Source organism: Anas acuta, chromosome 3 (assembly GCF_963932015.1).
Source record: "Anas acuta chromosome 3, bAnaAcu1.1, whole genome shotgun sequence".
Taxonomy (NCBI): Eukaryota; Metazoa; Chordata; class Aves; order Anseriformes; family Anatidae; genus Anas; species Anas acuta.
The window spans coordinates 5145207-5288940 of record NC_088981.1 but is presented as its reverse complement, the minus strand read 5'-3'; the positions used below and the strand labels follow the sequence as shown (position 1 = coordinate 5288940).

General features: G+C 46.4%; 2 long non-coding RNA genes across 2 annotated transcripts; one reads left to right on the top strand and one right to left on the bottom strand.

The window, feature by feature from the left end:
• Positions 1-41406: 41406 nt before the first annotated feature.
• On the bottom strand, positions 41407-47843 carry LOC137853241 (uncharacterized). The gene is made up of 2 exons (XR_011094346.1): positions 47681-47843; positions 41407-45664 (listed from the first exon to the last, which is right to left on the bottom strand). It is a non-coding gene; the product is annotated as an uncharacterized lncRNA (long non-coding RNA).
• Positions 47844-47944: 101 nt separating this feature from the next.
• Positions 47945-139279, top strand: LOC137853240 (uncharacterized). The gene is made up of 16 exons (XR_011094345.1): positions 47945-48283; positions 48848-48929; positions 82196-82578; positions 83032-83114; positions 90270-90347; positions 90606-90761; positions 98014-98111; positions 102665-102965; positions 103573-103783; positions 106861-106974; positions 108005-117570; positions 118389-119248; positions 125373-125596; positions 126623-126838; positions 127002-127039; positions 138009-139279. It is a non-coding gene; the product is annotated as an uncharacterized lncRNA (long non-coding RNA).
• The last annotated feature ends 4455 nt before the right edge of the window (positions 139280-143734 follow it).

Below are 143734 nucleotides of genomic sequence, written 5' to 3'. Positions count from 1 at the left end.
GATTTTTTTTTTTTTCTTTTAGGAGGAGGAACGGGTGACACAAGCCAGGTATGCGCATTGACACAACCTGTTGATTTGCAAAGAATGCTCGTGACTCGGTGAGCCCCGAACGCAACAGGAGCACCCAGTGGAAAGTCCTGTTGCTTGTAACATGCGAGTCTGTTCTGCCAATCATTTCTAAGCCGCAGGGAGCTCTGCTGCTTTTCAGCCTGTCATCCCTTGGGTTTGCTCCTTTCTCTGCCACACACACACACACAGCTCCTGCCAAGCAGCGATTGCACCCATTCAGTCACAGTCAGGGTAACCACCTCTGCCCAAACATTTGTCTCCAGATCAGGCCTTGGCATGGACAGTGGCTCCTATTGTTTCCAGCTACCTCGCTACATAAATGACTTTCTCCTTTCACACGCAAAAAGGAGACATCTGACACCCGCTGGCTTTGTGCAGAGCTTTTATTTGCTATAGGCCAGCGACCCAGCTGAAGGCAGCCATCAGCTCCTTTCGCATTAAAGAAACCCCATTACCTAGCAAATGTTCAGTCCGGCTTTCTGTCACATCCTTCATACTTGTTAATACTCTGTCTACTTACTAGGCTCACTGTACCAGGTATGGAGATTTTTCATTCAGTTGTTTAAGCTTAGTTCTCCCTGGCCACAGGCAATGACAGGTAATGTACACGCCAAATGCAAGTATGAGCAATTTTCCATTGTCCTTTGTAGGAGGCATTACCTACGCTTGTCAGCAGTGAACGTTGTCTTCCCATTCATCTGCTTGTCCCAGGTTGTTCTGAGTTTCCCTGGAGCCTTGACTAGCGTCAGTGATACCTTTTCATACAGACGTACCTTCTCCCATTTTCTGGAGAAGATATCTCTGTATGAAAAAAGTCTGTTTCTGGGCAAGAGTCACGCATAGCACTGTCCTCTCTAGGACTGCGGCTGAGCCCAGGGCCCTTCTGTGTAATGAGCTGCGTAAGGGGGCCTTTTTCTGTTCAGATGGCAGAGAGAAGCTCTTTCAGCGGGGTAGTCCAAGGGAGCAGAAGTGAAGCCCTGGGAGGTGTCCAGCCCAGCTCCAGCACACAGTCACACGGTGGATCTGTGCAAAGGCCAGCCCTTCCCACCTCGCCCCGTCTCATGGGGCTGCTGTCAGGGTTGGCCATCAGAGACGTCATCTTTCTTATCACTAAAAGATTCTTCATTATATCTGCGGGAAAGAGTCCTGAGTGGAACAAAGTGACCTATGTGGAGCTGCACTGAGGATAGTTACAGTGTCTGCTCAAGGCTTTCGGATGCTATAATGCTTGCTAGATGCAAGGCATTATTATAACTACCAGCAGAGGTGGCAACAAACCCTCTTGTGTCCTCAAAGTTACATTATTTCTGTGTTGTCTCATACCTGGCAAATCCAACTGTGGTACCTTATGTCGCTTTCTTTTTTTCCAAAAATATTGGTTGGATTATGAAAAATGTAGTGGTTTCGGCTGAAGGTCAGGCAGCCCACAAAGTACTGAGAGACTGCTTCTCAAATTCAGGTCTTCGCCACATTTATTGCTCTGAACTCACTTTCACTTCTGCATCGGCCATTCAGGAGAGGATGAATCTCTCTTTTCATAAAACAGCAATCCAGAGCACAATTTCCACCTCCCTCTTACAGTTACTCGATAGAGTAACATCTTTTCAGGGTATTTCAATGAAACAGTCAAGGCGTGATTTATTTTTTCATTGAGGGAGGGGAACTGAGTCCTGTCAAGACTCATGCTGAAGGTCATGTACCTTCTTGTCATGGCCTGAGACCAGATCTCCTAAGTGCTGACCTCTGCTCCCACCGTAGGAGTACTTACTCTGCCTTTTGAGGCAGGAGCTGCTGAAAGCTGATCTCGCATGGCCAGGTGCAGTTGTAACCTGGCAGCTCTTTGGAAATAAGAGTTACACTTGTCTTGCTGGGAACAGGTGAGGGTAAAAGCTGGATTTCATACCATTCTTTTGGTTTCAAGATAAAAAAATAAAAAATAAAAATGGGAAGCTGTTTAAGGTGCTAACTCATTACCGTACCCATTCCATGGCCAGTGGCTTCAATCTCAAATTGCTTTACAGAGTGGACCAGAGGCTGTCCTCAAACTGAGCTGTAAAGCAGGCACCACTTGCTAACAGATGGAGCAAACCCAGTAGCCCCAGTGCCCCCAATCCTTTCCGAGCGTGTTTCGGAGCTGCACATGTTGCCTGTGGCTGTAGGAGCAGCACCCAGGCGGCTGCCTTGCACAGCTGGGAGCTGAGAACTGCGGGGCTCGCCTCGGCGGCTCTGCGCTGGCACGTCATTTTGTGGTATGGCTTCATCTCAGGTTTTCCTCATTTGTGCAAAAAGTGACAGCCTCCTGAAGTATAATTTACTTTATAAAGGCTGAAAAGTGCTCCGCTGGTGTCAGCTCTGGGTCCTGGCCAAGAGGGAGTTCATGAACTGGTGAGCTCGTAACTGGCCCCAGAGCCTGTCAAAGTGTTGTGCAAAAAAGCAGTGCAACCACAATTCACAGTTAGACAGCTAGGACTTTTTCTTCTTCATTGCATCCCAGGACACTACTAGCCTTTTGACTGATTGCTTAAAAATCGTGGCAAGGTAAGTGCCCCAGGTGCCATTTCTGGCTCTGAGCTGAAAGCCGTCATCTGGGACATGTGGGTGGAATTTGAGGGACCTGCGTAGGTCTGTTCATATTTGGTGTCCATGTCTGGAGGAATGAACTGTCTTGTTGGGATTTCTCCAAAGGGATATGGGAGAAGAGATGCTCCTGAGAAGCTTTCAGTCCCTGCACAGTCCCATGTTGTGGGTGGAGCAGGCAACAGTGAAAGTCTGTGGCAGTGAGAACTTGGAGGAATATTTTCTGCGCTTGCACCTGATGATGTGACCACCAAGCCACATCTTTTCTTTGCAAACTCTCAATGCGTGCAATACATGCAAAGGATTAAAAGGGGTACGTGATTGCTCCTCAACCATAGGGGCAGCACTTCGAGCATCCAAATAAGTGAGTGCTCACTGCAGCTCCTGGGCTGCAGTGTGCTGAGCTGGAGCCTGCCAGCTGAGTGGTCACTGTGGCAAATCCCCTGGACAAAATCTCAAACAACTCATTTGTTTTTTCCAAGAGTTGCCAGGACACTCACGCTGCCTTTAAGTAATGACATAGATGCTGGGGACTTACAACTGCATGCGCTCATGTTAAGCACAATTATCTTCCTCTCATATTATCTTTTATTTTTCCATGAGAGCCTGCTTCACCGAGCCTCTCCACTGCCAAATCCGTAGCATCTGCTTTAGAGCACTTTACCAAGACAGCAGCATGTGTATTGCTGAGTATTTAGATGGGTGTTTAGACACCCATCTCGCCTTGATGGCAGGGAAGGAGGAGCCTGGATGCTTTGGGAGGACTTCCACTGTGTGTCTGCTGTGAGCAGGCTTCAGAAATGTTCTGCTCCGCGTGAGCATGTGGAGAAGCTGATATTGGTCACAGCCCAGAGATAAGTCAGCTTTATTGCTGATTATCTCAGATTCACCTTTTAGAGGATGGGCTGTTGCTGGAAGATAGGGCAGCATTGCTGCTGGTTGTCAGAATGAGAGGGGAGGGGACTGGTGTGCTTTTTGGGAACAAGACAGATTTCTTCTAGTGATGGCAGTAATTCAAGCAGGCTTTCCTATGTGCACTACTTACACACATTACGGTGACCTCAAAGCAAAAAACCTGCATTCAGATAGGCAAAGGGCAAGGTAGAAATTTTGCCAGCTGTCACTTTTCACTTGATTCCCCTATTTCCAACCTTGTTGTGTGAAGCCGGGTAGATAAGCCTATGGTAAGCATACATGTGTTTGCCTTTGTGGATGCATATATGCATAATTCATGCATATCATTCATGATCCCCAGAGGCTTCGCTAAATATTGTTGTTTTACCACCAGACTGATTGCTTTTGAAAGACTCAACTGGGCATGCAAACTGGAATCTGCTCTCCATCCAAAAGACATCACTCACTGTGTAAACAGTTAAGAGGATAAGAGGAGATGGTGCCTAGATCCCAGTGCTATATGGCCTCATAATTTGGGCATCAGGGAAGTCACCAAATATGCCTGTTCTCCCTCATCAGGGTAAAAATCAATACTGAGATAGCAGAAAAAAAAAAAAAAAAGGAAAACTCAAAGGTTTAATGCATACAAAAGCTTTTGTTTACTTCCTAAATACTTACCATTTGTAGCTATTATATTTCTATAATATTACCCTTTGCATCTGTGGTGTTTGTTATTTTTCTATAGACACCGTTTATTTTTATTTTATTTTTATTTTCTCTGCATTCATGATGGCAATGTAATCTTGTGGTGAAGAGTGGCACTGTCTACATTCGTGTTATGTCGAAAAGTATTCCTTTCACGTTGAAAGTTCATTGTTAACGCTGTACAAAAAAAGGATAAATAGGTGTTCCAGCCTACTTTCCCTGTACTACTCCTTATTTTATGAGCTTATATTATCTCCTGTTTTTCATCTTCTCTTTCATATTGGCCCTACCTAGGAAGGTTCAGGCATTTGACTGGGCTGGTATTTTAAAAGCTTCACAGCTATGGTAGGGTAGATGCAGGACATGTTCCAGGAGCCCCTTTTTCCTCCATATGGAATAACTTATGCCAGTATAAAGAAAACAAATATTTTAAGAGAAATTATACCAAATCCCTTTAGTGTTTGTTTGTTTGTGTGCTATCTTCATAAGCTATAGAAACGGGAGGCCCCCTTTTAACCTATCTGCTACCAGAACCGTGGGACAAGGCTATCTTTTAGGCTGCAAAAAAGAATGCCATGTGAATCCACAGCAGAGCTTGTGAAAATATAAACGGTTTAAATGAATTTGAGTTAAGTTTAGGTTTTAGAAATTCGTGGGCGAGTAAGCTTTTGTTTGCACTCGGACACACAGTGCTTCGTTAGTTTTAATTGCAATAATAAACTACATATGCATGCTTATGCATATGCATGTGTTGCACACACACATGTGCCTCAGAAGTGTGCCTATTTCTGAAAGCTTTTAAAAGACTTTCCGTACAGAGAAAGCAGCACAATAGCTCTAAAAGATCCACAAAGCAGCAATCATTAATAAGCACTATCGCCAATGAACATGCTTCTTCATGAGCTCGGCAGTGTCCACAGCTTAGAGGAGCGACTAATGAACCTTATCTTTGCATGAGATAATGGTTAGGACCAAACAGGGGAGGTGGAGGGGAATTTGACCACCCACAGAACAAATACCATTATCAAAGTGCAACTTATGCCCCAAAGCGAACTTGCTCGCCGGAGTGACATTTCTTCTTGGCATTTCATCTGCTCTGCTAGGTGAGGATCAGGGAGGAGGAGGGGAGGGAGGGAGAGAGGGAGAAAAGGAGAGCAAAATAGCCCGGCTGACATTTCAAGTGAGTAAATAACCTCTGCGGGAAGCCGGCCTGCGAGATGTTTCCACTCGCAACGTGTAATTGCTGAGTGCAGGTTGGGGAGGAAGGCGGGCAGGGCACCATCCCTGGCCCTGGCCCTGGCCCCGTGGTGGGCTGGGGAGGCTCCGGCAGGGCTGGAAATCGGGGATCAGCCTTGTCAGGTCCCATCGCATCAACGCGAGGAATGGCAAAAACGAGGATTTGTTCCCACTCAGGGTGCCACTGGTTCCTGCGGCCCTTGGGACGTGAAATCAGCTCAACTGAGTGAAAAAGGCAACGTGTTGTTCTGCTGCAAAAGGCTTGGGCTGAGTCCCCCATGAGTACTTCTTGCATAGCAAGAGAAGCCAGCACCGAGGAGCTGGCTGCTCTGGGGAGAGGGGGAAAAGAACACTCGAATCTCTCTTGGAGGTCCTGTAGGATTATGAGAGCTTTTGGTTTCCCTGTGCATGTTCAAAAGGAACGTCTGCTTGTTCGTACCAGCCTAGGAATCTGCCTCTATCTTACAGTATCTCTTGAGAGGATACGTGCTCTTAGAAAATGAACTACTTAAGGTTGTGAACACTTACCATAACAGCTCGAAAGATGGAGATAAAGGGAGTTCCTCAAGGCATTGAATAGTGCATCTTCTGTCTGAGAAGTGGGTATCTGGGCACAGCACCCCAGGCAGCTCCCCGTCTCGTGGGCCTTGGCTCTGTGAAACTGCAGGAGCCAACAATAACCAGCACATCCCGGTAGAAAGCTAACAGATAAGAAGGAAAATAAGGCTTAAGCTCTCAAACCAGAAAAACAAATGTGAAGGTGGGGTTATGCACAGAAATACTTAGAGGTGTGTTTGTCTTAATTGTACGAATATTAATTGCTGTCTGAGTAGCAGTTAGGATCAGCGGAGGTGAATCTGATCATATTCTGCAGGAGGGGTGCCCGGTGGCAGTACAGCACTCTTGCCCCCACATTTTTTCTGATAAAACAATGTCTGGTCAACTGCATCTTCATAGGAAGTGTAATAGCGATGCAGCACTGGAAAAGGGAAAAAATATCCTGGTCTGAAAGAGAACATGGACAGGGAACAGCCCTTTGGTGCCATGTGCTTGGTGCCGTGTCTGGCTCACTTCCATGCTTCTGCCTCTGGTTCCTGCTTGTGGACACACAGGCACTTGCCCACTCCCTTATTACAGATGTCAATAACAGTGTGAGTATTGGATCAAAACAAAACATTCAGTGCTTCTCAGTGACTTTGGGCTCCAAAGCTCTGCAGTCGTTGCTTACAACGTTAAGTGGTTGCATATAACGTTATGTGCATGTGGCATGAATGCTTTTGGGGACCACAGGAGTGTTCTTCCACGGCAGTCAGCTCACGGATTTGAACCTTGGTGATTAATGCTACTTCAAAACAGAACATAGTCCATCTCCCAGACACCTTTCCCTGGGCCCATGCTCTGTGAAATGTAGTGAAACACGGAACATTGTCATAGGAAGTGCACACCAGTGGGGTTTGCTGAAGTATTCGTTGTGAACGTTCCTGCAAATGGAGTCCCTTTTGTAGGTTCCTGCAGTTGTCGTGAATCATTCTCTACTCGAGTAAATGTACGTGATATTCAAAGGTCAGGAATAATCTTCTTAATCTTGTTTAAACTCCTGTTCTGTGACAGTCTTAGAGGTGCTCAAAATAACTTTTCTAGAGAATATCACAAAATAACTAGGAAATAGTTTTACAAACTGATAGTTTTCAACATTTGATTTGTCTTTCTACAAAGCAAAACCAGGCTTATGAAATACTTTGAGGCTTTGCTAAACATTCTCATATAATTCTAGTTGAAAATCTGGTTTTCATTCATTCTTTTACAAATTATGTTTGTCTTCTGTAGGAATGATCAGATTGCTTTCCACGTGGGATACATCGATCCATGTGGCTCTGAAAGAACTAAAAAATATTACTCTGCATTGCAGTGCAAAAATCTTACTTTTATCAAATAAAGCAATAAAATTAGTGCTTTGTCACAGCTATTACTCAGAAATCCCAGTAGATGAGCATGCTAATTAAGGTATAAAATGTTTTCGACCATGAATAATCATCAAGGAATCTACTGAAGTAGGTAGTACTGACAAAGACTGTATCCTGCTGCTAGCTTTTCTGAAAGCTTTCTTGAATGTGTTCTCACTTGGGAGAAGTAAACTTCATTTGTTATGTCTGTTAGATCTTTTACAGCCGCCACTATCCCAGTAGCTGCAAGTATGTTACAGTTTAAGAAGAAATCTACTTTCACTGGACAGCTTTCAAATTAATCTTGACTGCAAGGAAATTGGGCTTGTTGCATTTCTGCAATTCTTCACCCTTGAAAGGCAGCAATGAGGATATAATGAAACTCTCTTCATCTCTCTAATTAAACGTCTTGTGACCAAACAAGAGAGGGGTAGGAGTGGAAATACCCAACCCAGTTAGGTAATTGCTGATAATCACAAACCTGCTCTCGGTGCTTGAAAAACTGCAGGCTGAGGGCTTAATACCTGCGCGGCTGCCTGGGGCTGCCCGGGACCAGTTATCTCATCCGCATTCTGCAGCCCGGCACGAGGGTGAAGGGGAACCACCACCCTGCGTGCAGAAACATGGCCCTGCAGGGAGGTAACGAGGTATCCGCGAGACAAAGAAATGCCTTTGTGCAGGAGCTGCAGGAGCGTGCTCCTGTTGCCCACGCCGCTATTGACCCCATCTCACGAAAATTCACATGGCAACCCGAGGGGCTCCAAGGGCTGCTCTGCATCTTCGGGACAGGGGTCTAAGCTGTTACAGTCCCTGCTTGTTAGATCCAGGGGAGCTTTTTTCAGACAGACTGAAAAGCTATGGTTACAAATGATCACATCTACAGGAACTGGGCTACAGGATCTTTGACACATGGTAGTGGTTTCCCAAGAAGTGCGAACGTGCTCGGGTAGGTGCTCGTAGCCTGTGGTGGTGCAGTTGCCATTTGGGACTCCAAAATGGCTGGACGACGTCGAGGTTTATCCATCTGTAGCCGTCATGCAGCCAGCAGTGCTGCCGTACCAGGTACAGGGCTAAAAGTGACATTGCCGTCCAGTGTCCATGAAGCAAGTAAGTGGAGCATATCTTAAGGAATTCATTAGAAGAGTGCCTCACTGAGGAAACGAGGACATTTGACTGATAAAAATAATTCACAATGTTTTGCCCAAACAATTTAGATCTTTCAGCTGGGGACATCTAAGGTGGGAGTAACACAGTAGGTGTTATTTACAGAGATTTCCATAAATAAACACAGAAAATTGCTCTAGGCTTATATCTTCCTTTTCATAAGCATCTTCCCGTTTTCCATAACTCTTCAGCAGCTGCATTAGGAGGAAGCACCAAAGTCCTGCAGTTCCCTTAAATATCTTTGCAAATCCTGGAGCAGAGCTGCTGAACTACACAGAGCAGAGCACCACATTTTTTTCTGGTTTTGCACATTTATTAAGAAAACGGGAGAAGGTGCTGTCGGTGGGTCCTTCAGGCCCTGCACAGTGCCATTCCCTGCACGTGAGGGATGCAGAAGTCCGGGTGCTGCAGATCTCATTTACAGGCAGGTGATCCCAGCAGGACCAATGTGAACATTTTGGGGAGCAGCTTCCTACAGGGACTTTTTTCCAGCGGTTTTGCTCAGTCAGCAGAGGGCAGACACCTGTGCTTTCCCTTTATTCTTCTGTCCCTACAGTCTTCGCACGAACTGGAGGCTCACCGGGGCAGGTTGGTTTCTGACTTGTCAGCCAGGTTACTGGAAACAAGAAGGTGAATCTTGAGCAAGCCAGCAAAAATCTCCCCCCGTCGTTTCTGACCATTTCTGGCAAGCCTGTGGCGTTGAATGAGATACCACCGATCCTCGCGAGGGAAGGGAAAATGTCCTCACCCCAGTGTTGTTGTGGCTGCGACAGGGAGGCAGCTCTAATCTTTTCTCAGAATCTGTGCGGTTGTTAAGTAGATCCTTCTCATTAAGTTAGTCTGCTAAATATCCTTTACTTGAACATACAAACGGCAGCGTTTGATGTTAGGGAAGTCAAGGAAATACCAAAAGCAATACGTTTTTTTTTTTTGTTTTCCATCATAAATTGTTTTCATCGCACAATTGACAGTGAATATTCTGTACTTCTCCGAGTCACTTCGTTGACTCATTTATCTGCAGAATTCCTTTAAAGTTTAACAATGCAGAACTAATTTTGGTGACTCAGTAGCATGAAAATTGTTATTTTAAGTGCCGAAAAGGTATTTTCCCTGTGGATTTTCTAGCACTGAGGCAACGTTCTGAATGTTTTGACTGCTACTTTGTCTGACAATGTAAACAGACAGGAATAACTTAATGATTAACTCGTTATCCTTGATGCATGCCTTGATGTCTCATCTTGTTATTAACAGTTTGGCCGTGTTTTGAAATATATACAATATGAAGCAGAGCTAATTTTGCTCTGGCATGCTCTTTAAGACCATTCCACAAGGTTTTCCAGCCACTGGCTGAGTGTGGTCAGTGACGGTGCTCTCTATTAACACCCCAGCAACTTGCTCCGGCACTTTCAGCTCTGTGAGATTAAACCCACTAATAAGGAACTGTTCATCAAAGAGCTTGAATATGTGCATAAGTCCATCCTTATTCAGCCTACTATTCGGGCATATGCTTACCTGTAGTGCACACTTGCAAATTTGGCTTAAAGCTGCCAGACTCCTATTTTGCTGGTTGGGACTTTGAAATACTTCCTGGCACCATATCCTGTTTCTGTCATCTTTAATAGTTACCTGTCTATCACTGCCATTTCCACGCACATTCCTCCTCTGAAAAGCACTTTGTGGAAGACTGCAGCCTGATATAAGATCTTGGAAAAATCACATTTGTCTTTGAGCACGAGTGCTTTCTTGTTTTCCGTACAAACTGGAATGTGAAAAAATAACAGAGCGCTTTTTTCATCAGGGAGAGTTTTTAATGCCTTTTCCCCCAAACAATTCAGCGTGATGGTATCATTCTGTGCCATGCAGTATGATAATACCATTCTGTGCAGTGGTTTTCTTTTCACCTTTGTCACATTTATGAGATGATGTGGGCGCTGCCTGCGATGCACTGAGCACATTTTAAAAAACACCAGTTGATCCCATTAGCATCCAGACAGCTGAACGGATAGGCAGCATTAACAGAGCCTAGGCTGAGTGACCCCAGAGAATAAGAAGCTCCCCAAAACCCCTATTTCTGGTCCTTGGAAAACATGATAAAAAGTTCATTCTCTGCTAGTACTTTATGAATTGACGTACCTGAAAGCAATCAGTATGTGAAAAATGCAAACTCAGGCATTAAAATGAACAGTAAAACAATCATAAAAGCCGCGGTGGGCAAAGCCCTAGCGCACACTGCTATTTCCAGCAGATGGTGGCGTTAGCAATTCCTGTGTTCGCTGCCTTGTCCTCCAGCGTGGAGTTGCCCCGTTTCTGATGCCGGCTCTGTCTCTCTGTGTGAATTCAAACTCATGAAATAAATAATAGTAGCACGGTTATCAGGACATTTCCTCCAGAAGCCACTAATACAAAATCGCTTTGCCTGCCGTTCCCATTCTGCACAAACCCACTTCACAGCTGAAACAGTAAGAGTCAGGCTAGTAAAATGAAAAGAAATGACCTGGCTTTATTTAATTCCTGTCTGGCAAGTGCCAGGCAATGACCAAAAACCCCCAGATGGATAGACAAGCACCAGTGATAATGTTGAGAACTAGTTGAGAACGGGCAGCATCTCTGCAAACACACGCTAACAGCAGCAGCAGTTGTCAAAGCAGCACCTGCCTCTATTCTGTGGTGTTTCACCTAAGTCCTTCTCTTACACTGTTAGGATTTCCCCTTTACTTTGGACTCCAAATAACTCAGGTTGATAAAAATGTGTCTTTGTACATCTGATAAATACCTCAGCAGGGAAGACAAGGTGCTGTAGGTCCTCCCGAGTGCGGATGGTAGCACTGCAGCCTGGGGGTTGTGGGGCTGATGGGGAAAAGGAGCTGGCATGGGCAGTGAGCAGGATTTGGTATCTTTTACCTGGTATGGAATAAGAAAAACTCAAAGAAAAAGAGAAAAGTACGCAGGCAGTAAGTGCCAGCCCCTCCATCCGCAGGTATCATTATCTGTAATTGAAATAACTGCATGGATATGAATACACATGCATTCGTGTTCGCAAGGTTTACCCAAACAACTTTGATTGTAAACAGGGCTCTTGTGTTCCAGAAGCACATTTCCGTGGCAGATACCGACATCTGCTGCAGAAATGTGAAATCACTGAAGCTCTTTTGACTTAAGATGAAACGTGAAGTCTGGGCTACCTTTTGGCAGGAAGCTGTCGGAGACCCGATATCTTTTAAAGGACTTTAAAGGAACTTCAGCTTTGTGGGAACCCTAAAGGAATGTAAACTCTGCAGGAACTGTGGAAAACCACATTCAGCGCATCTTCTGCAGACGCACGCTGTCTTCTCCAGTGCTAGGCTTGCAGCCGTCGGTGTGCAGGGTGGCTCTGGTGGCTCCCAGCCCTCTTGCCTGGCTCAGCAAGGGCGAGGAAGCGGGGGCTCGCGGCACAGAGCCCCTCTCTCGGCCCAGAGGCTTGGCAGAGGAGCAGAGATGCTGAATGTGACCGGGTGCCAGATTAACTCCGCCTGAACTGCAGCTCTCTCCGCAGGTGGGAAGGCAGTCTGTCACAGACAAAGCCTGCCGAAAATGCATCTGGGGTAGCTGAGTGTTTGTGTTGCATTAGCTTCTGGCACGGCCTCTACTGTATTTATTCTTCCGCCCACCTACCTTCCACAGAATAGGGATGTATGCAGTCACCGATCTTATCACCGCCACGCTTTGATCCAGCTGGGATGTTAGGGCCTTTGGGAATTCCCCACGTTTGATAATTCCTGATAGTTACTTTTAAGAAAATACCAGCTGAAGGATGGGGAGGGATTCTTTAAATTCCAGCAACTGCCTGAATGGCAGAATTTATCAGGCAGCCAAGCCAGATTTCCTTGGAAAGAACACATTTATTTTGAAGTGTCACATTTTCATTGTGTTCAGCAAGCAATATCACTTAAGGCCAAAGAAACCCAGTCGAACAGGACATTACTAGCATTTTTAATAAGCACAGGAGCCAGCCTGATAAAAGCATTATGAGACATATCTAAGCTGTGAATAGGTAAAGGCTGGCTTTATCCCGAGAGGTAACTCATTACCCCTTTACGTTTGGCTTTCAAAACACCACCTCGAGAGAAATGTGACCCCAAGGAAATCTACTTCAGGAACGCGTGTGGCCCCCATGGCAGCACTCCGTGCCCTACACCCCGCTGCGAGGCAGCACCCGGCCATCACCCCGCTTCATGGAGCAGCCGGGAAGATGCTGGTGCTGCCATCAGTGCCTGCGTGGCGCTGAGCAGCGTTCCCAGGCTGGAGGAGGAAGTTCGTGGCAGAGCAGCGCATGGGAGCGGGTACCCGCTGCGCCCCGTGCCTGCCCTAACCCAGGGGTAATTTTGGGCAGGCAGGGTGCGGCTTCCCACCTCCCGGTAGCAGGCAGGTTACGGGGCTGTCAGAAGGTGTGTGTGTTTGTTTGTTTTTCCACGGGGTAGCATCAGGAGAAAATATCCATCATCTGCCGAGACCAGAGGCATTCCTGAGTGAAAGTGTGGGCGGCAGCAATGTCACGCCGCGGCTCTGGGGAGCTGTTTGCTGTGGGTTGCTCCCAGGCTGTGTCCAGCTGGGCCCACGGCAGGTTTGGGCTTGCAGATGCGGAGGATCTCGCTGTGGCTTTGTCTGGCTCTTTGGGGGAAAAAAACAAAAAAAAAGAAGAAGGAAAAACTACAAAACCGAGTGCTACGGCTGCTTGTAACCGGTCTGTTGATTTTGTTGGATAGCAGCTTAAGCCACAGATGAACTAATTCAAAAGATTTAAGATCTGAGAGGATCATTAGGAAATCTGTGCTGACCTCCCAAGAAACACAGGGCTCTCTCTCATCGATGCAGTTCCTGCACTAAGTGTCTGATGGCAGCGGTGGCTTTGGTTTCCCCCCCCCCCCACCGCCTGCCTCCATGTTCTTGGGTGCTTCCTGACCTTACCCCATGTCCTGTACTGGGGGAACTGGGCGTGCAGGCAGGAAAACTTGATTTCTTCTGATAAAGGCAACCTCTGCTACCTCTGGCCTTACTGAGAGTCAGTGCTTTTTCCGTGAGAGAACTAAATTCATGCTATTGGAAAAAAGATATATATATTTATTCCTTTGTGCACAGCAAGCAAAATAGGGGCTAGGGACCCCCCAGGTGGTGGTACAGCAGGATGGAGGGATGAGTGCACACACGTCGTTTGGTGGTTACAGCCATAGCAGGCAGCAGGGACTGGAATATTTGCCTTTTGTGCTTTGGTTATATTCAGCAACAGCTCCTGTCTCACCCAGGAAATATGCCTGAGAAACTCCTTCTTCCCACCACAAGCAAACACCCGTAGTCCTGTTCCTGAGTGAAAAGAAAATAGAACCGTTTCACTTTATGTACATATATTCCCACGCAATTTAAGCATTACCTGCTTGTAATTGCTTGAGAAACGTTTTACAAGCATCTGCATCAGGTGGAACATCTTTATTGTGGGAGACTTCTGTAGGGAGGCTCCATATGCTACTGATCACAGGCCCTGTTGTAAAGCCCACTGGAGTCCATGGGAGGGATGCGCCTTTCCCATGTCTCCTGCGGCCTTTGATCACGGGCACTATGTGAAAGTGTTGCAGGACACCCTGCAGCCTGCTCCTCCGCGGTGTGTTTTCTACCTGCTTTGGGCCAGGCGCTCCCAGCTCCCCCAGCACCTGTGCCACGAGACCCCCGTGTGCAACCTCGTCCAGCGGGGGCACGAGAGGTCGAACCCGCACAGCCTACAAATGGACAGCACGGCGTAGTCCCTTCCCAACGCGTGTGAGGCTTTTCGAAGTCCTGGAGCTCCTCGGCTTGTTGGGTTTGCACCTCTGCTCTTCTCGGTAGGGCCGCAGGGGTGGTGTGGGTGGGATCGCTCCTCTCCCTTGCTCTTCGGAGGCTCTATGGCCATGGCAGGGTCGCCCAGCAGCCTGCAGGTCTTTGCGCGTGTGTGCAAACCTCCCTGCCGTTTTCTGGCCTTCCTGACCTTTCCTCAAGCCTCTCTTCTGCCTGACCAGCCTCCGGGAGAGCAGGCAAGGGATGTTTTTGCTGGCGTATTTTGCTGCATCGTCTTGGTCCTGCTGCAGCTGAAGCAAAGGGGGCAGGGGAAGTATCTCATCTCCAGCACCAAGGCCTGGCTGCAGGAGAGTGCATGAACCAGCGCACGATTTTCCACTCCCTTGGAGATGAGCAAAGCTTGGAGGATATTCCATGAAGAGCTAAGGCACTGCCCAAAGCTGGCTCTGCTGTTCACCTGGTGTAAATCACCAAAGATGTGCTGGTAAGCAAGGCCTCCATATCAAACACACCAGCATTTTTTGCAAGTACTGCAAAACTCCTTTCCCCAGCTAGAATTACTCATGCTAAGAAAATGTGTGATGTCCCAAGGACTGACTAATTTGGCATCCCGAGCTCCTAGGCCAGTATCTCTGCTGCCAGGACTTTTATATTATCAGTTCCATTCATTCCTGGAGAGGGCTGATGGGGTGTGATAAAGCAGATGGCCGAAGTCCCAGACAAAGGCCAGGCAGAACAATTAATGACAGGCCGTCAGCCCCACAAAGGGCATGGGCCCTGGATAATGCTGGCTCTGGAGGGCTGCTGACAATAACATAAAACCTCTCCCTCACAATGGAGAGATAAGATACAGTACTGTAATAGGAAAGCAATCATCACAAAATGCCATCAATTATATAAAAGCTACAGCAGCGGGGGACTGATTAAGTATGGCCCTGTTGATGCCTTGACCTACCTTGGCTGAGCTTTTTGCCTGGCTTCTCATGACAAGTCAGGTTGGGCACTGGAGAGGCTGAGGCTCCCCTACCCCAGTTCTTTCATCAGTTTTTGGCTCATGAAATTACACCGAATAATATGCTTATTCAGGTTTTTATATCTGTGCGCCTATTTTATTACCTTTTATAATGCATACAGGGTCGGATCAGCTTGCAGCAGAACAAAGCTAATTACACCTTTCATTACCTAAATATAGCATAATGACAGAGTGTCATTCAAGTGTGGCATTGAGCTGAGAAACCTCATGGCAGGCTGGGACAATGGCAGAGGTTATTCAGCCCAACCTGAATGCCGCCGGTGCAGCGGGAGCGGGGCAGGGTTAGTAGACAGGTCACTACGTAAATTACAGTATCCCATTGAAACCATGAACTGCTCACACTGCTCTCATCAGCAACTGTATCTTCCCGAGGTAGGAACCTCCAGAGCCAGCGTTAACCTCTTCTGGCCCTCCTGCTCACACACACACAGACACACGGCGATAGTTACAAGACCTGAGAGCGGAACAAGCCCCTGATGCTCTGTGGTGCTGCCTTGCACCCCAAACCCAGCCCGCAGAAGCACAGCAGTCGATAGCCATTTCAGCTCCCACCCTATTACGGTGCTGGGTGCTTACACCCCAGCATTTGCCATTGCAGGCTGTTCTCCCCCTTGATCACAAGCTAGGCACAAGGCACGGGGGGTGAGTGGTGCGGTCCCTGTCCCACAGCCAGCAGGTGACCATTGCAGCTGCTGCTGAAATCTTCACTGCTGGCTGAATTTTGTCCCGGGTGACACGGAGGAGGGTTTTCCTCCAACATCGGTTGGAACCCACTGCCTTCACCTCTCCGTAAGGCATACAGGGGTGGTGGTTTGCTTTTCACTTATTTCTTTACACACCTGTTAATAAGAGGCTTCCCTCGTTTTTAATAAAGCGGTGGTGAGAGCAAAGGCCGGCAAAAGCAGTGTTCTTAAAAATGATTATCAGAAGCTATTTCATTTCTGCCAAAGCAAGCAAATCGCAGAAAGTTTCTACTTTCCTTGGAGTGCTTCTGTTTTTCATCAAAATGAGAAAATGAGACATTTTCATTTGTGAATTTGTTCAGGAGTCGAAGAACATTCATTTCAGTTTTCCAAGGTTCTTGCTGAGAATTTCTGCTGGGCTTAATGGTTTTCTTCCTTATCTTTTTGGCTGAAGAAAAAATATTTCCATAGCAAGTCACCCTTTCCCTCCCTAGTTTTTCCCCGAAAGGTGGAAGGCATTGCCAGGCTGTAATTCCACCGCAGCACTGCTGCCTACATGAAAAATCAGTAGGGCCACGAACCTACGATGGGAGACAAATGAGGCTGCTTTACACCTTGGATGAATTTCCAGCTACCATGAAGAGGGACGTATTCTCCAGTACTTCAAGAGCTCACGCTGGTGCTGGTTTCGTTTCTGGGAGAGAAGTAAGATTGAAGTGTATTCTCCTTTGATGGGCTGGTATTTTTTGACAGATTGAGTTAGTTTGTGGGTTTCTTTACATAGGTTGCATCATTGGTGTTGAAGCAAGGTGTTGTCTTGTTTCTCTGTTTCTAGAGTAGTAATACTTTACTAGGAATTGCTTTTTTTGTGGGGAGGGTGTGGGGAGGGCGTTCTTGGGTCAAAGGAGAGTTCGAAGTGATCACCTGGATGTTTTGCTTCTGCCTCCTCTCTTTGCAAATGTGCTGGCAAGGTGCTTTAGAGTCCCAGAGAGTCCCAAAGGAGTCCAAAGATTGAACTCTGGAAGTGTCACCAGTTCTTTGCTGCCCGAGGGTCCAGAATGTTCTTGAAAAGCTGGCAGATAATGTTTTCAGTGGCCACAGGACCAGCAGTATGTGGCAGTGATTAATGTAATAATGTGGTCCACTGCTGGTGTTCATCAGAACAGTCTCATGACCACTTTCATGGAGTTCTTGCTTCTTGTGGATGCTGCATCTTGTTAGTTCTCCTCATCGGTTCTGCCTCCTGTCTGGATTCCTTCCTTCCTATTTACTAGAAGTGAATCAAATTAATACAGTTTCCCTTTTTTACAAACAAACAAACAAACAAACTCTTCCCCCAGATACCAGCTGTTCCTCTTGCCAACTCCTTTGCTTAGGGCTGGACACAAAGCAGCACTGAGGTCAGTGCAAAGATCCTGGACTCTGTGGTTGTAGCACCGGGATCGTAGCAGGAAGTAAGTGAAGTGTCTCTTGCAGAAAACCCAAATCCAAGGCGTGGAGGAGCTGAGTGCTTTGAGCAAGGTGGCAGGGAAAGCCTCTGACGGGACAAAAACTGAACCCAGTTTTCTGAAACTGCAGATGAGCACCCCAGCAGCTGCTCACATCTGCACAAATCAGTCTGCTGCCGGCTGAGTCCACATCTCCATACGGCTTCTCTCTGCCCATAGCCCTGAAGCCTACACCCTCCCGGAGCTTCTGTGTTTGTTAGGTCCTGGGCAGGATCCTGCTTTAGAAAGTAGGGTTTTATCTCCTTCGTTGGCTGCTCTGTAAAAACAGTGCTCTTTTGCTTCATTCATCTTGGAGCTTCTTGAGTCCGGCAAAGAAAAGCCTCATACACGTATTTATCATGTGAACCTTGAAGAGCTTCAAGGACCTCCTTGATTTATTAATTTTCAGGCCAGACACTCGGGCATTTTCTTACTGATACAGCAAACTCTACCAAGAAAGCAGGGGGATTGGACGTAGATGGTCTTTAAGGTCCCTTCCAACCCAACCCGTTCTGTGATTCTGTGAAACTAAGAGGGCGAGCAGGGTCCTCTGGTGCTTATCTGCTCGAGGGACGCTTACTCCCTCATCTCTGTTTCAAGCCTTGACCAACTTTGTAGTCACTCTTGTGAAAGCCTGGCTGGATCAGGGGATGCTGGTGGGTTTGGCAGGTTTTCAAACTCACTTTCTGAGCTTTAAGTCAGCATGGGAAATCCCAGTGGTTCTGAAAACACACATACACTCTTTTTTCCCTTCTCTCTTCTTTCTTTCTTCTTTCCTTCTTTCTTTCTTTCTTTCTTTCTCTCTTTCTTTCTTTCTTTCTTTCTTTCTTTCTTTCTTTCTTTCTTTCTTTCTTTCTTTCTTTCTTTCTTTCTTTCTTTCTTTCTTTCTTTCTTTCTTTCTTATTTTTTTTTCCCCTCTTGGTCTGCAAAAGCCTTCCAGCCTCCTTTTTTTTTTTTTTTTTTTCATTTCCCTTTCTGCTTTCGCCTTTATCTCTCTCAACTGTTGTAGTTACATCCTCTGATGATAGCAGGAGTGACCCCCTGGAGTGACCTTGGAAGATTATTACATTAGCTGCAAATTTTGAACCTGGGCCAGCCAATGCAGTAGGGATTGCAACTCCCATCCTTTAAGTGCAGGAGGATTAGCGCTCGGGAACATAAGTACGTTAACCCACTCTGCAGACACAAGTGACCATTCCTTTCTCTGCGTATCTCTGCATTTCCCCCTTTAAGACCAGTTGGGGAATAGAGCTTTGCTATTTCTGTTGAGGTGGTGAAGGGGAAGAAAAAGACAGCATTCATGACAGTCGGGGCAGAGCTGCATTAAATAAAGCCTCCATCTTTCATTCTTAAGCTCAGCTCCAGGTCCTTGATGAAGACAGATTTTTCAATTAGACAGGCAATGTTTGTTCTAATATTTTATATATGAACCGCTCAGCTGACATCTTACCCAGATTTATGAAGGAAATCGAATACAAATGGGAGTTTTAATATAAATTTATTATTCAAATTTATCACATATTTCCGCAAATAAAAATTATGGTTGCCTCAAAGAACACATTTTATAAAAAAAAAAAAAAAAGAAAGAAAGGAGTTGATAAAGTTTCTTTCCAGCCGGTGAATAACAATATTGTAAGCTAAGAAAGATCTGTCATAATATAAATTATAACACACATGGAATACATTTCCCATTGAAGACAATATTTCTTTCTTATACAAATGTTGCACTCCTTCATTGAACTGAAAGGAAGTTCAGGAAGGTTGGCAAAACAAAGTAGCCCATTTTTAACACTATACAGAACAAAGTGTATTCTGCTGCCAATTACCCTTAACTGAAAATGACTGCAGCTTCTGGGAGACGCAGCCAAGGGTCACGGGTGGTAGAAATGCTCCCCAAAGAAAAAGAAATGTCAGGCGACATTCACACTTTAGCTATTTAAAGAAAAGGATGAAGAGAATTTAGGGGAATAAAAGGCCCTGCAACACCCGTTTTTAGCTGTGGGGAAATTGCTCCAATTAATGCCAGGCCATTGATAGCACGCGTTGCCATACGGCTTTCCCTCGCAGATGGCGTACCTAAGCTAGGAAGAGATTAATACAGCGGGGGCTTTTCATCTCCACTCAGACTGAGAAGGAAACAGAGGGAAACTTCTTTATTTTATAAAATGAAACGTTAAAATGAAAGATTTATATATTTGGGTTTGCACAGACCAAAGCATTTAGCTTCCTTACTCAGATGCAGTGGCATGGTTTAGCTGCATTTCCAGGTTCCTGCATTTCAGTTAAAATTTCCCTGTTTTCCACCTTTCTTTTTGACTGGAAAGCAGCACGAGATGTGGAAGGTGATCAAAACCCGTGAGAATACTTTCAACTTTCCTGCACTTCACGCTGGTAAAAAAAAGAGGGGGGAGAACATGAAAGATCCGAGCAATAATGTCAAAACCATTTGTGCTAAGTGCTTCAAAAACTGAAACTAAGTGCAAAATATCCAAAAAAAAAAAAAAAAAAAAAACGTTTTGGACAGTCTTCACTTCTTTTTCATTGACTTCAGTTCTAATACTACATATATGGGTGCATTTACAAGTTGTTGTGCCTGCTGTACTGGTGCTTTCATGAGAAATTTCAGCCAGCTCTGCTCGCACCGTGATGTTACTCAGTGCCTCGGTAAACCAGACACCAAGCAGACACATACAAAGACAAAAGGTCATATACCAATGGCATTTACTAGTGTGCAAATCAATGGTAGAGACTGGTGGGACATTGGGAGCGTTGGGGTGTCTCACCCTGCTTGATATCAGTAGGATCTGGCATCCCTGCAGGAGAGAGAGCTTATCTCACCGAATGGAGCCACCTACAGAGGCTGACGCTGCGAACCACGCGTGAACTACTCACCCTGGTGCAGGGAAATGGGATCAGTAAAGAAGCCTTGTCTTCTTGGCCATGAAGGCACTTTGGAAGGTGAGCCTGGACGCAGAGGCGTGCATTTGGTGAGGTGGTTCCCACCTGATTTTCCTATCTGCAATTAGTTGGAACTCAAATGAATTAACAGGCCCAAAGTGTCTGTCCTAGTGAGTACCGATGTTAGGTTGAGGTGAATGTTTTCTCATTGCTGTTTTAGATCCACGCCCTCTTGTAGCACTACAGGGGAAAAATTTGTGCTAAGACCCTGGGCTGCGTATTTGAGTGTTCTTGCCCTGAAGGTGCTTTCTTGGCTGGCTCAGAGTGGGATTTTCAGAAGGCACAAGACTCCAGATCCCTCAGGGACTGAGTCTCTGAGCTCCTTGTGCCCAGGCCAGCTCACTTCAGGGTTTAAATCTGATTCAGTCAGATTTACCCAAAGCTCTTGACCGGGATGGGTACTAACTCCCACTGACAGCAACAAAAGCATTGTTTTAGAAGCCTTTGAAAGTCACATTTACCTTCTGTTTAGAATTGTAGTTGGTCAAACACCTTTAAAAACACCACTTGAAAATCTGAGCAGCACAGAGCAGAGCTGGGCACAAATACCTGTAACTCCTGGAGCACGTGCTTGACTGAGAAGCACAAGAATAGTTCTGGTGCTGTTTGAGGCTTAACATTAAATTCTAATGACTGTGCTACATTTCGTCATGTAGTTTTCGAACAGGAACCACTTCTACTGTCAGTTGCACCCATAAATCAGAGGAGGCTGCTGCTGGGTCAGTGTGCTGAGGTGTGACGTGGGATGTGTGGCTGCAGAGCCAAACCCAAATAGCAGCTTAGGAACAGCAGCAAGAGGATGGGGGATCTCCCCACTGTTTGCATTTCACTCTGAAATGGGCTGTATGGCACAGATGGGAAATAGAAAAACAAAAAAAAAGGAGATTTGATGTATATATTGCAGAGTCCCTTAGCAGTCCAGTTGCTTCTGCTTCTCCCCCAAACGCGTAGACCCTCTTCTCCTCCCAGGGTCACAGTGGCTGCTTCCAGGTGCCCACACACCCTTCCCGATGGCCCCGCTGTCCTCACCAGCCCCGAGGCAGCCCACCAGGCAGGGGCTGGTCTGCGGGACAGAAGCACAGTTCAGAAGAGAGCCCTTGCTTTTTTTCCCTGTCACCTCTGCTGTCCTCAGCAGACGTAAGGTGTGACCTGGCACGTGTTTATCTACCCTGAGACATCCTGAGTGAAGTCTCCACAGGATCAGGCACTCAGGTCAACTGGGGCTGGGGCATTTTGCACTGTGTGCTTCTTATATCCAATTTACAGGCAGGAAAACAGAGCGTAGACCAGATTAGGAGGAGGTTGAGAGTGTTTCTTCATGCACATAACTGACACAAAGGACAGCTATGCACACCCCAAGTTATCTGTGAGGGCCAAACACAGCAAAAGGATGAAGGTTTCAGCTAAGGTTGCAATCCAGGAAACTACTGCTGCTCAGGCCCTGGACCTGACTGTCCTTGACCGCAACATCCAGGGAGCAGCTCTGCCTTCTGTGTGCGCTTCAGCCTACCCTGTGTCTCAGCTTTTGGCCAATATCTAGGAATAACGCATTGCAACATCTCTCTTGAAAGACCTGGCACCACCGAGGCATTCAAAGCACGGTCCTGCTACTGGGTTCAGCATAGGTCGTGGCCTTCTTGGCTGTTTTCTTTCAAAAGTAGCTAATTGTGCCAGCTGCCTCCCGTCTCATGGCCTCGAGGTCAAAGGCTTGGCCAAGGAAGTGAAGGGTCTCCATTCGGCCCAGGAGGAGAGGACCCTGAGGAGGAGGGGAAGGAAGGCGAGCCCTTCTCTGTTCTTGCACCCTCTGCCCGTGTGATGGAGACGGAGCAGCAGCGTGGTGCTGAATGCAGCCTCAAGGTGCCAGGGGACGAAGGGAAAGGGCACACAGCCGGTAGGTAGGCTTCCTGGCTTCTGATCCCAGCTCCTGAGATTTTTTTCCCTGGTTTTTCTTTTTGTTTTGGTTTATTCCAAGATTGTTTATCATCAAATACGTAAACAGTCCTGGGAGAGCTCCCCACACGCAGCTGAGAGCTCTGACCACGGGGCGCTTGTGCAAAAGGCAGGGCATTCCCACCCGTGTCTGCCTGCTCCTGGGAAAAAACCAGCTGCAAACACTGACCCTCCTGAGAGGGGCCCGAGTGGACGGAGGCACCTCCCCAGCTGCTCTGACTCAGGCGCCTGTGGCACGCCAACAGGGTGGCAGGTCACACACATGGCTGCGCTCAGCGTTTTCTGCTGGCTAACACCACAGGCTCGCCGGGGCTGGCAGGACCCCTGGAGATCATTGTGTCCGCCCACGCTGCTCGGAGCAGGGACAACCAGAGCAGGTTGCTCAGGGCCGTGTCCAGTCTGGGTTTGAATTCCTGTGTGGCCGGGGACTCCACAGCCCCTCTGAGCAACCTCTTCCAGGGTCCAGCTGCCCTCTGTGTTCCTCCCAGGTTCTTTGTCCATCCTTGCACCTCTTACAAGCTTCCTCTTCATGCCTCGGTTTTGTTAGGAGCTCGGTGTTTATGCCTGCAGGTTTCCTGCTACCTTTGCTTGCTTTCCTGCTTCTGGGGATGGGCCGTTCTTGAGTTTGGAGAAGGTGATCCCTTAAAATCATCCCGTTCTCCTGAACCCCTCTTCTCGCCAGGGCCAGACCTGCTGTCCTCCTCCCACAGCCGACGGCAGCCTCTTGGGTGCCCTCCAGCAGCAGATGTTGCCTCACCCTCAGGGGTTACCACGAAACCATCGCTGCTGAGAGAACAAGGCAGTCACCCCTTTTGACTGGCTTCAGACTCAAAAAAAAAAACAACAGGGCTGACTTAATGCTTTTTAATCTCAGGAAGGATCTAGTTTACTCCTAAAACGTGATAATTAGGAACCCGTCCGTCCTTGGGCCCAGCAGCCTTGAGCTCGCTTTCTTGGGCTGGTGCCTTTGTGCTTCGGTGGCAGCCATTTGTCATCCAAGCAAACTTAACCTTTTCATGCCTTAATTTTGCCAGGGAAGACGAGAGGCTGAGGCCGGCCACAGGAGCTCCCTGCACCCATGTCCGTGCAGGACCAGGCGTGGTTCATCGTGCTCCCCGGGCTGCTTTGCCTGCCTGCAGTGCCCCTGCTCTGCAGCTGTGCTGTACTCGTGCTGGATGAACGCTCCTCGGAGCTGTGTGACACTGCACGAGTTGCCAGGCAGCTCATCTGCATGCTTTCCTCACCGTCCGTAAAATCCATTATCATCGTAGCTCTGGCTAATTACCCCATAAATGTTCCGGCTAGGTCAATAAATTACCCTGCCCTTAAAGAGCTTATCATGCTTGGTGTAACATGTAGGTCTATGCACTTCTTTTTTTTCTTTTAAAATAGTCAGAGTATTATTTATATGGCTGGGGCTGAACTATGCCTGAACTGTGAAAGAAGCACTGCACTATAAATAAAGCACGTTTTACTGTCCAAAGACTTCAAACCGGGCTCAGAGCACGTCAGTGTCTGTCTAAGCCATCTAACTTTGCTTACTCTCTACTCCAAACAAGCAGAGGGTGGACGGACACGGTGTGTTTGGGAACACTAATACGCGGTGATCTGCTGTGCAGAGAGGCAGTGGTAGGGCTTCGGAGGGTGCTTTGGTTTTGAGAGGTTGGTGGGTGGACCATAGCACCCCACGAGATTTCTGGAGATAAGAAGGAACTGCTGAATTTCTTTGTGGAGCTCCATCGGGTATGCTGGAATATGTATGTATTTTGCTATGTCACCCAGGTTGATCTGTAACTAATTTGGCAGGGAAAAGTGTTTTGTTTCTACCAGCATTAAGGAAAATTCATCAGCATTTTTAAAGCAGATGGTTCTAAAGCTGACACTTACTTTAAGTGGTTAAAAATATCAGCTTGGTTCAAATACGGAACACAATGGCATTTTTTTCTTCCAAAGCGAGCACTTCCAGCCAATTCTTTTCTTTAATGTTTTGTAGTATTTTAATGGGAGGTCATTTTAAAAGGTTTTCATTTTTTCATTCATGTGAAAACAGCATTTCAAAGGGAGTTTCTCAGAGACATCCAAGGCGTGATCCAAAGCCCAGCTCCAGATGCGTGCCTAGGGAAGCGCGCCGGGCGGGCGGGAGGTCTCCTGCGGTGCCCTGGCTCCGGCCCTGCTCTCATTAGAAACATCTGCACTCGCTCTGCACAGAGCCACCCAGGCACCCACCCACGCACCGCAGGTGCAGGGCACTCACCTCCGCGCTCAACGGGGCTTAAGCAAAAGCCATAGCAACCAGCTATACTGCTGTGCCTGGAGGACAAATGTCTGGGGTTTATCCCAGCAGAACAAATGCAGCTCACTCGATTTGCCCTTCGTTCAGCAGCTGATCTCAGAGCAGCTGAGAGAGGCAGCGAAGGCGTGCGCACGGTTAATTCCTTCTACAGGTGGCGCAGCTCGAGGCAGGTGGCCAGTGAGGACTCCGGGGGTGTGTGCCACTGCTAAGGCCATCTGTGGCAGCAGCCAGCTCTCTGCTTTGTTTCTGGAGGGGGCTGAAGACCCATCTTGCCACCGCAAGCGTGGCGTGGGGCTGGCAGCAGCACTCGAGGTGTGGCGCCGTCTGGGGATAGCGGGAGCCCTCGTGCAAGGTGCAGCAGGGGGTAGATGCAGCCTTGGTGTGCAGGGTCCCGTTAACGTCTCTGTCTTTAAGTAGACAGTAATTCTGTGACAAATTAACAGCATAAAGACACTTCTGCCTGGGTGCGTTGGTGTGTCCACTGAGAGCTTTATCTCAGCTTCTGCAAGGAGCTTGGGGAGGTCTGGTGCATGTGGCACCACCTCCAAAGCCTGGCCTGTCTGAGGAATACACCCTGCTGCCTGTTTGCAGATAAGGGGGGATGCGGAGGGATGGATTTTGTAGGGACACAGCTCTGAGCTATTTCCCTGCCCTTCTGCAACACAACGGCACTTGGGAGGGCTGAGGCTTGGTCTGGGCTCCGCCTGCAGTTCCTTCTTCGACCTCAAACAAGTTGATCTCTTTGGTTTAGTTCTCCATTGCTAAGGTGACCACGACGCATTTCTTAATATCTTTTTTTTTCCTCATCTGCTTAGGTGGTAAGGTCTTAAGGTTACTTGTTAGCTAGTGTTTGCTCTGTGGCACCATGCTGAGCACTCAGACAAGGGGGGATTTAGGTGACTGTACCAGGCACAAACAACAGCAAGTCTTCCCACCACCTGCTGGGAATTGCCACTGTCCTTTCAATTTTGTTTTAGAGGACAGCAACATTCGTAATCTGTAGGAATATTTATGTGTATGTTTTTTTTTTTTTTCATTAAATATATATATATATGTATATACCTATTTATGAAAACAGCTCAGCCATTACTTTCTCAAGCCCTTCCTGTCTTCTCCTCCTCCTGATAAATTCATCCCAGGCTCCCTCGGAGTGGAAAACTCAAGACTGAAGGGGAATATGTTACCTGAATGAAAAGCTGAAATATTATGGAAAGTTTTGTAGTTGTCACTCCAAAGCATGCACATTTTGTTGCAGGTATTGTTATTGGGGTTTTTTGGTTTTGATTTTTTTTTTCCAGCTCTGAGCAGCACCTCTGTGCCCAGCATGACTTGCAGTTGCACAAACCTTGCAGTGGGATCTGTTTAGGCCACAAGCTACGGGTGAAGCCATGCACTCTGTCTTGCCACTTGTGTTGTTAATGTTTATTCGGATGGGACTGATGCGTGTCATTTGGCGAGACTTCTTTTTGTTGTTGTTGTTTTGACACAAGAAGCTAAGGAAAAAGATTGACATGCAGCTCCAGTAGCATGCAACACCTAAAAGCATTGCCTCTGTTTTGCTCAGTTTGGTGTAAAAGGAGCTGTGGTGTACTTCTTGCCATCGCTTTTGCTAGGTCAAAGAACGATAAACTGTTAGCAGTGTAATTCAACAGCCTTCGTTTTCTCAAACATCAATTAACTGCAGTTCTGAAGAGCAGAGCTTGTCCCTGAAGAGAGAAATGTATCTCAGCGCACTGGAACGTGCTCCCTGGTCATGTATATTAGCATTCCAGCATCTCCTGCCTTGCAAGATGAACTCTGATTCTGCATGTTCTTACCTGTGTGTGTTGGGCTAAGGTGATTATATATTAAGCTGGTCTTAGGAGTTGTTGATTATAAACACACAGAAGTTTTTTGACTTCAGGCCTCAACACTACAAAAGAAGTCAGGTTTGGAGAAAATCATTTGAGCAATGTAAACTCACCGAGGCAGATCTTACAGGTGGGGCTTTTAATTATTTGTAAACAAAACCAGGCAGTGTATCTCTGTTCAAGTATGCATCAAATAGAAAAGATACGTCTGTGGTTGCGCAGTTGGTGATATTTAAATAGCTGTGATTTTGGTAACTAGAAGGAATGTTTTCTTGAACCAAACAACGTCCAGACTCTTCGGTGAGCCCACCTCATTGCTCATGCAAGGTTTGCTGTTATTTAAGAAGTTGGTAGGTGTGAATTTTTTATATTGAGGAAAGAAGACGACTTATCTGTGGTGTGTTTACTGTTCTCTATTCCTGTGATGGAAACATTGAGACTTAGAGCTGGCGATTTAGGTGCGGGATTGTGTCTGTTCTCTGTCAGTACCATTCCCATTAAGGTGGGGCTGTTTGTTAGCCTTTGCACTTCCAACACTTGGACATGATTGCAATGACCTAGGTGGTTTCCCTGTGTGATGCTGTCATCTTCAGAACTGTCTTGGCCCAGCAAACCCTGAAGAAACTACACTCTCGGTCTACTTTTTTCCTGTCTCTGAACAAAGCTGAACTCTGTATTTACCTAAGGCTGGTCCTGAGTAGATGCTTCCCAATCTATCCTCAGCAGTGGATATGGGTATGACTTAAATGCTTTTTTTAAAGCAAGATGTTTCATTTTAAATGAACAGCAGAACAATGTTAAAACTGTATGCTCTGACTGCCTCACTGAAATGGTTCTTGTTTACTTCAGCAGGAGATGGGTAGAGCCCATGTCTTGAGTTTGTTAGGTTCTTTTTTTTTAAAAAAAAAAAAAAAGGTTTATGGACTCACTTCAGCACTTCCCCAGTCTTTGGACTCATACAAAGACCGTGTCTTGGGATTGTTCTGTAACAGAGTGGATAGATTAATTGCCTTGGTTTCACTTCCTCTTGCTATTCTCTTCAATATCTCTTCGTTCTGAGCATCCCTTCTGTCTATTCTTTTCAGATACCATTGTGTTGTCAAAAGAGACTTTTCACAGGACAATGAGTCACCAAGCCCTTGCAGTGATTAACTATATTTATTTTCAAAAGCCTTCAGAAGGGCCCCCCTACCAAGCAGAGTAATCCAGTCCCTCATAACACAGGAGTTGTTCTAAATTATCAAATTTCTTTCTTCTGCTCAGTTTTGGGTGACACGTTTACAGAGAATCCATCAAGCTGCTTGCCTCCCCTGGGCCACCAGCTTGTTGTGAGCCTGCTGGGGAACGCATCACGGCTCCGGAGGGCTCACCCATCCCTGACAGTGGCTCCAAGCACACCTGGGGGGGATCAGGATCTGGTACCGGGTTGCTGCCCTGACATCCAGAAATGTAATGGGTGAAATCCCGGGCCTGCCTGAAGTCAATGGGAATCTTGTGATGGGCTCGAGTAGAGCCAGGACGTCACCCAGTATATTTCCCAGCCTCCTGCCAGGTGAGTGTGCGAGGTCAGGCTCTTTAGGGCCACGCCACGCTGCAGTCTGGAAGCCCTTTACTGAGCCTGGTGGAATCGCTGCTCTGCTCGGTAAGGAGCTTCAGTGGGAAGCCCTGCCTGTGTTCTCACGGGTAGGAACCGCCAGAGGGTGGACGTGGAGGCCACGGAGGCCTTTGCTTCTTGCAGGGTGCTCTCTCCAGTGGGGTTGATGGTGGCGGCTGTTGTGTTTTTTTGATGCTTTTTAGTTTTGTTTAGTTTTCTGGTCTTATTTATAACAACCTACTCTCTGCGTGTTGCATGTTCTAAAATAATTTCGCCTTAACTCCTGCAGGATATGTGCACATGTTGCTGCCTTTTTTATTTTTTTCTGTGGATAGACTTGATCCAAAAAACTCGGATCCTGGAATTTGGATGCAGCCGTAAGCGAAGGGTCTGGCATGGGAGGGGGTGTTGGTCCTGCCTGCCCCGGGAACAGCAATGAGCTGACTCCTTCTTTGCCTCTCTCAGATGTTCACTGATGGCCCGCATGGAGGGTTATCATCCAGGTCTACCTGTTGATTTCTTTCCCTACCATAGTATTGGAAATTGAGTTGAAAAAATTGTTACTTTGACCAAGAAACTAGAGTCAAACTAAACCAACAAAAACAGGAAAGTTCACTCTGAATTTCTGGGATGAGAGCCAGTTCTCAGCCACATGTTGTAACTGCATTATTTATGTCCTTATTTATTGACTACATTGGCACCTAGAGTTCCCCATCGCTGCCTGAGGCCCTGTTGCAGCGCATGTAAGAAGCATAACAAGAGCGAGTCCTTTGCCCTGAAGACCATACAAGGCAAAACAACCGCGCGTACGTACGCACACAAAATCCCACTATAAATCCCATTTTGTGGAGCCTGAACGGAGGCTCGCTCGCAAGGTTGAGGTGAGAGGAAAGCCAGGGTGCCCTGCTGTATCCCAGGTAGGGGCTTTAGAGGCGGTTACAGCTGCAATAATACTCGCTCTCCCTCCTCTCCTCTCTTTTCATGAATAAATCTCTTCTCAGCATTTCCCCTGTATCTTACTCTCCGTTGCCAGAAGCAGTGCCACCTCTGGCTCTGCGGCCAAGAGGATTAAGGGAAGGGCAACTTCCCTTCCTATGTTTCCCTTGCTTCAGTGGTTGAGGGAAAATATTACTATTGTATATATATATATAAAAGTTTCTGGAGTTGAAGCTAATTTATTTCAGTTGCACTTAAAGTATATTGGGGGGAGGGGGAGAAAGGACACCAACTATTGTGGATTGCAGTTTAGAGTCATTTTTCCTATTGCTCACGTACCTGTGATTTCTTTTCCTCGCTGAGGTTTCTGTCTCTTTCAGCCCAAACTAGTAAGGTACAAACGTGGGTTTCCCCTAATAGCGAAACACAATACCAAATCGGGAAGCTTCTTGAAAGGCTCGTAAGGGAAGTGCACAAACATCTGGTTGACATTTAATCTAGAAATGTCAGGCCTCAGCATTTCCAACCCAGACTGACAGTTCCTTGGGTTGGACACCAAAACATACTTATTGAAAAAATATAGGGAAGAGGTAGATCAGAGACCAAATATTAAATTGGAAAAAGTTGTTGTGTTTTTTTTTTTAAGTGAGTACAAGCTCTGTCTGTAGAAACCCTTGTGAGTTCTTGATTGTAATCAGCAAACCTTTAAAGGAAGGTGGTTTGCTGTGAAGAAGTCTAGGCTTAGGCTTCTTGCTAAGCTGGGGGTGACCTCTGCTAAGCCTTCTGTTGCTTGAGTAAGTCAAACCTTACAGCAGCTGGCCAGATCAGACCATGGGGCTGAACAGACAGCAGAAGGTCCCCAAATCCTCTCTGCTACACTCTTGTGCTGGGTATCATGGCATGCTCCTGTCCCATGAGGGGGACCTTAAGATTTACCTTAGTGCACGCTGGAGTTTTCAGTTTAGCAAAGGATTTATTAAGAGGTGGTACCTGTGTTCCTCGCTCTCAGGGCTGTCCAAACCCAGCCTGCCAATATTTTACGCCTCCCTAAATTCCAGCTCTTGGTGCTTCTTGTCAACTGGCTGCGCGCTTCTCGAGGCACGTGGCTGGTACACAACTCTTTGCTCAGCTCTTTTGTGGGGCTGAAGAGCTTTAGTTGCCCAAATCCTGGAAAACCTCAGTCTTAAATGTATGTTTAAATCCCAGTTGAATCAATGGAAACTAAGTATATGCCTAGAAAATGCCCTGCTCCCTTGCTTTTGAGAGCTGGCACAGATTGAAAATGTCAGGGTTAAGGTCTGATTGCAGAGCTCGGTAAGATTTTCCCCATTTTAGAAAGAAACAGTAATTTTCTTTTTTCCAACAAGTGAAAAAATAAGGAGAAACCATCTCCTAAAAATATACTGGTTTTGTTTTGATTTTTGGAAGGGGTGACTTTGTTTTTTAAACGACAGTTTTTTATCTACTCTCGTGAATACATTCTTCTAGTTTTCACTTTTCTTGCTTCGTGCCCCTCAGCATCCGTAATTCTTGCCCATCTACTTCATCTTTGGGGGAAAAAATGAGCAGATGCTGACATGTTATTCCAGATGAGGTTCCACCATCTGCCTGTGAAATAATAAGGTTTGTATTACTTTACTGTCCTGACCTCACGTTCTCTTGGCTCTGCCAGCGAGCCGGAATGCTGCTTGTGCAGAAGGCAGGGATGCCCTCAGCTGATTTTTGACTCTTCCACCACACTGAAGTCACTTCAGTCCACCCAGTGTCCTGTATCCGGCAGTAACCAGCAGCAGATCTCCTTTCCCACTGCCCTTTCACCTTCCTTTCTTTTTGCTTAACGGTGAGTCCTGGTCCTGAGTAAGCTAAATAATTGTGTTGTAGTTTTCTTCTGCCCACGTCGATGGTGCATGCTGCAAACAATGTCCCCGGGCATGATGTTGGTGTTCCTTGCATTCAGCCATGGCACAAACAGGCTGACTTTTAGAAGATGCGAGATGTGATCTGGTTTTTATTGGAATTGGTGCTCAAGTTCCCATTCCAGCAAAGCTCCTGGCTCACAGCGTTTCATTTGCGCTGGGTTAAAACAAAGGTCATTAGAAAATGTACCCAAGAGGCCAAGACCTGTTTAAATACACATTAAGGGATGTAATGTTTGAGGGAAGTGTAGTTAAACTGAGTAAATCTGATAGGAGACCATGTCACCGTAGCTTTTAAGGGATGCCTCAGACTTCCAGAGCCTTTGTTTATTGTTGGCTGATCAATAAACGGGCTCGGTTTTGCTCTAGCAGAAGTGGTGGGGCGGGGAGAGGACGGAGGGGGCATGAAAACAGTTCGTTTCAGGAAACAGTTTCATGTAAGCTCAGCTTGTAAGAATCACAAATTGAAAAGTTCACATGACTGGAAGGCAAACTCCTCTGGCTGCATGCCAAGTAGGGAAATGAACAGCGTTTGCTGGAGGAGCTTAACCCCGGCTGGGGACGGGAGGAGCGGCTGCCGGGGAGATAAGCAGGCACGCTGCGCCCCTTGGAGCCGGCTTCTCCCTCTCTGAGCCCACGTTGCCACCTCCACTCCCCAAGGGGGCTGGAGCTGAGCAGGATGATCCCAAAGGGCATGGTTTTGCACTGCTGCCCGGGGCCACATGCTTATGGAGAGGCACCTTGAGAAGGGGTTGCTCAGGCACGGGCCATCCAACCGCCCATTTGGCCCCTTGTTTCGGCCCCTTTCCAGGCGGTGTGGAAAATAGCAGTCCCTGCTATGCCTGGTCGGCTGGTGCCATCCTGGCCCCACAGCACTCCTGTACTGCCAAGCCAGGTGCTGGGATGACGTTTTGAGGTCTGCATGAAGTCAGACCTTCCCCTGGTCGCTGCCATCACCCGGTGTCTGCAGCATCCCATTCTGATGGGGTGACGAAGGAAAAGCTGGAAGGGCTGGGGAACAGAGGGGCCATTCCCTCTCCTCCTCCCCTGGAGGATGCAGCAGTTAAGGAGATACAAAGGCTGTTAAAAGATTAAATTGGAAAGCTGCTTGATGTGTAATGGCCTGCAGTAAATGGGGGACAAATCTGTGAAATTCCCAGTTTTAGTTAATATCTTTCAGTCTTGGGTTGGACGGGAATGAAAGAAAAACTGGAACTAAAGTTATGCGTGAAATTCAGTTTGTGTGTAAATTCTTCACTTCAGGGGGTTTGTTTTTGTTAACCTCCCAAAGTATTGCTTTAAGTCCATGCTCTAGCCCTGAGCGGGATTGGAAGCTGGTTACAGAACATGGAAGAAAATGTTTTGATTTCTTTTATCATCAATAACTCACTGGAAAAGAATTCCCAAAGGAGGGTAGGTGGGTGTGTATTTACACACACACTTCTTAACTTCCACACAAAACAGTTGTGGTTTTCAGCCAGCGATACTCTAGCTATTGAACTGGAAGCTTTTTTGCCCTGAATACTGTTAATGCAGGACCTGGTGTGACAGGTCCCGGCTGTGCAAGTCGCACAGACCCAGGCTTCAGCTTCTTGCAGAGTTGGGATGCGTTTAGATGGGGCCATGGGTTATGCCCCAGCTCCAGGCAGTACCTGCTGTTCGGATATGTGCAGATGTGTCTGGGAGCGGAGAGCTGAACCGTGGCTCCAGACCAAGGAATACTGCTCTGTGCTGAGCATCTCTGGAAATCCAGGGCTTTCCTGGAGTAAGGTACCCATTCCTTAGACCAAAAGGCACCCAGCTCTGGTAGAAAGCCATGGAGAGCTGGTTACCCACCTGCCCTTTGTGACACTGAAAATACCATTCCTAACTCAAAATATCATTCCTAACTAATTCAGGAGCTTGTAACTTTGGACATACTCTTCTTGTTCTCTTGGCCAAGATCACTTGCAGTAAATTAAACCAAAGGCTGTCCTTGCTTGATGCCAAAACGTAGAACTAGAAAAAACGTTCTCAGGATGCTGCAAGAAGCCAGCGTGTCAGCCCGGTCCCCAGTGAGGCTCGTGACATCCATCTGTCCTGCACAAAGCCACCGTTCCCCCCTGCGTGACTCCAGGAGCCATCAGTTATTGCTGAGCATGGCAAATGCAGCTTCTTTCCCACCAGGAAACCTGTCCCTGTGCTCCTGCATATGTCCAGCTTGGCCATACACTAACTGCTATGTATCACCAGGTGCTTTCTTTCTCTTTTTAGCTATCTGTGCTGGTGATGTGCAGATGCTTCCAGAGAACATGCTTTGGGGTGAGACTTTTGGTGATTTTTTTTTGGTTTGTGACTCCTGTAGCCTGCACACTTCAAAGACAGAAAATTCTTCTAAAAATACCGACTATTCCTGGAAAGCCTAGAGAGACTTGCTTCCCTGGTCTCTTTTGTGGACCCTGTAGCTGAAATCTGTGGCTGGGGACATTGGCTCGCCCGCCGCTGCTGCAGAGCCGCGATACGAGAGGCTAACCTGGGGGCACGAGGTGTCCTCCAGGAGTCTGCCTGCTCGAGCAGTCAGCGCTTCACAGAACTGCAGAAGTGTGAACGGAACATCACCAGTGCTGCTGCAAGGATGTGCCCAAACCTTCTTGGATGTTGAAACCGCTGCAGAGCTGCTGGAGCACCACCTGCACCACGCTTGCATTAAATAGGTTAGAGCTGGGTTGCAGCAGCTGACAAAGTGAGTTGGCAGAGATGGAAAAGGATGAAGGATTAGACCTTAATGGCTAAGCTGGCTGTAGGAAATTCCTGGCTAAAAGGCTGGGACTGGCTAGGGCACTTGGACGTGCTCCCTGAAGCGCAGGGGTAGCCGTGTGTCACGGCTGAGCCCCCGCACGTTGTCGCCCTGGCGTGTAAAACCCCCGGCCCCTCTGCAGCACTTGGGCTCCTGCTGCTTGCCGCCAGGCCTGAAGTCACCACGGACCATGCAAAACGGATCGGGGGACGCCGTTTGTGCCTGGTGGAACGTATTTAATCATTTTCCCAAAGATAGCCCTGCGATATGAATGGTAACAGGATGTTTATACCAGAGATAAGGCTGGGATGAAATCCTACCCCTCTCTGGGAGCTAATAAAAGCAGAGATTTGGAATTAAGTATCACTTTCTCCGAGCTGCACACGAACGAGGAAATGGGGTCAGAAGGGCAAGCTGCAACGTTGTAGGCACTTTATCTAAAACATAAACATTACTAGAGTGCATTCTGACCAAATTAACTCTCTCAGATCTGCGATGTTAGCATTCCTGTAGTACTTAAGCCTGCCAGCTTTACTGCTCCTCTGACTGAGGGCTGAACTCCAAGTTGGAGTTGACACTTGCGAACAGGGCTCTTGGTGGGGAGGGTCTGCCGAACCCCTCCGCAGTTAAATGTCCTCCAAAGGAATGCCAGTGGCATTGCAAAGGGGGGCAAAAAAGGGGGGATGCTGCTGGTGGCATGGAAAAAATCATCACAGAGCCAGAAAGAAATGTGATTTGCTCGGACACGCACGAAATCCTGAAACGTAGAGCTTTGGTGCTTGTGCAAAGAAAACCGGGAGTGTTTGCTCTGCTACTGTTCGCAGCACAGCGCTGGGAGGAAAGAGGCTGGGCTTGAAATCCCAGCCCTCCTTCAAGCCCAAAGAGAGCCCTTTGATTTCAGGCTGGGTGATTTATTTCTGCGCGATGCCAAAAGCTTCCTAAAACGAGGACACAACTTTATGGGGAGGGAACAGTTTGTCAAGGCTACTGGGCTGCTTGGCTAAGCCAATATCTTCTGCACTTCTTGAGAGGCTTTGTGCAATTCCTGTAAGAGCGGGACATGGATGCTCCAACCAAAAGCAAGGTCCCCTTGTTCCAGGCAGCCTCCAAAAATCCCTCTGTGAAGGGCAGAGAGGACAGGGAGCACATGCTGCCTCTGTACGTGCCACAAGGGACTGGTGGAGCTGCTGCCATCTCCATTGCAAAAAGAGCAGAGAGCCTGGAAAAACGGGGAGGAATACAGCATTAAAATTAGCACCTCCCAACGATCAGACAAGCACCGAGGAACTGAATTGCTTCCTTGCTCTGGGGAGGGTGCAGAGGAGAACAGTGCGTGCTCCACGCCTCTCCGCGGAGCAGATGGCTCCCCAAAACAGCCACGGACCTCAGGAGGTACGGGAAGGGTCAGCGCTGGGGCTCCTCACAGGCCTGCCTGCAGCTGACCGTGGTTGGCATCGCTGTCCTACTTGAAGTGCTGCCCTGTCTTCAGTTAGTTAGTTAGGGAGGGTTGCACCCCGATTCAAGGTAAAAAGAGGAGGATGCTCGAAATGCACTTGGGCAGGAGAACCATCCCTTTGGGTTGTCTAAAGTAGATTTTCCCAGCACCTGCCTGGAATTCCTTCCCTAAAACATTCTTGTTTCAATTGTTTGAGACTTCAGTGATGCCAGAAGTATTTCTTACATTGCTAGTCTTTACTTTCCGATCACCTCACTCCTTTCTCACAGCGCTGAGAGCTGCAGCAGTCCCGAGTGAAGCGAGTTGCCCAGACTCCCACCAGCAGCCAGAGGAGAGACAGCCCAGATCCAAAGTCCCAGTCCCTTCTTCTAAAACCCCAAAGCTACCTTTTCAAACTCCTTCCCGAGGAACCTCTCGAGTTTGTAAACCTCCTGGTTGTTTTTCCTAACACAGTCGCTCGAATTCTTATCATAATTCCTTATCTATGGCAAAGAACAGTGTAAATGCCTAGAGCAAAATCTCAGCTCTTCCGGGAACAGCTAGTCCTCAGTTCGCGGTGGTTTGTGTTGTAGATACGAAGCTACCAGAGCAGGCTTCACATGGCAATGGGTAAGAAAAAGCCATCCTTTTGCCAACTGATGTCCAACAGAGTCCTCTGGAGGACTGTGCTGCCACAGCATCCCCTGGCTGGGCATCGACGTGTCGCTGCAAGGTGCACTGGCAGATGCCAGGGCAACGATCGATCACCTTGAGAGCTGAGCTGAGCAGCGCCGTAGGAAGCACGGGCTGCCAAGGGATCGTGCTGCCAGCTCGCTCCTTTCCTCGCTTTGTTCCCAGCGGCCCAGCCTGGACCAGCTTCCAGCTGGATCCTGGCCCTTTGGAAAGGGAAGGAGACCGACTGAAGCTGTGCTTTGCTCCAAATGATAAGTATGGGGGAGAAAAATGGGAAAGAGTTTAATAAAAAAAAAAAAAAAGAGCTGGGAGAAGTTCTTCAGATGGTGCAAAGCCATGTTGCTGTCTGGAGAGGGTGCGGAGCACTGCAGGTAGGACCAACAGAAAATCACCATTTTCTCATGCTCTTCGCCTTGGTATGGTGTCAGATGCTTCTGGGAGCCGAGTCAGATGGGTCAATTCATGCTGGCCTTTTTATCATATAGAGGACATGACATTCCTGAAGTTTAAAACCACGCAGTGAAAGTCCAGAGCTTCTTGAGCTAGTCCCAGGCTGGTCGTGTTCGGGAGGAGCAGCGAGCAGCGTGCTGAGCCCTGGCTAGCAGGGGTCTCGCCAGGTGAGGCCTGCTCTCCTCCCGAAGGCCGCCTGTCAGTTTTCTTCTCAAACCACAATCAAAACACCCCTGTGTTCTGTTTGAGACCTAAAACAGCCAGTGGTTTGCTGCTTTCACATAAAGGGCTTCTGTGCAGGGGGTTGTATGTCTGTTAAGACACTGGGGCTGGTCGCCCCTTCCTGAGCTGGAGCTTACAGGGGACCGGGGGGCTTCCACACTGGCCTCCCCACCTGGGAAATGAAGTGGTGCTGGGGCTCCCGACTGTGTGGGGGCTTGCTGGGGGGCTGCTCAAAGGGATGTGCTTGTAGCCCTCTGGCCCCATGGCTGGGGCAGGGAGCTGGGCTCCCAGCCTTGTGCCCATGGACGTGGCCACCTCTGCCAGTGGCTCCTCAGCTCTTTCTCCCTTCCCACCCGTGTGGGTTCGGGGCCATGCTGGGCTGGGGCCAGAAGCACCCTCCCCTCTCCACCACCTCGGAGCAGCTGTCAGAAAGTTGTTTTGGAGCTTGGCAGTGCTTTGGGGAGGAAGCCAAGCTCTGCATCTGAAATAATCAGAGTATCCTGATAAATAGGTCTGTCTGACGGGGCTTCTATATTTGGGTTTCTGTTCCTAGTGGTTGCACAGAAAGACTTGAAAACATGCACTGTACAGACCAACAAAACATAAATCTGTCTTCTTTAAAAAATTGCAGTCGCTAAGCCAATCTCATCCTTCAGTACCTAGCAAATGATTTTTGAATGCATCCTTCTGGCAAAACTGAATACCTCCTTATAGCTGCAGTAGATAAGTTTACATCAGCTTATCCCCAAATGACTGAGTTCCCACATCGGCCTGTGCAAACTGCCTTGATTTCTCTCAAACAAAATAATATTGTGCAAACAACATAGCTTTATCTAACTGGGCTGTGACAGGTTTCAGGTTTCCCACCCCAGCCACCTTTTCGCAAGCACAGTGGGATGTTTCAGATTGAATACGGCTTGCAGATCTTTTTCTCTCTTCTTGAATTGCACTCATGTGCAAGTTCGTTTACGTGGGTGGAAATTGTGCGTGTAACCCCCTCGTTCTAAACTGTTGGAGATGACCGTGTATTTATTAATTTAAAACCAGGTCGGTGCTGTGGTTTGTGTGGAAATTGCTGAGCCTTGGTCCATTTCTCAGTGTGAAATCCTCCGGGAGATCAGGCCCTGAGGTCAGCTCCTGCAGCAGCTGCAGGCTCGGCTGCAAGGGGCATGGAGCAAAGGCCACCAGCTCTGGTGGCAGCTGGGACCTGCGCTGTCACCTCTGCAAGAGCTAAGGGGTAGCTTGTGCTGAGTGTAGCTATATCTGGCCTGGAGTCTGCTTTATCATGACCCCTTCTGCACGCTTCCTCGGCAATAATCAGCTTCTTCCTCGTTAGGCAGAGAACCAGGCCTGGCTGTGCGCTGATTGCTGCACACAAGCTGCTTGGCCTGGCTCGTGGACACCCCTGGCTGGCGGTACCAGGCCCGTCTGCCCAGCATCCAGGTGACTCTCCCTGGAGTTATTCAGCTTGTGAAGAGCCTGACAGCGCCCCGGTGCTGTGGAGGCCCCTCGGGTGGCTACTTGGGCTGAAGGCACCCGGCTTTCCCACCTGCAGTGGGGCTGCATTGAGGCAGCCCGAAGGAGCTTGGGACGCGTGCTCCACGTGCGGACAGCTCTTGTGTTCGGCATCACGTGTACCCCCAGCTGTGGAGGTGTTTGCTGGAGAGTGGCGAGGGTAAGGAGATCTGGCCTCCATTTCTGCTTCTGCCGTTGGCTTCCTGTGCAGTTTTCCCACAGGTACGGGGGGCTGTGTCCCCAGAAGGCAGCGAGGACAGGCCAGCCACTCAGCCCTGGGCTGCTGGCCTCCCTGGCCTTTGGTTATCGCAGTGCAGGAAGGTGCCTCCTGCCCCCAGCTGCCTTTCATTGCACCTACAGCATGAGAGCACCGAGTGCATGAGCCGAGGGCTCTGGTCTTCTGCAGCACAGGAGGGCTCCAGCAGGAGCAGAGGAAAGCAGCCCCCGCTCTTACTGGTTAGTGGCAGCAGTACGGGTGGCACGAGAGCTGAGAGCCACCTCCTCAGAGGCAGGTTACCACTCCCTGTAGCTCTCTTCCTAAACTGTTTCCGATTTATTCTGACTAGTAAGAAGTGAACATATATGTGGAGATACGCCGTACGGTTCTGGACCCGCCACTTCTCTTCTCTTTGCCGAAACGCACGTTTATTTAAAAGTTCAGTGCGGGTAAGCTGAGCCAAAACCCTGACGTGTGCTCCTGGTGAATGTGCTATAAACATTTCCCTAATACTCTCAAAGGTACCCTTTCTGTCTGAACTTCAGAGCAGGTAAACTTCCCAGAAAATATTGTAGTCAATGAATTTTTACATCACAGGGTCCCTCTCACGCTCCTTTCCTGTGTTCTTTTTTCTTCTTTCCTTTTGAAGTGGAAACCGTATTCATTTTCAAAGTAGATATGTGCAGTCAGCAATGATGAAAACGAAGGTAACTGTCAAAAACACTGCCAGAAGGGATTTCTCCACTTTAATTTCTGCTTACATTATTAAGACAAGTAAATTATCTTTTCATGGAATGTTTCCTTTTTTTCTGGAAGCACTACTGATAAATGATGTAATATTCAAGGCCCTTCTCCACAGCTGTTGGAGGCCCAAAATTTTGATTCCCGACACCACAATAGACACGGATGCCAAGTAAAACCTTAACCTGACTTTCATGATTAAATGTGATGGTACTGCAGGAGGAAATAAGGAGTCTACAAATATTATTCTGAAAGGAGTTGATTCAGCTTCTCCCCACCCCAGTATTTTGGGAGCCTGCTGCTGCTGTTCCAGGGATTAGGAAGAAGCCAGGCACGGTTCTGGACGGGTGGCTGAGAGGGGCTTTCTGTAGCTGCATGCCAAAACACTATTTAAAAACCACCGTGACAGGAGCAAGCTAGCTGCTGTGTCAAAGCCGACTCCTGCTATTTTTATCACTGAAATCGTAACCTGTTCTCAGGAAGGGATTTCTTTCCATGCTACTTTCAAATTCATCTTCAAAACTCAGGGGATTTCTTTTGGGCTCGTTCAGGAGGATGAGTAGCCTGGGGAGAAACTCCTGTAGGCTGACAGGATAATACAGTGCCTTTTTATGGCAAGGGGTCCCTTTTCTTTTTTTTTTTTTCTTTTTTTTTCTCTTATTATTTTTTTTCCTTGTTTTCTTTTTTTTTTTCTTTTTTTTTCTTTTTTTTTTCTTTTCCCTAAATTCTCTGCTGAAGTTTGCATAGCAGAGGCCAACTTTGCTCTGCATCTTAGATAATTCAGGTCGGTTGTTGACATCGTAGCGCAAGTAGCTTATCGTGTAGGTAAGAGCTGCTTAACTCATTGCAAGAAGGGATGGATACGTTTCCCCCTGCCCCAACATAAACAGTCCCCAGGCTTTCCAAGCAGTATTTGGGAGGTTCTCTTCACATCTGACACTGTGCGATTCACTTCCCTTGTCAGGTGAATGGGTTTGTCCCTGGTGACCAACACCGGTGCCACCCTTGTGTCCCAGGGCTGTGTTGCCCTGCTGCTTCTTGCAAGAAGTCTCGAGCACCCAGAGCGCCAGCTTCTGCTGCTGTCTGCCCTCCGTAGGCAGAAACGCAGAGTGCCTGGGCTGCGTGGGAGTCAGCTCTGTCCTGCTCGAGGGCCTTGCCCTTTTGCTTCAAAGATCGGGAGAAAAATGATGCCGTTTCATCGCTGTAATTGGCTGGAGCCTCCTTGTTTGTCTCTTTTCTATCTAGATAAGCAATCTTTAAGGGGAAAGCTGATTCATAAACTCATGGCATTTTAGGCCTAGGAGGCTGTTATGGCCACAGAGCAATTAACAGGTTGTGGGATCACCTAATAACTCTCGTCTTGACGGGAGGAGAGAGTCAGTCCAGCTCTGGCTACCTTGTTGTCTCGCACCTAGCCTGAACGCAGGCTGCTGGGCTGGCTCCATGGCAGCTCTGCCAGCTGAGCAGAGCTCAGCCCTGCCTCTGTCTGGTGGGGTAGGGAACAGTGGGCTGGGATCCAAGGGCCCAAAGAGTGAATTTCAGGGGAGGATCCACATGAAACATCTACCTGGCTCTGGGTTAATCTTTACTGCTGCTCTTCCTTGAATCCATTCCTCCGAGCAATGCTGATTTTAAATGTGAACATCACCCAGAGGGGTGGGGGAGGGATATACAGAAAGAACCACTGAATTTCAGGGGTTCAGACCTAGGTAAGGTTTCTCAGGTTAACTATCAAATAAGTTCAACTAGAGAGCTGATTATTTTTTTCCTGATACTGTACACCAAAGACATTTTGGATCCAAGCCACATTCACTGGAGGACAACTGCGTGAGAAATTTTAACCAGACAAAATACTTTTTTGGAGTTCCAACACGTCTTGTTAATATTCACAATCTTCATCTGACTTCTGAGGGTGGTCTGCCTGCTGACCATGACCTCGCTCAGTGCACATGGAAGCACGAGAGCTTTCAAAAACTGTTGCAAGGTTTTGCAAGGGGTCGTCTTGGGCACGTGTCAGATATGAGCAGCTGCTCCATGCAACTTGATTTTATTAATTCTGCCGAGGATGTGAAGCCCCCAAGGAGAACCCAGGAGCTGGTCTGTGTGCATTGCTGTGCATGGCAAAGAGGGAGGAACAGGGAGGTGAGTGGCTTGTAGGGGGAGCTGCAGAAGGCTCGCAGTGGGCAGAAGTGCCAGGTTAAAGCATTGAAGACATTGCATCGACACAGTGCAGTGAGCACGGGTTTCTCTCAGAAGATCTGTAAAAATGGGAGAGGAACTGCTCAGTTACTCAGAGCTTACCTAAGGCATTTCCCAAGTGCTTGTTTATCCAAACGCTAGCTCTCAATAAGAAAATACCACTTATGTAAGTGCGAGGAGGAGGAGGGGAAAGGAGTTGTCGTTATGAACAGCCTCTGAAAACACCCAAACCTTTCCCCTGGTGTTCAAGATCCCACTCAAAAAACCTCTCAAGTAACAGCAAACGCCGGGCTTCCCAAGGCACCAAAGACCCGACCTGTGGCAATTCACACCCTTTAGTTACTGTGTCCTGGGATGTGATAGGCTCCAAAATATCTGGTCTCTTGTGAACTATGCTCAAGATGCATTAAACAGCAGCTTCTCTGGTAGCAGCAGCTCCAGAGGCAAAACAAGCGAGGCTAAACACGCGTGTGATTCATTGCACTGACTTCAAGTTGGGTTTGGATGCAGCCGGCACAGCTTCCTGGTGTGGCAGTGCTCCCCAAGAAAACCTTACGCATTCTAGGTGGAGGTGTTGACTTCAGCGCATGAAGTCAAGCGATGTTTAGCAACAGGCTTTGATGAGAGCAGGACCGCTTCTGTCACATCCCAAAGACATTACCTAACCATCTGCTTTCTAAATTCCTGGGAACTGCCCAGCGAGAGACTAATGGAGCCAGCCAGACACATGCACACACCAAAATGAGTTCTGCCGAACACCTGGGGCCAACACCTCAGCTGCTGTAGAAGGGCAGCAATGACACTAAGCTAATTTATAGCAGCTGAAGATTTGGCCCAGGAATGCTATTATTTTTCTATTTAAAGCGGTGCTAGCAATTTGCAGGAGTTTGTTATTAGGAACGGGCCAAATATTTCGGAGGAAATTATGGAGTAATAACAACCACAGAACCTAAATTAGTTGTTTTTAAGTTATAAGAGCATAAAATAATAGCATCTGACACCACTAACCACTATTCTTTTTTGCACTCCTTAAAACTTCAGATGCGCTTTGCCAAACCAATTGTTTCCAAATTCTGTCAAAAATATTGTCCTTGGGCAGAAAGCTTGGATGCTAAATTTCAACCCAGTATGATTTTTATGGCTGAGTGACAGAAACCTTGAAAAGGGGATTTATAATGAATACAACCTTAACTACTGTGGCGTGAACAGTGCTGCAATTCTCATTAGCTGAGCTTTTTTTTCCCTTTTTTCTCAGAATTTCAGAGGGTGGGGCTGGCTGTAGGAAGTAGTTGACTGGTGTGTACGCTTCTGTCATGGCAGGAAAGGAACTCAGCAGCTTCATTTCCCCCTTTCATCTCTGGACATCTGTCTGGGTTCAAAGATTGTTGTGGGTCTGAAGCAAGAGGATTTCAGTAGGGTTTTTCAGGCCGTGGCCACGAGCGTGGGCAGGCTGCGCGTACGAGCCGAGAGGTTTCGGCACCAGGAGCTGCCTCTGTCCTCCTGTTTAATGAGGTTTATTCACCGGAGGATGGCGGAAGGCTGTGGATTTGAAAACAAGCCTTAGCAAAGGAGGAGGCAGAAAGACCAGAAAGCGGAGCATCTGCCAGGTTCCCATTCCGCTCAGCTTTGCTGCTAAACTCCAGTTTTCAGGCTGTGGGCAAAGGAAAGTCTCTGCCTTTGTGTATGTTAAACACCAGGTGTGCAGGGTTGGGAAGTGGGAGTGGAGAGCTGGCTGGAGGATTTTTTTTGCTGTGCATTTGGACTTTGGTTTCCCAGGAGCAGCGAGTGCAGTCACGGAGCTCTCGCAAGAGGTGGTACGAGTGCATCCTCCATTTGAAGGCATCTGTTCAGCACGGCACAAGGTTCAGTGCAAAAAATAAAGCCTTGAGAAACAGTTTGTTAAAGAAACACGAGGCTTTATAGCTCCGCGTAGCTCTGAAGCAGGATTGTGGCCTTTCTTTGAGAAGTTCCCAGTGTAAATATCGCCTTAGGTATCCAACTTAGCAGCTCTCCAGTTGGGACCTCAGCCTTGGTGGCAAAAACTAGATGGAATCTGAAAGCCCTGGAGTACAAAATGAGTTCTATAGTGCACCGGGTCTCCCCAGCACGGTCTGCGGGGATGGGAAGATGGCACACGTGGTGAGTAATGTCATAATCATCACACAGTAGAAAACAAATCCAAGCAAAAGGTCTTAGAAGTCTTTCATCTCTACTTTCCCAAGCCACAAATGGCGAAATCCTCACATGTCTTGCTCAGATTGCTTTTGAAAGTTGAGAACTTCCGTCCTCAATGGGAGAGGCAGAATGGGACTGAAATTGCCCTGTTAATGAAGAAACCATTAATAATAACTGCCTCTGCTGAAAGCTGTTCTCATGGTGCCTTCTCTTGGTGCCTCTGGTAGGAAGGGAGAAGGCTTTAGCGATCCCAGAAGGATCTGTCCTGTCTGACTATAAAACTCATCCAAATTCTTTCAAGATGAGAGAGGCTTCCCCCAAAATGAGCGGCCCAGTTCACAGCTTCCTAACACGTGTACTTTGCAGCTGATGGTTTGAAATGCTTTATCTTGCTCTTGGCATCTTTTTTTTATGAATTGCTTTTTTTTTTTTTTATCTTGTAAAAAGAAAACTTTCTGGTGATTAACTCAGGAAAAAGCAAATGAAATCTGAGGAACTTGACTGTCACCTGGATGGGGAGGAGGTGAATCCAGTTCAAGGTGAAGACTGCGAGCTGAGTGCAGCGAGGTGCCATCCCCCAGCCCTTGATACCTAAATACACCCAAAATATTGAAGTAGCAGGAGACTGGGATGTATTTCAGCAGCTCGCTGTAGGTTGTGCATACTCTGCTGCCATCTGGCTAGCGTCGAGCCCTTCGATCCTACCTTGGCAGTACAACGAGGAAGCTTTCCTTGCCTCTGTTTTGCGGGTGGCTGGGAGATCGCTTCACACGCTCACACACAAACACTTGCAAATATTGCTTCTCTGCCACAGTGCGGTGGCTCACGTACCCCAGTACACCACTGATGTACTTGGTTCAAGAACTCTCTTTTATTTGTATTTTTTCACCAAGGAATGGCCATTTAACGCATTGATGCAGCCCTTGGTCTTCAGCAATTTTCTGTCTTCAGAGCTTTGGGGGTCTGTGTGCGTGATCTCCATTTGACTGCTAATAGGGGCAGCCTAAGAGAAAGCACCTGCCCGCGTAAAGGCGTCAGTGCATGTGCTTTGCCTGGCCTCTTCTTTGGGACCTCCTCTTCCACCCGCCCTGTGCTTGAGTAATCCAGAGAGGGCCGCACCAAACCAATGCAGGGCAAGGGGAAGCGAATAAACACCGTCGTGTTTATTTCTATCCTCTTACTATCAGATGCAAAGAACAACTTCAAAGCAACACATAACTGAGTTAGGTGATGCACCAACAATAATTAAAACGCCCCTGCAGGAAGTCATGTCATTGAAAAAACAACTGCTTCAGAAAGCAATAACAGTTTTCTGCCAAAGGCGTGTGAAGCTGCTGTATCTGGGCCTTGACGCAAAGAAATAAAACTAAAAAAAAATGGCACTTGCTTCAATCCGTCCCTGCTCAGGACAACTGAATAATTCTGAGACTCTGCTGGTTACAGAGGTGCAAAATTGAGGCCCCAGCAGGCTGTGACAGAGACATCTCTGAGCAGAGCAGGCTTATGCAAGAGAGGAGAGGCTGTTGGAGGCGTCTCCTGGGGCAAATCGAAATGTGAGGGCAGTGAAGGGGCTGTGTGATGCCTGTCTTGGCTCTTGGAGCATGAAGCAGAGTAACAGTGATGTGCTGTTACAACATTGCTGAGCGTCTGCAGCATGAAGCAATATTCAGGTGGGAAACATAGATGGCTGCCCATCGTGAAGCACTGTACCGGTGATGGGTTGCACAGAGGCTAAGTAGGTTGCCAGCTCCACGGCCCTGCCTGGACAATCACTGCGGCCATTTCAGTGTGACACCAGCTTGTTCTTGTCTTCAGCAAGCAACATCCAAGCCTAACAAGCCAAGCAAAAAGCCCCACCAGGCTCTGGATCATGCTGTTGGGCCTTTGTCACAGCCAGACAACATGGTCCTCTACTATTAAAATCATCTGCACGGCTTGCTTTACAGCCCGCATAGCTCTAGCTTTCTGTAGATGCCATAAATCTCAGTGCTCTCTTCTCCCATTTTTCTTTTTATAGTCAGGATTGGAAAGGATAGATGCTGCTGAATGATTATTGTGCTGACTTCGGGAGCCTTTACTTTAAAGTCAAGTTGCACTGCTTATTTAAAGAGTAGCAATTATAAAGGGAAGGAAATTGTTGAGGAGATCTACCTGTAGGAAAAAAAGAAAAAGCAGTTGCTGCTGTTTTCTAGTTTATAAATCTAGTTTAAAGCACAGATGCTTAGGAAAAAAAAAAAATGAATGCATGTCACTTCGAAGAGAGGAGTTATTCAGAGCTTGAGCAATAGGCCCCAACAATGAAGTTAAGTTGCAGACAAAAACCATGTTTTATCAATCAACTGCTACTTTTAAGTTTGACAGCTTTTGTAAGCAGGAAAATGTCAATTACATAAGATATTTGAACCTGTGGAAATAACCCATGGAAACACAAAATGTCTGTTCACACATCAAAATGATCCAGACTTGAAGGAAGTTAAAAACCAGAATGCACTAAGGAATTATCTGACGGAAAAATGGAAACTTTGTTATGAATTTTCAAGAAATATTGGCTAATTAATTTCTTTGGTGAGTTTATAAGGTTATTTAGGATTGGAGAAAATGAGGTAACTTCCCTATTTTTCCTGATGTGTAACAGCTATGGAAACACTTTGAAATGAGTGTCCCATCATTATGAATTCATTTGGTTATCCTTTTAATAACAATGATTGTACTCAGGCACTTTATATGAATGTTACATCCCATCTCTTTCAGGTGCTGCTTGGTCACTCCATTGAGCATTTGTCAGCTGGGTCTTATTAAATTGCCATTAAGGAAGAAAGAGCTAAATACCTAGTAACAACATTGAAAGGGGAAAAAAAAAACTAAAAAACACGTAGGCTTGGACCTGGAAAATTAGTTCTTATGGAGCAGAAAATGCTCTATTGAAGTTAACAAAAGCACTGAAACGTACTGCTACCACGCATTGCCGCGTGCAAAAAACCTGCCCGGAGCCTGATTTGACAGAGCCCGGTCACATGGATTGACTCAATGTTTGTTTTTTGCCCTCAGTCTGCCTTTGTGGGATGTAAACAAGACGAGATCTTTGGTAATGGGTTTTATTAGATGCGACTGATGTAGCTGGAAAAAGCAGATGCAAACTTACAGGCTTACGGGCTCTTCTTCAGGTCTTCTTCAGAAGCATGTGATTTAACACAGCGTGTTTTGGGGAGTGTTAGACCAAGCTACCACCATCTAGCAGTGCCAAGCAGGGCTGTCCGCATGGAGACCTAATAACTAGTAGCAAGTTTACTGTGAATTCAGCTGCCAGCGCACGTTGTCTTTGCTTTACGAGTTAAGCTGAACATATTAGGATGGCTTTATATCTGCAGAAATGCCCATGCAGAGTTGTGATGCTGTTTGACGGCTCTGATGAAAATAAGCAATCTCCTGTTTAAAACTCTAGGCGCAGGAATGCAAAATTAGTGCCTGAAATTATACAGTCAAACAAATACATTTCCAGCAGCGAGGAATATAGCTTGTAGCTTATTAACATATCTGGGAAACATTTCCCTTTTTCCATGGAAAATTTAACATTGTCATTAAAGACTAAACATTTTTAGTCTAACCTGGAAAGTTTTCAGCACAAGGCTGCAATGGGAAAGTTTTCAGCCAAATATCTTCTTTCTCTTGTAGATTTTAATTTTTATTTTATTTTATTTTTTTTTACATTTTCTATGAAATGTTTTTCCATTAGCTAAAACAGATGTATTTTGTCTTAAAAACAAATCTGATAGAAATACTTAATAGCACAGTTAAGGTTATTTAGTTTAGGAGGATAAAAAGCTCTACAAGTGGAGGACCCTCATCTTGCACATGGCCTTAGCGTCAGGCACCCAGAGTCCAGCGTTTTTGCCTTTTTGCCTCAAACTTCTCTCCTGCCAAGGGAATGGTGCTGCATAGCCAAAATCTTCTGCAACCCCCCAGCACGCTGATGCTCTGTGAGGGACTGAGCATACGGCAAGTCAAGTCCCAGCCCCGCACACTCAGTGGCTTGCCCGGAGGGGGTGGCCACAGGGCCACGCTCAGCAGCCTTTGGGTTACTTCAGAATTGGCTCGGAGGTGATCCAGGGAGCCTACAGCCAACTTTATGCCAGCAAAGCATCACAACACTGGGAGCTCTTTCCTTACCTCCCAACGTAAAAGATGACTCTGGCTTCTCACCCTTGCTAACCAGGCCGAAGGAGACTCTGTGCCCATCTGCTGCCCTGATATGGTGCAGCCCTGCTGAGCACCACCTCCCTTGGAGTAGCCCTGGGTGCACCCAGGTTGTGCCCTTGCAAAGGGCCCTCCCGTGGAGCCACCCCAGGAGCTCAGCAGGTGAGCTGTGCTAACGGGATTAGTGCAATTAACCCACCTGGTTAGTGTGTTTGCTCATGGCAGTGCTAACTAGCCCTCACTCAATCATCAAGCACCATGAACGTGCTCTTGCTACCTAGGGGAGAACCTTTTTAGGATTGTGGAGCACTGGCTCTGATACTCATCTTAGAGCAAGTTCCCATCAAGCCTCCTGACATCATTGGATATGATTGCTGACACCTGTTTGGTAAATAAAATTACATCAGATCTTTTCAGCACCAGGCTGTTAAAAGAGAGCTCTAGCGCAGATGTAACCTCCAGTATGAATAGGAGAATTCATTAGGCATCAAGGCCTTTAAACTCATCAGGGTTAAACAGCAATTTACCTCACACCATAACTGTTAGCAAGTGATTTAGTGACAAGGAATTGACGAGGTACATTTCCCTGGAGGGCACAATAAATAATTTTTTTTCATCCCAAAGCGTTTTTGCAGAAATGTTTATGTAGTCAAGTATTCAAAGTTAATTCATTTCCAGTAGTTTGACAGAGGGCTTTTTTTTTTTCAGTGACCGATGAAAATCTTGTGTGAGTTCATCTCTTTTTACAGTATTATTTGGTGAACTTTTCCTGCATGATCTAATCTCACAGTGGAAAACTAAATAAAAGTTTATTGGTAAGCAGGAATGAGTTCACTGGCCTGCTCAGCTGGCATTATAGATGAAAACAATGCTTTGACGTTTTGGAAGTAGTACTTTGCCTTGGTTTTGGAAGCTGTGTTGGTGATACTAAGCAAATTGGATGCAGCATTTCTAATTGTGCCATAGATGTCCTTGGGAAGCCCATCAGGGTGATCTTAGCTGACTTTCAGACTCTCCATTTCTATTGCAGATGGAAAGAAGAAGCCTGCAGCTATTCCAGTTGTCACACAAAATCTTTCCATTACTGTTTAAAGGGTTTCTTTACAGTCTTTTGAGTTTTGTTTCTGCTTCTTTCTGCAGAGGCTCGTTGAATTGAGTAATAGTGGGAGGCCATCCTGGGGCAAGAGCCATGTTCCTGCAGACACCTTCCAAAGGGACCAAGGTAGGAGGATTTCTGTGCTTCCTTTTGGATAGTCCAAGCAAAGAGCCTAACACAATTAAAAATAATAATAAAAAAAAGTCAAGGTTTTAGTAACTGGAACTCAGATTTACATCAGGTCATGTGTCATCATGGATAAACTTACCTGTGGGGGGGACTTTCCATTAATACTGAACTGATTCAAAATGAAAATACTTATTTTAAGGTGTTTTTGTGAATTTTGTTGTAGTTCTGTAGTTTTTGTAATTTTGTTGTGATTTTTTTTAGTAATTAGTAAAATGGAAAGTTTCATGGAGAAAATTTTTGAGCTTTCATCACTCCAAACAGAGCATTTCCAGCAAGCTCTAGCTATAAATATATGTTAAAGTGAATGGCAAATGGAGGGGAGTTTGAAACGTCAGGCTGGCAATGGTTAATTAAACAGCACTTTGCTGTGTGCCCATTAAATTCAAGTAATGCCACTCCAGTTGCTGATTTAAGGCTTTTGAATGACAAACTACTTAGCATGAAGCTTGATTTGTGATCATTATTGACTTAATTCACAGCTTTCACTTTCAGAGCGGTTTTGAACTTCAGAATCCTTGGGTTAAACTTTTCAGTTCATTACTTTTTACTTTTTTTTTTTTTTTTTTTTTTTTTTTTTTGCGCCTAACTAATAATCTGCCGGGTCCTGTACGGAAAAGGGCATGAATTTATGTTGAGTGTCTGTTACTTTTTGCTGTGATTGATGTGTATTGTGATCTCTGCCAGAGTGCAAGTCCTGTTGCATCTTTGATAAAATGTTGGCATAGCAGCTTTTGACGTTCACAGCAGATGGTTTTGGTGGTTAGTTTCTCGCAGTTGTGATGGCAAAAAGCAGAACGATGCCTTCAAACAGAGTGTGGATTCCCTGCAAGAGAAAGCCTCCTAGGCTAGGGCTAACGTGGTACATCGCCGTGGTGTGGCTCTAACAAAATGCAAAGAACCTGAAATCCTATCTGAGCAGCGTGGACTGAAACTTCTCATTTTCTCTTCTGTGCTGAGTTAATGCTGTTCGCGTATTATGTAAGTGTCCTATTTTTTTGAGAGTTTTGCATGCAAGCCCAGTCTTAGAAGATCTTTTGTGTTTTTATGGGCAAGAAGTTTATGTTTTAACTGCTTCACATGCAAGTAGGAAGCTACCTACTTCCTAAAAGGATAGCTCTGTCCCATCAGCAGGGTCCCAGGTGCTGCTGCCAGCTGGGGATGTCCGCGTGTCCCCCCTCAGCTGTTGTTACCAGATGTAGGATGCTCTCTTCTAGCTCTTTGCCCAGGGGGCCTGCATGGAGGCGTAGAGGTTGTGCTGGAGGGAGGGAAGGTATTTCGCAGCAGTTTTGGGTGTCCCCAGCAGCCTCTTTAGTAGCAATCTCCTGCTGCAAAATTTCTAGTCAACTGCTCGTTTCCACTGAAAGCTGCGCTTGCAGTGACCAGACCCTCCAACGTACTGAGATGCCTGAATCACTGGTGAGTAAGCCCCTCTGGAAGCAGGATTTAGCCTTTTTAAGCCATGTAAATGTTTCTGCAAATCGCATGTTGGTTCGTGCAGTAACGGGTGCTGATGCTTTCTTTGGCAGTCACGCTGACGGTCCTATTCAGAAAGCTTCAACCGGTTGTTTTCCGGTCCTTGCTAATATTTTGGGTCAAGAGTCATGTCTGTCAAACCCTTCCTATAGCACTTGCAAGCCTGAAATACTTTTTACAATGTTAATGAGGATGGGAGAGGACTTTTCCTGTCCTGGGAACAGGCTTGGCATAATAGTTTTCTTGTGTCCATGTAAGATCTGTTCTGCTGATGGGGTGGAAAGAAAAAGCCCCTACAAAAGCAGTACTTGGAGTTTGCTGCTTTCTGTACACACATCCCAGTGGCAAATGACTTCCCTCCAAATGCAAGCTCACGGTGAAAGAAGGCAGCAACAAAAGCACCAAAGTAATCTGGAGGCCGTGAGGGAAACATTCCTTCTTCTGGCTGCCCTATCTAAATCCCCACGGAAACACAGCGTATCGTGTTTTAATCCCCAGAGGTTTCCTGCACCATGTTACTGGCTTGGGCTGCTCGTTTCCCACCCTCAAGCAGGCAGAATGACAACACGGGCTGCTGCTCTTGTGTAGCTGTGTGGCTTTTCCCAAGAGTTAGGAGATTTTGCCTGCGACCAGCTTCCCACTCGGTTGACACCTCCTTATCTGAAGGCCAGGCGCTTGCAGAGGCGGGCAGCGAGGCTGCGAAGCTCAGCGCTGCCCCGAGTGCTGCTCCTGCGCTCCGCTGCCTCCGAGGGATTATTTAATGGCTTGTTTCCCAAGGGGATTAAGCTGAACCTGATAAAGGCGCTATCAGCATCCACCCATGCAGACATTGATAAGTATATATTCCATCCGAGCTGCCCTCCGTTTCTTTTCCAAGCTAGACGAGCTCCAGAGCAGGGATTTCTGAAAGCATCCAAGAGGCTCAGCGACACATAAGCTGTCTGATTTTTCAGCAGGATTCGTGGTCCTCGAAAGACCATCTCTAAAGATAGCCAAAGATGACAGAGTGTTTGCAAACACTCATTCCTGTTCCGGACAGCCATTCGAGCCGGCCACATTCGTTCCCCATTTCTTGACCATGTCTCTGGTTTATGATGTCTGGGAATTCACGCCAAAACCCGTGCCTTCGCACCAGCACCGATGCTCTCGTGGGACATGTTCCTGGTTCTCTGGTGGCTGGCCAAGAATCAGCACCTAGTAATGAGCAGGCAAAGCGAGCAGCACGTTAACATCCCACAAGCTATAACAGATGAAATATCTGACAAGCATTTGTGATTAAAATAGGATTTATTTTCTTTTTCTATGGTTAACAAAAGAAAAAACAAAGGAACAGAAATGAAATGCTCTGAATGCTGGTGTTTATCCCACTTGCATTTTTTCATCTAATAACTGAACTGTATAGATTTAGTTGATACTTTGAAAATTTGTTTTCATAATTGAGATGGGGAAAATTATGTATTTTTAAAGCAATTGTTTTCTTTTTCTATAATAGCTTGTCCTCTCTAAGTACAGTTACATCAAATTGTATTCTGAGAAATAATTGATAAAAAGGGCAGAATTCACCTATTTTTCTTTTTAAAAAACCAACCAGCTCTGTTCTGCTAAGTAGAATTCCCTATAATATGAACTATATGCATTTAGTTTTACTTTCCCTCTAAAGGAAAGAAGAAACTTGATTTCCTATTACAGGTCCATCCTAATAATGCAGTTACAATATATTTCCAGTTGCATAGAATTTCAACCAATCCATATAAATGGAAATTTAGTTGCTTAGATTTGCTCTTCATAGGCATCGTTTTGGAAAACTGGATGCCAACTGCAGTGCATTTTGCTGTGCTTGGTCCTGCAGGAGTAAGTGGCCCTGACTTAGGACATATCCACAATTTTTCTGTGTAGCACCTGATGTAGTATGGCTACCATCTCTGGGATATTTGTCTGTCTTTGGGGTATCTAACGGTAATTTTCACCTTGCTCACACTTTCCATCCTGGTTGCAGATGAGCGTTAACAAGCAGGACTGGATATAGGCCAGATGAGGTTGCAGATCACGCAAAGGCAGCAGGTTTTGAGATGTTTGTGTGCCCATAAATAAGAAGGAAAAATGTCTAGCGTAGATTGTTTGACAGCTGTGGAGCAGTATGGCAGTGGAGCATCCCGAATACCTGCAGCCAGCTGTGCTGGCTGTGTATGGCAGGATTGGCACCATGGAAAAGCAGAGAGAGCTTTGTGCTTTCCTCCCGGGGCTCTACATCAGCCATGCTTCTCCTTCAGTGTTTGGTCTCCAACAAAACCTGGTTTAATATAGCAGAGCTTGATTGTGCTTATTTTTATGAAACAAAAATGCTGTCATAAACGGGTTTTGATCGTTGCTGGTTGTAGCCGCAGTCGAGCAGTTGCTCAGCAATTGGATTTGCTGCCTCTTGGCGCTTTTTATATAACACCGCTGAGGCTCAGCGCTCGCATGGGTTACGCCAGGTCAGCTTTTCATTCCTTTCTTTTTTCTTTCTTTCTCTCTCCCTCTCTCAATTTTTTTAATCAAAAAGATTTTTTATTGGTGCTCTGGAAAAACAAACACAACACACCGCTGCGAGTTTTGTAACTGAACCAATAAAAAATGAAATTCACTGATGGATTCTTTAATAGCAGCGAGCGAGCCCAGTTTCTAAATGGATTTTATATTGTGCCGCTGTGCATAAAAACCACGCAGCGATAGCCCTGTGCTGGGGGGGCTGCGCGCAGGGGAGCACCCCCAGACCTCTTGTTCCTCATCCGAAGGGCCTCAGGTGGGGGTCTGGGCTAAATGCGCTCAGGAATGGAAGTTGCCGAGCCCCGGTGCCCTCAGCCTGCTCTGAAGCCCACGAGCTGTTCCACTCGGTGTTGCCTTTAGCGGTTGCTTTTTGTACACCCCACTTGCATCTGCCCGAGGTATTGCTTTCAGAGCCTCAGCAATTTTTATAAAAGCTGTTTTAAACACTTCCCTTTTAATGAAACAGTCCCAGAGAAAACATTTAGAGCAAGCTTTTCAAAGCCATTTAGGAACCTCTAGGCAGGAGGAGGTGCCAGCTTGGACTCCTGAAAGCATCCCAGCATTTCATATTCCCCACCAGGCCTTTCGGAGGCTGTCCCAGAGCCTGGTGAGGACGAGGGTCGGGCTCAGGCTGACTTCAGGAGGAAAATCGCTCAGGACTGACACAAAACGACCCCGTCGCTTCGCAGCAGGCTCCGTCCCCATCCAGGGGATGCCCGTGGGGCGCCGGGGCCCTCCTGCAGAAAAGGCAGCTCTGCCTCCTACCAGGCGCTGGGACATGGAGCACGACAGTGAGTTCCTGGACATGTGTTGCCTGGCTCCCAAACAGAGAGATTTTTGTAGCTTTTGAAAGCCAGTCTAAGATCTTGCTCCACAAAGCACCGCAAGAGCTGCAGAAAGCACTGGCCGGCTGCTGGCAGGATTGGTTTATAGGAAAATAACTGAGGATAAACGCGACTGTAAGTCCGTCTGTCATTGCTGTGGTCCGAGGCTTGGCAGCGTCTCCTCAGGGAACACGGCTTCAGGACTTCTGTCCTGCTCCCTCTCTCATTTTTTTGGCTGCTCTGTTTCATGCCCAAAGGTGTGGGCAGGGAGCAGGGGAAGCCCGGGGCAGCACTGGGCTCACGTGGGGCTCCGCAGCGCACCAGAGACTGCACCTCACCCAGACAGACCTTGTTGGAGGGGGGACAAGGACCCCAAAAGGGGGGAGAGAAGATGCTCGTCTGTCACGGAGCTCACCGGCTGCCGGGACGGGGAGACACTGGGGCTGTGCTGCTGGTTTGATTACGCGGGGCTTATCTACCCCGAGTTAGGGCTATTATCTGCACCGCATTGTGCTCGGGCCCGGTCCAAAAAAAATACGTAGAACAGCTGTGGGGCTGTGAAAATTATTTTCATCTGTTTGGCTTTAAAAAATGAATTTACATCAATCTTTCCATGGTTCCCTCCCACCCACACCCTCCCCTCTCGTTTTAGCTATTCTTTCGGAGAGGCGAAGGAGAGCTGGTCCAGGGGAACATCCCCATCCTGCTCTGTTGCTGTGTCCTGTGGCAGACATAAGAAATGCGAAGTAGGCTCAAGCAGGGAGGTAACTCTCCTCTCTGGGGACATGTTGTGGGTTTTCATCCCTTTCCGTTTCCCCTGTGCCGAGAGGAAAGCCATGAATGCACTGATGACCTCTTGCTGATGCTGTAGGCAAGAAGGGACCAGGGCAGGCGGTGCTGAGGCTTCCCCTTCTGTGTCCCTCACCAGCAGGAGGATCCCAAGCAGGGCATGCGATGCCCGGAGGAGCAGCTGCAGCTTCGCCAACTCCTTTAACTCTGCTGTTCGTTGCCTGCTCCTTGGGGGGTAATTTTTGAGGGGGGAAACCCCATTCTGCCCCGATCAGAGGATGTGCAAGCTCTGCTGAGTATTTCTGTCTTTCCTTTGAGTCACTGTTCAGCAGCCACTGCTAACCCAGGTTAGAGTATCCTTAAAAAGTACGGATCCTGTAACTTTGGATTGTTTCACAACATTTGTTTGTCTTTTTTTTTTTTTTTTTAAACAGCTTTTTTTTTTTTTTTAATTTGTGCCCTTAAGAAACTGGTGAGAGGAGAGCTCTCCTACCAGGCTCCTGTAAAGACACCCGTGTGTGCGTGTGCATTTCTGTGTGTGTTGTACATAAATAATCACAGCCCGGGGAAGTACTGCTGGCTTCAGGCGAAGCCATGTTTTTGCTCATGGCATTATCAGAGTTCATCTCCTGTGTACTCTTAATTCCTAGAATCCAAAGGAGGGAAGAGAAAAAAATAGCATCAGGTGTTTTCTGTTTTTTCCTTACTAGAACACCATTTAATCTTTGTTGTAGGGTGAGAAGGTGAAGCACCAGACCTCAAAGTAGGCTGCAATAGGATTCTGGCAAGCTTCCCACACTGTAAACTCCATCCATAGGCAACACTTGGTTCGTGCCAAGTTTGCGTAGCTAAAAATGACTGGGCCCAAGTTTCAAAAGTGGCTATTTGGCAACAGCTAGCACTACATTATTTTCGTCTTAGCAAGGAAAAAAAGTCACATTGTGAATGACAAGGAAAAGGAGGTTGGCTTAGCTCCTTCTGGGTAAATCGAAGCGACTTCATTGCTGTGACGCTGCCCTCCTTGTAAAGTGTTTTTGTACCCGAGGACGGGGTGCAGCGGGCAGCAGCCGGCACTGCTGTCACCATGCAGCAGGAGCAGCGTGCTCCTGTCCTTTCTGCCGCGCTCATCGCCCTGCTCTCTAGCATCGGCTGAAGTCCGTGGAGTCGTGCCAATTTTCCTTGGCTTATCTGCCTTCCTATCTTGTTTCTCAATTAGAGGAAGTAAATGATCCTTTTGTTTTCGTCTCCCCTTTCTTTGGGAAACGTTAAAGATGGGCTCAAATTGCACTGGGGCTGCACCGCTGGGGAGCCAGATGGCCGGTGGGGGACCTGGAGGTGATTCGGGGGCTGAGGTCTGTCCTCCCCGAGGTCTGTCCTCGTGGCCTGCCTGCTTTACCACCAGCTCGCAGCGAGCCCGAGTGCTGGAATTGCAGGAATCACGTTCAGCTTCCGTGCCCTCGCTGCAGTAGCACCTGTTTATGCTATTTGGCAAGCTCGAGGAATTATGCTCTAATATTAATTACATTATCTCTAGTCTGCCTTCACAAGTATCTTTAATTATTTATTAAAGTCATAAATGAATAAGAGGAATAAAAGAGGAGGTGCTGGCCCTTACCGCACACCCCCCTCGGGTTATGCCATCTTCTAAAGCATCCGCCACAAGCTGTTGTCGGAGAACCTCTCGGCAGGCTTCCCCTCGGTGATAGCCGACTTGGCTGAGGTAACTGAGAGGCAGAATAAAAGAGCTCCCAGTGGCCGTGGCCAGCTCGCCCCCAGCAGCTGAAGCAGGCTGTGTGCAGGGCAGCGGTGTGCCCCATCCCTGCACGCACTCAGGTTGCCAAACGAGGCGCTGGCAGTTGTGGTTTTTCCCTCTTGTTAATAATGAATGATGTTCCCGGCATGCCAGCATCGGTTGGCGAGTGCCAGCAGCTCTCCCACTGCCTTTGGTGGGAGCTCACTCTCGATGCACTGGAAAGGATGCGAAGGCCAAGGATTTCCATGAGTGCAGATGCGAAGTGCTGTAATTCCCAGGCACCAGATACCCAGATCTCTGAAGGAGGCATAACCCGGGGGGAGGGAGGGCAGTTGTTCAAATCTTGTTAAAACCTCATCCCGCTGTAGGGTCTCAAGTTTGGCATTCAAAATCATTAGCACTCTTTAAATTTGGCCTAAAAATCCCTATGAAAAGTTACAGCACGTGCTGAGTAACTACTTTTCACAATGTAATAACTTGGCCCTTTCAAAGGGTAGGTTTTAGAAGCACATATTACCGACTATAGGCCTGCCAAATTTCTTTTTTCCTTTCCAAACTCCAAGCAATGATTCATAGAGACTCATCAATTTTGTCTCTAATAAGGTGCTGTTCTCCCGTTCACAGAGGTAAAGGAAAACAGAGCAAAATTTCGAAGAAAGATGTTTTGTCTGGGAGTCGGGTCATCCCGAGCAGTACATGAGAAGCGTTCTGAGGCAGAAATAAACCCCACCACATGGTGCAGCATTAAAAGTCGTATTTTCATGTGAATTTAGCATCTGCACAAGCATCGGGTTGATTGTACTGAGGTCTAACGTGCTGTTTGCAAGTCAGTAAATCGACCATTTGTTTGCTAACGTACCTTTACCTGTACCTTGTGTCTGTGTGCACACCGCAGTCACCTGAGTGACACCAGTGGTGGGCTGGGCCCACCGATGTGAATCACCAAGTTCTCCAGTGGTAAGTTCATTCATGCTTTACTCATTAGTAAAGAGTTGCTCATTAATAAAATCAGTGTGGCTTCTGACAGAGCAAGGACATGCCCACCCAGGGTGAGGCTGACGGCATCGAGCCCCTGGTGCCAGCTCCTGGCAGCGCCCACCTTAGGGGATGTTTCCAGGGGCTGGGAAGTGCTGGAGTGTTGCATCTGCACGGGTCACATCTGTCTGTTCACCCTGCCTGGGCTTTGGGCTCAGAAGAAGACTCTGGAAACTTAGCACAAAACCCAGGGAGATTAAATATGAATGAGATTCAAAAATCTCTTCAGTTTCTACATCCATCAGCCATGGCTGCTGTAAAAAAAAAAAAAAAAAAATTCTTTTCTTTCTTCCAGTGCCTTTTCTGATTGCTGTAAGGGCAGTTAGTTGAGAGTTCATCTCCTTGTCTCTTTCTGGTTCCTCTCAAGGCTCTGCTAACAAAAGCTGACCCAGACCCGTGCAGCTCCCTCCTCTTTCTCCAGAGTCTGAGAAAGGCCAAGTCTACCTCACTAGCCATCTTTTTTCCTAAGTTTCTGACCAGCTGGGCAGTTTATTTCAGGGTATGATCAAATTCCAAGCCACAGTGTGAAAATGTCAAAGGTCCCTGGAAAATATGTAATTACATTTGAGATTTGGAGGAAACAATTAATGAAATGGAATTTCTTGGCCCTTCTTTCCGTCGGATGATATGTAGTAGCTTGTCTGTGAGCCGAAGCCTGACTACACTTATGGCACAAAAGAGTTTTTATCATTTTAAAACTTAATTATATAGGCTGTAATTAAGCTATATACAAAATGTCTGGTTCTTTGAAGTATATTAATTTTGGGGAAGTTCTCAAGCACCCAGTAGCTGCAGAACAATCATGAAAGAAGACAAGGCTTGAATAATGATGACAGTTGCAAGCCACAAATAATAGGAACAACCTTTCCAAAACAAAGGGTTTCACATTTTCCAAAAGTACGAGCATTATTATTTGTGTGTATTTGCAATTTGTACATGCCTTGGAGGGACTAACCTCAACTATAGTGCTTGAAATAATTGTGGGATGACATAAATGGGCACTTTTCTATTGAGGCAATCGTTTTTCTCGCAGCATGCCAGTTTTTGTTTACTATTCAGCAACTGGAAACGAAAAAAAGTCTTAAGTCTACAATAACCAGGACAGGGTACTTGCATAAGCTAATATAAGCTAATATTTTTGGTTTTAAAAAAAGTGGGGGGGCTGCTAAGTGGGCATTTAGTGCATGTATTTCTGTATTCCTTGCGGGGATTGAGCAGTCCAGAGGGGGCTACTTATGCTGCTCATCTGTACAGCACCTAGCCAGGGCCATGTCCTACAAGTGACAGAAATACAGGTAATGAATTCAGCACAGGCAGCAAAAACATCTTTGTTTTAGCCTTTACTATGTGGTCTCTATTTTAATAATAGGTCCCCAAAACCATTTTCTTTCAGGCTAAGGTCTGTACGCATTTGGAGATGAAGGACTTTATTTCTTCATTTAAGGGGCTGCTGTGAGCTTTAAAATAAACACAGTTCTCCCTGGAAATCTGAACTGTTTCGCGTTGCCTCGGCTTCTTGGCGTGCTGCATCTGGCAGGCCACCGTGCACGGTCCAGACTCAGGGCTTCAGCATCTTCTCTGGCTTCTCTGCGCCCATCCGAGCACTTCTTCCTTCTCTGTGGCTGGTCGACAGCGGTGAAATTTAAGCCGCTATCAGCAAGTTTTGGCGTGCCAGCCCCTCTGGGGAACAGGGCAGAGAGCCGTGCCTCTGTGAAGGAGGGAGCTGCACTGCAGGCAGACGGTCATTGTGCACATAGCCATGCTGCTTGGGACAAGGCTTCCCACTCCAGCTGCCAGAGGTTTGCAATCCCATGGATCTGGGCTTTTCCTGGGCTGCTTCAGGCAAAATCCCCTGCTTAACTTGTGTGGCAAACAAAGGGAATTGCGGGCCCTCAGATGTCTCTCCTGGCATGAAGAGGCTTCCCAAACATGTCCATAGTCCTTCCAGGGATTTGGTTTCTGCTCCCTAATATTCTTTCTGAAGAATTCTCTTTACTTACTTCTCTCCAGAAAAGGTTGACTCAAAATAACTTGTTTTCATTTGACTTTCTCTGAAACTACTGGAAAAGTTTCGTTTAGCTGTGGTCTTTATAAGTAGTTCCCACTGTAAAACCAAAAGCAAGATTCTTAGTCAAATGCGAGGCTCTTTAAAACTGAACCCGGGTACGGAGCAGGGAATCGTTCCTGTTCCCTCTGTCTGTGGGAACCATCCTTTCTCTGCTTGCTCACAGCAATGGGGAAGTTAATGGCCTATTCCTGGCTTTCTTAGCCACATTTCCTAAAGGCAAGTTATAGCCTGGGAAATTGGCTGTCAAGCCAATAAAATCATGTGGTTGCATTAGGCCTCTTTGCACTTAAACGGGCTTAGAAATAAAGATAAGCCTGGTTAAATGGAAAACTCTTGGTATTTAAGCAACAGCCATTTACGTTTCTTTATTTTTCTTTCATTCTTTCCTTTCTAAGGGAGTTCTGGGGCCTGCCTTGATGCAGAAATGCCAAAAACTACCCCAAATTTCGACTTTAAACTGGAAGAGTGAGATCTTGGGGATACTTACATGAATTCAAGTAATTTCCTTAAAACGCTCACCTCCAGAGAGGAAGGATGTTCTCAAAGTGGAAGCTTAAATGGTCTTTCTTCATCAAAAAGTGCATATTGGACGTACCCATGTGTATTTCAAAGTCCCCGTACGTGAGCTTTATTAAAACAAGCAAGTCCGTGGTACCACACTGGAAGTTTATTGTACATTAAGAGTCACATCAGGGCAGCTGTCTGCATGCGATCTGAGTAGGAATGCACTTTATGTTTCCAATTACAGACAATGAGCAATTAATGCGCTGAAATTGAATGAAAGGGAGGGACTATTTACAAAACCCCTGCTTCTTTCTCTTGCTCTAACCCGTAAATCACTTTGAAAAAATTGACGAACAATTCAAAAATTGCTCAGAAGCTGGAGGAAATTAGTAGTAATGGGTCTGCGTGCATTGCAACAAACCTCTCGTTTTCATAGCAGCAAGCAGGAATTCTCCGTCCCGGGTCCGTGTCCACCAGCGGCGTCCCGCTGTGTGTCTCTTGGGCTGCAGCGAGTAATCCAGCCTTTTAGAGGAGTGTATAAAAATCCAAACCTTTCGAGCTCCCCTCCTAATTGGATTTATGTAATTTTAGTTGCAGTGGGGGAGGTTCTGAAAGGGACAAATAGGACGAAAGTGCCCTTTTCCGTGTGTTTTTAATTGCCTCCAGTATGCTGTTACTTCCACAGGTAAAAACTGAGCTTAAAGTCTCGCTGTGCCAGGAATGTCTAAGCACACAGTTAAAGCAGTGCTGCTCTGGTAGCCCGGGCTGTCTACGGACATAAGGCAGACAAGGCTCACAGGTAAAGGTAATCTTGTTTGCTAGGGCAGCTCGGGCAGCTGGAACAGCTTTTGGGCACGCAGAACTACACAGAAAAGGCTTGTGTGCCTGAAAATGTGATTATTTTTTCCAGCCGTTCTAACGAGTCCAATTAGGGTTTGTGGGGAGAGTTAGCTTCATTCTCTGGCAAACAGAAAGCAGAAGTAAATAACACATTTGAAGATGTTAGGAAACATCCAGTTGGACAACCTGTTAATTCTGGCCTATGGAATTGCATTAGGAGTTGTAATTGTCAGAAGGCTGTGTTTGGCTGTGGCGTGTCAGCCTCCTCGGCCTTGCTTCAGGAGACGTGGATCCAGCAGCCCGAGGCAGTGAACCCGGGGCCGCTGGCCCTTTGCTCCCACTGCCCTCACCTGGACGGGGCTGCTCTCGCTCCTACCCACCACTTCCCACCCAGCTGCCAGCATTAGCATGTGGCACTCACGAAAGGAGGAGCTGAGCCTGCCAAAACTTACATGAAAAGTGCCGTGATTTTTCTTGAAAGGAATTAGATGGCGGCTTTTAATCTGCTTTCTTAATTGCCCATTGTGTTTATTGTCCTGTTTATCAAATGGTACGGCTGGACTTGCGGCTTTGCAAGTACCTGGGCTGAGCTGAGAGCTGACTTCAATCAAAAATGTTAGCAGTGGCTAGGCAGAAGACACTATTTCTAATGGCTTCACAGCAGATTAATTGAGGGATTTTTGTTAAGGCTTCTGAAGGACAGGGCTAGGTTGCTAATTCCACCAAGCTGAAGGCTGGAATTGGGTTCCCTCCAAGACGGCAGCTTGTGTGCAGGACAAAGCGATTCTTGGCGTATGGAAACCTAATATTGGATCTGTCCCTGGTGATCTCAGAGCTGGAAGTGAACAGGCAAAGAGCACAAGTTCATTGCGACTGTCCAAGTTGGTTGAGTTTTTTTCAAAGTAAATGTGTTGTGGTTGGAAAATGCTGATGTGTCAAATCTGAAATGCCTTACAAGAAAGGGTCAGTTTCAGACAATTTTTCATTTGAAGAAAAAGTAAGGTAGAATGTCTCAAAATTGTTAAAACAAAAATTTTTGGCATTTTTCAGGTAAAAGTTATGACTTTACCATCTAAAACAGCATGCTGTATAGAAACATACTCTCATTGTAGTAAAAATATTGGAAAATGGTTGTGTGTCGAAATCCTAATGACACATCATAGAAATGAAATCTTTCAGTTATTCTAAATTATTCTTTTAAACTTTCACAGCACACAAAATTGCCAAGGTTTTCATCAGAACGCACAATAGGAATTATTTTCAATGCATTAAACATGATACAATCAGCAAGAACTGATTCTCGGCATGTTTAAAGTCTGCTTGCAACATCATTTGTTTCGGTCCAGAAGAGCAGCGTTACCTCAAGGCTGGCAATTTCAGAAGCTTCTGACTTCTGGACTTTGTTTGTTTTTATTTATTCACTTTGGTTTGTCTTGAGTGTGGTCTGGCAGCAGGGCCAAACTTTGTCCCCACCTACAGGGGGTAGGTCTTCTCCATTAGAAGCCTGCAGTCCTTGCAGGAACAGTGCTTCAGGATCCGTTCCTGATGCCAGGTAGGACGAGGTGTAGGTCCTTTCTCCCAAGGCCAAGGAGCTGCAGTTGCAAGAGGTTGAACCATCATGGCTCAACCTCAGTTCCTTCCCTGCTGTGCACTCGCTGAAGCTGTTGACTCGCAACACATGGTTGTCATCCGAGCTGCCAGTGAGCATCCCCAGTGTCCTAACCAAGAAGCAGATATTTTCCCAGTGGCTAATGTCATTCATGCAAGGAAGAAACATTAGAGAAGCACACAGGCTTGAAGCACTCCACTTGGCTGACAGCTGAGAGCTGAAGTCAGCCAGAGAGAGGAAGAGGCACCAGATGGTCTCGGGGACTGCATCCCACTGCGGCGTGGAGCTGGGAGGAGAAGGGGAGAGCCACCCTGTCGGCTCACCAGGATGGAGGGGACTGTCGCTCAGGGCAGCGGTTTGCCCCCTGGCAGACGCTGTGCCAAGCAGAAGGGAAGTGGGCTATAAGCACAGCAGCAGGCTCCTCTCTGCTGTGTGGTGGTGCCTGGCCGGGTGGCAGGGCTGAGCCTGGGCCCTGGCAGGAGCTGTCTGGGCTGGCCCTGCAGAGCCAAGCTCTGACCAAGGCAACGCACACCAAACTCAGGCTGGGGGGTTCCTCTTCGCAGGGTCATCTTCCCAAATCTAGGTCACCAGAAAAGGGCTGGTTTTGTTCCTCTGATAAGCCAGTGAAACAACAGCTCTTCGTTCTGAAGCAGAAAGTAAAGGTTCAGGAAAGGGTTTGGGGTGATTGCTTGGTTCTTGTTTCTTTGCCTGCTTTTACAATTCCAAATTTAGCTAGGACAGGCATTTAGCGGTCTTCTTAAGGGAAAATGGTCTGTTAAAGTATCTCAGGAACATTGTTTCACTGTAATCAGTTACACAAGTTTAATAGCTAGAAATGGTTTCAATATTACATTTTTTATTTAAATAATAAAACCATATGTTAGTGGGATAGCATCATAAGGAGATAATTCGGTGCAGGGAACTGTTACTTTGTTTTGGAATTAGATTAAGTCATAAATAAATACTACTTTGTCCTTAAGTTAGAAAATCGTTCCCATCCAAACAGCCTCTTAAGACATTTTCCACCTGTTAAAGGACGTGTAGTATTGGGAGTCTTTCATAACAGTGGAAACTGGCTCAAACTTTCAACGGGTTTGTAGAAAATAAACCAGCGTTGATTTATGAGTTGAACTACGACAGGGAACATGTAAGCAAATAAAAACAATGAACTGAGAAAAAAGCAAATATACTGTTGATTTGGCACCGCATGAATCATTCGGGCAAATCTGAGAGGAACAGGAGGAACGAGCTTCAGAGTGATGGATTGGGAAAGGGGATCTGATCCCTGGGTAATGAAATGTGAGGGGGTCTTGCCTTATGCTATTGACCTAGAGGTAGCCTGGAGGAAAGTGATTCCTTCTGACTATACAGTGTTAGTTAAAACAATCCCCTGGGCTCAAATATCAGCTATTAAAATAAATTCAGGAGACAGAGGAAGCGATGTTTATAAGTTGGAAGTTTGAGCTGCTTTTTAAACAATTGTGGATCTACAGATTCTGAACTGGAAACGTGATACGGCGGGAAGAGGGCAAGAGGAAATGACAAGAGGGTAAACTGGGGGTGAGGTGGTAGAGCAGGGAACTGGGAGGCAACGTGGTCTTTTTGGGGGCGGAGGGAGGAGGCATTCTTGCAGGGCCGAGCAGAGAAACTCCCTACACATGCTCTCACCTCACCTTTCTCCATTCAAAGTGCTGTCACATGGGGACACCACAGAAACTCGGGCTGCCCCAAAGATAACAAGGGCTTACAGCACGTCTGGGTGTGTTTGGATTTTCAGCCATGATTGTGAGAGTTGGTCACTATTTTCCAACAGGAGATTTTTCCTCCAGAAATGATTTTTCATTGAAGCTGAGATCTCTTATGGAAAAGTGAATGTGGCTTGGTTCTGGAAAGAAAATAATAATAATAATAATCAGTAATAAAAACAAGGATGTCAACATCATAGCAGAAACCTTTCAATTTAATTGCAGCAGCACCAACAAAAGACATCTTTAACAACAAAAGAAATCTTTTAGTTGACCACCAAGCAATTTTGGTTTTGGAACAAGCGTGTTTTTTATAATTGTGGCATTTCCCTTAAGTGATCACTTGAGTCTCAGCACTACTCCAAAGCATTTTGGAAAACTGAAACTCTAATTTGGGTAACAGCATGACCCAAGCATTACAGGGATGCACTTGAAATGGCTTCTCCTCTCCTCTCTGGCATTACCCTGTGATGTGATATCCAAGCAAGTCGCTTTTCCTGCCTTGCCTATTTCTTCTAGCCTGGAAGCTGATTAAAGCAGGGGAGCTCTCTTTTGCTGAGCAAATACTCTTACACGGTGCTGTTCCCGTTTTGGTCTCGTACTACTCTGTGTGTATTTATGTATATATCTGAAAGTGTGTATTGCATATAAATACAGAAATGCAGGCAGGAATAGTTATTAGTGGGTTTTCTCTGCTTACAGTTATTCTGTTGCTTCCCTAACAGGTGGATTTGTTTGTTACTCTAAATAATACAGTGAGTCTCAGGGTGTCAGAGCTTCCTCTTTCTTTCTTGATGCTAGAGGTATCCCGTGGCTTTTCCAAATGACCTTTCACCATATAAGATCTCGTCCATGTCTGATAATGACACGCAAGCAAATCCCCCTCTGCACTCACATCCCTATCGTATCTTTTCTTGTACTTAATAGTTCCACGTGGTTGCTTCAGTGGGAGTCTCATCATCTATTCCTCTGCGATTTATGAGCAGGATCGGTGCCTGGAATTTCCCAAAGCGCCAGGTGAAAGACAGGCTCAGAGACCCATGTATACAATTCTGAAAAAAATGTGAAAGGCAATGAAATCTGAGCTTGGGCTTTCAGAGACAACTTGACAAGTCAATTGCCCTGTTAGGAGTTGACAACAGTGACCCTGATAGTAGAAATGATCCGTTTCCTCTGTTTTAATTTATCACCCCAGGATTCTGAGTAGCTGCTCAGTAGCACAATCTTCAGATACTGATATAGCATCAGTCCCAAGTGGGACGTTTTGTCAAGGGAAAGTTTACAGTCCTAAAAAAAAATAAATAAAAAAAGCCCCAGGAATGCACAACATGTTTATTGTTCAGAGCCAAATCTGATATATGTGAAGCCTCCTGTTTTAAAATTCCTTGCAAAATATAGGATGTCTGTGCACATTGTTCCTCTCTCTTTTTAGGCGTTTCAAACAATGTTCTCAAATACTGTCATTCTGTAACGTAGAGAACAACATCCTCAGTCATTCAGAATTAAATGTGGACAGAAAAGCCTGTACAGAGTATGTCTGGGGACGAACAAACAAATGAAAGAGTTTGTTTCAGTAGCATGCACAAGCTTCTTTTTCCATTTCATAGGGCACTGATGGAAGGATGCTTAGTTTTGTAGGCCTGTTCTTGAAGCTCAGAAATTGTGAAAGCACTTCCACAAATGTTACCAGGACTTTTACAGTCACACTCAGAGAGAGAACAATCAGGAGAGACAAAAAAGGGAGAAAAATCAGGTTCATAAAAATGTACTTAAAACAAGTACTTTATGTACTTAAAACAACCTTTTTATACATATATATTAAACAGAAAAAAAAATCAGCAAGTAGATAAATCACAGATGCCAAAGAAAATTTTTGAATTAGAAATTCACTCTTGCCTGGTGCTTCTGCTGCCTCCCTCCTGAGCTGCTACGCCAGGGGACCAGTGCTCAGGCTCAGTTTGGGTACCACTTCCTTCATGTCACTAATCCAAAACACATTTCACAGGTGAGAAACTGAGCCCCGGGGATGTCGGAAGGGCAGAGGGGATTTAGGAGTCTGCTCTTAAATTAGGAGCCTACTTTCCCTATACAGCCAGTAAGTGCCCTGCTCCTGAGAGTGCTCTGAATCACCCAGCCCAGCTCACTCAACTGGCTATAATGGAAGCCTGAGCTCTTAATATAGGCATTGAAATTAGATGTTTGAGTTAGATGGGTGAATACCCCCCCGGTGCAATGCATCCAGATTTATACAGGAAGTCTGTGGCAGAGGCAAGAATTGAACCCAGCTTTCCTGTGACCATCTTTTTATTCCCAAGCTTCCAGTTAAACTATAATCCATCTTGAACCACTTACTGGAAATAGTTCCCTAAAAATAAATTGAAAGTCTAAGTGATCAGGAAGTTTACCTAAACTTCAGAGGCAGGTTAATATGAGGGTGCTTTGGACTGACTCATTGGACCGGCTCTTCTCGCAGAGCTCACTTACTCTTCTCTGCGGGCTTTCTTCAGTCCTCTGCTCCTGGAGATGGGTTGTTCCTGCGAGGTGCATCCTTCCAAACCTCACCTGGTTTGCCTCATGAAAAACACACACCAGTGAGGCTTGGACAAATGATTAAAGAACAAGATTAGGGGATCTCAAATGAGGGAGGTCCACTTTCTTTCTTACCTGAAAGGCATTGCCAACACAGATTGAGTTCTTCAGCAGCTGAAGGAGAGGATGTCACAGCCCTCGCGTGGCAGCTGATGGGAGGTTTGCAGCCTCTTGGTACTCCTCTGACAGTGCCATGGGAGGGCTGGTTTCCAAACCATCTTCCTATGCTAGTGGTGTTATCCGTAAGTGGCTCTGGAGTGGGTTTGCTGGGAGAAATCAACCTGTAATAAATTTGAGAGGTAATTTGGCCGGTTACACTTGTTGCTTCACTTCTGAGCACGATGTGTGTGCTGCTAACAGAGACACGACTGTTAAATATGGTCACAGGACAAAAGTTAGCTGACATCATTAAATTGCTATAATTATTATTTTTTTTTAACTTAACTTAGCATAGACTCAGAGCAAATGCAGGGAGGCGCACATTAGCTGCAGAACAACCTGGTCTGTTTCAGAAGGTGCTGGTGTCCCAAATGTGCTGCTGCTGGTCCCAAGCTCTGCTTGAGGGTCCTCTGTGAAGCCATGGCATGAGCCTGCAGTGGCCCCAGGCACTGGTGCTTAATGAGTAAGGATGTTTAGTTTGAGGGCAGAGATGCCCAGGGGTCTGGGAGAAACCCTGATGACTGTCAGTGGACTGTTGGCTGTGAAATACCACCAGAAATCAGGGATGTGCGCCGTGCCGCTTGCAGGGCGGCATCAGCACCCGGCCAATGGGAGTGTGGAGAGCGAGAGCTGCAGAACTGGCTTCAGGCAGAGAGCTGCAATGCCTGAGTGTGGCTGATTTTCGGCGTTTGCCCCCATACAGCAGACAATACCATGAAATATATTTTAAGTGTTATACATGTATATAGATATATGCATGCACGTGGGTGCAATATACAAGTGTTAAGAATATTGAATGAAAAATACATGAAAGAGTTTAAATTCTAGTGACGGTACTGATTTCATTGTGTTTTAGGGTTTCTGTCTGGAAGGGAATTGCAGATTTCATGGGGGAAGTGGTCATTTGTGCACCATCCAGAAGCAGAGCTGCCTTTTTTAAAAGGAAGATTCATAAACCAATTCCATCCAGTCCGAGTATATAAAGCCAGGCATTGCCTAAAAGCGGTTGGAAAGCAGCAAAAGGTTTTTTTTTTCACCCTAATGTATGTGAAATCTCCATGGGAATGTTTACATTAGACAAGTGCCTGCCAGCTTTACGAGGACAGCTAAATCCCTGCTGGGGACCTCGTATACCACTGAGCCTGTAGACAGAGATAAGGGCTCACCAAAGCATGACGCAGAGCCTCTCTCTTTTGTACAGAAAGCAAAGTGGCCTGGTTTTCGGGGATGCTCTGTGTTGCTTTCCAGGGGAGATCTAGACCTTGGGGCGGGGTTTTTGCAGTTAGTTCCAAAACGCATGGTGAACCCAGCGCTGATGAAATGAAAGCCCAGCTCAGGGTAGTGTGGGACACCGGCTGACCAGGAAACCTCTGAAGTTAGGTCCAAAAAATGCCATTCAGCAGCGTGTGGCTGTGGTCCCCTGTAGAGCAAGTCTGTAAGTACCATCTCTAGAAAGTGGATGGATGTGTTAACGTTGCCTGGTGTTTCCCTACTGCTCTGTTTTTCTATTTCGGCCCCAGCTTCAGGGCAGGATTGCAATCCGTAGATGTCCAAACGGCAATAAAGGTGCTGTCGCCGGGGTGTGGGGGTATGTGCGTAAAGGAGGAGGCAGCTCGCAGCACGGCTCTGTTTCTAATCGAAGGCCTCTTGGAGAATCCCCCCTGGTACCCAGCGAACAACTGCACGGATCGGCTGTGGAGAGGCTGCAGAAAGTCTGTGCGAGAGGGAGAGACAGAGATGTGGGGCCAGCGGAAGACCAAAACGGATAAAAAAGGCAGGAGGGCAGTGGTGTTAACTCAGGCCATGGGAGTAGCGCTCCGGAGACAACATCCTCTTTCTAATCTTAGACTTCCTCGGGAGATCCGTGTGTCTGGCTGTGCATGGATAGGTACCTGCACTAAAACGCGCTCACATAAGGTGAAGAAAAGGCACCCACAGTGCTTAGAGCCCCGAGGCTAAGGGCTGCACACAGCTCTGCTCTGAGGTTTAGGCTTGCTGATGATAAATGTGCTGTTATTCTGGCTGCAGATTTTTATTTCTGGGGATATCAATTGAATTCTTATTATGAAAGCAGAAAATTGGAGTTACATCTGGTGACTGACGCATGTGACAGTATCACTGCAAGGAATTCCAGTTTCCTGAAGCTTTTCAATTAACTCGGTGCACTTTTCCTCAGGTGCTACGTGCTGGGTTTTTCAGCATGTGCCTGCTTCCAAGTTGTAAATCAACGAGGAGGTTATTGTACTTTCGTAGGAGCACTTGTGCCAGTAAAATGAAACAGCAAATAATAAACCCCAAGGAGATTTATATAGCCTGAGTTGATGAAACGATTACTTTCTCATTCCTAGGCTCTCTCAGAGAGGTGGGTTAAAAATAACTGAAAATTTACAAGAGCCTAAAACCGAATCTGAAAAGTACAACCTCAGCAACTTATTGGGCTCAGCCTAGCGAGCGCCAGATTTACTGTTTGCAATTTCTTCAACTTGTTCGGTCATTTTTATTATTTTTTTTATTTTTTTGTTCAACTGCCCCCTCCCCAAGTTGATGACAAGCCCTGGCAAAAACATCTGTGCAAATAAAGCAGGGGAAAGAATGAAGGAACTTGGCAAAGAGCCCCACGTGTCTGCTATGGCAAAAATGTATGATAAAAGCATCCCTTCCCTCAATAGCCCGGAGTCTCCGGGGGTCACTTCTCACGTGGCGGATGAGGAGCCTGCTTGGGTTACGGCTGCCGGGGGCCTCTGCCGGGCACCTCGCTCTCCTCGCCATGGGTGAAGTTTCAGGAAGAGGCTGAGAAACCTCCACAGCGCTTTCAGGGATGAACTGGGAGCCCGAACCCAGACCAGGAGGTGACCTCTCCCCCAGGTCTCCTGTCCGTGCTCCCAGCACTGCTCATGGCTCGCGGGCGGTGACTTCTTTCAGGCCAAATGCCTCGGCAGTGACAGGAGCAGAGACTAGAGCTGTGCTTGCCATCGGCATGCCCAGGAGCAGGGCAGGGCAGAGAGGGATGAGTGGTGCTTTGGGAGCGATGGGAGGACTAACCACGTTGCTCCGAAGAACGCGTGTTGGTTTTATCCCTGCCTGATACATCGGCTTGATAAATGCTCTGCTGACAGCATCGGGATTAAGCTGACAGCACTTCCCATTCAAACCAAGCCCGGAGGTCCCACGGTCAGCTGCAGCTGGGGCTCCTTTGGTCAGAAAGCAGCAGGACGGTGGCCGTATCCTCCTGTCACCGTTGGTGCTGGCAAGGCCCTGATGAAAAAGTGCATTCCCCTGGTTTTCGCTCGGCTCGTGCTAGCAAATAAACCCAGCAGCCCCTCCTCTTGCACAACTAAGATGCCTCCATGTCCTGCTCGCTGTCTTCCTCCATTCGAGCTTCCTGGGTGCCTGGGAACGAGTCTGTCCTCCCGGTGAGTCACTCCTGACTCAGAGCCGCGCCGAGGGCATGCCGGGGCCCCACGCGCCCGGGGACAGGCAACGGCGGCCGTCTCTGCGCGACCCCTGCAGCACCACCTCGCTGCCGAGACCTCCTGCAGAAAGCAGGGACGTGCTCCAAAGCTGCGCTGCGGGGAGCAGCTTGGGGTTTTACAGCCCTTAAAACAGTGGGGTTCATCCCTCCTCTGGGTCACGGGCAGCCCGTGAATACCGCGTCCCAGGTTGATGCAGCATATCCAGCCCCTCACGCTCTGATCCTGGTGGGACCACCACAGCCAGCCTGGACATCTGCACCTCCCCGGCCACAGCCGCTGCTGCAAAAAGCTTTCTTCTGCGTTTTCCTGTACGACTGTTGTGGAGTTCGCTGAAAAGATGGGGGAAAACGAAGAGGTTGGTTTGTTCTCTACCAGCAGAGGTATTTTCGTTGTAAATGAAGAGCGTACAGGTGGGCTGTTTGTTGGCAGGATTGATTCCTCCGATGGAAAGTTCTTCTTTCACCTCAAAACAGACAACTCTACGAGCATGTTTTTTTTCTGAAAATCTTTTTTTTCTTTATTTTTTTTTTCTTTTTTACCTAGAGCAGTGTCAGGGCATTGCTTTCAGCTGGCCCCGTTCCCCCGGGTGTCGCACTCCTCGCCCTGAGGGCGCACCCCGGGGACCCTCAGGCCCTGCCTATCAGTGCCACAGATCTTCACATTGAACGTGGTGGCTAAAAGGAATAGCGATATGCGTTTTAATGGGCCAATTACCCTCTGAAGGTTTGCATGTGATTCTTATTTTCGATGTTATATAAAAGCTAAGGGTGGGATTTTCAAAACCACTCAGTGCTGGCTTAATTCCGCTCCCATTGAAGTCAGTGGGGCTTTCTTACCCTTGACTGTAATAGGAGCAGAGTTAAGCCAGCGCTGAGTGCTTATGAAAACCACATCCTAAATATGCTCCCAGACCTCACCCATATTTCTGCTTTCATAGCATGAAATTTGTTTTCATCATATTACATGTGCTGGAATGCTGATGTCTAAGGGAAGCTACTAGGGATTGAGTTCGATATTAAATCTGACCGGGCTTGGCTTTGTGGGTCACAGCTAAAGCGTTCCTGTAAGTACAGCGTAGAGGGCTCATCACACAAATAACGCCAGCGGTGTCAGGACAAGTCAGAGCTGGTCACGCCCCGACTTGTCCCAGGTGCTCAGGGCTTAGGGAAGGCTCGGGAAGCACCTTGTTCTCCAGGCAGACACCTCCTGCAAGGACCAGACTCTGCCATGGGCCATCCCGGTACCCATGTCCTTGCTCCCGGAGGTGGCAGGGAAAAGGAGTCTGCTGGGAGCATTTTTGGGTGGGCTGCACCCAGAGTGGTGCTTCTCATGGAAATCAGTGTCCCAGAGTGGCTTGCTTCAGTGAAAGTGGAGGGGAGCCTTGGGCCATGGGTCCCTGGAGCTCTGTTGGCTTGGAGAAGGACCAGCCTTCTGCGTACAATGCTGGGAAGCAATGGCTGCGGGGATTTTTAGGGAATCGGACTTTGTGCAGAATGGAGTTTGGGCAGAAAGTGTCTGTTTAACTCAGAAATGTCAGCTCCTCACAGAGAATTGCCAGATTGCTGATTTGGAGAACCTGGTCTTTTTTTTTTTTTTTTTCTTTTTGGTGTTTTTTTGTTTTGTTTTGTTTTGTTTTGTTTTGTTGTTCTTTTTTGCATGTGTATTTGATCTGTGAGAGGAGGCAGTTGCTATAAAAATGTTATTTGGATTCTCAGATTCTTGATAAAAAGTTGACATTTTCTGAAGGAAGAAAACTGGTTCCCCAGCCATACCCCTTACAGTCACTGTAGCACGTCGCCTGTCAAGCAGGCTGGCAAAATCCTGTGTTTTGTGCTCAAGTTAATTTGGAAGTGACCTTTTTTGCGGGGAAAGGTGGCTGTGCCAGGGGACTGTCTGTGCTCAGCAGCACTATGGGATGTGACGGATCCCATCCCGGTGACCTCCATCGTTTCAGGATTTTGTCAGGATCCTGGTGGAGACTGAAATGACACCACCAGTGAAAATCCAGCTTAGGGAAGAGCTCCCACCCCAGCCTCCATAACCCAGGGATGAAACCAGCTGGGAAGAGCTGCGATCTCTTTCACTGTGGCCAGGAAAGTCATTTTGTGTTCCCTGCGCAAGCTGGACTGAACTTGGCCCATGGATGATTGTTGCTGTCGATCCAAATCTCCCAAAAGGCTGGTGTATTTTCTTGCTAATAAATGTCCCACAAATGTTTTGAATTTCTGCACTCATTAGGGCTTAGGGAGGCGATTTGTCAGGACCAAAGACGTCTTCTACAATAAACCAGCAGCTGTCTGCAAAGGGTGAGGAGACATTTGTTGCCGTGAGCTGAGTCTGCTGTCAGCAACCAGGCCCCTGACCAGCCCTAGTAAATGTTTTATTGATTTAATATTAAATTAACTGCCCGGGCATAAGGAGTGCATTATTTTTAATGGCATTCTGATATTAGGGACTGCAGTTTGCTAGAATGCACCTGTAAAATTAGTATCCCCTAGTATTCTGCTGGAGCCATAAAACGAGGTGCTCTTTGTGCACGGCGCTCTGAAGCTCGCCGTGGGTAACGTGACACGGCGCTCACTTGCAGCCCCTCCGGTGGCTGCACTGATCTCTGCCAGGAAGGGAAGAGGATTTGGGTCACCTTGGAAGGCTTATTCCAAGTTCATCTCTGCTGTGCTCCGAAAGGGGTAAATGGAGCCTCTGAAGCCTGGGACCTAATCCCAGAGCATCTTGTCTGGCCAGGCATGGTGCCACACGGCGGTTTCTGTACAGGGCGCTCAAAACGCCAAGGCACCTTCTGGAGGTCAGTGTTGGCACCAGCGACCTTCCCCTGTTTTTTTTAGTTAATGCAAGAAAGGGAAAAATTCCAATAAAAACTTATCACTTCTTCAGCCCCAAATGAACCACTCTGTAATGTGGCTGTCTTTTAGGGAAAGAGAAGGAAGCGTAAGAATGAAAATGTTTCCTGATTTCAGAATTCATGCTGTTTTGGTTTCTTGTTTTTGTTGTGTTTGTTTGTTTTTACTGGGTTATGAATTTAGCAGAAGAAAAAATTGACTCATCGCAAATTGTGTTTTGTTTAACAACAACAACAAGTTCAAATAGCATCACCCAGCTGTAGTTCTTATCGCTCTTTACTTCTGGAAATTAGGGCATAAAGAAAGAAAATCTATCACTGGGAGCAGAGGGGATAGTTTTTGCCTAAGTTCTGCTCTCTAGTGCAACAGTTGCTTGGGTTTTCTGCTGAGTACTGCAGCCTGTTTCCATGTGGTGATCTCTTGTTTTTATCAAGCTCTGCTATTCAAGTACAAAGCGAGAATTTTTCTTATGTCAATAACATGCACCTTGCTGCTCCACAATTAGTGTTGGTTTTGCTTAAAATTACTATGATTGCTCTTTTGCTATGGCAACCTTTCTCTTTTTGCTAAAATGCGTACCTAGTAAATGTTGCATTTGGTTTTATGAAGGCTGTAAAAATGTCACATTTGAGCTGTTTATATTTTTTAACTCCCTCAGAAATGGTTAATTACAAAGTCAAATCTTCTTCAATGGCATTCAGATGGGGATTCCAGGGAATCCCAAGATTTCTGAGGGGTTGCTTTGCATTGATTTCACAGCAATGAATCGCAAAGCTGAAACAATAATGGATACAAGACAAACCAGCAAGCACAAAGCCATCGTCTTAGTACTTGTAAGTACTCGGTTATAAAAATGAAAACACTAAATTAAAAGTGTGTAATCTTAGGGAACAAGGAAGGGTACCAAACTGCGCATGTTTTGTCAGTAAATTAAAGACTGAATAGCTAAGGGGCTTTTCCTATGACTGAGCGGTTGAAATAATTTCAAGCAGCAAATCCAAGTAGCACAGCAATCTCAGGGGGTGGGTCATGATTAAAATGGACACAATGGCAAAATCTGATGCAAGGCCTTTTTCAACCACTTCCTTACAAGATAGCTCTTTGTAAATCTTGTTTGCAAAGGCACAAATGATCTCTTTTCTGCTTGCTTTCTTGGGCATACCAGTGAATGAAAATCACGTGTTAATATTCCTCGGGGAAATGTTGACAAGAAGTGTTTATTTTTGTTGTGGTTTTCCACAGAAAATACAGGTGTGCTTTGCAAAAAATAAATAAATAAAGATTAAACAAAAAAAAAAAAAAAAGAAAATTTCACTGAACTTTTTCCTCAGAGTTTTGGGGACCAAAATTCAAATAGATCTTCTTTTCTAGAGAAAAATATGGAAGATGAGACAGAAAACTGAATCATATCTTAAAAGGTGTCAATTGTTGTCTGTAGAGATTGTTATTTCAACAGACGTAGTTTCTGTAGGAAGTCTCTAGAAAAAAGTTCACAAGCTCTCTCTATGAGAGATCCTTTTCGTTGTCATAGTTGTTATCAAATTATAATGAATTTATCAGAAGACAAAATCTACCCAGCATCTCTCCATGGCTCTGACCCGTGTGGATGCACCAAGAGCACAGGGAAAACCATGTAAAGTGGCTGTGTGTTAAGGCTCCTGTTGAATTCAGCGCTAGATTGAATCATAGAACCATTTAGTTTGGAAAAGACCCTTCAGATCACCAAGTCCAACCATCAGCCTAACACCGCCAAATCCACCAGCGTCTTAATTTTTTCTATTATGATACCAACATTGCTCTTCCCACTCTTCTGCCACTTTCCCTCATGATGTATATGACACTAATTTACCACCTTTCATTTAAAATTCAGAATTGAACACTTTGCAAGAGGGCCCACATTTTGGGCCATTTCCGCGGACTTAGCAAAGATGGGGCAGCTTAGCACTCGTTTCGGGAGCTAGTCGTGTGAGTATCCTGCCCATTTTGTGCTGGCTCTCAGCTCAGCTTTGAGATGAGGATTAGAAAATTGTAGCAAAAGGTGGGTGACTGCTGGATGATTGCTTTTGAGTTGACAAATGCAGATAATTCATTGCCCGGGCAACTTGAGTTGACAGAGTCAAACCATACTTTTTTCGAAGGATGTGGTGGATTTACTTATTCCTGTTTCTGTATTTGATTTACTACCACATGATTTCATTAAATAAGAACTTAACATGGGGATTTCTGCCAAGCAACTTTAGGCAAGGCCCATATTCCACAAATCCCTAAATTTGAGGGTGGTGGGTGGGGGAATCATCATATTTTTCTAGCAGATGTCTGTGCTGCCTGTGGACTAGAGTTCGGGGTGGTTTGTTATTACTGTTGTTGCTTTAAAACCCTTGTAAAATGATGTTTATTTTCCTCCCATTAGATAATGAACTTGATTTTTTCCATCCAGTAAAAATGATGATAACTTTAATAACTATTAATTCTCTTAATTAATTGCGACATTGCAGTGAATAAATAAGAAACCTTCAAACAGGCTTGAGCTGGTTTCAAATTCAAACAGAGCTCTCTCTTGCCCTCATCAAGTATAAGGCCACACATCTCATGTTTGCTGGCATTTTGAGGTAGATAGAAGTGTGAAGAAAGTTCCTACCTCCATGGCTGGATAGAAAATCCATACCGTGGTAGCTCAACTGTCCAGGTCATGTTAAATTGTTGTGGAAAATGAGAGAACGCAAAGAAGAAAATGCCAAAGAAAATGCAGTGAGAGAAGAAAAAATCATGCAAGTTGGCCAAGAAGTCAGTTACACTTTTTGGCCCAGGTTCTGGAGTGGTATAAATCCTTACTGTTCAGCTTCGGGGCAGCCGTTCTACTTTGCAGTTTTCAGTTTGACCTGAGCAAAGGTGGTCACAGTCAAAATTACACGCAGCCACAAAGCAGTTTAGCTCACTTTTGCATGCTGATCTTTACCCTCAATGTTGTTTGGAGGACTTTGGAGGACCAGTTAGGGTGAATATAATTAGGGTGCATTAGGGTGAATATAATGCAAACTGAGATCTTAGGAGCAACATGCCTCCACTGAAGGTCTGGTGTGTGAGACAGACCGGAGATGATCCATTGGTCTCAATTTCTGAGCTAGGTACCCACTTCTCTGTTTGAGAAGGATTTCTAAATGTCACCTAACAAGGAGAAGTTAGAGGCATTTATGTGATCTCTGCCCACTGCCACCATCTTCAGTAGACTCTGGTTGTTGCTCTGAAATGCTCCAGAGACGTTTCTGGGAGCTGTTCTCTGGAGCCCATGCCAAGTGCAGCTCATCTGAACCCAGGGCTCCAAGTCGACGTGCGCAGCCCTCGGGCAGAGCGGGCTGGGAAGGCCACCTGCTAACTGTTAGCTTCAGTGCTTCTTTTTTGTGCTTTATTCCTCTGTCCTTGGTCATTTCAGGTCTTGGCTTCGGGTGACAAATGGCACCATCGACCGGCTGCCATCCAGCAGCAGACGCTGCTGCTCGCCTTCGAAACCCCTGAAGTGTTCTGGTCATTGCCCCAAGAAATTGTGTTTACATCATCTCCAGGAGACATCCGGAGTTAAAAAATGGCCAGAACAGCTTAGTGCTTTTGGCTTATTGTTTGAATATTTAAAGACATTGCATCTGGAAAGTATTCCATTAATTTGTGGCTAGCACCCATATATCAAATCCATGAGCTTCCAAGTAAACAGCTGTCACTGGAGCTGCCATGGAGGGAAATTGGCACCGCTAGCTTGTGGTGAGCAGAGAGGGAACATGCTGGTACAGACTAATCCAAGGAGGAAACATTAACCCAGATGTGTAGAGGACAATGAATGAATTGTTCCGTAGAGCTCCTCAACTTTTCAGCTGCATTAATATGAGACACAATTAAGGCCTCAGACTGTTCTGTTCGCTCACACACATACACAGAAGCATGCATATCATCATAGCCAGAAAGATGGGGTTGCATACTGCAACTATATGCCATAAAACAGCCTTCAGGTCATGCCTAGCTCTGGATTTCCTAGTGCATCAAGGATTGCCTTGTCTAGCTTCCCTCCAGCCATAGGAAAGGGCCATTCCAATGCTGCCACCAGTAGCAGTTGTGACCTTGCTGTAAGTTGCCCATACCAAGCCTTGGGAAGTGATTCAGCCTAAAATTAACTCCACAAATACAATGCAAGGTTCATCTTCAGCTAGTGCCACTTCCTGAAGCAGGTTCCTCTGTGCCCATGCACACAAGAAGTGGATCGTGTGTGCAAGGAAGAGAGGAGACTGTCCGTGGTGGTGGCAGCCTGTCTTTAGGCTGGTTCAGCCACGTAGGCATCTTGTGGTGGGTACTCAGCCTGAAAAACTGAGGAACCCAAACCATCCATGCCCTCCCCACAAAAGACACAGTAGGCTCAGCACCCGTCCAGACCCTGGTGTCGTGGGGAGACCTGCAGGGTGTTTGCCACAAAATCTGAGCTGCTTTGGGGCTCTTGGCAGTCCTGTGTCCTGAGTGCCTCAGCTGGAGCTGTGCTCAGCTCAGAGCAGCGCAAGAATTGCTACCTGAAGCCAGGTGAAATGCCGAGCCAAGGACCCGGCTTCAGTTTTCAAACGCCGCCGTTTCTGGCAGAGCTGTTGTTGTGCAGCCTAAGGCAGGGGGGTGAGGGCTGGGTATTTTAGGTTGTGTGTTTGATCAGTGTGCTTTCCACGCGGTGCTCAAGTAAATGAACTAATTAATTAAGAGGAATTGTACATGTGGAAGAGGGGCAGAGGTGATACTGCTGCTTACATTTTCGAAGGAATGTTCATCATAAGGGATGTTTGAGGAGTATTGAGAAACACCACACCAAGATCGGCCTCTCTGGTGGTAGGTGCTGGGGGGCAGCCGGGGAGCAGCGGAGGAAGGGCAGCAAGGAGGAGGGCTTCCCTTCTGCGCTCCAGAAGGGAGGATCTGGGGCCAAGGGACACGAGGTGGGGCCCCAGAGGAGGTGGCCACATCAGTCCCAGGGGAAGCGTGGATGACCTGGGATGCAGGGAAGAAAAGGAAGGGAAAACCTTTCCAACTTCTGCCCAACAGATGCTCTGGCATCTACTCTGGATGCTCTGGCTCTCCACCGGACTTGGGGTCTACCTTGTGTTTACTAACCAGCCCAAAGTGGATTTGAACTGGTGACCCGAAGGTGAAGGGCTCTGCATCTTATTAGAATTACTGTGAGCTGCTGAATGAGTCCCCCATGGCAGTTAATATTTGATTATGGTTCTAGAAAATGTTCAGCTTTTACAATTAGTGTCAAAGCAGTGGTAAGCCCCTCTTTGATTCCTGGGTGTAGGCTCGTGCTTTTCTTAACCTCACACGTATGCTGGCATATTTACAGTAAGTGCTCAGGGGGTTGGGTTTTTTTATTATTATTTTTTTTTTATTTTTGAATTAAAAATGAAAGTTCCCCAGGGAAATTATGCAATGGGAAATAGCCACTTCAATAAACTTGACTCACACATTTTATTGATTATGGTAAATTTAATTATTCCATTTAAACCTTGCTTACGCATAAAAAAAAAAAATGTATCCTTCCTACATGTTTTTTCCTGATTTTGTATCCTTCTCTACAAACCAAACATGTACTATATATTATTCTATGTTTTTAGAAGAGAAGCACTCAAAGCTAAGCTTCTCCCCAATAATTATAAATTAAAATGAGAAAACATACCATAGATGGTATTCAAAACATCCTCAGATAGAACTTTGAATTGTTAAACAGCAGTAATTATAGCTTTTAAATATTCTTTTGCCTCTGCCTTATATTCAGTGCACCGTTTTTGCTAAGGGAGACAATTATTCAAGTGCAAAGGATGTTAAAAAAAAACAACAAAACACAAAACAGGTATTTCTCCATCTCAGTACTTCATTAGGTGATACCTTTCTTTTTCTTTATGCTCAGATAATACCTAGCGGCTTTGATCTTTTGGGGAAGCCACTGCACTAGGGTCTTTAGAGGCAACAGTCAAAAGTGCAGCAAAAGAGCTGGTCCCTGGGTCATTCCTGGGTTTTAACGTTTTTGCTCGAAAACAAAATTTGAAAAATTGCTACTGGGTATCTTTCTTTCCCTTTCCCTTTCCCTGAATTCTTGCCACTCTTCCTGAACCACTTCCAATGCAGGCAACCATTTTTCTTATATATATATTTTTTTCTCCTTTTTAAGCTTAAGAATGGTCTCTCCTTCCTGAGGGAATTCAGTCATTCATTACCTTCTGTCTTCCCATGAAGAGGAATCTGTGGGACTGAGGGCAAATCAGTTCACCATGGCCAGGAATTAGGCCACAGAAAGAAGAATTAGTTAGAGATGAAAAATCAAATGTAATTCACAGTTTTTGTACTGCCTCTCGCGTGAGGGGACCATTCTGAGCCAGCCCATCCCAGCAGTGAGGCAAATCATGGTTTGTCTTCCTCCTCGAAGCTGCACAATTCAATGTGGAGTGCGATTTTTGGGGTTCTGACCAGTTTTGAAAGCTGAATGGGGCCAGGATTTGCTCAAGTCATTGTTGTTTCTAAACACATCTTCCATCCAAGTGCTTTCTCAGGGCTGTCAGACGTGGGATTGTTGGAATCCCATGGCCAAACTCTCATCTGGTGAAATCTGAAAGGGAGCGACTTACTTCAAGGGAGCTGCACCTCTTTGGTCACTGCGGTGAGCATGGGAGAAACCGGTGAGTTGCTCCAGTTTCTCTCTTGGCAGCACCTTCGGCTCAAGCACAGTGACCAGACCAGCACCCTTCTGGAAGTCTCTTCTTGGCAAAAGATGGACTGGGGAATACTCCACAAAGACCTCAATGCCATTTCTGTCCCTGGGTTTTCCACATTACAGCATCAGTGACTCAACATAGGAGATGCTTCTCCCGTGGCTTGAAACAAAAATTTGGATGCTCTGTATCCTGGTGGGTTACAGATTTATTTGCTTTATTCAAAAAGTATAGCTGGAATTAAGTACTTACATATTTCTACATGACCTACCCTTAAAAATAACTACTATTTGATGTAAACTGGCGAGGTTCCCTTGAGTTAAATGGATTCACTCCAGCTTGCACCAGATGAGGATTAGGCCCCAAGATTCATGCAAGCCTGGTTGTGATGACCTTGAAAAGAACTTAGATTAAAGATGAGTTTGGAAGCAAACCGATTCGTAAGCCTGGCTGATTTAGTTTGTTTTTCTGGCAAGTCCTAGTTTTCTGAAAATATGACCTTGTTACAATATGTATTACACCAAATCCTTCACTTAATGAGCCCATTGCCACAGATGTCACTCTCCATGCCATAACTCCCCAAAACATTTCAATTTCCTTCCCCATAACTGTCACCACGCTTGCTCTGGCCGCCGCAGGGAGGAAACTTAGCCATGTAGCAGATCCCAGACTCGGCTCTTGGCCTAGATGACATGCAGAAGAGTTATTTTGCAGACGGACCAACCTAGGACACGTGTTCCCGCTGGGATCGGCGCTCTGCTCTCCCCTCGTGGCCTCCTTAACGAGAACGCGAGAGCTCAGACCAACAGCCAGCTCCTCAAATGGCAACAACAAAAGCCTCCTTGTCGTTACCCAGGCTGACTCAGAAAACAGTAGAAAAGGGGATTTTTTGACAGAAGTGCGGATCACAGACTCGCGAGATGCAGCTTGTCACCTAGCGCTGTCAGCGATGCTCCGTGTGAAGTTGTAAGGTCACCTACTTGCTTCCTGCCTCAGTTTCCAGAGCTGTGGGGATAGTAGCATCTCCCTGTGGGCCGTGGGCTCTGTGAGGATTAATAAAACAGGAGATACGGTGTGTAGCTCCTATGGTGTTGGTGGTGATAGATAGAGGCATATAAGCAACACTTCAAATGACGTACGAGCTGGAATCCCATGGTGAGAAGGAATTCTGACATCTGACTTGAGAGTTTAGGAATCACTCCAGAAAGAAAAACAAAAACAAAAACAAAACAAACAAACAAAAAAACTTCCTTCTTTCCTCCTAAAAAGCTGTTGTCTTTCTTCCTGCTTTTCACAGTCTTGCATAGTGATCTACATGAGAACCTCAAAGTACTAAGTTTTGAAATGGAACAATTGCAGAGCTCTTGATGTTTCTCTTTTTCCTTTGGATGTTTTTCTTTCAAAGCAAAGTGTAGTCTAAAAGGAATCTACTGGTGGGACTGCATATTTCAAAGAAATAAATGTGTATTCCTTATACAAACCCTATATAACCATGTAGGTATATGGTTCTTTTATATGGCTCTTTTGAAGCTTTGCCAGCCATTTCTATTTACCACTGCTTCAAAGAAAGCGGAGCAGAGTGCCTGTGGAATCCCAACACACAGAGACCTCGAGGTTGGAAGGAAGTTGCAATATTATTTCTTCCCCTGCCTTTTATTGTTATTATTACAGTTATTACTCTTACTAGTGGCAATAGCAAGTGCTGCTCCAGTGAGGTGCCGCATACCTTCAGCTCCCATGGGAGTCGCTGACAAGAACAAACACTCCCATACGGGTTACCTGCCCGTGATGTACTAGCAGTATGGCCATGGCCAATTCTGCCCACCTTCCAGCTCTCCTCTGAGTGCAGGAGGAAGGTCAGAACTGCCAGGGAAGGAGACGTCTGGGAGGGAAAATGCTTCTCATGGGTAGAGGACTCCAGGACACTTTGGGAGCAGGCTGAGGTAGAACACCTTCTACAGTGCCTTGCTCCTGGTTAGTGCTGCAGACACCAGTGTGCCAGCCACCTGTCTCATTGCACAGTGGCACTTTCTCACATTCCTGCGAGAATAAAGAGCTCCTCTCCCCTTCTCTGTTTACAAGAATACCATGGTTTCACAGGGAAAAAAGACTTGATTTTTCCACATCCCTTCCTCATCCTTTAGCCTGTTTGATTCAATGATTAATTTTATACCCTGTGAGATGGACTCACTTTTTAAGCTTTATTTGTTTCTCTTTTTTATTTTTGTTGTTATAGGTTAGTTCAAGAAGAAAGTTTGAAGGCCTCGTCTACTAGATGGCACACGTGCATAGCTTTCTTCACTTTGCCGTCCCTCTACGAGATTTCATCACGCTTGCCTAGAACGTAATCTGCAACACCCACCACGGAGCTGGTCCCAAGGCAAAGAGGCAGTGGCTCACCACGTGCCATCCTTTCTCTTAAGATCCCATCTCCTTCTGCGTGGCCCCAGTTGCGGGGCCAGCAGGATGGGTTCCCCACTGCGCCGTGTTGGTTGGACGTAATCGCTGTAACGCCACTGAGCAACACGTGGCGAACAGCTTTATCACCAAGGGCAGCCAGCAAGCCGGGATGGATGAATGGGAAGCAGCTTCCAGCAGGAATGCTCCTCCGTATTTTAAGTTAGTCTTTATTGGAGAGTTGGGAAAGAAGAGATTGTTTTTTTTTCTCCTCTGTGTGATTCATTGTAGCTGGCACTATCTCTCACGGCACAGAGTGGCACCAGATAGCTGGTGTAAAAGGTTGTCCTCAGGGATATCCTATTAATTTCTTAATCATTGAAAAGGCCAAAGATAGCTTGAGAGTCCAGCATCTCTAGGCAGCTGATCTGAAGCAAAACTGGAGAGGACAACCCCATATCCTGAGAGCCCTCACCCAGCCCCATTTGACCACATCACAGCGGAGTTTGTGGTCGGCCAGAAACCCCATCTTGTGTCCCTGCAGAGCTCAGGCATGCCTTCAGACAAGTGCTCTACTCGTGCTCTATCTATCCTACATGCTCTTTTTCTGAGCACCTCCCGGACTTTGCTACGTTTATCCTCTTAGCACCTCTGTAATTATCTCTCTTGTAACAGATGAGAAACAGAAGAACATGGAGATTTTGCAATTTGAGCTGAGGCAGGCAGGAGCTCTGGCAGAAGAAGAGGCCTCCCGAGGGGTGAGTAATGTCCTTTTGACAATCCCATTAGACTTCTGTTTATTCTAATGTACCTAGATACAAACCCTCCAAATTAAGCCCAAAGCATCTTGTAGACAGCAAAGTCACTCTTTGAACCTGGTCTGGGAGCAATGGCAGGGCTCTCCCCACTGTCCTTCCCAGTCCTGCCATAATTCCCAGAGACCAGATCTGCGAAACAGTTGCATTCTGTTCCACTTTGAAGGATCAAGCCTTATTTATACAAGCAACATAAACATCTCTTTCGCTTGACAAATACACAGAAAATTCAGAACAGCTGCAGTCATTGTGTGCAGTATTTTTCAGAATAATGCTGTGCACTCACAACTTTATTTTAACCAGTGTAACTGGCATAGTGGATCAGATGGCACTTGGCTTTAAATATAGGCTTACGGTCAGCCCTAGTACCAATTATATCAACGGGAACTTAACCAGGTATCTGAATATAGCATTAAACCCTAATCAGCAGCAGGAGTTGAGTACAAGAAGTGCTGAGTGGAGAAGGAAACCCACTGGATAATGTCCTTCAGGTGAGGCACACGCTTAGCCAAACGGAGGGCTCTGTATAAAATCAAGTGGAGCAATGGAAATCAGATCAGCAAGGCCAGGTCTGCCTAGCGAACATCCTTTCCTGCGTGTGAGTCAGCGGCAGGTTAATTAGGCATAGCTAGGCAGGGAGCAGCGGTTATGACAGGAGAGGCTTTAATTGATAGGATCATTTTCAGCACAATAATATTAATCAGCAATTGCGATAGGGAACATGAGGGCAGGCGGAGCACTTTCTGTCAAGGTATTTTTGTAAAGAATTAGCGTGTATAAACACCCATTGTAAATACATAGCCCTTGTCAGGTGTAATAAATGCCTTGGCACATACCATCCCTTCTCACAATGGAAAGATAATTAAAGACAATTGCACACTACGGTGTTTCTCCCAGATGCTAACTGTGTCACTGGAGAGATCTAAACAATTATGGTAGGAAAATATTGGGTGACTGTTAATAGCCATTTCCAAAATGCAGGCAACAGATAGATTGTGAAAAATGCTGTGAGCATTGAGCCAGCCATGGAAAAAGCTAAAGGAAAAATACATTTCTGAAGAGAACATGGAAATTTGAAGTGGGAGTTAGGTGCCTAAACATCTTGGAAGAACTTAGACCCCAAGCTTACTGAAGCCAAATCCCACCCTAGCCTGCAAATGCTTTCACAACCTTCACATTTCCTCCTATGTAAGTTGTTCTTAGAAGCTTATACAAGAAGGGCCGAATCCTGAGGACATTACTTACCGGAAATTTCTAGTCATGTCACTGAATATTTACTACTGATAATCCTAGTAATAATTACCATGAAAAACTGTGTTATATTACCTGTTACATTTTATTATATATTGCACTTATATTATATTATATTGTATAACTCTATATTACAGGTCTACATTACATACCTGTAATATTATGTCCTGGTAATTAAACCAATTAAAGTGCAGTTATGATCTCACTAAAGCCCAGAAATATGAGATGTCAATCAATTCGTTTTTTATCTAGACAAAATCTTATCAAAGCCAAGTGATTCAGTTCTTAAAACCAAGTGTTCTTATGTCTGTGTCTCCATTCATGACGCATAGAAAAACACAGTCCAGAAAATGCCTGTATAGGCATATGTGACCTGCACGCACAGTCCCCGTTGTGAAGCAAACTGCTACCGGATAATATTTTTAGTTCCTTAGTGCCTGTGATACATCTGGGAAGGCTCTTCTGTTAGTATCATAAAAATTAAAATATATAGGAGTATTTCATAGTTCTTTACAGATCTGATATAAGCAATACACAGCCCTCTGTTGAGCGTGTAGGTTCTGCTCATCTTCCCCCAGAGGACACCAGGACAACCTAGATGAGCTGAGCTCCCTAGCTGTGGTCAGAGGCCTTTTTCCTGGGTGCTGCAGTACCTGGGTGCAGAGTCGGCAGGTCCAGCTCTCCCTCCAGGCTCTTACAGGGCTGAGAGGTGATCCTGAATTAATTCCTTTGAAGTTGCCCAGGACTAGTGCGTGCCTGCCTGGAGCATGACATTATACTCTGGGATAAACATACTCAGGGCAGAAATCTTCATCCCACTCAAGTTCTCCCATGGCTCTTACAGTGCGGGTAAGAGTTTGGGCAAAGCCTCACTGCCGTCCCAGTCAGCTGCTGGAAGCTTGTTTCCTGGGGCTGGGTAATGGCACTTCTGGGGTTTGTGCTTTGCATTAAAAAGTCATTTGGTACAGCCACGTTCATGATCACCAAAGACAGCACCACGAAAAATTCCGGTTATGCAAAGAGGCATCAGAGGAGTGGCGGTGACAGAGGATTAATTGAGCTGGGCTGTTTCTCACACTGGCCAAGTGTTTCCCCTAATGTCTTGCACTCTGTTTCACGGCTGCATTGCTCTAGATCTGTTCCAGGCGGAGGGCAAGGACCGCGTTCACACGTTGTCTGCACAGCATCTGCACCATCATCAGGCCTTGATCCCAGCTATCATCTCTAAGGGGGGCACAAACATAAGCAATAGCAGTAATAATAATAAGGATAATGCCAATGAATGACTGGTGATAGTTACCTTGTAATATGCTCCAGAAGAGCTCCACACATCAGTTTCAGCTCATCCACGCAGGGAGGCTGTTTATATTCATATTGTCGTTCTGACGGGAGGAGTTGGAGAGCATGGGGAGAAAAGAGAATGTGGAGTGATTTTTCTATTGTGCCCAACGAGATTATGATCAGAAGAGGAGGAAGAGAGGAAAATGTGGATAATATTTTTATTACTAAAATAAAAGAATTTGAATGTAATCATAGCAGTTAGGGAAATGTGTTTTTAAAGACCTTGAGAGAAGTCATAATGAGAGTTTACTTTGTAGATCTAATCACGGTTTACAAGACCATATGCCAGTTCCCAGTGGTGTCCATAGTGAACAGCAGGACACCAGTAATTTTCCAGATGTGGCTTCACCCCCCAGGAGGAGAACAAAACCAGTGAGAAGAACTGGAGTGACCCAGCACTGGGGGAGCCTCTGAACTGCTCTCCATCCTTTGTCTGGATGCCCTCACGAATAGTTTGGCTGTTGCCTGGTAACATTGGCATAAATTCTTCTGCAGTGTGACTGGGAGAAGCGCAGAGACGGGTCATAGGACCGATTTTATGGAAGAGTCTTTATGAAACAGGGCTGAAGTGCACATGCCATGACATCTGCCCGAGATACCTGATGCGTATTCAGGGCCTCATCAGGATGGTGGGTGAGGGTGAGGATGCTGGGTGCCAGCAAGGCACTACTGCCTCATGAAACGTCCCGTCATACAGAAGGTCACAGCCTCAACTTCTGCACTAAATTTCCTGCAACTTGAATGCTTGCATACTTGCCCCCCCCTTGGTCAGATCCATCCATCATCCACCTTGTGTGCCCTATTGCACTGCAGTGGGAGCACTCTGCTGGTTAGAGCACACCAGCAATGAGGACTTTGCAGGGGACTACATGGAGTCACCAGGTCTTTTCCCATTTTTGTTTGGCCTTTGTTTTGGAGGAGTGGATATAAGAGGAAAAGACATCTTGAAGAAGGTGAAGAAACGATGTTAAGCAGGAAAGGAATCTCTGGAGTCACTCGATCTCCTCCGGGGGTTGTTCTTGCAGCCTAACGCCCTTGCTCCAGGTTGCTCTTTCCCTCTGTCTCATGTGCTCTGCCCTCTGGTTTGTGATTGACATCAGCCTGGGGAAGGGAATTGTCACAGATGACACAGAGGTTTGTGATTTCACCAGTAACTGATTCATAACTTAACTTCGGGAGATCAGGGAACACACTAAGACCCATGCGAAGAATAACTTACACTGTGTGGATGGTAGCTGATGTCTAGGCATTGCTTGTGCTGCGGCTGCAGGGAACATACTGCCACTTCCTTTAAAAACGCACAGGTCATGATAGCCAAATCTTTACACAGGAGGAAGGGCTGGAGTTCCCTAACGAGCTGCAGATGGAAGGAGGAAATTGTAGGCAGAGACACCGAGTGGTCACCCCAGGGCAGCGATGCATCAGAGGACACGGAGGCCTCGTTCTGCTTAGCCAGAGGAGCGCTGCCTGCCCTTGCTGCAGATCACGGCAGGAGCTGCGGAGTCAAAGAGGAGAGCAGCCCCCGCGGCTGTGTGAGGAGCGGCGCGCTGCTATACGCATTACCAGGGATTGGTCGAGAGCCTTGGAGAAGAAAAGGGAAAAGCCCTCATGGGAGATGGTCTATTTTTAATGAGCCCAAACCTCTTCCACAAATTAAGTGAAATATTTTAAAAGGAAACAATATTACTTTGGTTTTATTTGTTTCAGCTACTTAGTTACAGCTCCACGTGGACACAATTAATGGAGGAAATAGAGTATTTTATAAGCCCAGGACTCTGAGATAGATATTTTGTGACCATGTGAAATTTTTTGCCCTAATCACCGCACATTCCTTGGGAGAAGGTTGTATATTGCCGAAAATTATTAACCTTGGTTCCAAAACTGTTATGTCTAGTCATTGAATGGCAAAGGTTAAAAATTGTCATGGCATTACTCACTGATGAATTTTGCCCTCCGTTTTTCATTAAAGTCCCTGCTGTCCATCTCTGGCTCAGGTCTGTTCTAATTCTGTTCAAAGTATTCCCCTGCAAGAAAGAGAGAAATGACCTTTCCACTGGAGCTAGTTTTATTTCTCAGATCCTTTTCAGACTCCCCCTTGTGACTTCATGTAAATCACTTGGATGTTCAATACCTCATGTCTCCATTTTTTAATGGAAAGAATGTGATTTCCCCTTTATTTGCCCATTTACGTGATGAATTTCTCAGGACAACGAATCCTCTTGTGTGGGTGGTATCTAACACCAACACATCTGATCTTTGCTGCTCAAAGAAAAAGAGATCAAGGTAAAACCTGGGGATGAATGTTGTCTGGATGAAGAGTTTCTTCTGTGCCTTGACATGCTTTCTTGGTGATGGAAACAATGAAGAAGTCATCCTTAGAAAAAATAATGTATTCTTACTCCTCTGGGACTGCCTGAAATATCAGAGACAGGAGCCGTGAAACACCAGGTCTGGGCTTTCTGGCTGCAATGAGCGTGATGGCCGGGTGTGATTTCTGGATTTCTGAATGGAGACAATTGATCAGTTCCTCGGATGATACAAGCCTATATACCTCGTTAAGCAGCCATCCAATTCTCACAGGCAGACGTCAGTATTCTCCCTTTTAGCTCTCAGACCAGTGCTGCTGAGAAGATTTCACTGCAACAGGCTATTACATGGAGGTAAACAGCATCTTGTGGACGCAGTAATCCGTGCAAACATCCCGGCAGCTAAGCGCAGCAGTGCAGTAAATAAGCAAACAACCCCAACGCCCCTTGCCCTCCACCGTGCCAATAAATAGAGTTTACTGTACACATCACTCTTCAGGGCCGCGTTGGGGTGGTGTGAATCCATTAGTAGGGCAAGGGTGAGTGACTTCTGACTTCAGTGACCCTTAAAGTTAATCCAGCATTGTAGGGGCAGAATTAAATGTGATGAGCTCAGAAAGTGTGATAAAACCAGATTTAAGTGCACAGCTGGGCAGCAACCTATAAAGGCAGAATTTAAAACCGTAATAAAAACTTTGTAATCTAATTACGACGGTAAAGTTAAAGGTGAGGTATTTGCAGCATGATTCACATGCACCACGGCTAACCTCTGACATCTTGAATATATTATGTGGTTTCTTCACTACAGGAGTAATTTTTTAGTTGCTCTCTTGCACTACATGGTTCCCCAGGTTTTATTCTCAGTATCTTTGGAGGTTTCAGGACAGGACAAAGCTGCGGGTCAGCACTTGGCAAAGCATCTGCTTTCCTGTGCGTCTCGCCCCAGGCTTCTCACGGGGCTGCTCCTCCCCGAGCTCGGGGCACCAGCACCCAGGCACACAGGCAGGGGCTGCGGCAGGTGCACACCTCCAAAAAATCGCAGTGCAGTCTGAGGAGAAACCACAGCAAGAGCACGCATATCCCAAGCCGATTTCAGCCTAGCTAGTCTTAAGAGGAGGGAGGATGCAGAGCAGGATACAGGCTTGGATGCAGGAGCTGATCGCCAGCAGGCAGCTCCCATGGAAGCCCATGCTGTCATGTCTTCATTGCAATTGGCACCTAATTAACACCGCCTCAGATATGCGGTCATCTCTCTGATTTCAGTGCTGGCTTGTCCCAAGACCAAAGCAATGGGAAAAACCAGCCCCTTGAACTCTGCCTGATGTTCCTTCACTGCTGCCAGTGGACAAGACTCATTTTCCCCAGCTGGTGGGCTTCTTTCTGGGACAGGCACTGAAAGCTGTCAGATACGATAGCAGCCTTGGGTCCAAGTCTAGCCTCTTTCACCAGAAAGGCCACAAGGAGTTAAATATTCTGAAATAAAGGTCTTTTTCCTGGGTCCCATTAAGTGTTGTCCAACATCCAGCGAGCATTGCATGCTATGGGGGTGTAGCGATGGGATTTAAACAAGTTTGCTCAGCGTGGTTACAGTTGGGCAGTTGGTCTAGGAAAAGCAGCTGGGAAGTTCACTCTTTTTCTTCAGCCAGCCTGTCTCAAGACAGAAATTTCAAGTCATTTAGAAATCTGTTCCATGAGATAGTTTTGACTTTTCTTTTTTTCTAGATCCCCAACTGGAACAACAATGTCAGAAGAACGTCTCTTTATATGAAGCATGAAAAACTATATTGTAATTTTCAAACTGACAGAACTTGGGGACATCTTAGAAATCAAATTATATTTAATTTCATTTCATTTTGCTTGAACTTAGCCCAAAGGTTTCCTTTTAAGTCTGATTGACACTAAGCAATATTCATACAATGTACTGCTCACAGGAGTTGTTCATGGAAGTGTTGTTTGTGGAATCAGCATCCCAAAATAAACTACGTCCTCCCCCAGTGCAATGTGCACCCAGCTAAACAAGATCTGTAAATATTATTCTTAAACTGATTAAATATTTCCCATATTTGTGAAACCTAATTGAAACAAATCTGTTGCTTAGGTTTCCCCAGTATGTAATCAAACAGTGTTCTTCCTGAAGGAAGTTAGTAATTTTTCAGAAACTGTGTTTCAGAATCTGTCCTTCTTTTTCCCCTTTTCTCAGCCTTGGAGGTGAACAGCAGATCCACCAAGGACAGTGTGCAGGAATCAGAGTGATGTTCTCTCTCATGGAAAGAGGAAGGTAAGAACCAGTAGCTTTAAAAAAATGATTACTATCAGCAATGGGTGAGAAAGAGGTGTGGGGTGCTCTTGGACCCCACACCTGACTTTTGTGGTAGCTGGCATTCATGGTATTCGTGGTAATGTTGTTATTTAACGAGAAAGAGAGGGGCTTTCTATTTTTGAAGGAGAAAAAGATGCTTTGTGCATAGATTGAGGTTCTGTACAGACTTCTGCCGCTCCTGAGATAACTTCATCCCAAACTCTGCTCCTCATACAGCCATACAACAACTACACCAGGGCAGAGCCCTCCGTGGGAGACAACAGCCTGTAAACTGCTGGGACTACCAGAGAACACCACAAACACCATAAACCACCGGAAGGAGCCCGCCAGCTGCAGAAAGGCAGCAAGAGGATCAAAAGAACAACATCCCAGGTACAAACAGCGTGAGATCCTACTGAGCCCAGGCCAGCAGCCACCCACTGCATGCTCCAGTGGGTTTAGAAATCCCATCCTGTACAGCAGCTCCTACACGCCTGAGCTCACTGCACTGCAAAGAGAGCAAGGGAGCATTTAACACCCTCAGTCTGCAAGGCACAGACAGGAGGTGGTAAATACCTTGATAAGGAAACTGCAGTGAAAATACCAGCTTTAGGCAATCCAGATTTTATCAGGGAAGTATGCAGGGATGAGTAACTACCTGACATGCAGATGTACCTATGCACAGTGCCAGCAGTCTGCCAGTCCACACATCTGGCCTCAGGCATCATGCTCACATTTTCAAACCCATGTGATTTGGGGGTACACTGGGGTGGGAAGATTTTTGCATGGAGTTCTCACTTACACAATGTCAGTGCCCAAAAGGAATCTGCAGCTCTGTGTCTGGGATAAGATATAGATTTGATGCTGGAGATCTTTTTTTTTTTTTTTTTTTTTTTTTTTGATATAGGAAGCTGCTTGGCTTCTTAATGCTATTAATAGCTCTTTTTGGCAATGGCATACATTTCACAGCATGGGAATCCATGTGTGACAGGTGACAAAAGGACCCTGGAATACAAGGGCCCAGCAAAGTCCTGAAGAAATGAATATTGTGTATTGTTCAGTAAATGAGTGGCGTCTTCTGGCCCATAAATGTCAGCATGAGACCTAGACAAGATCTGTGTCTGGTCCCATCACAGTCTGTGCAACATAAATCACAAATTTGGTTAGAGTGGTTGGAAACTGAAGTACTGCAAACTGTCTTTGGGGCGCAATGTGTATATTTGCACTTGAGGAGATAGGGGAATGGTCTTAGGGCAAGAGGAGCTCGGAGCTAGACCTGGCAACGTGAACCAGGAGGAAGGAGAGACAGCTTGCTGGATTGATAAGGGGCTGGGGCAGCGCTCGCAGCTCTGCCATGCCAGGGGCTCGGCTGCTGACGGGGTGGGGATGGACTCTTCCTGGGGTGGTGCTTAGTGTGGCTAATGACAACCAGAAGTAGGAGAGAGAGGCCCAGGAATGGATAAAGAATAAATTGGCTGCACTATGTACAGAGAGGGCCAAACAGATGTTGGGCCTGATCCAGAGCCCATTGAGTTAATGGAAAGGCTCCCTTTGGTTTCGTTGGACACTGTATCAGACCCATTACAGCTTCGCAGGAAGCAGTGGAGACCAAGAGTAATAACTTGTGGTGACTGGAGTGGTGTGTGTTGCATAGGTGTGGGCTGTGAGGTTTTCATGGTGAAAACAGATGGGTCTTCAAGACCTGTCCATTTGGCCTGGCTAACCTTCCTGCCTCGCCTCCCCCACCTTATGGGAAGCAGTCTCATGCGGTTTTGGTCCACTAGCCAACATTTTGGCATGATTTTGTGCAGAAGTGCCCTTCTCCCTTCTGTCTTCCCCCTCCTTCTTGATGAGGTTCCGCTGTGATCCTGTGGTGTCCCAGAGCTGAGAGACCAGTGACTTGAGCTGTCCACAGAGAAGGAAGGAGCAAGGCCTGCTGAGGACCGCTGACCAGGGAGGATTTTTGTTGTGGACCAACAAGAAACATAATGTAAAGCAGGTGTTTCTGCAGTTGTGAGACATTTATAAAACCAACATTATCCAACAAGTCTCCCACTCACATTCTCATCCACATGATATGGCAAGGTCTCACACGAAGGACTGCAAATAGAAAACATCTCTTTGTACTAGTTGGCTTGCAACCTGCACTAGGGCCTCTCTCCCCTTCTGCTGTCTGTGCTTTTCTGTTTATTTAGGTGTGTGCTTTTGTTTCTGTTTTTACGTTTAGCACAAGTGGAAAGGAAATGGAATTTTGTGCAGCTTAGGAGCCTGAGAGCACACTGTGTTTGGATCTTGGGCCTTTATTTGTCCTCATGCCATAGGTGCAGGTGTTCACAGGCCAGATCCTCCACCAGTAGAAACTGCCCCAGCCTCCAAGAGAGCTCCCTCCATCTGGCCAACACATTTGAGGAGGTTTCTGATATCCAGAGGTGCAGACACAGGGCAAACTTAGGCCAAATTGTCTCATAAACCCCTAAACGGGGGTGAGAACTTGCAGCTGAGCAGCAGCCATTTTCTCCTGGTGACAGTACCAGGAGGGATGGATTGACCATTGCATACAGAAATGTGTCAGCATACTGTAGAGGCTGGTTCATCCAGGGTCATTACTTTATTGGAAATGTAAATTTGGGAAAAGTTTAATTTAGTCTAATTTAGTCCATTTTGTAAAGAGGCAGGGAAGTAAATTATCAGGGTAATGTCAGGTCTCTTTCAGGACAGCCCCTACCCAAACACAGATAGCTTTGCTCCATATCTTTCTGTCAGCGAGGGAAATGTTCATGGTGGAGTGGGATTCACTTGTACTGCTGAGAGAAAAGGCTTTGTCTTTCTCCTGTGAGAAACTCTGCTCTGAATGGGGCTCATAGTTCACAAAGGTTGTATAAGGTAGAGCTTGCTCAGCATGAGGACCACTGTACTGATTTATCCCAACTGAAGACCTGCCCCGGTGTTCCTTCACATACCCATAGTCCGCAACTGGATTTTCAATCATCCATTAACAAGCTGTATTCATGTAGGTTTCATTCCTCATGTGCCCCTTTGCATGCACGTTACTGCTGGTTTGAGCAAGGGAACCCATGCTGGCACTGGTGTGCACACTGCAGTGGGGCTGGGCTTGGCTCAGGATGAGCTGGGTTTTAGGTACATAGCAGGTCAAAGTTGTGACCCTACAACAACCAACATCCAGAATAAAATCTGTCACTCTTAACAAGAATAATGCACTTCTAGCCCTGTTTAAAAAAAAAGGTGGTACTGAAAAAAGCCGCTAAACTTTTAGTGTGAGGTAAGGGTCAGTGTATGGCTGGATAAATAGTCTGGCAGAAAGGTTGTGTGGCAATTTGGCAATTGTACCACAGCACAGCTGAAGGAGAATGCCTGAGCCCTATGTTCTAGTCCTCTTTTTAACCATGCTGGCTTGTTTACGTTTGGGTGGTAGATGGGTGTATCCCTTACTCCAATTTTTGGCTCATATCTGTCCACTTGGATGTCAATGTAAACTGCTGCAATTATATCCTAATCGTGTCCCGCTATTGGAAATGATTAGTCTGTTCGTGTTCCATAAATGCTGGCTGGCTTCACCTGGCAGTGGCTGGGAATTGTCATGGCAGATATGAAAGGCCAGAGAATATAGGGAGTCATAACTTTATGTGAGCTACAGTGTTTTCCAGGTGGCAAAGCCTAACAAGACTATTCTATTGAATTTATATATAAGCAGGATGCTGGAGGAGAAATGTCAGCTTCTAGACTGGGATTCAGGTAGCAATAGAGCGCACAGGTATTTTGAGGCAAGGGCTGTCTTACTTTGCTGTCTCATGCAGAAAGTTAATTTCTTATTAAAATAAGTCACGGTGTTATGGGGGATTTTTTTAATTTCAGATTAAAGTTCATAAATATCCAGATTTTATCATTAAATGGCACTTCCCTTTCCCACCTCCCCACCATGGCAGCCTTTGCTCTTCCATACCTACCAGTTCCAGTGGGTGGAACTGGATGTAAAACGTAGCCAGTGTATTAACTTCAAGGCTATTTATTCTACAAGAGAGCTCTAATTCCAAATAACACCGATGCCAACCTTTTTTTTTTTTCCCCAGCACTCAGGCATACAACACACTTTCCTCTATTGGAGCTCATCATTCCATAACTCCAGAAAATGCAATATAAACTTTGGCTACTATGCATGCTTCAATTTGAAAACACAGCAGTGATCTGGGATTTTAATTCAAGCAAATTTGAAAGTGGATTAGAAATAGGATCCAGCTGCATCTCTAATAGTCAAAAGACAAATTAGCAGAACATTGGAGTTGAAATGAACTCTGTCTTTCTTTTTGCATTTTCCCCCCTTTTGCTTAGACCTAAAATACCATAATTAAATTGTCATTTGTTCCTTACCTTGGTAGAAGCTCTCCCCAGCTGAACACATCTCAGTTTTCATCCTAAACATTTACCTACAGCACAGGGTTGGGGGAGGATGGGGTTATTACTTGTTTGAAGAAATTAGAAATCAGAGGTATGCACAGCCTGTCTGTTATAGTCTTCAGCGTGCGTGTTGCCAGGCTCTACAGGTTATACATCATTAGCGCACAGAGTGTCCAGGAGAGCCCAAAGCTTGTGCAGGTGTGTTGGCAAAGCTCACACCACTTCCCTCCCTCCTCCCTCTCTGCTGCACTTCCAGCAAGCCGATACTTGAAACTCGATGTGGCAAAATCGCAAAGAGCTCTTCTAAACTTTGTTAGCTCGAAGCTCACCCAGCAGACGTGACTGCGAGATGGCGCGTGGAGCCTGGAAGGGACTCACTGGAAAAACAAAACCATTGAGTCAAAAGTTTAGTGTGTTTTTCCATGATTGTATGAAAAGAAAAAAAAAAAAAAAAAGTGCATGTGTGTTTTTTTAAGCACTTTCAGATATTAGAAGTTTAGTGAACACAGAGACAGTTTCTTCTGTTTTTTCTTTTCCCCTGCCCTTGAACTTTCGGAATGACTATAGGGAATATATTCCAGCCTGTTTTCAATGACCCATTCATATGGTGGTTTTATTTCAGCTTTTCCCAAAAGGGAACAAGCTCCATTCTATCTCTGCTCCTGGCATTAGCTGCCATTATTTGTGCATCCCACTCAGATAATCAATAAAGTGGATGGCATCTGAAAATAATTATGTACACAGCTCTTCCCCCACTTCCAAGACGGAGACAGAAGCTGGGAAAGGAGCCTTTGCATATTCAGCACTTGTTAAAGGAATGAAATATAGCGTTGTGTGTTATTATTGTATCCCGAAACCTGGGCATTCAGCAGCAGTTCCTTTTGACTCTGGCCGCACAGCACCTGATCACAAAGCTAGTCATCCTTGCTATCTTCCCTGGCTTTGCTAGAAAAGTTGCCCTGTCTGCTTGCACGGCATGCCAAAGAGCAAGAACTGTCAGATGGGTCTCAAATGTACCAGCAGTGGCTGTGGCCTCCCTCGGGGAGGAAGGATCTAGCTGCGTCCAGTACCCTCCTTTGTTTAGGAGACACCATCGCAGTTGCATTTTTACAACCAGATGTTCTGGCCCCAAGCAAGAGCTTGGTGACAAGTGGGTGGCCTGTGCAGGGCGTGGTGTCTCTCTGTAGGATGGGATGAGATTTTCCAGTGAAAATCATGTTCAATGCTGAGCTAAAATGGTGAGGCTCTGTCTTTATACTGCTCATGGCAAAGTCACCAATGTCCCTACGGCTGTCGCTGCCAAGGGACCTGATTCAGGTTCTCCATTACCTGTCGGAGCTCTACCAGCGAGGGAAATAGGTGAGTCACCTCATTTGAGACGATATTTAATGACTATTTTAGGAGGTTTGCAGCTTCAGCCTCCCTTCTTGCAGTGGCTAAGAGGAGCCATTGGCAGGAACCTGAGCATTTCCAATGCAACCTGCCCAAACAGCAGCAGCAGCAGGTACCAGCACCAGGCCTCCGAGCCGAGCAGGTGCTAGGAAAAGGAGAGGCATGGATTTTGCCAGGGCACGTTGCAACTGCAGAGTAAGGCTTTCTCTGTTTAGTCCTTCAGCTCTGGAGGAGCTTCATGCAGTGCTGTCACAGCGGGGACTTGATCCTGGCTGTGGCCCTAGACAGTGCCAATAACACTGCTTTTATTCTTCTTTCCTGAGAGTCTCCTCATGGCCTCTGCTGAAGACAAGAAGAGAGATGAGGTGCAGCAGTGGTCTGACCCAGCGTGGCCCTTCCCAGATATTTCATTTACACCTTTCTCTCTTCCACTGCAGAGTCAGGAGGAAAGCCGTGACTCTGCAGCCAGGAAAACCTGTAATGTCTGCAAGGGCTTATGGCTGGGGACATCGGAGTTTGGCAGCTGCCTCCCCAGGAATGAGCTGAGGACACTGAGCAGTTCCCTGCTCCCAGCTGTTGGGTGCCAGCAGAGCTATTTCACATATCCGGAAAGCAACAATTACAAGGGAGCAATTATTTTTTGCCACTACTACAGGGTCACTGCTATCTCCTGATCTAGGCAGCCAGCAGAAGTGTTTGTTCATGGCTTGCTCCATTGTCCATCCCCAGCTTTTCTCCATGGCAGTACATTGTTTGAGATGTTGTTTAAATCCTCCTGCCAGTCCCAACAATGCCTCACGCAACCCCAGCATGTCAGGAGCTTTGAGGCCACAGAGAAACCAAGCCTGCTCAGCCCAGCACTGTTTGTTGCGAAGTGTTTGCTTAGTGATTAACTCATGCACGGACATACACAGCCACAAATCTCTAGGTTGTCTCACAGCCCTTTCATTCAATTAAGTCTGTTGACTTAGTCTCATTTTGAGCAGTAACTGGATTTAGATAAGGCAGTGGAAACCAAAACATCAATTGTGTGATTTCTGGCCCAGCCGGTATGCTGATCTGAGGGGAATGTTTGTGCGGGTGATAACCGAGGTAGCGCAGTGATTAGGACAAAGTCATTTCGTGCAGGGTTCTGTAAAGTAAAATCCGCTCTGCATTAAGTACCAGCACGGGCCACAGGGAACCAAAGGGAGCTGCTTGCCTCTGCAGACTCGCTCGATGTGCTGTGCTGTGACCAGCAGCTGGCAGTGGGGAGGTCGTGGTCTGTCTGCAGGAGCAGCCGTGGCAGGGCTGGGGCAAAGGGGCTGTGCTGGAGCCCAGCTGATGTAACCCTGACCGCTCCTCTGAAGCCACAGATGCAGGGAGGTAATCATTGGGATTCAGACAGTTACTTTTTCTCAGCAGTAGCCTAAAGTTATTCCGGGATAATTTCTTCCCACGATCTCAAATTTACATTCAGTTCCTAATGGAGTTGGTTTGTCCAGCTTGAACCAGCCCTCCTCACACACATCCCTAGGAGGAGGAAATGCAGATGGCACAGAGTCAGCATCTCCACTCCTTATGAGTCAGGTGGCCCAGACAGAAAAATCCTCTACTCTACAATGGGTGATGTCTCCCTGTATCAGAAAAGGAAAAGAAAAATAGAAAAGGAAGATATTCTATTTGCAAGCATACGTTTTTGTGATACCCTCCTGTGTCTTCTACTGGTGACACACTACAGTGAGAAAGCATACTGGGAAACATACATACAGATTTGTCAAATGCATATTTCAGTGCATGACTTTTTTGGTTGCATTCTTTTCCATATTACTGTTAAGCTAGTGGGGAACATGGTTTTTAGGCATTCCTGATGTCCTGCAGATTTTCAGCAAGATTTGTGGAGGAACAGAGCAAGAAAAGCTAGCCAGAAGACATTGCTTCCTGTGCACATCGGACAAGGTACGCTGTTAGAAAGATAGCAAATATCACCTTTCTCTTTCTTCTTTTCCATGGTAGGGAGGGTTTTTTCCCAAATTGTCCTTTTCCCTCTGACATTCATCTGTCACTAAAGAGATCATTCTAGCTTGTTGCACTTTGCTGATGGAAACTGAAAGGGGGGGACACATACATTGTTCAAAGCAACGGGCAGCGTGCAGCCTTGGAGCACATATTCCTCCAAACAGTACAGCTTCACCACGGGAGGAATGTGCTGCTTCAGAGAACTTCTCTTCCCAGGTCCTTCCACCCTGCTTGTTTCTCTTTTGGGCCATGCAGCACTTTTCTTAGAGTTAACGTTTTAAAACCAGTATTTACTGAGAAAAGCGCTGAGCCCATGTGCATGCCGTGGGGTAGGAATGGGGAGGAGGTGCTGAACACCTCCAGACACCGAGCCAATATTTCATGTCACCGCTCCAGGCTTGGAACAAGAACCACCACGACCAGCTTCAGCCATACCACTATGTGCACTCACAGTCACGCTTATTATTAGACCTTCCTATGGGGAGTACAGCACGCTGGCACGTGGGCAGAGGGTGTTTTAGTGCCTTCAGACACTGCTCAGTGTTTCCATCAGTGACTCGGATGACAGAGTGCTTTTGGCTTTCTGGCACCGGGGCACGGCAGGAGCGGTAGACGTGCATCACGCGCTGCAGCCTCACCGCCTTGCTCCCTGTGCAGACGCACTCAGCCTGTGACTGGTTTTGTCCCAGCTGCTGCCACCAGAAGCAGGACAAACACATTAAAGGGTGCTTGCTCTGGGCTGCAAGGCAGTGGCTGCTGCAATGCCATCGCCCAGCAGCACAGCCGCAGAGCTGTGCCCAGGCTCGGCGGGTGAGCACAACGCAGTGTGCAGCTCCTGGGACCCAGCAAGTGGCTGGGCACATGTGTACACACACACACAAACACTTAATTGTTGGCAACTTAGCATATATTAAACATCTTCTGGTAGTGATGAAAGATGGCATCCTCCCAGAGTTTTGCATACCTGTGAGCTAATCAGCCCTTTGTGTGAAAGCGTAGGTGGGGACTCTTCTAACAATACAAAGCTGATTAGCTCATCATCTTGGCTTTAGGGGCATACTGATGTGCCCATCCTGCTTTTAGAGCTATGAATAATCTGGCTTCACTGCCGTCTTCTTATAAAAAAAAGGAGAGAGTGTAGTTTCAGGGCTTGGTACTCAAGCCTGTTTCTCAGTACAGGTGATGAGTAGGTATTCGCCTATTATTCACTGGTATCACTCTTGGCTTCAGGTCTCCTTTGGACAACTGTTGGTATCAGAAATGATATCTATCTGACAGAAATAATTGCTATTTTTCAGCCATTGGTTGGAATAACACTCTTGCAGATTAGGTAGGAGTGATTCACTGTCAAACTGAGAAGGTGCACCAACAGGAGCCTGTGGCGGTCACTGTTCATTTACATCTCTCTGTTAATGGTTTGGATGGTGGAGCAGACAGGGCTCTCACAGTAGGATAAAACAATGAAATAGGCTGGAAGGTCCCTCCCTATCTGTGGGAGGGGAAGGGGATTTATTTTAAATGTTCTCAATAAACTTTAGAAACAGTCTTACATGAAAAAGAAAGTGCATAATCAAAATGCACATAGGTACCTGGTCTTGGTACTGGAATTATGCACGGGGAGCTGGGAGAGGAGAAGCTCAAAGTCTGGCATGTGATGCTGTGGCCAGAAAGATACTTGTTATTAGGACAGGTATTTAGAGCACTCCTCGTGGGGAGGTCATTGTGGCGCTGGAGAAGCCCAGATCTGCGCTCCCAACTTTGAGTAAAGATGCAAGCACACAGGGAAGTCTGGAGGAGAACATCAGAACTGATAAGACTTTTCAGAAAAAAATAGGACCTGAAAGGAATTGGTTTTTTAATTAGGTTTGTTTAGTCTAGAAAAGACAGAGGACAGCTAGGAGAGACTGCACATGTGGGGACAGTAGCTGATAGGGGTATAAAAGGATATGGTGGTCACTGGGTCTATCTGCATGGGGAAGAACAGGATCTAATTGGCTTTATTGGCAGCAAACAGAGGAGGTAAGAGTTCAGGAAAGCTTTATCCATAAGGAAAGGGAGACACTAGCACTGATGTGAGGCATTGGGATCTCCACCACTGGGAAATCCCAAGAGTTTAAACAAAAGTACAAGAGGAATGGTGTGGGTACAGGCACAGAAAGATGCAGGAGGGTCTCCCCATATCTACTTGCCTTTGGTTAAGCCCGTTCTTCAGAGATTGTTGCTTTGGTGGTGGTAGCAGGAGGCACGTGGGACACAAGTTGCTAAAACAGAGAAGATGTTGATAGGGAGGTATGTTTGCACAGAAAATGTTGATAAGACAGGAAAAATGTTACCGTTGTCAGAAACAAGAGCCAGCAGTTTTAGATGTTCTACTTCAAAAAACAAGTACATTTCAGGAAAATGGAGCCTTTGGCAAAGCATCATCTTCTATTAAACAAAACATTTAGATGGAAAAATTTGCAATGAGCTCTGTAGATTAGCAGCCCAGAAATATCACGAGACACCTGAAGTGCAATTGCTGATACTGGAGCCATTTGCTGATACTTTTTGCCATTTGGGATTAAGCAGAGGTAAGACAGCAGCTCTGTATGGAATGGAAAGGTGGATGGAGAGATTCTCAGGGGAGCCTGGGAGAAGCTTCACCTGCAAAAAAGGGCAGCGCAAGAACAAGTATGCAGAAGGGCTCTGTGCAGTAACGTGCCAAATTAAGGGGGAAATGGTATCTTTCACAAAGTCGAGGAAGGGCTGCGGTTAAGGGATGAGAGTCAGAAACCCAGCATTCAAAAACTGCCAGTTCTCACAAAGCCTGCCCTTATATGTACTCCGTCCAGGAAACTGGTTAGTGGGATGTGAAACTACCATATGTTTTTGCAGATGCTACAAGTATGTGTGTTTTCCTTACGTATATATGCTTTATACCCACTTTTGAAAATGGGTCAAAGCCTTCCAGTCCTCCAGCATAAAAACTCTGGAGAGTTTACAGATCCGAGATGCCACGATTACTGTTTCTGGACAGTAATTTCGCTTTCCCCTATTGAGGCTTGGAAAAACAGGGAAGAGTGCAAAAGGAGATCCACACCAAAGATCAAGGCAGGCACATCTGCCTGGCTGTCAGATTTCACGCCAACAAACTGGAAGAAAATTAAAAAATCCAGGCCAGATCTGGTCCTTGCTCTGGAAGTACAAAGAGGTCTGAAAGGCTCCTACACAGGCTTGGCGTAAAACCACCACAGAAACTCCTGTTTTTCTCTGCTCTTGCTATCCTTTCAATACAAAAATGCCAAGTGAATACAAAGGAATGACTTCTTCTGGTTAAAATCATCTTGGGTTTGTATTCCTTGAGTGAAGAGGTGGTTGCAATGTCTACCTCAGCCCACCACAGCTCACTAGCAGCTCTTCCCAACGCTTCAAGTCACAGGCTTACAGCTTCAATCAACAGTCCTGCAAGTGTAGGAGCTGGGGGACCACTAATGCTCAGAAGGTGGGTTTTTCACCAAAGCCCTGGGAGACTGGCACCCTGAGACACCATCAGGTGTGGAGGATGAGCTACCTTCATCATCAGCTTGCTCTTACATTCAGCTTTCCAGCACAAAGAGCCCCAAAAGGCTCTGCAGTGGGGGCAATATGACACTGCCAGATGATTGCACATTGCCTCTTAATACGACGCAAATTGTGTTGTTTGTACGCCATTACTCAGTTCCAAATTACAAGCCTTATCTCCCAGGAAGCTGAGGACGGCTCTATAGTTTTAGAAACCTCATGGTAAAAGGGTCAGGTTTTAAATATAGTGTTTTCCAGAAAGACTATCTTAAAAACATAGTGCTGTTCAAATCCTCTGCTTCCTTTAATGCTATTTTCAGGTTGTTGTTTTTCAAATTAAACATTAGGCTTAGCAACATGCATGAGATGTTAGATTAAAGGGACACTGCCTGGGTTTTCCATCTCAGTCTAGAAATAGCTATTCCATGGGTGGGCCAGGTGAAGTCCACCAAGGTTATTGTCGCCTGACTTCCCCCGGGTTTCTGGGTGGGGGAGAGAGAGGGGTGACTGGCAGCTTGCAGAAAAATCTGGCCAAGAGCATTGGGCCACATCCTTTGCTGAGGTAAATCAACATCATCTGAGTGGCATTTCTGGAACCATGACTATTTTCATCGGGATCAGGCCTTTTACATATGGTGAGGAAGTGGTAAAGATCACAAAGGGAAGGAAAGATATACATGCATGGCAAAAAGCTATGGGGTTTTCCTATGTAGGTGGTGTCATTTTCTCTAAAGAATTAAAGCGTGGCTTTCCCAGCACTCGTTCCCTTTAAGGATGCACGCTGAGCAGCGCGTCCCGATAAGACAACAAGCACAGATGCCCGGAGGAAGAATACTGTTGTTGTGAAGACACAGGCCCGAAAGGCAAAATGTCTGGATTTTATTTGCAGCTCTGCCACGAACTTCCTGGATGATCGTAGCCAAGTTAACCAGGTCCGTTTTTTTTTTTTTCAGGCAGAGTCTGTGCCCTCCCTGCATATGCATGAAGCCCACATCGCCTTTCAGGACTTTGTGCAGAAGTCCAAGAAGCACAAAGCTGCAAAGAAATGCTGCCGCCTACATGCTGCCCCAGTTTCCCCAGGCAAAGGGTGATGATCTGGTGAAGCCACTGAATCCGTGCCAGCAGGGATTTGGATCCAGAAGCAGGCAAGAGCATCAGAGCAGCTGGGCTGCTCTGGATCAAAGCCCACCATCCGATGGCCCGTCACTGGCAGCTGGTGGAAGCAAGTGCCCAGGGAGGAGAACAAAAAGCGGGGTGAGCAGAGCTAGACATCCACACTGTGCTTTCCTGGCCTCTAACCACTCGAGGCAGGGGGACTTGCAGAGCTAGGAGTGGTTTGTGTGAACTTAGCAACCCTCGAAGGATTTCTAAACCTGGGAGCATGAGTTGTCCAGGACAAGCTCTCGGAAATGTTTAGCTTCCTTGGTGCAGGGCTCATTTGTTCAGCTCTGCGTCAGACCTACTGGGTCACACGGGGCTTTTGTAGCTGCTACAAAGGAGAGCCTTCCCTTCACTGTGTCAGCTCCCTGCCGCTCAGGAGGAAGTGATGCTGCCTGCCAGGGGGTTGAGGCTAAACACACTGATGTTTCCTCATGCCTTGGAAGGGAAGAGAAGTCTGGAGAGAATTATTGTTGTGATGTATAGGAGCTTTGCCAGCACAATGCCCTGTAATAACAGCTACTCTTCCTTCAGGTCATTAAGTTACAAATTTTTTAGTACTCTTGCTCATGACAAGTAGATCCCAGGTTTAAAGAGATGTTTTCTTCCTCTTTCCTTTTCCTGACTTTCCAAATATATTTTGCAGATTTTCTGTTTTTTTATGGCAGTGTATCCAAATCTCCCTGTTCAATTTTTCTTCCAGATCTTTCCTCAGAGCCAAAAGGCTGTAACCAGATAACCAACACATTTGTTCCCTGTCTCCATGGCTCAGCAAAGCATTAGGAGATCCTCTGAGGAGCACTATAAATGCTGAAACCAGATTCAGAATGAAGGTCTACCTGCTCTCAGAGACAGTCTTGCAGCTGCTTTGTCCAGCCACGAGCAAGCTGCACCCTGGAAGCCACAGAGATGAGGTACAGTGGTGCTGGTTCCAAGCTTTCCCCCCAGCTCGTGGTGGGGTTCATACACCTGGGCTCCAAATGGTGTTAACATGGCTACACAGCTTTGGTGTGGAGATGGCTTTTGTCCAGTTGGCTGAGAAGGGGGCTGGATTGACAGACAGCTGTTTGCATCGGCCGGTGTAGACATGCCCAAATTCTCCTAACATACTACTGAAGGGTACTCAGATATTACAGTGATGAGGGCAGTCTGAGAACCTGTTTAGACCAGAACATGGGTTTCAGTGGCAGTTTTCTGGCTGATTAATTGGGTGACTTTGTGCAAGTCTCGACTTGCTGTTGCCCTATCCAATAAATGGGAATAGCAGCATTTGCTTCCCTTCGTAAAACACTTTGAGGTCTATGGATAATCCTCCTCCTTTTTCCCACCCATGATGATGGGACCAAGTGGAATCTTACGACACACCGAGTTTCTGTGGTCTAGCATTTGCCAAGCATTTGAAAATGACTCTTTGGCTTGAGTTTATTATTGAGTCTGTGATTGCCACGTGATTTCTCATGGAAGCTCCTAGTTTAAATCAGGTCACTAAACAACCAAAAGTGCATGGGATTAGGAGGGAGACTGAAGTAGTCATCAGGAATCTACAGATCCATGATGACCTAAGCGTCCCGCCTGGAGCACCCTGCAAGTGGTAACCACACATCAGTAATTTTGTCAATAACCAACAACATTTTGTGGTTCAAAGATCTGCAAACATTTAAGAGTGGAAAACTCTAAATAGGAGAAGATTTCTCCTTAACACCACATTGCTCTCTCCATTACCCAGTAAGTTGTGCATGCAGTAGACACAAATAGAGAAGGATGTCTTCGTAGGGCATTTGGAGGTGTTCTCACAACCTAATGTTCAGCATGTGGAATTCAAGGACACTACTGCTGTGGACAACTGATTTTTAGGACACATTTTATCTTTCCTTGGGGTTTTCCTTGACCAGGGATGTTTTCTCATATGCTCGATATATGTTCTTAGGTCTCACCCCTTCCAGGTCCCAAAGGGATGTGTTACCGAGGTTATGCTATTTTTTACAATGACCTGAAAGAAAACTTAAATCATCACAAATAAACCTTACAGATGAGTTGGGAACTGAAGAAGAGAGTAAGTAGTTAAGAAAAGAGGTCACAGACAGAGAGATCTTCCCAAAGAACATTGTGAGGCTGTATGTGAGACTTGAAGAGCTAGGAAAGAGATTTATATCATGCAGCTCGATCTAATGAGCTTACAGAAGAGAGGCTAAAGGATGGCTTGATCACAATCTCTAAGGGCTCACAAGAGGAAGAGAAACATGGAAATGAAGTAGATGTATACAGAAATACTGCAGCTAAAACTTAAGCTCAACTTTTTTTCTTTTTTTTCTTTTGGGGGGATAGAGCAATAGCTAAGTTCAGAGCTATTTCTTTTTTGGGTGAGCAGGAGCAATAGCTAATTTCAGAGCAATGCTCCAAGGCGTCTGCAATAGCTCCTGTAGTCCCCAAGCAGGTGGGGGCAGGTGTTTAAAAACATATGGTGTAGTTCAAAGAGGAACAAACTGGAGGGTGTCTGGAAGCCCTTGCCAGATGAGGTACCAGATTATGTGGTCTTCCCGAGTCATACAGGTAGTGAACCACTTTGTTTTGGACTTCTTCAGCCACAGTAATTTAAGAGAATGCCACATCTTGCCACATATCAAACAGAATTAGTAAGGGGAAAAGTCTTTTGAGAAGAAAGAGCATTTAAAAGGCTCTCAAATCCAGATAGCTTGAGGTATCTGAGGTAGCTTGAGCTACCTCCTCTCTTGTCCTTTGCCTCAGCCATATCATTATGAGATGACAGCATCAGAGTTACCTGCGAGAATTTCTTCCTTTCAATTGCTTTAAAAAAAAATAAATAATAACATAAAAAGAGTCCATCAATGATTACAAATAGAAGACTGGTATATGAGCTACTGAGATATCCCAGAGCAGCACTTAGGGTCTGCTCCTCCGTTTGAAGAGAGAAGTGTGGGGGGACTCTGCTCCCAGCTGGGCTGGACCCAGTGGCTGCGTATTTATGAGTCCTATCAGATACCATCTGTCCATACACAAGCTATGTTTTACTTATAAAGTAAATTACATTACATGGCCTATAATGTACGTTTTCAAAGGGGACCCACCTTAAAAACATTTTGTTTAATAAAATAACTTAATTAGAAGAGAGCTTCTGGCTGATGTGGTTGAGGCTGTGATAATTTTTCCTTCTCAAATCATTTTCTCTGTTTATTATACTTAATTATAGTGTAATTATGTATCCATCCTCTAGGCAAATTATGCAATCAGAAAATGTGAGTGGTTCATTTGCCACTGCATTTGGAACCAGTGTTTACATCCCTAGTATAAAATATGGGCATCATTTCTATTATTTATAGTATATATGGATATGCATATATATAAAAGATGTTTCACACAGAATGAAGCATTGGTGTAAAGATTTTATTGACAGTCATTTTTGCATCATCCAACTAATTCATTTGTGGCCTGCTAATACTAAAACCATCCAAAGCTCAAAGTAGTAAAATCTTTATACCCTACCAGGAATTTTCTCAAACATAAATCCTGCGCAGCTGAGGAACATAGAAGTTCCTCGGTTTAGCCTCAGTTTTGGGGGGTGGATAATTATTACTTTTAAGAGTTCTTTTTTGCATTTTACTTTTTAACTTTCTGGCCAGAATTTCCTAGCACAGCAAGAGAGGAAGGAACCCTACAGTATTCAGTTACGGGCTGTAGATTTCTGTTCAAGTCATGAGTTCAGACTAACCTTTTTGTCCCATGTGCTTCATGAACTTTCTAGCCGTGGCAGCACTGACTTTTAAAGGCTAGGCTGCTCTCCCTCTTTTTTTTTTTTTCTTGATGGGAATTGACAGATTGTGGTTGAACGTAGTGAAAGATGAAGCCAAATGTCCAAACTTTGAAAAACCTTTTGAGATTGATGTTTTCTCCTTCCTTGGCCAGCTCTCAGCACAAATTCAACCTGGATTTCCTCTTGGCAATTTCAAGCTCTCTTCGTGTGCTTATTTTGCAGAGATGGGGCCGCTCACACCAGTGGAGCAGGAGGGGAAGAAAATGCTTCTGTGGGTGAAGCTCGGCCCAGTCCTGTTGGCATCAAGCGGACGTGTTTGTTATAGCTGGCAGAGAGGTGAGCCATCCCTACAACATGGCAAGCCTGCCTAACTGTCACCAGGCCAACCCCACAGCTGATGGAAATCTGGGTAACTATTTGATCTGCCCCATTTTCCCCATGCTGGGGAGCTGGTCCTACCTCTCCCGTTGTCGCTCATCTGCATAGTGTTCTCCACGAGTGTCTTGCAAACACACCTTTGCAGGAAATAAAAGGCCTTGACGTGGTCTAGCTTCCACCTCGTTCCCTGCAGGCAAGCTGGTATTATTATGAAGAGCCAGAGTTTCTCAGCCACGTAGGCAAAATTGAATTTTGCCACACCACAGCTGAAGAGCCAGGACCTGCCTGGAGAGCGAGCGGTGGGGAGGTCGGGGCAGAGACGGGCTGGGTGGGGAGAGCTGTGAGTGTGGGACCCAGGGACTGGGGTGATGGGAGAGCTGGGGGTGGCAGTCCAGGCCCCTGGCTGGAGATAGGAACCGGGAGTGGAGAAATAAGATGATTTCTGATCCTCCTCTCCAGCCCTGCAGCTCCCCCATGCCGACAGCGGCCTCAAACACCCTTTCCACCTCCCCACCCTTGAAACACAGCCACTGCTCCATTCCTCTCCCTGGGAGGGGTGCTGTCAGTTGTGGTCTCTGAGGGAAAGGCGCTACCCCAGCCCGCCTGGGATAAAGCAGTGGAGTGCAGAATCAAAGCCCAGATCCAGGCAGATACTTTGTGGTAACTTAAGATCCAATAAAAGTCCGGGAAGATTTTCAGAGGAGCCACCAAACTTTCCCAAGTGGTGGTGTTCCTCCATCCTAACCCACTGACCCACTGGGGAGCTGCCGGTCCTGGCAAGTCCCCATGCACAGCAGGTAGGATGAGATGTGCTAACAGCTCCCAGTCTGCAAGCACGCAGCAGCTCTGCAGAGCACTGAAGGACCACAAGACCAGGCACTGACTCAGTCCACGGCGAGCAGGCATGTCCCCAGAGCAGGATGAGATGGGAGCAGTAGGTACGTAAGATGTTTTTGTTTTTTTCCTGATGTTATCCCCATTTTCCCAGGTCCCAGCTTCAGACAGCCGTCTGCCATCCGCTTTGGCCAGACACCGAGACGCTAGCAATTGGCTGGCGTTACTGTCATGAGCAAAGGTATGGCACTGTGAGTTGTCTGAGCCTTGTCAGGCTTTTCCCGCAGTGATTCTGCATGGTGTGAAAGAGGTTGGGAATCGGAGAATGGCTCTCTGGCTGATCGGCCTGCTGCCAGAGGAGGATTTGTCCATGATAGTCTCACTTGCTTTCGGGGTGTGGCCTGAAAGGGAAGGTTTGAGACAATATTTGTTGGGGTTTTTCCACTCTTTGTTGTGAAACCTTTGGTTTTCTCATGCCTTGATTTTTGGAGTATGTGCCTTAAAAAGCAATATGACAAATGCCTAGCTCCAGGTAACGCTTTGCACCTAGAAAGAATGCTGGGTTTTCTGGACTCAAAGGATGGGGAGGCTGTGATGCCGTTTGCCCAATGTCAGGCATCAGTCTGAAAGCAGGGCTCGGAGCAGAAGCTGACTGTCAAATCCCTGCCCCTTCCATGGGCTCCACCATCCCTTCCATCCTTTTCTAGTTTTGTTTCTCCTTGCTTTCCTCAAGAAAAATGAAAGGAGAAAATTAAATAGAGATTACGAGCTCCAGCATCTGTGTTAGGGGAATCTGTAGCCAAATGAAAGGTGACCACACTAGGTCCAGTACTGGCTGTTGATTCTTAAGGACCTCTTACTGCAGAGTGAACTGCTTCAGAAATCAGCCTGAGGGCTGATAACCCACAGCTCGGAGTGAGAACAAGGGTCACCACTCTTGATCTGAGATTTAATCAGTTGGGTTTCAGTTATCAAAAAACAAAGCTCATAAAAGAAGCCTGACGTTTTTATATCTTGCACTACTCCAGTGAAAGCTGCGCTCAAGATCAGGGAAGACAGAAATTATACATGGGAATGAGATCTCAGTGATACCCTTTTTGAAGCCTCTGGATGATCATATAACGCACAAACCAAAGCCCTGAGTGGTTTATTTTGATGTGTGGATCCATGCCGTTACCAGTGAAATGAAGTCCGTGCATCCTGCCCGGCGGCATGTTTGTGCAATCGGTGTGAAGGGGCTGATCTAGCAAGCCTTGCATGAGAATTTTTCTTTCCCATACGTGCTCTCAGGAGGTGTTAATGCTGTGCTGAGGAGCTCTGCTCATGGACTAGGACTATGGTGTGAAATGTGATACTGTCACGTCGTGGAGAAAATGCTGTCACCCCCATCCTCAGGATGGATATGTCTGCTATAGGCAAACTCATGATTGTTAGGGCTTCCAGACAGCTAGCGGGGGGCAGCAGCAGCTCCCTGGGACGCCTCAGCCCCAGCAGCCTGGCCCAGCACACAATGAGCCTCATGCTCGTGACAATATCTGAACTTTTCTAAGTTAAAGCCAGCAGAAGTGGCTTTCCATTCAGACCTTCAGTTTCCATGTTGACGTGCCATTATGCCATGAGGCAGCCCAGGAAGAATACTTGGGCGTGCTAGGCAGTGGGGTGTAGTTCATGTGGCTCATGCACTGTTACTGCAGTGGAGATGTCACGAGTCAGTGTCTGCAGCTACCAAGGGCCAAACTGAAAGCTCCTCATTAGTCAGAAGCAAAACGGGGTGAAATGGGCTTTGCCCACGTTAATAAACTTTGTGTTTTAAACCACCACTTCCCGTCCAGTCAGCAAAACCCAACCCCTGCTGTTAGAAATTACTGCTCTGCTTCTGGGTGGGTTCACAGTCCTGCTCCCTCTCACAGGCCGGGCTGGCACCTTTCACCTCTGGAGAAGGTTTGGACAACAGGCATCCAGCTGAAACCCCATGTCCCAGCTAGAAGCAAAACACGCCTTTAAATCAGCTATGGGGCACATTTCCCAAATGCTCTGCTATCTCCGGTCCCCTCTACTTTGTCTGTGAAACTATTACTTTGCATAATAGAAGGGAGAGACGCTCTGACCATCTGGTAGGCAACGCCATGTATAATTTAGGTTGCTTCACTCACTCTCCCATCAACAACAGGAAAGTAGATTCCTTCTGGTTTCCCTTGATCTCTTAGCCCTTTGCTACAAATGCAAGGTCCCAAGCAGCTGCGGGGGAGTAAACTGCATCCTGCACTGGGCCACAGCGTTTTGAGGGATGCCTCTGCTTGTGGGTGGGACCCCATCACAGCCAGGTTGTTTCCTGATTCTGCGTGAGCAAAGGGATCACGAACTCAGTAAATCCCCGCCAGGAAAGGACAGCTGGTATCAATGGATCTGCAAATTCCCCTTTCCCCTCCCAGGGGTTCTCCAGGATGGGGATAGCATCTTCAGGGCTCTGGGGAAACACTGCCATCCCCAAGGAGCCCCTCACCGCAGGGACCGAGCCACCTGCTTGTCCCATTGGCGGTCTTCTCAGGCAGAGCAGCTGCCAGGAAACCTGCAGCAGGGAAACCACCATTCGCTGCTATTCCTCTATGTCAATTATTTGGGCCTATCCGGGCCTGCGCACTTGTTTTTCCACTCCTGGTGAGCACGGTGAGGTGGTTAAGGCCCTGATGCTGAAGTTTATGGCTTAAATCAGTGGGATTATTCATGAGGTCAGAGATAACCGTGTGCTTTTATACCTGGCTAGAACGGCGTCTCAAGCTGACGGCTGGGAGTCAAAAGCTCTGAGTCATCGGGTCCCTCCTCGCCTTCCTGTGTGACCAGTCTGCCCGTGTCTGCTTCCTCGCCTGCCACAGAAGGAGGATGGCAGTCGCTTTTATCTGATGGTTACTTTCAAATGGCCCTAGAGGCCTCTTCTGGTCTGATGAAAATTCAGTAGAAGCTGGACTAGCGTGGAAAAGACAGCAGGACATTTAACTAATGAACGCGCTGGAGCTCAGGAAAGCAATTACATCCTTTCTTCCTCCTCCCCACATTCCCACACGGGTTACTCAGAGATTGCTGCAGAATTTTCTCTGAGCAAAGAGAAGTGGAAGGCCATGAAAAGGCTGAGACGGGTCCCTCGGAGCTGAAGGAAACCTCATGTGGGATGGTGGTTTGGGTGCCCCGTACGGCAGATTGCTACGCTAGCAGATTCCCAGCAGTAGTTACACCTTAAAAGAGGCCCCGCTCAATTAAAACCCATGACCTTGATTCTGCAAACCTCTTCTTTACATACATAGCTCGTAAAACAAAAAGATGCAGAAAAACAAGAGAGGGAGAAAGAGGCAAAAAAGAGGGCCACTCGCATATATTTTATGTCCCACTACACAACAGTTCCCCAGGGAAGTGTGCGAGAGGACTTCTGCATTTGGCTTGCACACCTCTGCTTGGGTAGTGCGAAAACCTGCGTGCAGTGCTGTGTACAGCTGCCGTAGCCATAATATGCAGGGCTGAAACCCTGGAGAGGAGCTGTGGGCGTCCTCCCAGCTGCCCCATGCTTTTGCAGACATTTGTAAATACAATTGCCCTCACTTTCCATTGATAGAAATCAAAAGGCAATTAAGAATCAAGCTCTTTAAATTGATAAGTCTCTTGAATTTGAAACATTTTTCATTCTTTGGCTGGTATCGCTGCCTAGATTAGATTATTTTTTTAAAGGCAAGATTAAAATAAACAGTATTTGTGGTTTAATTATTTGAATGACTAAGAAGCTCCAGCTTTATTTTAACTTCACAGAGGACTGGGAGATGTTTTTAATGATATGTTTGACTCGCATAGAATCTTTCATCCAGGGATCTCAAACTGCTTTTCAAATAATTAATTAATCCTTGTACCTTTCCATGAGACAGTTTTATCTCTGACATTACTGATGGGTAAACAAAGGCACAAAGACGTCAAGGCACAAACTGCTTTCCAAATATTAATTAATTAATCCTCACACCACTCTGTGAGACTGTTACTGTCTCTGGTATTACCAATGGGTAAACTAAGGCACAAATATGCAAGCAACTCGCCTGAGGCCGTGCAGGTGAGTCAGTAGCAGAGCTGAGAATAGCATATGACCGGTCGAAGCCTTGGCTAATTGTTTCTAGCAAGTGCTACGCCGTGCTTCTGACAACAGACCCTGCAAGCCCCTGCATGAAGCACAGCTGAAACCAACTGGGTTTCTGAAAATATCCCTCCTTTCTGTCTCCACCCACTGGAGGCTGCCTTTGCCCACGTTTGCCTGCAGCTCCTTTTCAGCTCGTAATGACCAGTGGAAGCCCACGTTGCTGTGATGACAAGCGGTTGTTGGGAAGTACCTGGGGAGTTTTGAGCTCCTCCAGTGATGGGGGCTGTGCAAACGCTTTGCCCTGCGGCTGGGAGCCCCAGGAGAGCAGCACGCAGGTTTGCTGGTGTTTGCCCCTGTACCGGCCCCGTGTGGCACCCTGGGGCCAGGGATGCCCCAGGCTCGGCCACGGCCCCTCAGCAGCCAAGAACGCCTTGCGTCCTGGCACGGGCTGTCAGCTCGGGCTTCAGCAGGTATTTAGCCCACGGAGCAAGAGCTCTGTGTCCTCTCCATGAGGAAGAGGAAAAGCACTCTCTGCCCTCAGGAAAGGGCTCTCCTTCCCATCCAGCCGCAGCAATTTTCCATGCAGGCACCTGAACCCTCACCATGCTCGCATCCCAGCTGAGCTATTTCAAACATGGGCTTGGCCTCATCAAATGCAGTCTCATTTCCACATGAAAGCGCTGGAGGAATACGAAGCCAGCTCATCTGTATTGATAAGAATTTGGCATTACTTTCCCCCAGTTATCTAAGCTTTCTGTGTACATTAATCACAATGCACAAACCAGGAGCTGGGGGGATGCATCTTCCCAGCTGGCTTTCCCTGGGCTCGGGCAGTAATCCGCCTCTGTTTCTTTTTGCGTGTGTTTTTGTTGTTGTTGTTTTTTTCTAAACTTCCTTTTTCCAGTTCCACTCCGCTGGAGCCTGATTGCTCCCTCCCCTCTGCAATTTGGATGCCTCATTCTTCTTGCTCCAGCTCTGATGCAAGCGCTGCGCTGCCGTGCTTGCCAAACCTGGCATGAGTACCCACTGCTAGTCTAGACACCAGTCTAACTGTAGCGCTAATGCTAGGGTTTAACAGACTGATCTCGGCATTTGTCATAGCTCTGCCCACGGTCATCGCTTTGATCTTTATCCTTGAAAACCACAGCCATTGACAAAGGTAAAATGAATTTCTGTCTTTGAAAGACTTTGATGGCATTCCCGTGTTTTGTTTCTTTTTTTTTTTTTCCTTTTTTTTTCTTCTCTTATTTGCTCTTCCAGCTGAACTTCATCATAGCACTTTTGATTACAGCTGCAACTCCAGGACTGGCTACAGTTGTTCTTTCTTTCTTTCTTTCTGCTGTACAGCCATTTAAAAATCTAAGGGGGAAATCCTGGGACACTTCTGAGACAAACTGCCAGTGAGTGTAATGTAAACTTTAATGGGAGTCAGTGACTGAGGGCCCTCAGGATTTGTCATCTTGAATAGGGCCAAGTGCCAAAAGCAGAAGAGAAGGAGAACTATTTGATATTAGATTTCTAGTTCGAAATCTGCACTCTGCCAAGTACTATTATTTGCCTCCATGTAGTACCTAGAGGTTGAGCTGAGACAAGGGCCTTCTATTAGACGTTGTATAGACACGTTGTAAGAGATTGCCTCTGCCTGGAGGTGTTTATAATTTAAATAAACATGATGAGCAAATCGAGTGTTACTAGCTACATCTTCTAGATGGGGAAGTGAAGGAAAGGAGAGTACATACCTCGTCCAAGGTCACACAGGGGACCTGAATTCATTGGAGAGCTCCAGGTATGACAGCTGGTGATAATGTCCCCTTTGCCAATGAGCCCTTTGGCTCCAGAAGCAATGGCTGGGCTCTCACCATGCAGCTAGAGGTGCCTCTCGTTCGCAAGGATTTATGACACTTTTCCCTGCTTGGAGTTGCAGGATTTGGCTCACTGCGGGGGAATGCTACACAAACTTCCCAGCAGCTCAGCCACCACTAGAGAAAAAGCTGCTTCTGGGCCAATTTTTTTTTTTTTTTTTGTAATGCTGTAAAAGCCAATTGTGAGATGCCTCATCCCTTTGAATTTACTGTAGGAAACAAGCTACGTGAGGAACCTTCAGCAAGGTACTTCCACCAACCTTCATGTAGGAGCAGTGATGAACTTCAGTGAAGCCAGACGAGGTGGTCCTTCCATGGGGCCTGAAATAAGAGCAGGAGTTCACAGAGCTTGGGTTTAATATCATGCACAATGTAAAAGTAAATAAATTCAATAGGGAAGGCTTTGATTACAGGATATACACAGCGCGTTATTTGCACATCTGTAAAAATCTTCCAAGGGCTGTGAGTGAAATCCAGGTTTGTTGAAGTCAATGGGATTTTTGCCACAGATGGCTGTGGGGCCAAGTTCCCCCTAAACACTTGCACATCCTTTCCCTGTTTTCTAGCACACAGGTGATGCCAGTGGGACTCAGCAGCTGCTGGAGAGGAGGGCAGTGAATTATAGCAGCACGGGGAGGAGAACTCCAGAGGAGTGAGTGATGCTAGCAACTATGAAAGCCCTGACAGTGGTATCACACAGCCCATCCAGAACAGCCTTCAGGGTAGCCAGTCCATAGCTAGGAGAAGTTGTTTGTCAAAAATGGGTTTTGTTCAACACACAGATAAATCTGCCTTCAAAACTGGAGCTGGAAGTTTTCCTGTTCTCATATACATGTATAAATATCACATAAACACATACACATAGCTGGCAAATAAAAATGTTGTATGTAGGTATAGTGTGTACGTTTTAGATAGCAAAATGCATATATTTTATGCATATAGTCATGTAGCTATATATTCCCAACATCCATAAAAACGTATTTTTCTGTTTTTTCCAGCCACTTCACCAACTGATTCACAGATGCCAAATGTTGACACAATATGTTACAGAGCAATGTTGACAGTTTTCCATGGACAGTTTTCTGTAGTCTCGGAGAAGCTCTACTCTACATTTCTTCTGAGATTCAAAGGAATTTGATTAACATTTTGCTGTTGCCCATTTCTGACTATCCTGATTTCAGCCGGGACTGGAGGAGCACTTGATGAGTATGTCTCTTTTGTTATTTACAGCCTTGTCAAAACGATGAAGTAGCAGGAATCTCCTCAGAGAGCAATGTATCACAGCATTTTTCAAGATGATTTCCAAATCAAAGATGACTTCCAAGGAGCAGCAAGGGTGTAATCCTGGAGCCAATCAAGCCAATGGCAAAAATCCCACTTTTTGCATGATATTCTTAATGAAGCCTCTGAAATTTTGGAGTTTCATATATTATGGCTAAAAGATCCTGTCCAAACTCAGCATCTGTGAGCTTTACAGAGGCATGACCCCAAAAAGAAGTGATGAAAAATGTCCATTTTAAAAACAAATATCCCTGTTTATAAGGAGACCAGGGGGAAAATGGAGAATTAAGTACTTAATACTGACACCTGCCACTTGCAAAATCTCTGCACTGCTAGAAACAAATATTAGTGAGAGTTTGGAAACTTTCAGTCACTCATTTTTTCCTCCTTCACTTCCATTTTGGTACGCCTTCACTTCCATCTGGTACGCCTGCCCAATAACATCATGGACATTGCTGAAATGTCATGATGAACTTTGTTCGTGTACTAGTTCCAGGTGAGATGGCCTTGGGAGTAGCTATAATTCTTAACAAAACAAAAGAAGTATTTGCCAATGTTTCTGGATATAGTTGTTATTTCCCAGGCACAGAGACTCGTCAGAGCACCCATAAATATCACTGTCATTGAAATCTGATTTCCAAGTTCTTTCCTGCAAATGCCCACCGGCTGTGAAAACCCAGCCGAGTTTTGGCTGCTGGGTTATAAACTCCTTCTGGGCTGTGCTTGGTGTCTGGCACAGCAGCCAGGGGTCTCTGCCAGTGCAGTGGGGTGCTACAAGCGTCATAAATGGCCAGGTTGATTTTTGCTCTTCCTTGAGCAACTGAAAGAAACTGGGCTAGATAGAGTCCTGGTCCCAACAAATACAGAAGTTCTGACATTGTCATATAAGGAAAATCCAGTTTCTTAGAGCAAACCTCAGACAAAATAGCCATCCCAAGATATTTGTTGATTTATGCTATATAGATGCAAACAAAACCAATGTACCTTACAATAAATGGGTTACTGAGCGTTACCAGAACATTTCCATATCTGATTTCTAGCTGGTAGGCTTGGTGTTTTTTTTCTGTTGGTGCACGTCGGTGAACAAGAACTTATTTTCCAATTGAATGAAAAATTTTGCCTCCAACAATATTCAGAAACCATTGAAAGGTTTAGAGCTCTCAATAGGAAAAAGCTAAGAACAGCAGTTCAATTATTTTCTGAGAGATTTCTTCAGTATTGCACTCCCCCATCACCTCAAAGCTACAGAGAAGTAACATATTAACTGAAATAACAAAATTAATCCATGTCATCAGCAGTTTTCATGGGGGAGAGGAGAAGTCCCTGGTTATTTTCCCCGTTTACTACTTATGCTTAAATCTGGTTTTAATCCAGCTCTGACCTCCGTCAGTGGCTGCTCTGCAGCATCCTGAAGCCACAAGGGGCTGGACTCGGAGCTGAACTCAGACTCCAAGCAGGCCATTGCAACTCAACGCCGTGTATTAATGACAGTAATAGCAATATCCTTAGAGCCTACTGGAACCTACTGAAAGCCAAAGTTAGCTCAGCTGAGCTGGAAAGGCCTCCACCGATCCTCTTAGCAAGGTATGTGAACACAGGGAGCAGGACGCGGTGCGGGCAGATGCCAGCTGGGCTGACACAGGAGAAAGCCCGCAGGGTGTGCAGAAGTGATCGAGGCTCAGCATGCTGGGGTAGAGGAAAGAAAGCACGGCTGAATGGCACCGTTTATGTCCCGAAGGAGAGCCCAAGTGCCAGCCAGCGCCAGGAGATAAGGAGAGCCCCACAGAAGGGCACAAAGGTAGCACTGATGAGCAGTGCTTGGCTCGGCTCCCACAGAGGTCGCAGCTGGATCCCCTATTAGCTTTCCTCAACACAGCATTATTGAGATTATGCTGAGCTACTTGGTGGTAATGCCCCCCTCCCACAGACCTTTCACGAGAAAACAGAAGTATTTGATATTCCAGGCATAAGCAAAGACAGTCGAAGGCACTGCTGTCTACTATAAGCTGGAGAATTTGGCTACAAGTATACAGAGTCCAGCAAAGCACGTGGCAGGGTTACTCTGTGAGTAAACCGATGCACGAGCCTGCAGGATCTGCCTAAGCAGAAGCAGGACTGAAACCTGTGTCTGTGGTGGTGTGTCCTGGGCTCTGCTGTGAGAGCCTCCACTGGAAATAGTGGATAGCTCCACTGGTATAAATGTGTCCACTCTGAAACTTAAAACATTGCCTATATTACGACAAGGGGAAATTCTTAGTTATTACCATTTCTCATCATCCTCGTGGAGCTGAAGTCCCACACAGCAGCCTGGTTCATCACACAAGGAAGCCTCTAGCGTGGCGTTGTTGTCGTTCTTGTTCAGCTCTGTTTATTTTCCAGTTCCCATCCAATCGGCTCCAATGAATCAAGGTGGGAGGAGGTAAAGCAATTGGAATGGTCAATTTTTAAGGCTGCGCTGAGCATAAGGTAAGAAAATATCATAAATTTTATTTCATGCCTTCTTGCCAATTGTTAGAAATGTGCAGTCCATATGAATTCATATAACAAGGAGGGAATGTTGGGAAAACCAATAAAGATTTTGTGGTCTTAACTATAATGAATGTAGTTTGATATAGAGTCTGTTTTTCACTGCATGGCAAAATGAATCATAAAATACTGGACCTTGAAACTCCTGCATTTTTTAACAATAGCCTGGGGACAGTTTACAGTGTAATGAATTGTAATTAACCCACCTTCAAAATCTTTTATGAGTATTTTGCCAATTAGCTTCGCATGCTTGCTAATGACTCATGGCCAGCGCATGTCTTTACAGAGCAGGCTTTTACAGCACACGCTAGCCTGTTAAGTCAGCAGAAGTATGCAGGACGGTGAGGTATACACAGGTAAGGCCCAGCCAGTCCTAGCAACGTGCATATTTCAACATTCAAAGAGCTTTTGCTGTTCTCTCAGACCCAAAATAACTGTAATAATGTATAGCAACGTCAAAAGGCTTTGGTTTCCAAAGGATTGCGAGGAATGCAAAGGGCTCAAGTCCTGACATCTGTTGTTACTTAGTACTAACATATATAATGCTGCTAATTGCTGAGCCATCTTTGTTTTCCTTACTTAGCACTAGGGTTAGAATTATTTTATTTTTGTGGTTCATGGCTTCCTGCCACTTGCAACACAAAGTCCACTCTAAAGAAAATAAAACAACTACCAGGCTGCCTACTAACAGTGTGGAGGGCTGGGGTTGTTTCTTCCCCCTCTTTGGCTTTTTTTTTTTTTTTTTTTTTTAATTCAAGGGGAGTAAGTGGAGACGTGCCCCAGACAGGACGAGCAGAGCTGGGACCTGAGCAGCATCACGGCAAGCAGCCGTGTGAGCCAGTATCCTGTCTGCTGGTGTCGCCAGGAGGAGATGCGGAAGGAGGAAACTCAAGGAGGAGGTACGGCGTGATCCTTCCCCAGCTGTACCCTCCTTGCTTCAGGCAATCCGTGGTTTATGGACTTCCCAAAGCAGAGGCTGCCTCCAGACCAGTGTGTTTTAATAGCCACCCATGGACCTATCCTCCTCAAATTTTTTTGATCCCTTTCTCAAGCCATTTATAACTTTTGGCCTCCGCAACATCCTGTGGCAACGAGTTCCACAATTTAATTATGCTTTGCATGAAAAAGTACTTCCTCGTGTTGGTTTAAACCTTCTTGCGTGAATGCTGTGTCAGGTCCCCTTACGAGAAGCAGTGGACAACCATTTCCTATTTGACTTTTTCTATATGTCATTCACGATCTGACAGATCTTCACTGTACTGCCTGCTTCTATCACTCCTTTCCACCCTGAAGACTCCTCATCTAGTTAGTTTCTTGTCTTTATGGAAGCTGTTTCCTACCTCTCCTCATCCAGAATGCTTTCGTTTCTGTGTTTTCTAGTTCAGTTCAACCCTTCTGGACTTAGATGACCAGAAAACACACTACCATTGCCGTACAGTTTCACTGAGGACTGCTATGATGACGTTTTCTGTTTTGTTCCTTCCTGCTTCTTTGCCAGCTAATTCTTAACATGATGGTTGCCTCTCCTGATGGACTTTACGTGATGTTTACACAGGACTCCAAGCTCTCTTTGCTAAATTTTGAACTGAGGTCTCATCCACGTTGAAGTGCAGTTAGGGTGAGTTTTCTGCATGTGCTCTGCTTTTGTTGACACTGCACTACACTACATCAGTCATTTTATTGCCCAGTCACTCAGGATCATGAACTCTTTCGGCAGTGCTTTGTGGCCAGATTTAGTTTTACAATGCTGAATAATTTGCATCGTCTGCAAAATCTCTCATCTCACTATTCATCCTTTTTACCAGGCTATTTATGAATACGTCTGAACACTGTCAAATTAGTATTGCAACGACCTCAGTTCTAAGTAATGCACAAAACCTTTCTCTTGTACAGAGAGATGTGGCAGATGTCCTAGCATGAAGCCCTGAGGGGACCCAGTTGTATCCTCCAACAATTGTGAACAGAGCTTCATACCCATCTTCCAGAAAGACATCTTTTAACCTGTTATTACTCTGGGAAATAACTTTATTTTCCCATCCTTTATCATGGAGCCTCGATGCAGATAGTTTTTAGGCATTTGTGTTTATTGGTATGACTCTCTTAACGCCTCCAAGCATGTTATCAATATTGAGTGGGTAAGCTGGAGAAATCTCTGATAAGGAGTCCCATCTGTTGTGTCAAGTATTTCATTCCATAGCCAGGGATACGTCATTTGTCGGCCTATTATTTTTAATAACTATCAGATCATCTTTCCCTGATGATCATAGTTTCACTGTAAACCATGCCAACCATCAAACAGAAGGACCTCAGATTAGAAAGACTTCCCTCTGCCCGCTCTCTTCTTCATGCTTCGTGAATGGAGGAGGAGGAGGAGATGTCAGAGCCCAACAGTATTTTCCTTTGAGCAGTGATTCCCAGAGCTTTGGTGTAGGCTGGAAGCAGAAACACAAAGACTTTGGTTGAGCAGTCGGGTTCCTCCAACCCCATACTCAGGAAGGTGCCCAGCCTCGGCCCAGAATCATGCAAAACAGCTGATGTTGAGCAAAAACTGAACCAGCATCTTTGGCTAGTCAGGAGTTTGACACTGTACTTACTTAAGTTGGGATGATATAAGCTTAAAAATCATGCAAGAAAACCCAGGCTGATGCTTGCTCTGTAATCTGATCTGTCAGCCAACGTTCAGCCTTGTATCCAGGCCCTCTCCTACCTTGAGCTATGTTGTGTTTGATTATCATTGGACGCTTTTCAATGTAGTAGTAATTCAAAAAAACTCCACCTGAGACTTTCAGAAGTGATCATCACTGGCCTCAATGGGCTACTGAGAGCTTAAGGCAAATCTTCGTGTTTTGGAGAACTGTTCATGCATGTCACACATTTATATCCTGGGCAGCTTTTTTACCACATAGAAGTCAAAGGCTTTCCATTATCAATATTTCCTAAAAAATGAAAATGTCACCATGCACTTAGTCCAGTAGATTAAATCCACAGAATAATGTTGAGTTAATTAAATGAATTTAAGATAATGCAAGTTATGTACCCTTGAGTACAAGTTGAGTACAGTGCTTGGTGGCACTTTTTTATTTCCACATCCAAAGACTTCTTGTTTTCAAATCTAGGGAATTATGTCCCTTCTAAATTTTGAATTTATTTTGTTTTCATTTATATCAGCAAAGGTGACCGATCTGGTCACACACATCTGAAATATTTTGCATCTTGGATCTCTGAAAAGCTGAACTCATCCTGATCTGCTTACACAGATCAGCTGAAAAGAGATTTTTTTCTCTTTACTGTACCACAGTATAGATCCATTTCTCCTGGAAGATCAGCTCTCACAGCAGTGTGAAACCAGTTAGCATCAGCGAGCCATTTCCTTGTTTCACAAAATAGTGCCACTTTTCTGTTGTCCCAGATCATTCTCACTCCCCCGTCAGCCAGCTGTACAAGTGGTTTAGCAGGAAGGGCCAAACTTGTGAACTTAACCCAGACTTAACTTGTGCCTCATCCTCGAAAGCTGTGCATCTGCGAGGTGTCCCTGGAGGGCTGTGACTCAGCTCTCCCCAGCTCTGTTGTGGTGCCGGACCTGTCACACCAAGTCATCATAAGGTGCTGAGCATTGCCCCTCTGGGGTTGTTCTGCACACCGTTTTCCTCCTGGAAAACCTGTTTGCTGGCCATGCAGGTAACCCAGTGCAGAAAATTGTATCACAACCATGGGAGCCTGGTACTTGGAGCAAACCGGGAAGAGAAGCCAACACCTACTGCATGAATTGTACAATTCCATGAATCTTAAGGGTTGAGCAGCATGTTTGGACCAAAACTTTTTTCCAAAGAAAAACTTCAACTTAAATATATTTCAAAATTCCACTGATCATGCCATACTGACCTGATCTGCAAATTTCAACCTTTTTTTTTCTTTTTTTTTTTTTTTCCTCTTGTTAATTCAGTGGGAGCTTTGCCTGTTCTGTGCAGGACTGGACCATCTGTAAATGTCCAAGTAATGGCAAAATATTCGTTCTGTCCTAAATAAGATCAATATGTCTACAAACTACAGGGATTTTCAATCCTGCTATTTCTACAAAGTATGGACTTTGCTTCACTGGGGGCCTAATCCTGAATCAGTTTACTTAGTGGGAACGGTGGCATTAAACTAAATGAGAGCACAATCAGACCATGCATTATTTCAGCCAAGCTAACATGCCACAAAAAAATGTGTAGAATCATTTATTAAAAAAAAAAAGAGAGAGAGAGAGAGAGAGAAATTAAACATATGGTTAGATAATTACTGGGAATCACTGAACACCTACACAGGATAGTTGCAAGCATGGAAATACTCATACACATATTTGAAGTTATACCACAGATTCCTTGGGTGGGTTTCTTTGCCTTGCTATTTTATGTCTGGACAAATAATTTGGATTGCGATTGCTCAGGTAATGTAATCTGAAATCATGTTGCCTGTGTAGCAAACAGAAGTGAAAAGAGAGAACATTTCATTTCTGTCTAACACGAAGCAAAGTTCACAGCTGCAGCGTTTCATTCCAAGCAACACCATTGCCTGTAATGGAGCAAAGCACGGCGGAGGGGGCACTGAAATTATTTTTCTTCTGCCAGAGCTAAGGCATGACTTTTCTTTTGGGTGGGGGAACTTCTTATCAGCTCCAGAGCATAAAAGCGAGCAGTGTTGCCATGCTGTGATAGAAATTGCACTTTGTGTAACTCCAACAAACTGCCTGCCATGCTTGGAGCCATTATCTTTGTGCACAGTGGCACAGAGGGAGTGTGAATGTGGTAGCGTGGGATGGGAGGTGTGGAGGTGCAAAGGGCTCTCAGACTGGCCAGGTAAATCTTCTCAGCAGCTCCGTTCTGCTACTGTGTGTTTTCTTCATCAGTTGCAGGGCAGTGATCTGAGGACCAAACAAAGCAAGGTGCAACAAAGGTGGGCTAATGCCTATGTCCTACAGAAACTCTTGAGACAGATGAAACCTTGCCACTGAATAACGTCTATCTTCTTTATCTTCGCTAGCACTTAGCCTCTAAAATTTGGTGGAAATTTCAAAAGCTGGAAGTGGCCATTGCATCCTTGAGTAAAATGCTGTCCCTTTTACAACCAGCCAATTCATGCATTTGTCTGTGAATTCCCCAGTCCCCAACACAGGGCACATTGCTGCCCTTTTCCTCTCTCCTCAGAGCGACCTTCAGTCCCCGCCCGCTCCCCACATCAAGCACAGGTGGGTCAAAAATCAGTCCTGGTAGGAACACATTTTGGTGAGTGCGCAGCTCATGTTTACATACAAGAAAGAGCTTTGCTGCACCAGGCACTTTGATGTCATCTACGCCTGAGCTCTCTAAAACATATCCTATCTGAGTAGCTCTGAGCTAACCTGGAAGTTTGAATGCAATGTGAACAAACACAGATAGCAATTTCTCCCCTCCGATTTCCCCAAAAGCATTTCATTTCTTTGTGGTTACCTGCATTATATTGGTCTAAGTATTCACTTTGTAGGCAGAAACATATATTTAATCCTTATTTTTTTCCTGATAAGTAGTTCCTCTGATGTTCTTTTCCAAACCTATAGACATCTGCTAAGAGCCCCCAGGCATGATTCCTCTTGGGCTATTGCTGCTTGAGCAAGAAAAGATTCACAGCAGTAGAGTATCTTCAGGTTCCCTAAACACCTAAAATTTAGTGTGGTTTCTCTCTCTCTCTCTCTCTTTTTTTTATTTTAATAATAAATAAATAAAATTTTGTCACCTAAGAAAGCCCTGCAAATTTTAAACCTCCCTACATTAAAACAGAGCCATCTTCCTGTGAAGACAATACAAAAACCCTGCAGACAGGGTCAGTTGTTAGTTTTGCTTGAGCGCAGACCTCCATACCCCTGCCATCCTCCCTGGCGTGCTGATAGAAATGCTTCTTTCTCATGAGCCAACCCGAAGCTTCAAATGAGAGACAATGAGAATTTGGCACATTCCCCTGCAAAGGGTGATCCCAACACAACCCGGCTGCTGCTTGGCACGCGTCTCCGGCTTCAGTACAAGAGACTGCTGTGTCAGTAAGTTCAGGCCCATTTTCCCCCACCATGCCATATGAGCTTTTCTAGCAAGCTGCATCTTAAATGAGAAAATTGTTCATGCTCGCTCTCACCAGTCGTTAGGAAACCTTTCTCTGATTTCTCTAATTTCTAAATCCATCCACAGCAGTTTGTATTACTGTTTTCATACCAGAGCATCCCTTTGCCTGAAGAGTTCTTCAGCTTGCTTATTTTTTTTTAACACATTTATAGACAGAAATCTCAGCCATTGATTTTCTCAGCTAATCCCTCATGGTGTCCTTACCCATAGCAGGCCCTCCTGTCCTTGCCAACCTTGGTAGCACACTTTGGCATTTGCTTCAGCCTCAGCTCATTTCTTGTTGCTTGGTGAGCACAGAGGGGCACCGCGTTGCGCCGTGTTGAAGCCAAGCTCTTGTGTGTACCCGCAGTGCTGCCACTGTCTCGTCTCTCCCTTTGGATTGCATTTCCCTTTTCATGGCTACGGCATAGTTGTGGCTCAGAGTCACCCTGTGATTACAGGACACCAAAGTCTTCTTCCTCCCCGAGCAGCTCTAAGTGCACAGCTCATTACAGACTGTTTTCTCAGTAACAATACCCAGCTCTGGTGATTTGCATTAGCTACGGCTCTGGGCTTCCTCCTCTAGAAGAGCCAGGGCTTTGCCATTGACACCAAGTGAAGAACCAGCTCTCAGTACTCGATGTGTTGAGGGGAAAGAAAAAAGTAATGAAATAAAGACAGCCAGAGCTGCATCGCAACCTAATGTGTTATAGCACTACCAACCAACACAGGGACTTCTCCTGCCAGCTTGGAAACCAGATAGAAGTAGAGTGCTTCTATTTTAGCATTAAAATGGAAACAGGTGGGAAGGACGGATGGGATTTATCAAGCCAAAGAAAAACTTTTTTTTTTTTTTTTTTAATCTGAGTGGAATGGACATGATAATCCTGCAGTGTTACTGTGGCGCTGCATTATTGGCCTTCCCCTTGCTCGGCCTTTGGCAGTAAGGATTCAGTTGCAGTGAGGCTGCAGCGTCGCAGTTTACTTCCTCACCCAATCCTAGGGCTGCCCCTCTGTGAGTTATTACACTGCCTGGCACAGCCAGAGGATGCGACTGAAGAGAAGAGTTGAGTTTTGCAATGATTTTTTATAGATGGCTAATTGAAAAAAATGAATAAAAATGAGCTGCTGGATATTTCATTGCTTAGAGGGTACAACATCTCTGGTTGGTCAGGTAAGTAATTAAATGGACTACCAGGTAATGCAGTTATCTTGATTATTATTGATATTATATTATCTTTATTGCCTTTTTAAAACTATTTGCAGTAAACGGCCCTGAGTCTGAAATTATTTTAAAGCACAAAAATATTTAGTGATCCAGCTACTGAAAGGTCTGTGATAGACTTTTGTGTCCGTGTGAAATGCCACTGAAACCAAATGGCTCGGGCTAACTGCACGCACTCGGACCAGCAGACAGCCTGTAACACAAGCAGGATCCGTACCAGTGACGTGTCCTGTGCGCCCATCTCGCAGGGCACAAAGAAATGGTTGCTCCTTTCCTGAAGCTGCTTACAAGTAACTTCTTTATATTTTTAGTTGGAAGGAAAAACACTTTTCTGCTATGTTAAGGTTTGGAAGTGGAGTCCTTTTATGTTATTATTATAGTTACTTTTTTTTGTTTTTTTTTTACAGTTTTATGCTTCTTTGTATTTCTTGGTTTGAGACGGAACCAGAAGTCCAAACAACGAAGTGTTTGCAAAAGTCCTGATGGTCGGGAGATCACTGAACTCCTTCAGACCAAGAGAGATGAAAAGCTTACAAGAAAAGTTGCTCTCCAGAGGCTTTCAGCCCAGTGACGAGGAACCGAGGCAGGCTGAATACACTCAGGGCGATGAATGGAGGGAGGAAACATTCAGGTACCTTTCAAATACGCAACCAAACAATCTGAGGTTTCCCTGTCACATGCCTAGACGCATGTTTCGAAAGGGTATAAAATAAAAGAAAGAAAAATGCGCTGTCTGGGAATTCTTACCCTGTGACTGTTGCGCAGCCAAAAAGCTGGGTAATTCTCTTCAACTGAATAAACATCGGGGGGAGTCTGAGAGCAATTTGGCTCCAGAGCAAATATTGTTACCGAATTCTTTGCACCTGCAGTGGTCAGGGAGATGATAATACACCCTCTCCATGTCTTCCTATCCCACGCTTTGGAGCACAGCCACGCAGTGTCTCACGTCTGCTGCAGCGTACATGTTTGTGAGGGCAGGACTTCAGGCAAGCCCCTGCTGGTGGGGCTGCAGTACGATCCACAGCCCAGCCCTTAACACCCACTCTCGTCTCGGTCCCCAGCAAACCCAACACCCCGACACGACTCGAGAGCAGCAAGGCAGCTGCACTGCCCCTGCTGCGGCCGATTCTCAGCCGGTGCTGTGCCGGCTTTGCACCACGCTGCCCAGCTGGGGTTTGCCACGGCGTTACTTGCTAAGCAGGGTTAAAGATAATAATGAAGAGGTTAAGGGCTTTGGCTGCCATAGCTTCTGCTACCATTCTACCAGCCTAGGCACAGATACCAAGGAAAAACACACACTTACCTGGTGCAGTATGGCTTGCCGGAGGCTAGGTTGTGTTACAGCGGTGTGTGTCCTTGGTGCCCTGCCTGACACAGCAAGATGCATGCCACTAGTGAGGGAGCACCCCCAGCGCCGCTGTGACCTCAGCCTGCACCTAGCAGAGGCACACTGGGGATGGGGTGGGCAGCGCTGGCACCGCCGAGTCCATAGCAGCAGGAGAAGCCAGGAAATAGGGAAAAAGGCTCCATTCTGCTGGGCCAGCAAGGCTGGGGACACAAGAAGGTGAACTGACACCCCTTCCACTGCACAGGGAGACCAGGAAGGCATCTGGACCTCTACAAGGGGTGCCATTTGATTTTCTGGACTGTTTCTTAGGAAACAGAGGTGCCACAGGACCTCAGTGCCTTGTCTATAAAATGGAGAGCATTCCTGTGCCCGTCTTGTCACACTGGTGTGTGGCTTAGTGTATCCATCCACCGAGGAGCAGCTGAGGGATTGAGCCACCAAATGCCACCAAGGCAGAGAAACACTCACACCATCATCGTGTGGGCTTTGCACAGCTGGGCTGAAGGTGAAATGAAGGAATTTGGTGTCAGACTCTCTACTCCAGTCACCAATAGTGTCCTTCAGCAGGGATTTGAGGACAAAGCAAATGGAAAGGATAAAGAAGAAATGAGATGGAGTTTCTCCTGTTCCTACCTTAGACACACTGCGGGATAATGGCTTACAGAGCAAGGGATCAGCTTTGTGTGAGTGCGTGAGCTGGAGTCCATCAGCACCGTGGCTGCTCAGGTAAGGGAGCTTCAAGACAAATCCGGAATAGAGGATACTTTTAATATTTGTAGCATTTTAAAATGTTCCCACTGTAAAACCACTTTTTCACTGGAAGACTCTTAGGCAGATATTTATAAAGAGTTCTTGTATCATATTTGGAGATTAAATTCAGTCCTAAGTCATAAGGTATTGGTTTTATGTTAGCCTTCCCATATATTCGACTGTATTTCCCTTAATACTTAGTAACTGCTGTGTTTTTTTCTTGTGGAGGGAACTTTTCAAGTTAGTTGCATTTATCAAAAGGACAGAAAAAAAGTGGGTACAGTCAATGTTCTAGTAAAATACTTTTGTCCTCAGAACACCATCGTTTGCCATGCAGCATAGCAGTGCCATAAAATTCAGCCACTTAGTCTCATACATAGTCTTGCAGTTTGCATGTAAAACAACTGCCTCTTGGCTATACCCCTGGCCCATAAAACCGCACATCAGCCACTGCTGTGGGTTTCCCAGGAAAAAAGTGCACGCACACATAGTTGAACAACAAAAAAAAAAAAGTGTACACACACATACTTGAACGAGGTAGTACTGAGTTAGCGTCGTTGACTCACTGTCCCCAAGCTCCATCCCACTAAAAAATGAGTGTTTTATATCCATGGGGAGTTTCATAGTAAGAGAAACTCGCTACGTGGTATACTTAATGCATTAAAAGACATTCTGATTTGGAAGAACTACGCGTGCATGCAGATGCACAGACATATGCCTTTATCTTCTAGACCAAGGGTCTTGTGGTCATGCCTAGTCCATGTTTTTGATAAGTAAAATAAATCGGACTCCTTCATGTCTGCATCAATAAGCAGGTTTAAGAACAGGTGACAACAAAGCAGCTTGGACTCTCACTGGGAAATAAATGCTAGGTAAAGAGAAAGTTGCACCTCAATGTGAAGACAGTCATCAGATTATTACGAAGGAGGACAAAAAGAGGAGATGATGATGATGAGTTACAGAGCCCAAATTCAAAGGAGTTTATGTCAATTTTTGGTAGCTAAGTAGCTGTAAAGACTACCAAGTATTTTCTTAAGATTACTAAACATATTAGCTGATAATTGTTAATATCTGTCCATGAAAATTAACCCCGTACAACAGAGCAATTTAATTACTGCAAATCCACGTTGGCAGAAAAAGAGTTCTGGTTTTTGTATCACTTGGCTGAGCTAAGTAAATGAAAACACGGGATATTTGGTTGATCCTCCACAAAGCTTTTGGGACATGATGTGATCAGAGAGGAACAGGACAGTCTTGTGATTAGTTCTGAATGGCGAGAGTCCCATGCACTAAACTGGGCTTATGAACTATGCTACTTCCAACCCTGGTTGTGGCACGTATTTGCTGTGGTGGGCAGCGAAGCCCCATGAGATGAGACTAATCCCCTTGGCCTATTTTGTCCATTTGGACATGGAGGAGAGGCTCTGGCAACATAGGCATGCAGTGCCTGCAGCAATACATAAATAAACAGTTTAGGAATGAACCTGAACAAACCCTGATGGTTTTTTGCTCAAATGAGGGTGATGTGGAAAGCTCTTACCCAAACCCCATGCATCACAACACATTTCGCTCCTCTCACCACGCTGGCAGACCCAATCAGCCCAGTAATCTTATCCACCCTGCTAAACCCAACCATTAATTTCTGCTGAAGACGTACTCCCACAGAGGCACAGAGGAAATATGCTCAAAGCGTCCCAAGCCAGCATCGTGCCATTGCCCTAAAGGAGCAACCCCATTAGCAGAGCCTCTGCTATATTCAACCCAGACTTCCTAACAGTATCACATCATAAAACCATCATGCATCTGGCCCAGATTTAAGGCACAGTTGGCAGTATTTGATACAAGAAAGAAACCAAGGACTGAATTAGTATCCCATGAGGTTGTTTTTTTTCAAGTCACAGATGAAGTGCAGAGCCATGTGGAGAAGTCCTCCATACGCCTACTAACCCTTCCCAAACGAAAGAAGGGCTGTCTAGGTTTTATGTTCTTTGAAAATACCACTTCATTACCGCCCCTTTACTTGTTGCCAGGAGAGGTTAACGAAATTACTGAGGGATGAAACATACTTGAAACATTCTTTCTGGATCATCAAACAGGATTAGCGTATGAATTACACTCGGCGGTGCAGCACACCTGAAGGAGACGGGGCTGGTGGGACTGCACGCTCCCCCGTCCGTCGCCTGTGTTAACAAGGACAAAGCGCAGTGCGTGGGGTGTGTGCATGCACGCGTGGCTTGTTGGCTACCAGCTGGAGCCTTTGGAGGGGAAGGAGAGGCAGAAACCAACCAAACCAAAGCACTTGCTGCCCAGGGCTGCCTGAACCATGGCGCTGCACTTCGCTGCTCCTGACACGGAGTCTCGCTTTTGGCAGAGGCTTGGCCAGTGCTAGTCTGGCCGTGCCATGAGCGTGGTGCATGCAGCTAGAAATCCCCAACGCACACCTGAAGGGACTTGCCTCGCTGCCGGCACACGAGGTAAGGAGGCAGGCCAGGTGAGCGCCACACGCTCTGGGGAAGCTTGTCTCTCCAGGACTTAACTCCTCACCAGCAAAGTCCGCGCTCCTTTGCAGCCTACTGACATGACAACCACCAGTTAAACCTTCAGCAGTGAGTAGTTCGCCCTGTCTTCTCCTAGCTAGTGTGGTGTTTCCAGCTCCTCACCAGGTAAACACTCTTCCTACTGAATAGTTCAATAAACTGCACGGATTATCCAGAGCTTGCACAGTTCATGTGGCACAGGATGCCATCGGTCTTTGCTCTGCCAGTGGCCCAGGCAGGCGCAGCTGCCTCATTTATTCTTACCAGTGTTTTGGGGTGGTAATTTTTTTTTTCTGATTTTTCTTGTCACTTTTCACTAATGGGTTACAAAAATAAAGCTTTGCACATATCTGTGCTTAAGAAGAACAATCTTTCATGTAAAACACATTTTATAACATCACATAGATCAGAACCCAAAGCTGCTGCTGCAGAACGAGATGGCACGAAGGGTTTCTTCTTTCGGGCCAGTATTTCTGGTAGGCACCTGAAAACCAAGCCAGCAGAAGCAAGAGCCTGCACTGTGTTCAGTCAGCACTATTCCCTGTGTGCTGAGGCATATTTGGGTTTGGAGCAGGGAGTTTGTAAATTCAGCACAGGAGAAAAAAAAATGACTTTCACAAAGGTGGCATACACGACTTAGCAAGGGGTGGTTCCACCCTCAGCAGCATCACCTCAACCAGCGGCTGGACTTTTCAAGTTGAACAGCACATCCACCAGCCATTGCTTTGAGATATGTGTGGGGGAGAAATACCTGCCAGCTGCAGCGATTTTTGTCTGTAAACGTTCATTTGTGAGTGGAACTGGGCTGCTCCAGCTGCAAGGACCCCGTGCAGCCTCCATCCTTCGTACCGAACGCCCACCTCTCCATGGCGATGTGCAACACGGAGAGGAGGAAACAGTAAAACAAATGCAGCCAGTGTCACACCGTCCTCTTCAGGATAGGGATTGTCTTTCATATGCATGTATACAGCGCCCAGCATCAAAAAGATCCCAAACCATGCTCTGAGTCCTAAGACTGCACTGTAATAGCAATTACTTGATTTCAGAGGTTTAATTCAGGTGCAACAGCCATCCGGTGCTGCCAGACGAGCTATTGCAAATTGCTGCTGTCCACTGAGACAAGACGAATGTTGATTAATCTACAGCATTTTTTACTGTCTTGTGTTTTTTTAATATCTCACTTCTGATCTCTACTTAATGGCCTAGCAAGTTCCCTTGCTGGTTAGAGTTATTTAGACCGCCCTAGCAGCCCAAAGCATTTATGGTCAGTGTAATTTAAATCTCTTTGTTATAGTCCTAGGAATCTCCTGAAAATAGAAAGTAAAACTAATGGGAAACACAAATGTTTTATAGATTATACGCATGTCTTTAAGATGTAGTAGCCAGCTAAGCAGAAGGTAGGGGAAAAAAGCAGAGATCAAAATCTAGGTCAGAACAAATGCTGGGCAAGAGCCCATGCTGTCAAGTCCCTGGCCTCCCTCAAGAGAAAGAATGAAAAGAATATTTTTATTTTTTTTAAAGGCGGAATAATGGTCTTTTCAAACATCCTATGTTCGTAAAAAAGACATTTCAGAAATGCCATTGCTCCATCCGTTTCTAGGACAACCACTGTTACCACTAATTTTACAGGTGCTTCGTCACCTGTGCTGCAGAGCAAAGTCCGCAAACTGCAGCCCAGCCAGCTCCGTCTGGATGTGAGGAAAAACTTCCCTTCCACCCTCAACCACTGCAATTAGTACCAAGCTACACACACGGAGCAGCCGGGCACCAGCACCCCCCTTTGCCGTGCCTGCTGCTGCCCGGGGCTGGAGGCTCCCCGGAGTGCCAGCGCTGGCCTTGCAGGTGAGGGGACGGCAGCCGCGGCCGTTTCAGACTGGGGTTAATGCTTGGCTGAAGTCACGTCCTTAGGCTACACTTCTCAAATGTGGCAGCGTAATTTTAAAAGCCTCACTTTGAGAAGTAACTTAAGCACTTAAATGGTAAGTCTGAGTGGCTTACAGTGAGATTTACACCCGCAACTGCCTTTGGTTCCCCTTGACGTGGCTCCAGCCACTTCACTTGTCCCACTGAGCCACCAGAGCTCCTGGGCAGGGACTGCTGCCTCTTGCCCCATGGTGGGTTTTCACTTCATGCCTAAATCCCTGGCCCCTCTGGGTTCCAGCACGTTCGAGGTAAGAGCTGCCCTTTTTATTGAGGGGCTGATGCTGCGATCCTTACGGAGCTCCCTTAGCTCGAGAATGATTAGGCACCAAGACGGGCTGCTCTGCCTTGGCTTTCGAAAGCAGAGTGGGGATATGTGACCTGACACAAAATACCAGCATTTATGAGAGGAACTGGCCACAGTGTGAGCATAAGAACATACCAACGTCGTAGCTCCCCACCCTTTGATCTTGGTGCTTTAATGATTAATTAGTGCTAAAGTACTGGAAAAATACCTCACTGGAGGCAGTTTAAGCTTCTCTTTGTATAGATAAAAACTGCGATTCACATAAAAGGATAACCCGGAAATGCAAGACAGAGAGGGTGAGATTAAAGCACAAGCCTCTGTTCACATGCAGATGTTTGCCCAACAGGACAAATTGGAGAATCTGTTGGGCTTTAGGGAGCGTTTCCATTAAACTGCCTACATTTTCCATCACATTGCAAGGAAGGCTGACTGTCAGTGCAGAGGGAAATCTGTCCCTTAGAAAGGTGCGTATGTGTTTGAGGAGATTTGAGCTTTAAAGAAACATCACATCCTATGGCAGTTTGCAGAAAAGTAATCCTTGCCTCCAGCGTTTGAAAAGAAGCCATTTCCCCCTTCTGCTGTCGCAGCTGCGTGTGTAAATGTTTCCAAATATGCTTCGGGCTCTAAGTCCCACTACCACCAGTGCTCAAGACGAAGCATAACGTGGGAGGGAAAGCTTTTTCTTGCTCAATCCTGCAGAGTTTATGCATACCACACCAAAAAATCTGGTGCTGACCTTTTCAGAGGCAATGCACCCGGTTATACCACTGCTCTCCCCCTTCTTGTCTGGCCGACCGTGTACCTCTCTGGGTGCAAACGTTCAGGGATGCAGAAGAGGCCAAGACCAGACAATCTAACCAGCAATGGTTTATGTGCCTCCCCAGCCAAAAAAACAGGCAATGTGGAGAGTCCGTGACCCAAAGCTGACCACAGTGTGTCTTCTTTTAACAAGCTGTGGCTCACAGCCCACCGGCAAAGGGCTTGGGACAGGGCTGTGCCTCCAGGCTGGTCTTCCACTGCTGGCTGCTAGTGTGAGCAGTCACAGCTTCCCGGGGAGGAGCCGTGTGTGTGGCCAAACAGAGAGGGAGACCCTTCTGAAATGGAGTGATACACAGCTCTTGACCTGAGTCCAGCTCAGCCCTGAAAACACCTGGTTTATGGCACATCTATAACAGCACACTTGGAGACTGCTGCTCGCAAAGCGCTACTAAGCAAGTGGCGTTGACATTTTTCATGGAAAAAAAAAAATCAGGAAAGGTTTGTTTGGGTCTTCTAAATCGACAATTTTAAATGAAATGTTTGACTTGGACTCTATAGCAGTGAAGTGCTTTTGTGAAAGATGCCGTGCCACCACGTGCGGTTCGGACGCTGCCCCACCACCCCCCGTGAGTGCAGCCGGGCTGTGGGTCTCAGGGTTGGCACCGTGCGTCTTGGCACCCAAAGCCCAGCAGTGCAGAAGGACCAGGAGCACAAGGCACCAGGGCTGTAGTGCCATTCGGTTTGCTGGTGCACAACGAAATGCTGGGACACTTCCTGGGAATATTTTCTCCCTTTACATAATCTGTTCCATAAACACATCGCTGTAGCACAGTTGTGGTCTTCTGGGGAAGAAAACAAACGCTGACTTTCTCACAGGACAGACATTCCAGTTCTCAGTTCCCATTTGCCAGTGATTTTAGGATTCATTTCTCCATATATTCGATGTTTCCATCCATAGCAAGGGTGTGGGATAACCCTTAATTGATTCGCTTTGAGATCATCACATCAAAGCTGCCCTTGAAGTACAGATCATTAGCGTTGTATTGGCAGAAAGCAGATTTTAATATTAACTAGCAGAGCTACTGGAAGTGCTCTTGGTGGAACCTGAAAGGCAGAAGAATTGGCCAGGCTTTGCATTCATTACGAAAAATTGAAGCTGAGCACAGGTCCGGTAAGAGGGCAGGCAGCTAAGCCTCGGAGGTGAATCACAGCCCATGGTTAGGTAGCCCAGGGGCAAGGCCAAATGCATTATTATACACCCGCGTCACATGAAACAGGAAAATTGTTTTATGGTTTTGACATCCAAAACCACTTGGCTTTAGATGAATTCCACACAACCCCCAAATTGAATCGAAATCTGAGGTAGGAATACAGAATTCATAGCCTGTGTAATGACAGATCTCTGCTCCCAGAGCTTTGATCCTGTCCTGGGTAAGCTGAAGGGAAAGGTTGGTATAAATAGCGTTAGCTACAAGAGAAGAACTCCAGCGAGGAGGATTTCTGAGCACGCAATGTCAGTTGTGTTATGGGTTTTGGAGAGCAAGGATCCCGTCCTTCCCCAAAGCAGGACATGTACCTGGGCAGGGCAGAAACCCAAGGCCACTGATCTCAGGGTCCTCGCCTGCACCCCGAACTGCCACTCCTCGGGCATGGCAGACACCAGGCTGTCTGCTCAGCCACAGGCATAGGGGATAAGGCAGCATGCATGCATCTGCTTGCAGGTATCTGTCTTTGTCCCTTCTTTTCTTCTCCTCCCTCAGTTCTACCTTGGTCCCAAGACTTTGTCCCTCCAACCTGTCAAAAAACAAATTTCAGCTTGAATGATGAAAATGTCAGCATTTGCTAAAGACGTGAAAAAAGGATGCCTGAAAAGTCTGGAAATAGGCCCCCTCGAAGACCCTTATGTACACAGCAGCAGCAGCTATAGCTCGCAAAATTGGATGAGATGTGCAGGCTGGAAAATGCAATGCACTGCAAGGCAAGCAAAGCAAGCAAGTCCAGGAGAGGGTACAGGGAGATACAGAGTTACAGGCAACATCAGCTGGGCAAGGACCTCTGTCATTCACCTCCAGGAGCAGCAGCCACCTCCAAGCCTGGTTAACGCTCTACGAAAGCAGAAGGTGCCCGTACAGACTGCGCAGAGTGTGCTCACCTTGCCCCGCCAGCTCAGGGCTGCTTGTGGTCATCAGGAAGACCCTGAGCGTGGCTCCACTTCCAGCTGCCCTCCAGCACAAGGAGCCTCCCGGCCCTTTGGAACAGAGGGGGCCAGCATCAGCCCCCATGCTCAGCGTCTCTGCCGCGAGGCCACCCAGCCCCAGCTCCTCCTGGTAGCTCCATCTGGGTGGGATCTGAACCTGGGGTCCAGGGGAAAGCTTGAAGTCTGGCGAATGCCTCATCCTGCTGGATTTCAAAGAGGACAGCTCTGCAGGGCTGGGAGTCGATGCTGAAAACAGGTCACTGCTAATAGAACACAAATGCTTTGCCCTAAAATAGTGAGCAGTGCTTACAGAACTGGAGTGAACAGAGACAACGCTTCTTAATTCAGCTCTCAGTGTTGTTTACCCCTTAGGATATCCCAACAATGTTTCCTTCCAGGGGTAACTACGAGGAGATATCCACACATCTGCCTGGCTTGCGAGGATGTCAGGAGAAAAGCTCCCAACAAAGAGCCATATCTCACCTCACACCCTAAATGGAGAAAGCCTCCGGGCATTGGCATACCTTTGTGAGGAGCAAATTCCTAAGTCAAGGGCTCTCTGCACAGGAACACCCTATCCTCCAGCACCGGCACATTTAATCCCCAGCCCCATCAGGCAGCACTTCCCACCACCCACAGGTCCGGGGTGATGGAGTGATCCCGTTAGCTCCTCGTGCCAGTGAAGCTCAGCCCCAGAGCAGCGCAGCGAAATTCAAAGAGCTCCAGGTGCGCCTGTGACACGCGGGCAAATTTTGCAGCCCTGCAGTTCCCCAACTCCGTCTCTCAAAGGCGAAAAAAGGAAAAAAAAAAAAGGAAAAAAAAAAGTGATTGCGTGGTTAGCACATCCAAGGAGCACTCTGACACCTCTAACTGTAAGCCTGGGACCACTCACTATTTCACTGTTTTTCTTTTCTGGACTTAATAAACCGGGATCTGCCGGTATTGTCACAAATCCAAACTCTGATCCTTTAGCTCAGTTTTGCAGTTCTGGTGTCACATATTCTATGTGTCCTTGTGTGCTTCCTTGACGTGACTTTATTTGAATAGTTCCTTTTCTTGTGCTGGTTATCTTCAAGAGATTTATCAGAACAATCCAGGCTGGTTCTGTAAAGGAATACTAGTAAGGCAAGATAGCCGTTCTGCTGTATTTGGATGGGGTTGGTATCCATATTCATTTATTTTTTTAGGCTCAATCCAAAATGAAAGGCAACTCCTGCCCTATTTCGGAGGGATAGAGGAGTAAAATAGAAAAATAATTCCAGAAGCTGACATGGACCCAAACCTGCACTGCAGAACCAGGGCTCATTTTTTCTGGTGGGGGACTCTGGAGTGTCTGAAAACTACGGAAGGAAAGAAACCCAAACCCACTGAGACCGAAACCAGCTCCTGGGTGGACCCAAGGTGGTGTGGCCACTGCAGGCATCTCCTCGCCAGCACCACATCTCAGCGTGTCGGAGAGCTCAGCAGCAACCCACCAGAAGCTGTGATGGGCTACCCAAAAGTCCAAAAGGCAGGAGGAGAACCAGATGTCGGCGGGGAGGAGCGCTCTCCCTTTGGGTTGCCGCAGGCGGACAGGTTCGGTGACTGTTTCATTTGCTTTTCCCTGGCCCCCGCATGCCAGGTGCTGCCCCTCCTAACCCTCCTCTGTCCCCATGGTGGGGCACCCCATCCTGCCTTCCTGCACAACTGCGCGAGCAGCTTCTGCACTTTCATCAAGAGAAGAAAGACGATCTCATGGCCGCGGGGAAGGATTAGAGGCTGGTATCTGAGTCCTATTTCGGGCTACGCTGTTGGGCAAATCATTTAAACTTTCCATACTTCCTTGTGTAGAAACTTTACATTTGGAGAGGAGGAAATCAGCGCGCTTCCTTCCCCCTTTGAATTAAGTATGTGTCAATTCTTTGTGAGATGCAAAGGGATGGAAAGCCCACACAAACACGCCTGCAGATGCTTTTCTCGGGATTCTATAGCTAGAGGGTCCCATTGACATGCAAATGCCAGGCCCTTCCCAATTACACACGGTTCTCCTTCCTACACCTCGGATAACCTAAGCTAAAGGAAGCGGAGTCTGTATGGAAATAACCATCCCCTTCCAAACTTCACCTATTACAACTGGTACCTGTAAGTGCACCTGGGGAGGCCTTGCTGACTGCACACCCCTGTGTGACACGACGCCAGAGGGGAGTGCCTCCTGCCACGGGAGCACTCGGGGGACCTCACGGCCGTAACCCGCCCCCGGGCTGGCAGTGGAGGCGCAGAGGCACGGCCTCTGGGCATGAAGGGAGCCGCCACAGCCTGGTAAAGCTGCTGCTTCCCACCTCCAGCTCTGGCGGTGAGCTTGGACGTAGCAGAGGCTGCAGCCTGCCTGCAGGAACCCCGCGGTAGGAAGCTCGTAGCAGGAGAAAATCTGGCTTTCTGTCTGCTGTCATTGAAGCTGGGTCAGAAAACTGGATTTGCGTGCACGTGCATCTAAAACACAAAGCCGGGATGTGGATGCAGCTCTGCCCATCCCATCTTAACCCTCCTCAAGAATCCAGCTAACAAAATCACTTCTGGTCCAACCCAGCCCTTCAGGGTGTGGGGGCACTGGCCCCAATTTATCAAAGGAAAGCCCCCGCTGTTTTGCAAAACCCAGGCTTATTTCTCCCTACTGGTGTCCCATTTCAGCTACAGAAAATTGCTGTCTAAAGGTGCAAATACCATTTTTTGTCAGTGTATCAACAAACAATGCACACTTGCAGCTCGTTTAATTAAAGGGGCTAATTTCCTTCAATTGTCTGTTCAGGCATCGCACAGGTGTTCTGTTTCGGAGCGTATTAGTACACGGTGCTCTGAGCCTAAAAGCTAATTTTTAACTTAACCTAATAATGTCAGAAATAATGACCCGTGATTACTGCCTTGTGAATCAGACCCTATGATACTTAAAATAATTAGCATCAAAGCCTAACTGGTAGCTTGCTAAATTCATTATCAGCCATAAACCATCAGCGCTGAGCCCAACTTTATACTGAATGCTGGCGCGGGCTCCCCCCGCCTCTTGGAGGCAGCTTTTTAACACGTTAAATTTAGAAATGTAGTTACCAATCCAGGGTTACCAATCCTGCATGTGTGCCACAGAGCAGAACAAGCAAACGCCGGTCCCTGAGAGCTAAATGCAATTTCCTGTGTCATCTGCTGAGCCCAAGCTGAGATCTGAAGCTCAGTCTATGCTTGAACCTTCTCCAGGTGCTCAGCTTTCCTGATGTAGATCTGCCTGACAAATGACAACAACAACAAAGGCCCCAAAACAAGCTGATGATCTGGAGAATTTCCTCCTCGCATCCAGGGAAGTTCAGAGAAGAAAATCTCTCGGCTGGGATGTGCACCTGATAATACCTTCTCACAAGCGTTCCCACCCACAAAACAAATAGCAAAACCCGTTGGCTTTGGGGTGTAAACCAAATTAGAAACAGGGCTGGGAAACCTACCAAATACCCACAAGGAGTTTGGCTAAAGGACTCCGATGCTCCTGAATATTTGACTTGTTCTCCCACTAAAATCACGGCGAGTCCAAAGCCTAAGGAGTCACTTGCTTTAAAATGCTATGTCAGGCCTTCAAGCCTGTTTGGAAGTTTGTGAAAATTTTGTCCTGATGCTATTAAAAAAAAATCTTCAATCACAACCACTTTGAATGCCAGAGGTCCCTAATGTCCCAGCTCTCCTATTCATCCCAGCTGCCCCATTACCACAGCCCTTTACGAGTGAGTCCCTGTAAGACCAGTCACGGCCAGCAGCTGGGAGAACAATCACTAAGGAAAAAAAAAATATCCTGGACCGAAGAGGTTAGAAAATATTTTTGGTGGTTGATCATGATCCTGGAGGTCACTGCTGCTTTGGTTAGGGCCTAGCATTGCCAAGCAGGCTGTGCTGCAGAAGGCTCTTGGAGCTCCCTTGAGTTCATGGAAGATCCCAGAGGAGGTTTTATATGATTATGAGTGTTTCCAATATTCACTCTGGACTATTAGATTTTTATTTCGTTTCTATTGTTAATTACATTTTTGACTACCCTTTAGCTGTACTGGGAGACATTTTTTTTGCAAGATCGTTAAATAAACCAGTAAAAATAAAGTGCTTTGCTGTTAAGTGAAATGACTCTGTTAAGCTTTCATCTCTTTTCTCCTCTCTTAAGACTTTGGGCTTTTTTCAATAATTTACATTCTTTTTTTCCAGCAAGAAAAAAGAGAAGAATGGAGGGGGAAAGAAGCAGATGAGAGTCACTGTCTAACCTTTTTTTTTTTTTTTTTTTGACAGAAAGCAGGTACCTCTGTACAGATAGGTCATTAGCATCTCAGAAAATTGTCCAGCTGTTTTGTTGTTTGTTGTGAGGAGCTGCGGCCAGTGCTGCTTTACAGGTGGCAGCTGCTGGAAAAGCATCTCTCCCCGGGCCCATTCGTTCCCTGGTGTCATAGGGGGAATCCTGGAAGCCAGGCTCTGTGCCCACCTCTGGTTTTGTCCCAGGCTGACATGAGGTGAGAGCTTCTGCTAAGGCTAACACGTAATGAATGTGAAAACGACAACTGCTGTATGGTCCCTTCTGGTTTGGTTTTGGTTTTGCCCTTGCTTTCGGTTTTGTTCTCGTTTTTGTATTTTAATCCTGTGGCCATTTAGCCTGATTTGAGTGCTAGAGCACCGATAATTGCAAACAAGCTGACGGCCCCCTGACAGTGTCCAGGGCTCCTGGCCAGCGCCTCCCGCACAGCCCCAGCTGCTCTGAGGCTTCCTTCCCTCCAGACCCATCTTCTGCGACGCCTCTCGGCCAAGCAGCTCCTCCACCTTCCTTGCTATTAGGTGGAGCTTGGAGCACTTCACCTGCCCTTGCAAGTCGGCGAGCAATAAGCCTGCAGCTCCCTGCGGGGCTCCAAAACCTCCCGCGAGGGTGGAGCAGGAAGAGGCTCCTGCCATCCTCCTGCCAGCTGCCGCGGGAGAGGTGCAGCCAAGGAATGGCAGCCGGGCGTGGGGAGGGAAATGGATGCTCGGAGGAAGGCAGGGGGAAGGAAGGGGAAAGGAAAGGAAGGAAGGGTGAGAGAGGGGCAACAAGAGACAGCGAGACAATTTTAGGGATTATAATTTGGTATTAGCTAACTACTGGGTTTGCTTCTGCAGGGTTTTATCAGGGCTGGTATGTGCTGAACAGGAGTAAGTACACTAGCAGAACCTCACCAGAGCACCGCTAAAAGGAAAACAAAGACAGGTCTATGGTTCACCTGGAAGGAGAAGGGCGCATATGCACTTGGATAGCCTAAGGAGGAGAAAAAAATGTCTCTGAAGCATTTGGCATCAACTCCTCGGTATCCCCACAAATGCATTTCCCGCCTGTCTGCAGAAGTCTTTGCATGTTCCATATACAAAACCGTACACCAAGATACATGCAGGACTCCACGGAAGGCACACAGTGTATAAATCCCACTTCTTTCCCTCCACACAACATGATGTAACCTAAAAGTTACTCATTGCAAGTTGGTAAGACTTTATTCAGTATGAAACGAAAACCATGTGGCAGAAATGTAATCATTTCTGTCGCTAAAATACACTGCCCTTGAAGATCACCTTGCTCAGGGTTTTGTTCTACGGCACCAGGAGAAGTGGGCTGGGGTCTAGGGGAAAGAAATTGTTCTCCACAAGAGCTGGAGTTGCTAATCTTCCTCTTCCGACCAAACTTTGCATAGCAGTCTGTGGGAGAAACTGAAACACGGGGCAAAGCCTTATGTCTAAGAACATCCACCACCAAGGCTTTTACATGAAGTCTGGCACTGGCCAGTGATGAGGGATCTCACTGCAGCCACAAACCTGTTGTTCCTCCCCCTTTCCACACACCGTACGCACAGACATGCAGACTTAGTGGCTCTAAGCTCAGCTCGTGCTTCTCCCAGTCACCCGTGTCCCATTTTTGAGTCTGTGCCTGACCCCAGAGCACAGCGGCTCTCAGCTGCTGTTTTGGGAAGAGGAGCAGGCTGCAGCTCTCTGGGCTACGCTTTGCTCCCAAGACCACCTGGAAGCGTTTTGGTGCCCCTCTCCATTTGGCCATCCCCCACTGGTTGACCTTCCCAGCGCCCGGTGCCTGGATCCTCAGGGGGTGAGAGCCATTAGAGCCATTGCCACCTTGCTCAGAGCTGTTCTGATGGCTCCGTGCCACAGTGCTGGTGGAAATGATCCTTCGAGAACCCCTTGGGGTGCATTACTAGTTCACAAGGAAAGCTGCTGATAGAGGTTTGTGGTGTAACCAGCCATCCTTAGGACCAGAGATGAGTGGAGATGTTCAGTCGGAGCTGTCCCCTCCTGTTCCCATGTCAAGGAGCTCAGCCAGATCCACACCTGGGCCCGTTCTTAGCTCTGATGCTCAGCAAGCTGAAAGGACTTGGGAGCTTCTCCATATTGCTTATAAGCATCCATCAAAACAACTGCAAATGAGTTATGTTTCAAGTATGCAAGAGCTTGGGTCTCTATGCCAAAAAACGATTAGTGTTCTCAGGCTTCCAGCAATGCAAAGCAGAGTCTGAAATGTCCTGATGAGAGATATATGCATTTCCTCTTAGACAATTAATATTAGGGGTGGGTTTTATTGCTATTCTTTTTTATGTTGTTAACATCCTGCCCTCTTTCCTGGTTCCTCCCAAAGAGCTACAATGCAATTTGCAAAACTCCCCTTTGTAAGATGTAAACATTTACTAAACATTGTCTTTCCTCTTTGTATTATGACAAAAGAATAGAAGTCAAGATGTTAAATATATTTCTGTATTTGCATCTGAAAGCCCCAGGCCTTCCTGAACATACTTGTAGATAACTTCCATTGTTTTGAGCACATTACCTTTTCTGTTGATCATCATCTCCATGAAAATCCAAAGGCGAGGTCTTTGCTGCAGCACCACGTAGGTCCCATTTATTACTCAGAGCCGTACAGATGCGTGAATGCCGTGTGATGATCATCCGTGTTATTCCACCTCGTTATTTAATACTGAGACACACGCAGCCTGGCTCGCAAACTCACCGCTGGGGATTTGCAAATGAGTGGCCAGCAGATCTTGCTTATTCTCCAGCGCAATTACGGCTGAACCCGGGGTTGAAACTACTTCTGCAGAGGCCATTCCCAGAGCTGTCACACGCTTTGGCAGCAAAGTCTTGGGTGGTAAGACTGATCCGACTGTCTTTGTGGGACAGCCAGGCTGCATCAGCTCTCGGGGGGCTGCAAAACAGACTCACCAGCTGCCTGAGCGGCCCGGGAAGGCAGCAAGTGTGAGCGAACCCTGAACCTAGCGCACAAACCTCCAGCAAGCCAAAAGCTCTGCTGAGTTTTCTCTGAAGCCAAAACACCTGGAAGCACATCAGTCGCTTCCTTCTCGTCTCTGCTAGATAGAAGAAATCCAGTGGCTTCATCAGCTCTGCTTGGCCAGAAGCCTTCAAAGTTAAGACAGGACCTTAAGCCTAGTTTTGACGGAGATGAAGCATGGAGCATCTAAAGCCTCCTTCTCCAGCCTTCTTGTGAACACCCCGGGCAGACTTCTGCCACCACAGCATGGTGGCATGGTGGCACACCCACCATGATCTCATTTTCTCTTCTTTTGCATTTGCTTCCCTCTCTGCTTGCTGTAAATATGTTCCTATGTTTTACAGGTGGTACAAAATGGCATTACTTTGATTCATGTTACAATGTTCTCCAAAGACTTAAAATAAAAGCAATTTTCACAATTGTATTTCATGTCTTTAAGCAAATGCTCTTCCTTACACTTTCTTCCCCATTCTTGTGTGTGTGTGCATTTTTTCATGAATAAAGAGCATAGTTTACCTGCACAAATTCTTTAAGCTTAATTATTTGGAAGATTTCCAATTAAAAGTCCTACTGCATAAGCAAACATCATTTAGAGAAGATCTGCTTAGTGTCACCTGGCATTTTTCTTCAAACAAGGTGAAAATCCAATCCAAGGAGATGTAAGAAGAGATGCGCCGTCTGACTCCCCAAAACAGATGGGACTTTGGGATGTGACTTTGCAAAACTGATTGGTACAGGGGGGCATTTTTCTAAAGACGGGTTTTCTAGAGCTACGGCAATGGTTTCAGAGCAGACGTACTTAAATCTCTTTAACATCACACCACATCCACAGAGGCACATCTTTGTGAAATTTCTGGAGGGAGGTGGGGTTGTTTGTTTGTTTCAAGTAGCCTGTTAACCTCGTTTTCTGCTGCAGACAAAGCCTTCAGGCCAATCCTGCAAACACCTCTGGTATTGTTCAGAGCAGTTGCCTTTGCACCTGCCAGGAAATTTGTAAGATCAGAGACTCAGATCCACCTCTTGCAACCTCTTTGCCTTCCTGGAAACTCCCCCAAAATAGCTGACTGGGTAGGATTAGGCTCTTGCTTTGGAAGTTGATTATGTGATCTCTGTTTCTTTCGGTCTTGCCAGCCAGGGCTTACCTCCAGATGAGTATTTCAGCACGTGCTTAACCTTAAGCAACGAGATACTCATGCTTATAGTTAAGTATAGGCTTAAAAATTTTGTTGGAAGCAAATCACAAGCACATTCTTACATACTTCTCTGGGCTGGGCCTAACCAGAGTTCTCCTGTTAAAACGGTCTTTTTTTCTTTTCTTTTTTTTTTCCCCCCCAACACTTATCCCATCACTGTAATTTCCCTCTTCAATAACGCTCTCCATCTGCTCCATTCCAGCGCAACCAAAGGGAAATGACATTTTTGTCTATGGCAAGTAAATCATGACTGACAACAACCTGGTACATCATGCACGGCTCCGCAGGAACAGGCAACTTCTTCCATTCCAAGCAGCTGGCCCAGACGGGGCTGTCTGAGCCACATCTCTGGCCGAACCATCGCCTCTTGTACCCCTCGTGTCCTCTGAGTGCTGCACTACCCACACGGGTGCCTTACCCAGGTTTTTGGGGGAAGCTGCCTGCTCCGCTGAGCG